The sequence below is a fragment of the Salvelinus fontinalis genome, chromosome 7 (genome assembly GCF_029448725.1).
Source record: "Salvelinus fontinalis isolate EN_2023a chromosome 7, ASM2944872v1, whole genome shotgun sequence".
Lineage (NCBI taxonomy): Eukaryota > Metazoa > Chordata > Actinopteri > Salmoniformes > Salmonidae > Salvelinus > Salvelinus fontinalis.
Window position 1 is genome coordinate 40,763,045 of NC_074671.1, and position 121,896 is coordinate 40,884,940.

Here is a 121,896-nt window from a genome sequence, read left to right on the forward strand (position 1 = left end):
TGACCAATATACCATGGCTAAGGGCTGTATCCAGGCATTCTGCATTGCGTAGTACACAGTAGTGACGCGTGGGTAAAATCACTGCGGAAGCCCCGTATTCCAAGCTATGCGTTGTGATAATTTCGCTGTTCGCTCTGTAACCTGTTCATTCATATGCCTTGCGACTCTGATATATACGTAGGCCTAAAGGCCGAGACAATAAGAAGACAGTGGCAGCATAGATTAAACCACACGTGTGTTTTATCACGAAACCGGATAGCAACCTCTGTCCAGTAAAGTCCACAAAGCATATTGCATGTACCGTAACAGACATGACCTACAGCATGGTCAAGCAAATTAATGTTTCTGACATTTTCGGAGCACTAAACAATTATTGTTTTAGAGCCACAAATAGTTACTGCAAGTGGCAAATAAAACAGGAGCTAGCTCCACCATTTCAACCATCAAATCATCTCTGCTTAGTCTAACACAGTGACAACTAAAAGATACCAAAAACAATTTAGTCCAATCACCGTAAGCTAAATACGATGTGGCTGTCCATGGTTCTGATTTCTTTGTGTGTGTGTGTGTGTGTGTGTGTGTGTGTGTGTGTGTGTGTGTGTGTGTGTGTGTGTGTGTGTGTGTGTGTGTGTGTGTGTGTGTGTGTGTGTGTGTGTGTGTGTGTGTGTGTGTGCGTGTGTGTGTGCCATCCTTCTCTCTTTCATGTTGACAAAACGGTCTATCACTCTGTCATACAGTACACGCTTTTATTTTTTGTTGTCCTAGGCTACCTGGCTAAAATGCTTGCTCGTTAGCCTAACTTCCATTCATGGGCAACATTAGCTAGTTAGTTAACATTAGCCTTCTACATCTTGAACTTCCATCCTCTCAGGCCAAGAACACAACAATGTATGACTTAATGGTTGGATCAGAATTGCCGTTATAATCATTGGCCAGTACGGAGAATTAAGTAAAACCACAAGTCCAAATACCTATCTCCATCCATGGTTAATTTAGGAAAGGGACAGTTTTAGCTAGCTGGCTAGCTAGCCACCAGAGGACAAAAACACAACGAGATGTATGCTCTCAATGGGATTTGATAGGAGTGACGCCAAATCCAAGCTGGCTTCCTTTGACACTGTTTATTAGCTAGACGCTGATTGACACATTTTTTTCATACTTTTTTTATCAACGGAGGCCAAATGCTCGCTGGCTTCCCTCGCATTCAATGCTACGGGCTGCAACAATGTCATACTCGTTTGGACCAAACAGCATCTGATAGATGGCCTACACTTAGAGATACAGAGGGGCGCTGTTTCGCTCACTCGGATACTTTCTCCTGTGAGACACAGTAGATTGAGCCACTTGCTAATTGAAGGAAAATGATGAAACACAGAAAGATGAGAGATACATGATTTGATGTAAAAAAAAATATATATTGGTCCATTTTTGGGGGGAAGCCTGGTTTTTGTTTGCATCAATGAATACATGCCAGCAGTCGTACATAAGAACAGCTCTTAGCCGTGATATATTGGCCAAATACAGTGCATTTGGAAAGTATTCAGACCCCTTTACTTTTTCCACATTTTGTTACGTTACATCCTTATTAAAAAATGTATTCAATTGTTCCCCCCCTCTCATCAATCTACACACAATACCCCATAATGACAAAGCAAACACTTTTTTTCGAAAATTTTGCAAATGTATTAAAAATAAAAAACTGAAATATACTATTTACTTAAGCATTCAGACCCTTTACTCAGTACTTTGTTGAAACACCTTTGGCAGCGATTACAGCCTTGAGTCTTCTTGGGTATGGTGCTACAAGCTTGGCACACCTGTATTCGGGGAGTTTCTCCCATTTGCAAAAAAAATCTAAAAACCTGTTTTCGCTTTGTCATTATGGGGGGTTGTGTGTAGATTGATGAGGAACACTTTTTTCATCGATTTTAAAATAAGGCTGTAATGTAACAAAATGTGGAAAAGGAGAAGGGGTCTGAATGCTTTCCGAATGCACTGTACCATACCCCCTCAGGCCTTATTGCTTAAGTATACACTTGTTTGCAAAAATAGAAGTCTTATAGGCATTAGGGAATTCCCCAAGATGCCTCCATACCACCTGCTTTAACCTTATCGTGTGAGCTCTCAGTCGGTGTGCCACCCTGGTGTGTTGAAAATGCAGTCTGAGTCAATATTTCAGCAATTCTTTTCATGCGTTGGATGAGATTCATTTCAATATGACGGCAATGGGAGTTAAATCTTTATGTAAATGATTAACAATCTCCAAAGTCCTTTTGGAACGTCGTGTGTTCAGCTTGTTTAAATTGTCATGTCAATCAATAACTCACATTTTTTTTATTTTCACAAGACATTATTCAAATCATGACACAGAGTTTGTTTATCCTACTTCTTGGTCAATATGAAGTTCCAAACACACAGGGTTGAGTGCGACCTATGCGCGCTCCCCAGCCCAGGTCTCAACAGTACTAGACACTTCAAGATGCCGGTCAATATTACATTTGAATTTCAACACATTCAACGTGAGAGCTTCAGAAGACTAATATCCTTTAATGTAGAGAATGAGCTAAATGATTGGCAGCTGTAATGTCAGTGCTAATGATGCGGGTGTGTTCAGATGTGTCCTACTCTAATCCACTTTGTGACACAGATCTATGTACAGAGTCTAATCTGTAGACTGCGACGGCATTTTAATCTGCAACTCGATTGCCGATGCAACCCCCTGGTAAAGGCGCGTGTGACTGGCTAGCTGGGTCTCGAGACTCCAGAGACTCCAAACCAGTCCTGTGTTCTCAGCAGCGCTACAGTAGCGGAAAACAGCAGTCAGAAACAAGAGTGGTGCGAGATGCGCAGTACAGATAGAGCAATAAGGAATCGGCCTACATTCAATTCAATGCATACAATCAATCAAGGATCTATACAGGAGATATCTTCTCCAATGCTGTGATTTTTTTGACTGGCTGTCTATTACCGGCGCAGAGCTGTTCATTGTCAGGGCAAATCCCGTGTCCCTCACTTGTGACAGCGGAAAGGTGGCTGTCTATGCACTGAGTTGAGTCTCGGAGATATCGGCAGCGGCTGCGTGCCTTTGAGCGGAGCCAAGGAGTTGCACTACAGGGCTGCCCCGGACCGGTCCCAGCGTAAGGTTGCAAACATACAAGCTATTGATTGACTGGTAAAATACTTGGAAATTGACTACCTCTCTCATCAGCTGTGGAGACCTGTCCTTTCCTGTGGTGATTTTGATGTTTACGGATTTGGGAAAGAAGTCCGCAGCATTTGATAGAGAGAAAGAGAGAGGGGTTACTGTCAGCCTGCCGACAGCTGCTTCGCTTCGATATTGGATACACATGGGGTTGTGAGTGAGTCTACGAGACACAGGTGATTGCCGTTTGCTTGCGTTACGTGGCTGGGTTTAAATCAGGAGAGGCAGGACAATTTTGCTAAATGGAGAGCACTGGGTGAAGAATGTGCTTAGCTTTCATTCACATGGTTTTGAAAATACACTCAATTTAAGTATTATCTCTCTGAACAGCATAGCACGCAAGGAATGCAAGTTGCGTGGTGTCTATACGAATATTGCTTTAAATGTTGAATTACTCTGTAATTCAGATTTCCACACGTAAGGAATGTTAGACGCCTTTGGATTCGTGTCAGAGAAGTTGCATACGATTTTATCCTAGATGTGACTTGGTGAGCATAGCAGCTTGTCGAAAGCATTTCATATTGAATATAATTCCTTCTTTTGTGCAATGCCACAAGAACAGACAGTTTGAAAAGCCAAATTGCTTGATGCTTTGCACTTCTATTGGTTTTCCCTAAGTTTCAATGTGACGTTTTAATGAATGTTCTATCATGATTCATGCTTTAACTTTAGGTTGTCATTGTAAATAAGAATGTGTTCTTAACGGACTTGCCTAGTTAAATAAAGGCCCAAAAAATACAAAATAAAATACAAAATGTTTTTACAAGTAGTATATATAAGTAGCCCATTAATGGGTAAAAATAGATCGATGTTAAAATATGTGAATATTTCAAATGAATATCTCTTCTAGAATGATAATTCGATATTGAATACAAAATCGAATTGAGGCTATTCTCTCCTAGGGAGCTCTATTTATTCCGAATTAGCATAGTAACTCTGAGAGAAGTCGTTTGGCACACAAACATCCAAGTTTCGGAGGCAGACAGTGGTCTATGTTATTGTTATCCAGTAGTGATGTTTGTTAGCATAGTTAATTAGGGAGTTTAGTGGCATCTTACACATTGTGACAGTCCATCTCCTAGGGGAGGGATAGTGAAAGAGAGAGAGCGCCCTCGCGATCTGCGAGGGAGAGCGAGTCTAGTGAGTCTCGGAGTAGGAGCCGAGACCTCCTCCGCTAATAAAGAGAGAGGTTGCTTCCAAAGGTTGGGCTTTGCACATTTGTAATCAAACCAATCAGAGAACCCTCTGAGATTTCGGCTAGAGCAGTCAGGCTGAGGCAGGCAGCACACTATTTCAAAAGAAGAAAAGCGTTCTCAAATTAGGGGGTGTATCCATCGCTTTAAGCCCCTTTTATGGCAATGCCTTTCGCCAGATGTTAGTATTACTAGTTCGTGTCCTGTCAGATTTGAGAATGAGCAGGGCGCGAAGGGGCACAACACGAGCTTGATTTGATGATCTGCTCAATTTTGAAACGAATATCCTCACCACTGCTGCTGCTTACTCTTAATATTTATTTCCATTTAGCACCGACGGTTTACCTCTTGACTTGTCATCGTTTCCAAGGAGTTGAAACGGGAGTTGTTGGTGCTGGTGCCTGGGATTTGTACTTCTTCCTTTGCTAGCTCCGATGACTTGTGTGGAGGAAATGGCAACGCCAGCGTTCGAGAGAGGAACTCAACTGGAAGAGGAGAGAGGAAACCGGAGCTGAATGACAGGATGCAGCAGACAACCTGAGACATATCCAGACACATTTCAACTGCCTCAGTCAAGACACTTCTGCATTATTTGTTTTCCTTCAGCCCCAAGCTTGAAAATAAGGAAGACTAACACGGCCTGAAAAACCTTGGGAGGAGTTTTATTTAGGTTCGTTTTTGGTTTTTTGTTTTTCCTATGAATATTTTTCTTACAAAACAAGGATGCATTGTGGATTAGTGCTGTTCCTCTTAATGGACATCTTCTTCGTTGCTAAAGCGTTCAAAAATGGTAAGTGACAACTATTATATGCTGGGATACTTTTCCTGATGTTGATAAAGGCACAGTGCAGCCACAAACATGATTTAGGTGTGTTTTATATATCCACACAATGAGGTTAGAATAATTCTCTGAAATTGTGAAAATTATGATAATACCATTTTAGTGTAGCCATTTTAGTGTAGCCAAACAGTTGTTTGAAAAGACAGCCTGAAATGTCAGCCTGTTTTGGTGGGATGGAGTTTTGGCATGCCTGGTGACATCACCAGGTGGTAAATTAGTTATTAGACAAATAAAAAGAGAGTTCCAAACTTAATTGTTATTTGATATTGAGACAAAAACTGCTGCATTTGACCTTTAAGGACACATGAGTCTCAAAACCTCCATGCATTCACCTGTCAAGTCTTCCCCGCGGGTCAGTGTTGTCATTGCCACCGGCTTATTATTTGAGTGTGCAGGTTCTTCTATTTTTGTAGAATATTATGAAAAGAGTCTGTCAAAGTTTGGGTACAGTAGTAGGCTGTAGCATATAGGCGACACTTAGACTAATTGTTTCATTTCTATGAGTAAACTTATTTACGAGAAAAACTAAAGAGAGACAAAGAAAGAACTAGCTATATTTCCCATTCTCTTGAACATCGCTATTGTCACCTATCATTTTCAAAACTAATTTCAAGTAGCCTACTTTACATGGCAGATTGTAGTTATAATCCAAACGCATGACTGCGCACACATAAATTAAGATGAACTGATAGGGTAATTTGGGCTACTTGAAGTGGCTTGCCTCTAGACACAAGAAAGGCGCGTTATTCTCTGGCGCTTGGAGAAGTGTTCTGTATGAAAATAAAAATACGTTTTATAAGGCGATAATCATTTGTTAATAAAGTTTAGTCCGCAAACGCAAATAGGTGGCGTAGATAATTGGTGATAGGCCTGTGTTTTCATACCCCCAATTCACAAATAAATGTAGCCTACATATGCTCGCCACATTTAATCTGGGAAATACTCGGGTTTATAATACTTTCGAATTGTTTGGCGTTATTGCCATATGATATATTGTCTACAAGTCACATGGCACCATATCGGCCATTCCTATCGAAGCTCAACCAAACCCCGCACAGCCACAGTGTAGTATCCGTTCCCCGTTCACTCTCAGACCTCTACATTAATCAATTACTTCCTGCCAGGGCATATGGCCCTTAGTCATTACGAGTTGTTCTAGCTAATTACTGTTGGTGACATTTCACAGACTTAAACATTTTTCAAGCGTAAAAGTAAGAACATCTATAATTTTCACTTGGGCTATAAGTGACTAACATATTCATCCTAACCGTTATGCCCCAACATAAAACACCAATAGTGATCGATAATAACACGAAATAAGAATAATAACACTAATTACACTTTTGGTAATGTTTGTGAACAACTGTATAGTTTAACGTCAAGCCTGTAAAAAGTGTATGATCTCATCTGAGCAACTAATACATTTAAAATGTATTTCGAGAGCTTGGCACTATAAGGTTCTATCAGAAACAATGTGATTCTGAGATAATTAGCTTGAATTAAATTAGACCTTTTTATATTGTATTCTTTTTAATTTAACAACCTAAATTGGACTACATAAAGTACTGCACAGGTAGAGAACATTGAACAGAACAAGGTTTGTCAATAACAACATTTTTACAAAAATGCAGATCGAACCACAGTCCCAAACTTTCGATTTCTCAGATTTGAGGGAAATAGGCTCCCTAATTGTTAGCATTTTGATGGTCAGAAAGGATTTACCTTACCCGTGCGTCTTTACGCATGTAGCCTAGTTAAGACATCTTTAAACAATGTAGGACAATATTTGTATGGCGTGGGTGGACCTATAAATGATGCTCCTGAATTTACTTTTATAATGATTGTTTTGACATTCAGATCAACTCAAATCCAGGTTTATTTTGAACAGATCCCCCTCATCTCCATCTCTACAATAATATAGCCTATAGTTTAGAAAACCTAGGCTATAATTGCTTATAACACATACTCTTGACAACATTATTGACTCATTTAATCCCTGTAGGCTATCTGCGTTGCTTTGGGCTGTTGTGCTGACTGTATTTTTTTTCCATGTTCTTTCTTGCAGACAAGTGTGGGGACAACATCAGAATAGCGAATGCGAATTACCTCACTTCACCTGGCTATCCGGCATCATATTTGCCATCTCAGAAATGCGTTTGGGTGATTACAGCGCCTGGACCTCACCAGAGAATTCTAATCAACTTTAACCCGCATTTTGATCTCGAGGACAGAGAGTGCAAGTAAGTTGGCTGCCCTCTACTCCACTCGTGCATATTGTACATGAAAGCCCGCCATCTAGTGGTCGTGGAATTCTTGAGCGCGCAGTACTGGGCAACATGAGTATTACAAAAAAATCCTTGGTTTGGAGTTTCTTTGCTGGTCATTGTTTGAGAGTAATTGTATTACTATGTTGTAATATTTTTCCTGTTATCATGGTTTCACATCATTGAGGAAGTAAGCCCATTAGTGAATGTCTAAACTTTAGTGGATGTTTTAACTCATTACCCTTCTTGCTGGGTTAGTTACAAATCCCTGTTTAACTTTTAAGCTGTAAGGTATTAAACCAGACTAGGGCTAAACGGTTAACCTGGCAGCTGCCTATGAAACCAGAGCTCCACAGTAATGTGATGAACCTGCTGCCTCCCTGTGTCAGTGGTGCCCTGAGGTGAAGCAAGACATGCATTGCCTTAGCCTGGGCTGACTGGCTCTTGCGCTGCGTCTGTCTTTGACTGCGCCCCTACCCTCCACCCTGCTCCCTCTGTCTGTGTGTGTGTGTGTGTGTGTGTGTGTGTGTGTGTGTGTGTGTGTGTGTGTGTGTGTGTGTGTGTGTGTGTGTGTGTGTGTGTGTGTGTGTGTGTGTGTGTGTGTGTGTGTGTGTACGTGTGTGTACGTGTGTGTACGTGTGTGTGTGTGTACGTGTGTACGTGTGTGTGTACGTGCATGTGTGTTCCTTCTGAGCCTTTGTTGATGCTGGAGGCGCAGCTAGAGAACACGCAGAGTGAATACGGCTGGATACTGTTACTGTATCCCATGCACTACGCCCAAGCTCAGCTCTTTCTCTCGCTGCTACGCCCTTTGTGTTTTCGCTGAATACAGTGTAGGTCCAAAGATTGTGCTGTTTTATCATGATCTCTATCCACTGTGCACAGACGTCAGTTCAACAACTATAGTTTTAATTTACATTTGACTGAGTTGTCAACAAATTTGAATTCAAAGTGAAATCAACAAAAAAAGTTGGGTGAAAAAAGAAACTGTATGTATATACCGCTTTATTTGCATCTTTAAAGGGGCAGTCTGCGATTTACTGCCTGGTTGACCGCTCCAGTCTTCCATAGAAGGAACCTGATGGTCCTGACGTCTTCTGGCTCAGGTGTCACTACCCAGCATCTGTTAAAGTTTCCCCAGACCCAAGGTTGCGCAGAGGGACGGCTGTGTCTGCACGTGTGCGTGCGTGCGTTTCATTCATTTCATTCATTTCATTGTTAATGAAATTAACCAGGAATGAGTTTCCGGTGTTGTTTAAAAGCACACTATAAAAGTCAAGGAATGTAACAAATCAAATGGCTTCCCTTTTTCAGTTAAAATAAATGTACTCAGTGAACTTCAAGTTTGATCCATTGTCGTATCGTTTTTCAAATGACTTCTGCCGTTCGTTTCAACCCAAGGTCGATTCAAGTTTTCTGTTTTCCAAGTTGGGACTGAACTGCCATGCCGTCAATTGCTTGTCCGTCTGTACATTTGTTAGTTGTAGATAAAGAGCATGTTATTTTTCTTGTCCCTACCGTTGCCAAATGTGCTTGTTATGTTTGGAGCAGAGCCAGGGTGTAATGTGTGTATTATTGTGTAATGCTGCCCATAGAGTGGTCACGGGATATAAACCTCAGTGCTAGAGCGAAACACACTCACAACTGATCTGCAGAGACGTCTGTAAAACTTAATCAAGTCAATAGTGACTCATGTGGTTCATACAGTTGCATGCATACTAAATGGCACCCTATTCCCTACATAGTGCATTACTTTTGACCACAGCCAATTACTCTCAATTACTCTCACTCAAAAAGTTTCAACTCAAGTAGCCTAATGGTGCTTTGTAAAGTGAATGCCGCTATTGTGTTAATAGCAAGAGGGACATGTCATATCTAAATCAATTAAGGCTTGAGAGGGAGAGGCATGTGCATCATGGCCATGGTGTCTTTGTTGGTAGATAGTGGTTCGGTTGGTTGATGTGATTTGTACAACAGCAGTAGTTATACTACCATGGGCTGTCTAGTCGCAGCTCGACTCACACAAACACCCCTTACATACTGGAAACTGATAATGGCCAGCACCAGAAAGGCGACATTGCCTTCCTTATCTGATGGACAAGCGGGTAGGGGGGAAGCAGGCAGCTACAATGCATGCCTCAGTGCACTCCCCTGCAATCTAATTAGTGGTCCAAATGGAACACACATGCTATGCATGACCGTTATCAACAAACCAAACAAGAAGCAAGCTTAAAGTGCTTGTAAAAACCATCAGTGGCTGAGCCTACCTCTGTTGTAACACGCGTGACTGCTGGCACTCCCTCCCTAACGGGTTTGTTTGGAAGGTTAGGGTTACGTCCAAAATAGCGCCCTATTCCCTATGTACACTACCGGTCAAAGTTTTAGAACACCTACTCATTCAAGGGTTTTTCTATATTTCTACTATTTTCCACAATGTAGTGAAGACATCAAAACTATGAAATAACACATATGGAATCATGTAGTAAACAAAAAAGTGTTAAGCAAATCAAAATATATTTGAGATTTGAGATTCTTCAAATAGCCAACCTTTGCCTTGATCACAGCTTTGCACACTCTTGGCATTCTCTCATCCAGCTTCATGAGGCCGTCATTGTAAATAAGAATTTGTTCTTAACTGACTCGTCTAGTTAAATAAAGGTTAAATAAAGAATTCAAAATAAATAAGGTAGTCACCTGGAATGCATTTCAATTAATAGGTGTGCCTTCTTAAAAGTTCATTTGTGGAATTTATTCATTCTTAATGCGTTTGAGCCAATCAGTTGTGTTGTGACAAGGTAGGGGGTATACAGAAGATAGCCCTTTTTTGGTAAAAGAACAGCTCAAATAAGCAAAGATCCATGAATGTCAGTCAATTCGGAACATTTTAAGAACTTTGAAAGTTTCTTCAAGTACATTCACAAAAACCATCAAGCGCTATGATGAAACTGGCTCTCATGAAGAACGCCACAGGAATGGAAGACCCAGAGTTACCTCTGCTGCAGAGGATAAGTTCGTTAGAGTTACCAGCCTCAGAAATTGCAGCCCAAATAAATGCTTCACAGAGTTCAAGTAACAGACACATTTCAACATCAACTGTTCAGAGGAGAATGTATAAATCAGGCCTTCATGCTCGAATTACTGCAAAGAATCCATTACTGAAGGATAAGAAGAAGAGACTTGCTTGGGCCAAGAAACACGAGCAATGGACATTAGAATGGTGGAAATTCGTCCTTTGGTCTGGAGTCCAAATTGGAGATTTTCGGTTCCAACTGCCATGTCTTTGTGAGACATGGTGTGGGTGAACGGATGATCTCCGCATGTGTATTTCCCACCGTAAAGCATGGAGGAGGGGGTGTTATGGTGTGGGGGTGCTTTGCTGCTTCCACAATCCCCCGACCTCAACAAAATTGAGATGGTTTGGGATGAGTCAGACGGCAGAGTGAAGGAAAACCAGCCAACAAGTGCTCAGCATATGTGGGAACTCCTTCAAGACTGTTGGAAAAGCATTCCAGGTGAAGCTGGTTGAGAGTGAAGCCAAGAGTGTGTAAAGCTGTCATCAAGGCAAATGGTGGCTATTTGAAGAATCTCAAATATAACCGTTTTTAAATTTGTTTAACTCTTTTTTTGGTTACTAGATTATTCCATATGTGTTATTTCTTAGTTTTGATGTCTTCACTATTATTCTACAATGTAGAGTATAGTATAAAGAAATAAAAACCCTTGAATGAGTAGGTGTTCTAAAACCTTTGACCGGTAGTGTATAGTGCATTACTTTTGACCAGATCCTATAGGGAATGAGGTGCGATTTGGGACTCAGACTAGGTATACAGCTCATATCCTGGCTGATCAGAGAGTTGGAGGGGAAACAAATTGTTATTCGGCTGTCCCCAGAGGAGAACCCTTTAAAGAACCCCCTATTGGTTCTAAGTAGAATCATCTTAGTTCCAGATGGAACCCTTTTTGGTTCCAGGTAGAACCCTTTCAGCAGAGGGTTCTACATGGAACCCAAAAGAGTCATACCAGGAACCAAAGAGGGTTCTCCAAAGGGGACAGCCAGAGGACCCTTTTGGTACCCTTTTTGTAAGAGGACTAAGGACTAAGTGGGCATTGAGATGTAAATGTTGGTCATGTTTTTACCTTTCCACACACCGTTATATAGAATCTCATGGCACTAACGTGTATGCTCACAGAAACCTTAAGAAGTTTGAGGTAAAAGCCCGGTCCGTCAAGACAAATATTTGAAGTCAATTCGCTCTGATCTTCAGTGGAATGAACAGCTTTCTTGGCGAGAAGGCAAAATTGAGTAAATGTATATTCTGTGAGCTTGCCTTCTGGGTACTTAAGTTCACTACAATCTGATAACGCTTTTAGACAGACATGTAGTTGTGGCAGTTATGCCGTCTCATGGAGAAATGGATGTTTGGCTGGATATGAAGTCATAAACAAGTGACAGACATTAACTACATGACTAAAAGTATGCGGACAGCTGTTCGTCGAACAACTCATTCCAAAATCGTGATTCATCACTCCAGAGAATGCGTTTCCACTGCTCCAGAGTCCAATGATGGCGAGCTTTACACCCCTCCAGCCTATGCTTGGCATTGCGCATGGTGATCTTAGGCTTGTGAAGCTCCCGATGAACTGTTATTGTGCTGACGTTGCTTCCAGAGGCAGTTTGGAACTGGGTAGTGAGTGTTGCAATCGAGGACAGACAATTGTTACGTTCTACGCACTTCAGCAATAGGCAGTCCCATTCTGTGAGCTAGTGTGGGCTCCCACTTTGCGGCTGAGCCGTTGTTGCTCCTAAAAAAAATTCTACTTCACAATAACAGCACTTAAGGCTGACCGGGGCAGCTCTAGCAGAACAGAAATTCGAGGAACAGACTTGTTGGAAAGATAGCATCCTATGACTGTGCCAAATTGAAAGTCACTGAGATCTTCAGTAAGGCCAGTAAGTCCACATACTTTTGTATATATAGTGTATTTCACATATAGGAAGTGTAATGCTAATTTGGCGTAATTTGAACAGTCTTTTTCTGTTTTAATAAACATTTTAATTAGGAGATTTTCTCAAAGATTGAGGTCGTTTTCTGTAAAATTCAAACATACCCCATTCAATGGGAGACTTAGAAAACCTTTGCTTAAAACCTTTGCTTTTGACTGTGTTGTTGTTGCTTTCTGTGAAAGCTGCATTGGCTGGAATCAACATGCCACCGATATTATATGCTTTTGACAGCACAATGAATCATTGATCTGCTTGGATCCACTGACCAAACAAAAAGACACAGATTCTTTCTAGGCCTACACGTTGTGAAATCCCCTTGTAGCTATGGTGCAGTAGAGTAGAGCTACCTTTTGAGTGGAAGAGGGGTTAAAATTGATTGATGAAGTAGAAGAGGAGAGGATGCTTTCTATATGAGAATTTCTCTCGTTCCTCTTTTCTACGTTTTTGAGAGAAAAGTTGGTTAAAATGGAGAGATGAGAATAGGATACTTTTTATATGAGAGTGAGTCTCCCTATTCCTTTGTCCCTCTTTTCACTTTCTGCCTGGCCTGTGTTTGCTGGAGCTCAGAGAACAGTGAATTCCTATGCGACAGCCTGTGCAGTCCTGAGATAGCGAGGAGATATCCCAGCTAGCACATAACGTTCTGAGAAGCATAGGTTTCTTAAAACTTGGTGAGAGTGTTGTTGTCCTATGGTTATTTTCATACAACCTTCCCACAACCTTATGAGAATGTTGCAGGATAGTTGCTTTTCTTTGGAACAATCTTAACACATTTAAGGAATTTGACAAAATAACATTATCTTGATATTTCATTACTTTACCAGAATGTTTCCTGAAATTTCTAACAATATCATTTACATTTTGGTAATGTTCTAGGAATGTTCTCCAACTGGTTTGACATTGGGAATGTTCTCATAGTTCAGGGAATGTTAAGAAACAATGTTCTTCTGTGTGAATTTCAGTACTTCAGCCTAACGTCAACTACACTCTCTCTTTCCGCTATCTTGTTAGGTGTGTTCAGGTGTGTTGGCCACGCACACTAATTGGCCACATCTGATCTTATTGAGTGCTTTTTTTCCTTTGAATTGGGATCTTTTTGAATAGACTAAAATGATCACATTTCCATGTGTCCTTTCTGTGCTTGGAGTTCAATAAATTTAGTGTTATTATGCCAGCAGTTTTATTAAAATTATTATTGGAACATGTTCTTAGAACATTATTTAATTACCTTCAAATAAGTTATACTTTTAATTATCAGAATGTTAATTAAACCTCCCAGAAAAACTGGTAAAACGTTCTCAGAACCTCCCTGAAACCTAAAAAAAATGTACGTTCCCAGAACAGGCAACATTTTCCCTTCTGTTCTCAGAACGTTAAAAAAAATGTTCCGTTTTATCAGTCAGAAAACATATAGCTTCGTTCACAGAACCAATAAGAAACCAAAAACGTACATTCCCACAACTTCCAAGGAACCAAATATATTAGCTGGGGAGGGTGGGGGGAAATATATGGGGAATGCCTTCTGAAGAAGGTCTGCCCTTTGTGGTGAGAGAGGATTGGAGAGAGGGAGAGTGAGAAAGTCAGTCAATGAGTGAGTGAAAGCTTCAGCTTGCCTCACACACAATGGCTCTGAAGTGAGCTCCCCACTTGCTGAGCTCTCCACTCGCTCTCCTCTCTTCCCCGCTCCTGACTGTGACTGCCCATACTTCTAGGCTTGAAAAAGCAGCCTTTCCCTCTCTCTAATTATGACCCCACTCCCCTCTCATGTCTAGTAGCCCCCTCGGAGAGCGACATACCCTGCTGGGAAGACAAACACTCTCCTCTGTGGCCTGAGACAATGCACATCCTGCCTGCCCCGCTGCCCTCCACTCTATGCCCTCCCTGCCAGGCATTCGTCCAGGTCAGGCCTGCTGGACTACAGACATGCGTCCAAATGGGACCCTATTCCCTATATAGTGCACTACCTTTAGCCAGGCGCAATAGGGCTCTGGTCAAAAGTAGTGCTCTATGTAAGGAATATGGTGCCATTTTGGACGCAACCTACACTGACCTACACTGCAGACATGAGTTACAGCAGGGAAAGCAGAGGAAAGGGGAAAGTAGTACTCAGCCCCCTGTTGGTTCTGGAGAGTTCTCTTTTCATACAGGTTATTTTGTTAAGCAGGAATCCTGACACTCTGACTGACGCCCAGCTTCATAACACAACACTCATGTTTAATAACAATGAAGTCCACCTGTTCCACTGAGATATTCAGAGTGGAGGAGAGGTACTGTGGGGAAGAAGAGGGTGTGTGCATGGGACTCACTGCTGTGACTGCTTTCCCTGGTACGGCCAAACAACGTCTATACAGCCTGGCTGGGTCTGAGGCTACCTGATGGGGTTTGGGATCAGTGGAAGTTCTCTCTCCTCTATTTCTTTGGGGACGTGCTCTATAACTCTCCCAAAAAATTCCCTGAATAAATTGCGCTTCACTTCCCTTATTACACCCTGGATATGTCCCAAATGGCACCCTATTCCCTATTACAGTGCACCACTTTTGAATAGACCCCTATGTGCCCTGGTCAAAAGTAGTGCACTATTAATGGAATAAAGTGCCATTTGGGATTAAAGGCCCCTCTCACGCTCCACCACCGCACAAGCAAATGAGGAAAAATTGTGAGTGGGTTGCGTGATCGTCCATCAGCCGTTGTCATGGACAAAAATAAATAAGGCAGGAATGTAACAAGGCTTTTTTTTATCCTCCATCGGCAAGGTCATGCCTTTTAAAATGGGCTGGCAGGCTGTGACCTCTCAGGGCCAGGGGAAGAAGCTTGGGCTGACATGAATTGTTTGAGACACTTATAGTTGTTTATGGTTGTCTTTTATGTAAGAACGTACCAGTGAGGCATTTATGCTTTTCAAGATCAAAGCAGAGTTGAAATAACAGAGGCAGATCTGCACAATGAGACAAAATGCAGAGAGCAGCAGCACTGTTTCTTATAGGACAATGGCGGCTGAAATGATGTACCTGGTCATTTTGCGTAACATCAGTCTCCAGTGTTATGCAGTAGGAAGTACATTGTATCTCAAACTACATTGTGACAGCCCCACTGTTAGCAATTTCCTTCAAGTGAAGTTGTTAGCAGTTGCTATGAATTATCCCAAATCATAACTTGCCATGATAGAAAACAAGTTGTCAGAAATCCCTTTTCTTCTGCTACATTCACAGAATACAGAAGTACCTCTGACATATCCAGTGATCCATTATAACTAGTGTAATTAGCATTTCCGAGCAGATGAAAGCCCTGTCTAAACTATCTCTCTGGGGTCATGTTTAAAAGAGAGATTCACCTCTGTCATGAGTTAGAGGACAAAAGGCTGGAAAAGAGAGTGGGGTAGGAATCCTTTCTCTCTCTCTCTCTCTCTCTCTCTCTCTCTCTCTCTCTCTCTCTCTCTCCCTCCCTCTCTCTCTCTCTCATCAATCTTCCATGTTACTCAAAGCATTAATGGTTGTAAAGTCCTAGTGTGTATGTGTGTGTGTGTGTATGATGGCGCATCCGTGCGTGTACGTGTGTGTGTGTGTGTGTCTATCCCCGGCTGGGGCTAAAGTAGAGGAGAAGGGTTTACCGCGGTGAAGTTTTCACCTTGGCCAGTGTTGGAAGGACAGCTTGATTGAAAAGCTTTCTCACTGTGACATCTGCCATCTTCCCTGCTGCTCTGTCACCACTTTGATTCATGCGCACCCAGCTCACGCACACCGTGATTGGGAGGCGAGCCACTCCTCTACCCCGAAGGAGAGAACTCCACTTCAGAGGAGGAGAAGAAGGGGGAGATGAAAGTGGGATGAAGTGGAATGGAAGGATAAGAGGAGTAAGGGGCCACAGTCGTTAAAAAAAACTGAATTGGAGACCTATAACTCTGCCACACAACGATATAAAGATATCATGTTTTAGGTTTTTATTTCATTTTTAATGTGGGGAGTAATCCTCCCATGTTCACTGAGGATGGAGTATTGTGTATCTTGAGTTTTTTTTGGCAGCAGCCTTTTTTGTTTTTCCCTCCAGAGCCATACAAGCATCCCTATATGGACATTTTTGGTGGATGAAGTCGCAGCCCGCACAGCTGAGGGATTTCTTGTAGTATGCTTTTGCTTTTACCCGAAACTGACTCCCAGGAAAAGAGCTTTATGGTCAAGTCCAATCTGCGTCCCAAATGGCACCCTATTCCCTAGTGCACTGTGGGCCCTGGTCAAAAGATAGGGCCCTGGTCGAAAGTAGTGCACTTTGTAGGGAATAGGGTGCCATTTGGGATGCAGATCTTGATTAGAGGACAGCATGGTAACATGGACACAGATCTTTGGACTGTAAGAAATTCATAAACTGTTTTCCTTCCAGCGTAACATGAAAAAGCATTAAACTCTCAGGCCGTAATTCAATTAAGTGTTTTGTTTCCAAAGACATGCGAGCACTCAGTCTCAACTCAAGCTCTTTTTGGATATAGATAATATGATTAGCAACAGGTTTTGCCCTCCTCTCTCTCTCTCTTTCTTTCTCTCTGTTTCCAAAACAACGAAAGGGGAAATAAACAAGTGGTAATTATGGGATGTTGGTGGGAGTTGGGGGGATTAGTAGAAAACAGCACCTCACAATGTCTTTCTTCTCCTCCCTCCATCCACCCTCCCAGTCCCTAGAGGAATGAGTGGAGTCCATGGAATCCTGTTTTAATTGATGAGACCAGTTGGAGGTTGTTGAGGCCTGTTGATGAGGCCAGATGGAGCTGTAGAGTCTGTGAAGTCTTTAATACACCATGTCCAGGCATGTCAGCCGTGTTTAGTTTAGTGGCGTAGCCCTGAATGGCCCTCAAGGTTTGATTGATGTGGCCCTGGTCTTCAGCTCCTTCCATGCCTGGTTGCCCTAAAGCCTCAGTGCTTTATGAGCTGCAGGGGGGCGAGGAATGGAGGACTCAAGGTATAATTATAAACAGCCGGGTTTGGCCCATGTCGGACCAATATAAATGCACCTTCAGAAACTGGGGGCTGTTCTTCCAGCTTCCAGCATCAACCAGGAGAGGCTCTGAAGCCAATTCGGTTTGTTTTGCAGTAGGTAGGACAGTTGTCCTATTTCAGGCCGGCACATTCCAACCGTCCGTGGTCCATTGTTCTCTGCCTGTCTGTGTGTGTGTGTTTGTGCACCCCGTGGGGCGGTTTTCCAGCCTGTCCATCTATAGCTTGTGTGGTCTTTCTCCGGCCCTACCTCCACAGTTCTCTGTAGGTTGACGAGAGTGTGTGTGTTTGTGTGCGTGTGTGTGTGTGTGTGTGTGGGTTGGCTGCATGCAGCAGCAGCAGCAGCAAAGAAGACTTTGATGGATGCCTCTGGACCCCACTGCTCTCTGATTGACTTAGAGCCACCCCTCAAATACTCGCTTTGTTGGCTTTCCCACTTGATCTCTTCCCTGTAAACCAGTAAAGCTACCGCCTTTTTTTCACGGCATAAATATCTTACCTAAATAGCCTCAATAGGCACATATATGGTGCATTTAGCCACTCTACACCTCAATATACTACACTTTTAAGATCAAATTGTTTTGCAATGGGGTGATGGTGGTTTCCCATTGCCATACTTTACCCCTGTACCCCAGGTGCCACCCTCTCCCATCGCACCACTCCTCAACAGGGTCCATGAAAGGGCCCTTCTCCTCTCCTTGCCACCCATCCATGGATCCTCCAGAGGCCAGAGGTTGACACAAACTGCTTCCATAATGGCACCCGTTACACTATATAGCAGAGGTGGGACCAAGTCATTGTTTTACAAGTCACAAGTAAGTCTCAAGTCTTAGCACTCAAGTCCCAAGTCAAGTCAAGACAGGCAAGTCAAAGTCAAGTCTCAAGTCAAGTCTTTAACTTTGAGTTTTGAGTCCTAAACAAGTCATAATGTGCTCTTCACCGAATGTAATACTATTTCATATTTTTAACAAGAGTAATAGTAAGTATATTACATTTACGCAAAACGTGAATGTTTTAAAAAATATCTATATATTTATTACTTTCCAAAAAACGTTATATTTCCATGGAAATACATGGGTAACCATGAGAAAGACCCCCCCCCAAATAGTGATCGACTACCGAGGATCGCTATGGGGCGCAATCGGGCGATGTAAGCTTGTACACAATCGCCCAACCTTGTTTTAGGAAAATCAGGCAGGATTTAGCCTACCAACTGCCTAGCCAGTTGTAGCTCAATCTTAGATGCAATGATCACGTTCCCGCACTGACTGATTGTGTGGAGCTTCAAATGCTTCAAATGTGCAGCTTCAAATGTCGAACAAAGTTGCATGTTTTGCAAGGTGCAATCCGTTTTTTGTTGATACAACGTCATCTTTATATCCAAAAATAATACTTTTGGGTATCATCTTTCCAAGGACTCCATCTGAATTCACCCGCCAACGTTCCTCTGCACTGCCACGCACAACTCTTTCTCAGCTGGCACAATTTGATTGGCTGCTGTCCGATTCAAACTGTAATCCGTTAAATGAAGAGTTGATGCGCTGCACACTTTTTTAAAGCCTCATTGTTATATATTTGGGCTTGGGGAGGGTATCAAGTCAGGTCGAGTCATAAGGCTCAAGTCCAAGTCAAGTCACGAGTCATTGATGTTAAAGTCAAAGTCGAGTTGCAAGTCGTCATATTTGTGACTCGAGTTTGACTCGAGTCCAAGTCATGTGCCTCGATCCACACCTCTGCTATATAGTGCACTACTTTTAACCAGGGCCCCTGGTCAAAAGTAGTGCACTATATAGGGAATAGGGTGCAGTTAAGCATGCAACCATGGTCAGAATGCAGAGGCAGCTAATTACTAGGTGGATGGGCTCCATGTTGGCTAACAGACCAGGGTTTGCATGGAAGGGCCAGTAAATGGAGAGGTCAGTTAATTCACCCTCCAAAAACTTGGCAGGATTTGCTAGGCTGGCACATAAGAACGGCACTTTGATCAGCCTGGCCAGTGGGTAAAGAATGGGCAATGCCAACCCCTCCATACCCCCTATACTCAGCTCTGCTCGGCCTACAGCCCACGGCCCACACAGGTTGTTGTTGTTATTGAAGAGATGCACTGCCTGGCATCTCACCCCCACAGCCTTCGCAGCATGGCCTATTTGGCTTCCAAACAAACTTGTCATTAAAAAAATAAAGTATACTAAAGCTAGTGTGGAAATGTGGATGGGAGGAGGGAGCTATGAGAGGTGAATGATCACTAGGGAGGATCAGCGTACCAGATAGAGGATGTGAGTGTTCTTGGCTATTTGACAATCAGTCAAATAACTGGTCACGCCAAAATACATTTGGCACACACATTCTAAATCACCGCTGTTTGTTATCGTCATCCTCTTCCGCTTCCTGTCAAGAGTACTTAAATGTGTGTGTCTGCTTGTGTCTCTGTATATGTGTGTGTTAGAGTAGAAAGGGCGCCCTGCCCAAAATCATTTGTCCTCCTGTCCTCCCTGCTCCTCTCTCCAGCCAGCCACTGTCTTATCCCAGTCTCTGTAGCCTCTCCCAGCTGGCTGTATATCTCTTTGACCTGGTTGAGGGGCAGCAGGGCCTGGCCTCCCCTAAACCCCTGCTGTTTCTCTGTTGCAGTCTTCTGGGAGGAGAGGAGAGGGTGGATGGGGAGGAAGAGAGAGACGGATGGACCTTTTAATTAAATAAGCAGTTATTGCTTTTGCCCACCAGCTCTTTAGTCAGTGCGGAGCCAGATAAAATAATCAGGGGACAGCTGGGAGATAGAGGAGAGAGGCCTAGCTTGGTCTATCCTGTCTGCTCTGCCCGCCAGGAATCCTTCACATGACACTGCTCCTCCAGGCCGCCAGCATGTTTCATGTTGTCACCCATTAGCCTACTACTACTACCTCTCTCTCTTGCTCTCTCTGTCTCTTGTGCTACCTCGCCTATATGTCTCTCTCTCTCCTTAATCTCTCTCCCTTTCTCTCTCCCACTCCCTTTCTCTTTTCCTATCCTCTTCTTTCTCTCTCCTCATTGTGGAAACACTTTGAAAGGCTTTACCTCTGTTTGACCCCGTTCCTTCCCCTTTCCTCCCCCCACCCTTAGAATCCACTGTGCAGAATACACACAGCTCATTACCCACAAGGGAGGGAGGGAGAATGCATCTCACAGTAGTCAATAAATGGGTTTGTGCGTGTTTTTATTTATTTTTTACATATGTTTTGCTTGCAGTGCTGGCTGTCACATAAATCAGAAATCATACAGTATCTTCTCTGGTCACGAGCCCATTGTTTACAGCTAACCACTTTTTTTGTCCTCTTCCTCCTCGCCTTTTTTTCTCCTTGTTTTGTATGAGCTTCGTCATAGTATTCATCAAAACAGCTTCATATCAGCACATTGACTCTGTACCGGTACCCCCTATCTGTAGCCTCGCTATTGTTATTTTACTGCTGCTCTTTTATTATTTGTTACTTCTATTTCTTATATCATTTTTGGGGGGTATTTTTCTTAAAACTGCATTGTTGGTTAAGGGCGGCGCATGTGACTAGTAACATTTACATTTATTTGATTTTATCTTAATCATATAGATGAGTAGGATTATATAGAGACTCCTCTCTTCTACTCTCTTCCCCTCCTCTCCTCCTCTCCTCTCCTTCTCTCCTCTGTAATCACAGGGCTCGCAGATGTCATGGTGCAACAAATGGGAGCTGTTCTCTCAGTAATGGCTCACTGACAGACAATATGAGTACCTGCTACTGTCTGCGTCTACCTTATTGTCTTCCACTCTTCTGTCTCTCTTTTCCAATTAGCGCTTTTCTCTCTCTCTCTCTTTTTTGATAAGGTTGATAGTTACTCTCATGTGTTAAATTGTGAAATTGAACCACGGTGTGTTTTGTACAGTAAAGGCCATGTTGCAAGGCAGGAGGCTAGACTTCAGTATGTGGGGATTGTTGAGTAATTTAGTCAGTTGCTAATAATTTAGGTTATTCAATGTCACCCGACCCTGAGGTAATGTTATCATGCATTTCCTAGAGAACCAGCTGCTGGGTTATTCAGTGACAGCTCCGTGAGGACCTGAATATTCATAACAACGGTGTTCTACAAATATGCACAGAAACACTGCCGTATTGTAGCCTGGCTAAGTGATTTAATTTCAGGCGCTGACTTGAAAAGGAACAAGTGCTAAATGCCTATTTCCATTCTGCCCTGGGCGATTCGCTAATTATTTGTAGTTATTCATTCCTCCTTTATTCATGATAACAACTATGGAAAATGAATGGATTGTAATATGGGCTATATACAAGCACTTCACCGCTTTCTCATCAAGCTGTACTACAAACACTGCTTCCATGAAATGTTTAACCCCATGAATAGAATAAACATTGAACGGTGATGATTTAGGGTGGGACGGAATTAAGGTGTTTGTTTGCACTTTGAGCCTGTCCTTTACAAAGCATGTGCTCTATACATTTAGTGATTAGATCAAGTTTAAGGGTGTTTATCCAGAGTGGATTGATTTATGGCTTATGGAACAACTGGTCATAATGTCTCTTATATATTCTTAGAGTGTTTGTGTCGTCATGACATTAACTATTTATTTGACAGTGAATGTACCACTGTGTATCAGAATGCCATTCAGCACTTGAGGCAACACACTTGAGTCACAGCTATCTCACATGCAATTCTCCAACAGTTTCAACTAGGCCATTCTAGCTTATCATTTAAAATCATTTTCCAGCTAACCATACAACGTTCCAAGTTTCTGTAATCATGTTTTCGTGACATAATGATCTTGCTAAAACAGCAAACAGCACAAACCCTCACATGTGCAACAAGAACATAGGGGTTAGAGGGCCTTGCTAACAGGAGTTTTTGTGGTTGATTTATATCCCCTCCCATCTCTCATGCTCTCTCTCCCTTTCTATCTCTCCCCCTTCCTCTCTTTCTCTCTCTCTCTCCCTCTTTCTCTCTATATCTCTCTCAATTTCTCTCTTTTGCTCTCTCTCCCTTACTCTACCCTTCCACTGCAGCGTGAACCAACTTAAAGTAAAGCAAGACCCCCTTTCAGGCTCACTAACTTCTCTCCAATCTGTCTGCTCTCTCTCTCATATTTCCTAAATAAAGGATTATTGTGTTGTGTGAGATGCAATAATTAGGTCTAAATACTCCAATTGATTTATCTGATTGTTGGGTAGAGCACATATGCAGGATCTTTCAACAGCGTCATTAGGTGGAACCTAATGGATGGAGGCACACTAGATCCAACAATGTTAATGATAATTACTTGTTTATAAAAGCATACACTGCCGAGGCAGCCGCAAAAATTGAAACCAACCAGTTGCATCTAAAAATAGGAGTGGCTGGGTTTTGCAATGAGCTGAGCTGAGCTAGGCTGGGCTGGTTTCCATTTCAGTTCAGTGAACTGCGGGTCTTTACTACTCTACCCGTTCCGTGCCGCTCGGCAGTCACAAATCATAATAACTCTATTAGGGTGTGTTTTTATTTCAGGACGGAGTCGGAGTCGGACGTTTAAATGTAGAGTCTGTTGCTGCTCACACCGTTCCCTCCCTGTCGTCAGACTCAGTGACTGACAGTTCATTACAAACCTGGATGGGCACTGAGGAGGGGGGAGGAGGGAGGAGAGTGAGGAGGGTGAGACTATTAATATAGTTTTGGTTAATGTATATCACATGCTGGAGAAAGGCGGTAAGCGCAGTCCATCTGAATCGGTGAGGTATGCCCCTGCCAGGCTCGAAAAAAAATAAACATTGTCTCAGCCGGCGGCCTCATTGTACAAACGGTAATGATGTTATGCTCCAGTCCTAAGCGACAGTTTGTTAGCCCTGATGTCTAGCTAGCACTTGAGCAGGATTTCACATCTCCGAGACGGATTTCTTGACAGCCGACAACAGGCTTTTCCTGTAAACCCCATTTAGGCCTCTCTGGAGTTGCGTCTAAAGTAGCATCCTATTTACTATGTAGTGCACTACTTTTGATCAGGGCCCACAGGGCTCTGGTCAAAAGTAGTTCACCACATATAGGGAAAAGGGTGCCATTTGGGATGCAGACTAGGCCTCACTGAGCTGAGCTGTCCCAGATCTCTTTTGTTGTTTGGGCTTTACCAGTGTAGTTAGTTTAACCCCGAGAGTTGTTTTTAAATGTTTGGAGGTGACATGTTTTTGTTGTGATTGTTAGCCCTTGGGACAGGTCTAGAAAGAGAAACACTAGAGAACAGACATGGTCTCTGTCCAAAATGGCACCCTTTTCCCTAAAGTGTACTACTATTGACCAGGCCACATGTAGTGCACTATATAGGGAAGGCTGCAATAGGCTGCAATTTGGAATGCTCTCTTTGACAATTTCTTTTGACACAGTTCGACCAAAGGAGGGAATATAAAACGACATTGGTTTCATTGCTTCCCACTAGGTCATGGGCTTATGCTTATAAATTGACCTGATTAAGAAACTGTAACGTCTTGTATCAAGCTTAACGGCACTTCATAACATTATTCCTTTACCTGGATCATATTCCATATATCACAACATATTGTTCTATGTTTTTAGATAGAGCTATAGAGAGACAATCATTTCTATAAGGAAAAGCTCAAGGCATTTAAAAACCTGTTATATTGTTAGATTGTGGTTCATCGCCTCCTCTTGGGCTGTGTGAGGTGGGCTAATGTTCCTATTTGTCACTGTAGGATTGCTTTCTCTCTCTCGCCCCGCGGTACGAAGGCAGGGTAATACATTTGGAGGCGCTGAAGCGAAAAGTCGTGGAGAATTAGATTCATCCCTTTTTGCTTTTAATTTGCCCTCTGGATTGGCAGACCATTTTCACCATGAGCGCTGCGGGAGGGAGTGTGTGTGCTCCATTGGCATGGCACTGGCCTACCCGGGCTGGAGTGGAGCAGACAGATTAATGACTGTTATAGTCGGGGCATGGCTCAGCTGGATCCTATTGTCTATGAGGGGGAACAACAACAACACAAAACATAACAAATTATGATACTTTCTGTGTGGGGGGGATCCAAATGTAACTTGGTAGAGCCTGAGGGAAAAAATTATGAGTGGAGGGCAGCAGGAGGATTGTCCAGGCTGTGTTTTGATGAGAACGGTATCCCCCTCTACACTCTCTAATGGTGTCTGTCTGTCTGTCCTGGGCCTTTAGGTCCTCATCTCATAGGGCTCCCAAACAAAGACACACACAGACACACAAACACACACACACAGGGGTCAACATATAGTACGTAAGCCGCAGGTGCATACAGACACGAATTAGTCCATAGGGCATTTAATACAGCTGGCAAGAGAAAGTTTTTCTGAGGCGTTGTGTTGGACAATCTAGCAAATGGTTCCATAATGGCTTCCAGATGACAACAGCCTGGTCTGGGCAACTGTCCACTGTACTCGGATCAGATCCTAACAGGGCTAGACATTAGAGAAAAAGCCAAGGGCACACACACACATGCATGCACGCGCAGACACACACACAATGAGCCACTCATCCTTTAGTGACTCGGCCAATAGAGAAATGGTCAGATGAAGCAGATGCTAAACTACAGGACTGTTTAGTTAGCACAGACTGGAATATGTTCCGGGACTCTTCCGATGGCATTGAGGACTACACTACATCAGTAACTGGCTTCATCAATAAGTACATCGATGATGTCGTCCCCACAGTGACTGTACGTACATACCCCAACCAGAAACCATGGATTACAGGCAACATCCTCACTGAGCTAAAGGGTAGAGCTGCCGCTTTCAAGGAGCGGGACTCTAACCCGGACGCTGATAAGAAATCCTGCTTTGCCCTCCGATTAACCATCAAACAGGCAAAGAGTCAATACAGGACTAAGATTGAATCGTACTACACTGGTTCCGACCAGGGCTTGCAAACTATTACAGACTACAAAGGGAAGCACAGCCACGAGCTGCCCAGTGACAAGAGCCTACCAGACAAGCTAGACAGATTACCAGGACATGTACTGTGAGCATGCGCTGTCCAACTGGCAAGTATCTTCAACCTGTCCCTAACTGAGTCTGTAATACCAACATGTTTCAAGCAGACACCATAGTACCTGTGCCCAAGACCACTAAGGTAACCTGCCTAAATGACTACCAACCCATAGCACTCACGTCTGTAGCCATGAAGTGCTTTGAAAAGCTGGTCATGGCTCACATCAACACCATTATCCCAGAAACCCTAGACCCACTCCAATTTGCATACCGCCCCAACAGATCCACAGATGATGCAATCTCTATTTCACTCCACACTGCCCTTTCCCACCTGGACAAAAGGAACACCTATGTGAGAATGCTATTCATTGACTACATCTCAGCGTTCAACACCATATTCCCTAAAAACTCATCACTAAGCTAAGGACCCTGGGATTAAACACCTCCCTCTGCAACTGGATCCTGGACTTCCTGACTTCCTGACTTGGTAAGGGTAGGTAACAACACATCTGTCATGCTGATCCTCAACACAGGTGCCCTTCAGGGATGTGTGCTCAGTCCTCTCCTGTACTCCGTCTTCACTCATGACTGCACGGCCAGGCACTACTCCAACACCATCATTAAGTTTGCCAATGACACAACAGTGTCACCGACAATGATGAGACAGCCTATAGGGAGGAGGTCAGAGACCTGGCAGTGTGATGCCAGGACAACAACTTCTCCCTCAACATGATCAAGACAAAAGGAGATGATTGTGGACTACAGGAAAAGGAGGACCGAGTACGCCCCCGTTCTCATCGACGGGGCTATAGTGGAGCAGGTTGAGAGCTTCATGTTGCTTTGTGTCCACATCACCAACAAACTATAATGGTCCAAACACAAAGCCTATTCCGCCTCAAAAGACTGAAAAGATTTGGCATGGGTCCTCAGATCCTCAAAAAGTTCTACAGCTGCACCATTGAGAGAATCATAACTGGCTGCTTCACTGCCTTGTATGGCGACTGCTCGGCCTCCGAACGCAAGCCACTACAGAGGGTAGTGTGTACATCACTGGGGCCAAACTTCCTGCCATCCAGGACCTCTATACCAGGTGGTGTCAGAGGAAGGCCCTAAAAACTGTTGAAGACTCCAGCCACCTTAGTCATTGACTGTTCTCTCTGCTACCTCATGGCAAGCGGTACCGGAGCGCCAAGTCTAGGTCTAAGAGGCTTCTAAACAGTTTCTACGCCCAAGGCATAAGACTCCTGAACATCTAATCAATGGCTACCCAGACTGACTATTTGCATTGCCCCCTATTGTACGCTGCTGCTACTCTTATTATCTATCCATAGTCACTTTAATAACTCTACCTACATGTACATATTACCTCAATTACCTTGACTAACCAGTGCCCCTGCACATTGATTCTGTACCGGTACCCCCTGTATGTAGCCTCGCTACTGTTATTTTCCTGCTGCTCTTTAATTAGTTGTTATTTTTATTTTTTACTTGTCCATTTTTTTTACTTAACACCTATTTTTCTTAAAACTGCATTCTTTGTTAAAGGCCTGTAAGTAAGCATTTCACTGTAAGGTCTACACCTGTTGTATTTGGCGTGTGACAAATATGACAAATAAAATTTGATTTGAAATGATCCATATCTGTACACACACACACACATCCATATAGTGCTGCAGCTTTCCTCCCTCCTTCGACGTTGCTGCATTTCCGCATCAACTTCTTAAACACCTGGCAAGTCTCAGGTTTAGTCAGTCAGGGAGGAGGAGAGAGATGGGCTGCAGAGACCGAGGTAGAGGCACTGAGGTGAAACATATATAAGTTAGGAGAACAGAACAGTGCTGCAAAAGATAGATGCCCTCTCTGTGCCGTGGGCTGTGGAACAGACAAGGCCAATGCAGCCTGCCCAATATTACTCACAGAAGATCTGTTACATTAGGGGATACTGAGAAAAACTGTAGAGCAATACACCACAAAAACATATGACTTACAGTAGATACGATCTCTTTCTGATTTTATCTTCTGTTTTAACACATGATAAGCTGCATGTAATACTTCTTGGAAGCTACATTATGCCAATTTAAGCTGTGTTATGCCACACGATGTTCTCTCTTAGACAATAACCTGCTGTGTCTAAATGATCGTTATATAATGGCCCATAGGGCTCTGGTCAAAAGTAGTGCACTATGTCGGGAATATGGTGCCATTTGGGATGCATACAGTGACATAAGAAAGGCAAGAAACCCAATCTGTCTTAAACTGGATAATGGGAGCCTTCATGGTCATCGTGTTGTAAAGCACAGGAAAAGCACTGTAAACCGATGGATTCCTGCGCAAATGTACCATGATAAACTCCTTATGTTGACGCACAGCACGGGCACACAGTACCTTGTTTTTTACATGTCTCAAGCACACTGATAAAGTAGACTTGTGAAACAGGGTCTTATTTGTCCAAGCCAACCAGTACATGGGCTGTTTCCACAGCTGGTCCTAAAAGCTGAAAGGAAGGGTCAGCTCTTAAAAAAACAAACAGAGAGAAAAGAAGCCAAATTGTCTCATGCAAACACAGAGTACTCATTACGACGGAAATATCGCAGTCAGACCACACCATTATCACAGCCAGGTGAACGTATTGTAGCCATCCCACACCAAGGTCCTAAAGTAAAGACCTATTGGTCAGACTGGTCTCTACAGCTGTAGGATCTTAATTTGAGTCTGTTTGCTACAACGGGAAATAATCCTACAGCAACAGGAAATGTGAGTTATTATAATTAATGGAAATTCCGAAGTAGAAATTAAGAACTTCAGATGCTATTTTAAACTTGAAATACACTGCATTGCAGGAAAGTTCTCAGATAATATGAAAACACTAACAATATTTACCTGGCTTAAAGAGAAGAAATATAATATCTATTGTTTACAGGAAACTCATTCAACAATTTTAGATGAAGTTGTGTGGAAAAAGGAATGGGGGGCTAAAATATACTTCTCCCATGGGCAAAGACGCTCAAAAGGGGTGATGATATTAATTAACAGTAATTTTGATCCGAATGTGCAAATTGTCCAACTGTGTCCGCAAGGTAGATGTATGATTTTAAATATGTTATTGGACCATAAACAGATATGGCTCATTAACCTTTACAGACCAAATAATGATGATCAACTTTCTTCAAAAATATGTATAATAAATGATGTATAATACAAGCAATACAAGACTCTAATATTATAGTGGAAGATTATAATACTGTTTTAAATACCTCAATGAACCGTAAAGGAAATAACACTGCAAACTATCACCCTCATGCTCTTAAGGAAATCACGAAGGTCATGGATATTTGGAACTAGTGGATATATGGAGGCTTAAATTCCCTGACCTAGTGAGATATACATGGTGGAGGCTCAAACAAGCTAGTCGACTTGACTACTTCTTTATGTCATTCTTGTTGGCACTAAAAGTTTAAAAAGTGTTGATAGGGGACAGAATACGGTCAGACCATCAGATAATTGGCATATACATTACTCTTTACTGAATTTCCATGTGGGCGAGGTTATTGGAAATTTAATCAAAGCCTTTTGGATGATAACTTGTTTTTAATGAGGAGAGCGGAATTTATAACAACATTTTTGCTACATAACATAGATACAGCAGATTCCCTTATTATATGGGACACTTTTAACCTTTTCACACACATCAACAAACAGATGTGATCATTCTAATCAAAGCAAATCAAATCAAATGTTATTAGTCACATGAGCCAAATAAAATAGGTGTAGACCTTAGAGTGAAATGCGTACTTACAAGCCCCTAACCGACAGTGCAGTTTCAAAAAATACAGATAAGAATAAGCGATAAATGTAACAAGTAATTAAAGAGCAGCAGAAAAAATAACAATATATACAGGGGGGTCCAGGGTACAGAGTCAATGTGCGGGGGCTTGTGAGGTAGTATGCACATGTAGGTAGAGTTAATTAAAGTGACTATGCATAGATGACAACAGAGAGTGGCAGTGGTGAGGGGAGGGGGGGGTGCAATGCGAATAGTCTGGGTAGCCATTTGACTAGATGTTCAGGAGTCTTATGGCTTGGGGTGAGAAGCTGTTTAGAAGCCTCTTGGACCTAGACTTGGCACTCCGGTACCGCTTGCCGTGTGGTAGCAGGGAGAACAGTCTATGACTAGGGTGGCTGGAGTCTTTGACCATTTTTAGGGCCTTCCTCTGACACGGCCTGGTATAGAGTTCCTGGATGGCAGGAAGCTTGGCCCCAGTGATGTCCTGGGCTGTACGCACTACCCTCTGTAGCGCCTTGCGGTCGGAGGCCGAGCAGTTGCCATACCAGGCAGTGATGCAACCAATCAGGATGCACTCGATGGTGCAGATGTAGAACTTTTTGAGGATCTGAGGACCCATGCCAAATCTTTTCAGTCTCCTGAGGGGGAAAAGGTTTTGTCGTGCCCGCTTCACGACTGTCATGGTGTGCTTAGACCATGTTAGTTTGTTGGTGATGTGGACAACAAGGAACTTGAAACTCTCAACCTGCTCCACTGCAGCCCCGTCGATGAGAATGGGAGCATGCTCAGTCCTCTTTTTCCTGTAGTCCACAATCATCTCCTTTATCAATAGTGGTCCCTGGAGCATACGCTCAAACCGGTTTGATTGGAACGCTTATTTAGAACGTCCAGGTTTAATTGACGCAACAGTCAGCATTTGAGCTAGCCACACTGAATTTTTCACAGAAACATTTTGCACATACACAGTCGTTACAAAGTTATGTCCTGAATGTGACAAGTTTATTTTTTAGATGCAATGTTCAGACATGCATAGAAGTAGCAACAGCATAAATAATCATCCAAACCGGAAAATGTAAGCAACATTAGTCCTTGTGCTAACTGAGGAAATATTGACATAACACAAATCGGTCATATTTAGATAACTCTAGGCTGACAGAAATCACAATATGAATTTGCTAATATCAATTGCTATATATAATTCATTACTTCACAAGTGAGCTCAACGTTTATCAAAATAATTGATTTGTCACGTTCCTGACCTATTTCTGTTAGTTTGTTATATGTGTTAGTTGGTCAGGACGTGAGTTTGGGTGGGCATTCTATGTTTTCTGTTTCTATGTTGGTTTATGGGTTGCCTGGTATGGCTCTTAATTAGAGGCAGGTGTTTGGCGTTCCTCTAATTAAGAGTCATATTTAGGTAGGTGTTTTCACAGTGTTCGTTGTGGGTGATTGTCTCCTGTGTTTGTGTATGTCATTACTCCACACGGGACTGGTTTCGGTTTGTTTGTTCAGTGTCATTTATGTGTAGGCTTTTTTCCCTGTTCGTGCGTTCTCGTGTGTTATTGTGAGTCCATCGTTCAGATCTGTCTACACCGTTTATTTGTTTTGTTAGTGTATAGTCGAGTTCGTGTTTTTTTGTTAATAAATCATGTCAACCAACTCAGCTGCATTTTGGTTCGATCCCTGCTCTTCTGATGAAGAGGAGGAGGAAAGCCGTTACAGAATCACCCACCGATCCAGAACCAAGCGGCGCGAGTTCAAGCAGGATTATACACAGGAATCATGGACTTGGGAGGAAATATTGGACGAGAGAGGTCCATGGGCACAGCCGGGAGAGTATCGCCGTCCCAAAGCTGAGCTGGAGGCAGCGAAAGCAGAGAGGCGGTGGTATGAGGAGGCAGCAAGGAGACGTGGCTGGAAGCCCGAGAGGAGACCCCAAAAATTTCTTGGGGGGGGGCTAAGAGGTAGTGGGCCAAGGGCAGGTAGGAGACCTGCGCCCACTTCCCAGGCTTACCGTGGAGAGCGGGAGTACGGGCAGGCGCCGTGTTACGCAGTAGAGCGCACGGTGTCTCCTGTACGAGTGCATAGCCCAGTGCGGGTTATTCCACCTCCCCGCACTGGTAAGGCTAGATTGGGCATTGAGCCAGGTGTCATGAGGCCGGCTCAACGCGTCTGGTCTCCAGTGCGTCTCCTCGGGCCGGCTTACATGGCACCAGCCTTACGCATGGTGTCCCGGTTCGCCTACATAGCCCGGTGCGGGTTATTCCACCTCCCCGCACTGGTCGGGCGACGGGGAGAATTCAACCAGGTAAGGTTGGGCAGGCTCGGTGCTCAAGGGAGCCAGTACGCCTTCACGGTCCGGTATTTCCGCCACTACCTCCCCGCCCCAGCCCAGTACCACCAGTGCCTACACCACGCACCAGGCTTCCAGTGCGTTTTCAGAGCCCTGTGCCTCCTCCACGCACTCTCCCTATGGTGCGTGTCTCCAGCCCAGTGCCTCCAGTTCCGGCACCGCGCACTAAGCCACATGTGCGTCTCCTAAGTCCTGTGCACACTGTTTCTCCCCGCACTCGTCCTGAGGTGCGTGCCCTCAGTCCGGTACCACGCACCAGGAGTATAGTGCGCTTCGAGAGGTCAGTGTGTCCTGTCCCTGCTCCCCGCACTAGGCTTGAAGTGCGTGTCCTCAGTCAGGTGCCTCCAGTTCCGGCACCACGCACCAAGCCTACAGTGCGTCCCAGCCGGCCAGAGTCTGCCGTCTGCCCAACGGCGCATGAACTGCCTGTCTGCCATGAGCCTGCAAAGCTGCCCGTCTGCCATGAGCCTACAGAGCCTTCCGCCAGACAGGAGCAGCCAGAGCCTTCCGCCAGACAGGTGCAGTCTGAGCCATCCGTCTCCGCAGCGCCATCTGAGCCATCCGTCTCCCCAGCGCCATCTGAGCCATCCGTCTCCCCAGCGCCGTCTGAGCCATCCGTCTCCCCAGCGCCGTCTGAGCCATCCGTCTCCCCAGCGCCGTCTGAGCCATCCGTCTCCCCAGCGCCGTCTGAGCCATCCGTCTGTCCTGAGCCATTAGAGCCCGCCCGTCTGTCACGAGCCGTCAGAGCCGATAGTCAGTCAGGAGCCGCTAGAGCCAGTTATCAGTCAGGATCTGCCAGAGCCGCCAACCAGACAGAATCTGCCAGAGCCGCCAACCAGACAGGATCTGCCAGAGCCGCCAACCAGACAGGATCTGCCAGAGCCGCCAACCAGACAGGATCTGCCAGAGCCGCCAACCAGACAGGATCTGCCAGAGCCGTCAGTGAGCCATGAGCGTCCAGAGCCTTAAGCCAGCCATGAGCGTCCAGAGCCGTCAGCGAGCCATGAGCGTCCAAAGCCGTCAGCGAGCCATGAGCGTCGAGAGCCGTCAGCCAGCCATGAGCGTCGAGAGCCGTCAGCCAGCCATGAGCGTCGAGAGCCGTCAGCCAGCCATGAGCGTCGAGAGCCGTCAGCCAGCCATGAGCGTCCAGAGCCGTTAGCCAGTCATGAGCTGTCCCTTAGCCCGGAGCGGCTATTTACCCAGAACTGCCCCTCAGTCCAGAGCTGTCTCTCTGTCCGGAGCTGCCTTTCAGTCCGGAGTTGCCCCTCTATCCTGATCTACCTCTCTATCCTGAGCTACCTCTCTATCCTGATCTATCCCTCTGTCTTGAGCTATCCCTCTGTCTTGATCTATCCCTCTGTCCCGGTGCTGCCCCTGTTGTTGATGTTACCAAGAGGATTTTGTGGGGGTAAGATGAGGGTGGACATTCATAGGGGGAGATGGAAGCTGGGATTGACTATGGTGGGGTGGGGACCTCGCCCGGAGCCTGAGCCACCACCGTGGTCAGATGCCCACCCAGACCCTCCCCTAGACTTTGTGCTGGTGCGCCCGGAGTTCGCACCTTATGGGGGGGGTTATGTCACGTTCCTGACCTATTTCTGTTAGTTTGTTATATGTGTTAGTTGGTCAGGACGTGAGTTTGGGTGGGCATTCTATGTTTTCTGTTTCTATGTTGGTTTATGGGTTGCCTGGTATGGCTCTTAATTAGAGGCAGGTGTTTGGCGTTCCTCTAATTAAGAGTCATATTTAGGTAGGTGTTTTCACAGTGTTCGTTGTGGGTGATTGTCTCCTGTGTTTGTGTATGTCGTTACGCCACACGGGACTGGTTTCGGTTTGTTTGTTCAGTGTCATTTATGTGTAGGCTTTTTTCCCTGTTCGTGCGTTCTCGTGTGTTATTGTGAGTCCGTTGTTCAGATCTGTCTACACCGTTTATTTGTTTTGTTAGTGTATAGTCGAGTTCGTGTTTTTTCGTTAATAAATCATGTCAACAAACTCAGCTGCATTTTGGTTCGATCCCTGCTCCTCCTCTTCTGATGAAGAGGAGGAGGAAAGCCGTTACATGATTAAAACACTTTCTAGTAATCCGATGATGGGTAGTTTGTGCACACCACCATGTTTGTTTTTTGCGTCAACCAAAGATAATAAGAGGAGACAAGATGAGTTTGGTCTGTTTGCAGTATGCATGTTGAAGGGGGTGAGTTGTCTATGATCATTCACTTCCCTTCATTCACTTCCGGAAGTTTACCCGAAAGATGAGTGACTCATTCCATCACCTCATTATAACATCTTTGGTCTTTACGTGACACCCAGAATGCATTGTATAATGTCAACAAACATGGCACCACACATAGCTGGTAAATAGCTTAGCATTAGTTCATTATAATCAGTAAAACCTTTCAAAAAACTATTCTACACACATCATAGGTGTCCATTTTTTTTCATAGGTGGATCAGCTTTAATATTGCAGCTAGATTATCGCTTCCAACAATGTAAAGGTCTGCATCATTTCACATCATACACATATTTGTAGTTGTGCTATTTCACAAACGTTCTGAACCTATTAACATTTTACAGACCCCGTATGTTTACATTGGTTATCTTGTTGTTATTAGTCCCACCCTTCAGCTCCATTCAACCCCTCCCATCTATCTCTTAACACCATCCATATTGGATTTCTATTTGCCATATATTTTTCATCTGTGCTGTGATGCTTCACAAAAGTTATGAACCTTTCTATTCTCAGTTTCAACAGATTGTAAATTTAAGATGACACGGGGATTCTTTAGCTAAATAGCCCAGTACTGTATTAATGACCGTCACGTTGTACAGCGCCATGGTTTCCATTCCATCCTAACAGAAATTCAGAGGGTTTTTTTACATTTTACATGGAATAGAAACACCATACATTTAATCAAATTAATTAAGCAAGTACCAGTCAAAAGTTTGGACACACCTACTCGTTCCAGGATTTTTCTTAATTTTTTACTATTTACTACATTGTAGAATAATAGTGAAGACATCACAACTATGAAATAACACATATGGAATCAGTTAAGAACAAATTCCTATTTACAAGGACAGCCTACTCCTTCCACCCCATCGGGGAATCGAGTCCCAGTCTCCCGCGTGCCTGCATTTTGTAGTACAGACATGGCCTCCTCTCCCTTAGGTAAGGAATTAGGCACTTTCCCACGTTTACTACAGTATGTATTGTAGGCTATGTTTACTTGTCAGACTGCACAGTAGCCTAACAAACAAAAGCAAAATCTGCAGAGCTGGGAAGATTGTATCCCCCATATATATATATATATATATATATATATATATATATATATATATATATATATATATATATATATATATCATTCTATTGGTTGCAAGAATTTTGTAGAATCATTTAAATAGAAAAATTCTAAGTTTTGAATCCGGTGTCGTTTTGTGTGTCAATTCATAAACCATGTGCCATGGAATCAGGACATTGAAAATCTTTTCCCAACTATTTTGCAATTGATATGGAACAGCTGTCAATTTTTTGGTCCTTAAATGAAACTTGAATATATTTTTATTTATAACCAATTTTGGTCTTTAATGCAGGCCCAACAGACAAGTTCCTTACTTTTTCCCCTTGTAATGCAGGCCCAACAGACAAGTTCCTTACTTTTTCCCCTTTCCAATTGCCTCTTCCATTTTTGCAGTAAAGCTGCAATTAGTTGGTTGTAATTCTGGGCAGAGCAGACATTTCAATGTTGTGTAAATCAATGATACAAACACCCCAAAACCCATGTCAATTCCAGGTTGTAAGGCAACAAAATAGGAAAAATGCCAAGGGGGTGAATACTTTCGCAAGCCACTGTAATTGCATTAAGAAGTTCCTCCTTTGTAATTTGTCCTTCACATTAGTCTTTCTGTACAGATGTTACTTTTACATTATTAATAGGGAAAAAATCTATCTATTTAGCTTTTGTTAGTGGAGTTGGAGGAGACTGAAACGAAAACATATGCTTTACTTCCTCTTTCTAAATATTGATAGTGAATAATGGGTGACTCCATCATTTGTAACAAGTGTCAGTAAATCATTTTTGGTAGCATTTCTATATTGAAGATTGAAAAAGAATTTGGTGCATTTTTCCCAATATTCCATCCAGTTCGCATTATTTTTATAATATATTACACTGTATCTTTATTGAATAAGTTACTCCATTTTTTTTGTTTCTCCTCTAACTTATTCTGAGCCCCTACGGTACAGTTTCTATTGCTATCTGTCTGTCCTGTTAGTCCTTCCATTTCCTTTGTAAAATTGGTGTCACGCCCTGACCGTAGAGAGCTTTTTATGTCTCTATTTTGGGTTTGGTCAGGGTGTGATTTGGGTGTGCATTCTATGTTATTTTTTTCTATGTTTTGTATTTCTTTGTTTTGGGTGGGCATTCTCTTGGGTGGTTCTCAATCAGACCCAGCTGTCTATCGTTGTCTCTGATTGGGATCCATACTTAGGTAGCATTTTCCCACCTGTGTTTGTGGGTAGTTGTTTTCTGTTTTGTGTTTCTGCACCTGACAGGACTGTTTCGGTTTCGTTCATTCTCTTTGTTATTTTTGTTATAGTGTTCAGTTTAAATAAAAAGCATGGCTTCTAAAGGTAAATTTAAAAATGTCCCATACAATAAGGGGATCTACTGTACCTATGTTATGTCAGAAAAAGTCAGTTAAAAATGATTCTGTTATCATCCAGTAGGCTTTGATTCAATTTCCATAATCCTCACCCACGTGGAAATTCTGTAAGAGTAACATTTATGCTAATTATGTGATGGTCCGACCGCATTCTGTCCCCTATCAACACTTTTTTTTATTTGACATAAAAATGACATTAAAAAGTAATCAAGACGACTAGCTTGATTAAGCCTCCGCCATGTACAGTTGAAGTCGGAAGTTTAGATACACCTACGTTGGAGTCATTAGAACTAATTTTTCTACCACTCCACAAATGTATTGTGAACACACTATAGGTCTGGTAAGTCGGTTAGGACATCTACTTTGTGCATGACACAAGTAATTTTTCCAAATATGTTTACAGAGAGATTATTTCACTGATAATTCACTTCATCACAATTCCAGTGCGTCTTAAGTTTACATACACTAAGTTGACTGTGCCTTTAAACAACTTGGGAAATTCCAGAAAATGATGGCATAGCTTTAGAAGCTTCGGATAGGCTAATTGACAGAAATTGAGTCAATTGGAGGTGTACCTGTGGATGTATTTCAAGGCCTACCTTCAAACTCAGTGCCTCTTTGCTTGACATCATGGGAAAATCAAAAGAAATCAGCCAAGACCTCAGAAACTAAATGTAGACCTCCACAAGTCTGGTTCATCCTTGGGAGCAATTTCCAAACACCTGAAATTGTATAAGTATAAACACCATGGGACCACGCAGCCGTCATACCGCTCGGGAAGGAGATGCGTTCTGTCTCCTAGAGATCAATGTACTTAGGTGCGAAAAGTGTAAATCATTCCCAGAACAACAGAAAATGACCTTGTGAAGATGCTGGAGGAAACAGGTAAAAAAGTATCTATATCCACAGTAAAACGAGTCCTATATCGACATAACCTGAAAGGCCGCTCCGCAAGGAAGAAGCCACTGCTCCAAAACCGCCATAAAAAAACCCAGACTATGGTTTGCAAATGCACATGGTACAAAGATCATACTTTTTGGAGAAATATCCTATGCTCTGATGAAACAAAAATAGAACTGTTTGGCCATAATGACCATTTGTTATGTTTGGAGGATAAAGGGGGATGCTTGCAAGCCGAAGAACACCATCCCTACTGTGAAGCATGGGGGTGGCAGCATCATGTTGTGGGGGTGCTTTTCTGCAGGAGGGACTGGTGCACTTCACAAAATAGATGGCATCATGAGGGAGGACAATTATGTGGATATAATGAAGCAACATCTCAAGACATCAGTCAGGAAGTTAAAGCTTGGTCGCAAATGCGTCTTCCAAGTGGACAATGACCCCAAGCATACTTCCAAAGTTGTGGCAAATGGCTTAAGGACAACAAAGTCAAGGTATTGGAGTGGCAAGGTATTACAAAGCCCTGACCTCAATCCTATAGAAAATGTGTGGGCAGAACTGAAAAAGCGTGTGCGAGCAAGGAGGCCTACAAACATGACTCAGTTACACCGGCTCTGTCAGGAGGAATGGGCCAAAATTCACCCAACTTATTGTGGGAAGTTTGTGGAAGGCTACCTGAAATGTTTGACCCAAGTTAAACAATTTAAAGGCAATGCTACTAAATACTAATTGAGTGTATGTAAACTTCTGACCCACTGGGAGTGTGGTTGAAAGAAATTAAAGCTGACATAAATCCTTCTCTCTACTATTATTCTGACATTTCACATTCTGAAAATAAAGTTGTGATCCTAACTGACCTAAAACAGTGCATTTTTACTAGTATTTAATGTCAGGAGTTCTGAAAAACTGAGTTTAAATGTATTTGGCTAAGGTGTATGTAAACTTCCGACTTCAACTGTATATCTCACTAGGTCAGGGTATTTAAGCCTTCATATATCCACAAATTCCAATGTATCCATGACATTCCTGATTTCCGTAAGGGGATAGTTTGTAGTGTGATTTCCTTTATGGTCTATTGAGGTATTTAAAACTGTATTATAGTCTCCCACTGTAATAATAGTGTTGCTTGTCGGGTTGATAAATTCTTATATATATTTTCAAAGAAGCATGGATAATCATTATTTGGACCGTATAAGTTAATTAGCCATATCTGTTTATGGTCCAATAACATATTTAAAATCATCTACCTTGAGGATCTGTTTGGACAATTTGCACATTTGTGTCAAAATTACTGCTAATTAATATCGTCACCGCTTTTGAATTTCTTTGCCCATGGGAGAAATATACTTCCCCCCCCCCCCCCCCCCCCCCCCCAATCCTTTTCCACAAAACTATTTTAGCCAGGTAAATACTGGTAAACACAAGTTTCAATTATATTTATCATAATATATGTTTGTAAACGTACCATTAAAAAGTAGCATGAGTGTCCATATAGCTGTACCATGATATTTGCATTGCTAAGTAAACCGCCAATTGGTCCCCACTATTCCACCCACTAAAACCCCTCCTCATCCCGAGTTGGGTTGTCATCCCATTGACATCCCAGACCACCCCCGACCCCATGGCCCCCGAGAGACCGGGACCCATCCTTCGAAAAGAGCACACAGTGCCCCCCACAGAACAGAAGCAGATCAACCGCCAAAATCATTTCCATCGCCCTCACCTCAATTTGTGTTATATATAGCTATTAAAATGTAAATTATAAAATAAAAAAATTCTACTTGTCTAATTTCCATATTTAGAAATTAATATTTGTAATAAGGTTGGTAGTTTATGCAAAGGATTGTTACCTCCTACCAGTATTGCCATTACAAAAGATACGTTTTGGCAAGCAATTATTATTTTAGCAAACAATTGTCGTTATTAATCCTATATTGTCCCTAACATCTTTACTCCCTCACAACAGTTGTGAGATACCTACACACACATACACACACACACACACACACACACACACACACACACACACACACACACACACACACACACACACACACACACACACACACACACACACACACACACACATACACACACACACACAACCCTTTTCCCCCACAAACAACTATACATTCAAATGCTTAACTGTTGCGCCATCCCAGAGCCCGACTCAAGAAAGGCCTTGATTTATGAATGCATATACAGCTGCAGCTGTATGAGAAGGCATGCGAAATTGAGCAGACATGGGGAGATTTGGTTAACCATTGTCACGTCCTAGGTGATGGAGATCAGATATAACCCTTTCCCCCTGTAAACACCCACAAGCGGTCCCCCGTTGGACCATATTCCTAAGCATCTCTGTGCAGTCAGACCTTTAATGATTTTGTGCCACCAGATGCACAATAATATTGCCCCCTCTCTGAATGTCCGAGTGTGACCCCCTCCCCATGGGTTACTGCAGCTAGTGTTGCCAGCACTGCCACTGCCTGGGTGGGGGCACCCCGCTGAAATCCCCACCGGCTAGGTACAAGGTCGTCAAGGTTCTTATTAGCAGGTTTGAGAATTTCCTTGTGAATGTTCTCCCATCAGGGGGCTTTGGCTGTGTAGGACCAACCCTGCCAGGCAGGCTCAGAATCTTGAGGGGGTTGTTCTGCTTTAGTAGGTCTCTGACCACATTCATCTTTCTGATTTGGCTGCGTACAGGCTACTTACAGTAGGCCTATAAAACAGATAAGGACTTCTCCTTTGTGTATGGGTCTCTCAGGTGGGTGTCTAGTGGTATGTGGTTTGGGGACCATTCCATCATGCTTGGACAGTAAATAAATCAATATTAATAATTTATTTTAAAATGTATATCCAATATCTGCACAACATTGATGTTCATTACAATCTATACAATAATTGGAATGCATTATTTGTCACCAGTACCTGAAAACATGTGAATAAAACTGTAAATACATTATGCTCCATACATACAGTACATACATACATGCATACATACTGTATGCTACAGTAGAAACGACAACACGATATACAGAAAATAATTGGCACTTACTTTGATGGGAACTCACACATGTCCAAAGTTATTATTTGTAAGGAAAACAACAAAGAAAAGATCATGCTTGCGCCAGCCAGAAAATGTGCCACTTCATGCAAAACTGCGCAAATGTCTGCACATTGGTGAAGTGTGTGGGCTCTCCTCAAAGAGAGACGTTTGTCCGGGCTCAGTAAAGCCTCAAACATAAATTGTCCGCAACGCTGAAATGGGCTACTTTATGCAAATTAATGAGGATGTGGAACACACCTCAATTCAAACTGTCGTTAGAATCTTTTTTGAAAATTGACAAGTTGAAACATAGCCTATAGATAATTAACAGGCAGTGTGTGTTAACTGTCCTGTTGCGTAACAACCATGTTTTGGAACAGTGAGTTCATTCTAACATCACGTGTATAAAATCAAGTTTATTTTATATAGCCCTTCGTACATCAGCTAATATCTCGAAGTGCTGTACAGAGACCCAGCCTAAAACCCCAAACAGCTAGAATGCAGGTGAAGAAGCACGGTGGCTAGGAAAAACTCCCTAGAAAGGCCAAACCTAGGAAGAAACCTAGAGAGGAACCAGGCTATGAGGGGTGGCCAGCCCTCTTCTGGCTGTGCCGGGTGGAGATTATAACAGAACTATGACAAGATGTTCAAAAATGTTCATAAGTGACAAGCATGGTCAAACAATAATCATGGATAATTTTCAGTTGGCTTTTCATAGCCGATCATTAAGAGTTGAAAAACAACAGGTCTGGGACAGGTGGCGGTTCCATAACCGCAGGCAGAACAGTTGAAACTGGAATAGCAGCAAGGCCAGGTGGACTGGGGACAGCAGGGAGTCGTCATGCCCGGTAGTCCTGACGTATGGTCCTAGGGCTCAGGTTCTCAGAGAGAGAGAAAGAAAGAGAGAACGAGAGAATTAGAGAAAGCATACTTAAATTCACACAGGACACTGGATAAGACAGGAGAAGTACTCCAGGTATAACCAACTGACCCTAGCCCCCCAACACAAACTACTGCAGCATAAATACTGGAGGCTGAGACAGGAGCGGTCAGGAGACACTGTGGCCCCATCCGAAGATACCCCCGGACAGGGACAAATAGGAAGGATATAACCCCACCCACTTTGCCAAAGCACAGCCCCCGCACCACTGGAGGGATATCTTCAACCACCAACTTATAATCCTGAGACAAGGCCGAGTATAGCCAACAAAGATCTCCACCACAGCACAAACCAAGGGGGGGCGCCAACCCAGACAGGAAGATCACGTCAGTAACTCAACCCACTCAAGTGACGCACCCCTCCCAGGGACGGCATGAAAGAGCACCAGTAAGCCAGTGACTCAGCCCCCGTAATAGGGTTAGAGGCAGAAAATCCCAGTGGAGAGAGGGGAACCGGCCAGGCAGAGACAGCAAGGGCGATTCGTTGCTCCAGAGCCTTTCCGTTCACCTTCACACTCCTGGGCCAGACTACACAATCATATGACCTACTGAAGAGATACGTTTTCAGTAAAGACTTAAAGGTTGAGACCGAGTCTGCGTCTCTCACATGGGTAGGCAGACTGTTCCATAAAAATTGAGATCTATAGGAGAAAGCCCTGCCTCCCGCTGTTTGCTTAGAAATTCTAGGGACAATTAGGAGGCCTGCGTCTTGTGACCGTAGCGTACGTATTGGTATGTACGGCAGGACCAACTCGGAAAGATAGGTAGGAGCAAGCCCATGTAACTCTTTATAGGTTAACAGTAAAACCTTGAAATCAGCCCTTGCCTTAACAGGAAGCCAGTGTAGGGAAGCTAGCACTGGAGTAATATGATCCAATTTCTTGGTTCTAGTCAGGATTCTAGCAGCCGTATTTAGCACTAACTGAAGTTTATTTAGTGCTTTATCCGGGTAGCCGGAAAGTAGAGCATTGCAGTAGTCTAACCTAGAAGTAACAAATGCATGGATTAACTTTTCTGCATCATTTTTGGACAGAAAATTTCTGATTTTTGCAATGTTACGTAGATGGAAAAAAGCTGTCCTTGAAACAGTCTTGATATGTTCGTCAAAAGAGAGATCAGGGTCAAGGGTAACGGCGAGGTCCTTCACAGTTTTATTTGAGACGACTTTTCAACCATCAAGATGAATTGTCAGATTTAACAGAAGATCTCTTTGTTTCTTGGGACCTAGAACAAGCATCTCTGTTTTGTCCGAGTTTAAAAGTAGAAAGTTTTCAGCCATCCACTTCCTTATGTCTGAAACACAGGCTTCTAGCGAGGGCAATTTTGGGGCTTCACCATGTTTCATTGAAATGTACAGCTGTGTGTCATCCGCATAGCAGTGAAAGTTAACATTATGTTTTCGAATAACATCCCCAAGAGGTAAAATATATAGTGAAAACAATAGTGGTCCTAAAACGGAACCTTGAGGAACACCGAAATGCACAGTTGATTTGTCAGAGGACAAACCATTCACAGAGACAAACTGATATCTTTCCGACAGGTAAGATCTAAACCAGGCCAGAACTGGTCCGTGTAGACCAATTTGGGTTTCCAGTCTCTCCAAAAGAATGTGGTGATCGATGGTGTCAAAGGCAGCACTAAGGTCTAGTAGCACGAGGACAGATGCAGAGCCTCGGTCTGACGCCATAAAAAGGTAATTTACCACCTTCACAAGTGCAGTGAAAAAAAACAACTCATGCTAGGGCGATTGTTAGAGATATTCAGAACTCACGTATGAAAGGGTTAAATTTGCTTTTAAAAGCAATGCAATTCAGTACTCAGCTCTAAAACAAAAGCAATTTAGGTCAAAAGAGTCCATATTAACAAAGGAAATAGAAGGTCTAACAGAACAGATAGATAGCAATTAAAACTGTACCGTAGGGGCTCAGAATAAGTTAGAGGAGAAACAAAAAGAAATGTAGGAACTTATTCAAGAAAGATCGAGTGTAATATATTATCAAAATAAAGCAAACTGGATGGAAAATGGGGAAAATTGCACTAAATTATTTTTTTATCTTCAATATAGAAATGCTACCAAAAATAATTTACTGAAACTTGTTACAAATGACGGAGTCACCCATGATTCACCAAACTATATTTTGAAAAAGGGAGCAAATTACTCTAAGCATATGTTTTTGTTTCAGTCTCCTCCATCTCCTCTAACCAGAGCTAATAGTATGGATTTCTTCCCTATTAATAATGCTGCTTAAACCCCTAATAATGATCAGGAACAAATACAATACGGTTTCACCAGTTTCGCTGCTTGAACCCCTAACAAAGCATGCATGATTAATTTCTCCTGCACTGCAGACACACACACGTACATGCAAAGGCATACACCGGATACTTACATACAGATACACAGGCACACGTAAACACGAACACATATGCAAACACACAAACAGGAACACATTGCTTTTCAGTCCAGATCTCCATGAGCTGTGTTCGTTCAGGCCACCCTGGTTGGCCAACGGATCAGATTCAGATTGCCCTCTTCGCTCCATCTTATGTTACACACACGATGTGTGAGTTCATTGGCTCCCGTTGTTACCCGTGCACATTCTGAAGGCAATTTCCTCCCTTGGTCTTAAAGCTTCGCGCTGACTCAATTAGCCAACTCCTCATGCCAATAGCCCTGGATCTGAAATTCCATTTGAGTAGGATGTGGAGCGGGTGTGTGTGTGTGAGTGTGTGCGTGTGCATGAGCTGCAATCCCATAGCTGCCGCCTGATTGCGTTAACACGTGCGTCTGGTGGTCTCCCTGTACCTGCCTCCAAGGAGTATAATACGATCACTGACATTAAATATACTCAAATACATACAGACACACACACAACGACAGACACCACAGAAACACATATAAACCCCACACACACTTCTCTCTTTAGGCATCGTCTCTTTTACAGGGAGAAGACAGCTATTCAGCTGCACTGACAGTTTCGACATAGCTCCAACACACACTCACAGCTCCACTAGACCAGTTTTATGTAAGCCTAGACTCCGTACAGCTGGGAGTGATTGTTATAGAATCTCTGCAGTGTCCGCATTGTCTAGCTAACAACACGGAGCCGTGCCACGTGGAGGAAATATGAGTATGCTAACCAACCTGCCCACCCGGTCTTGGATTTATCCTGTAAGACCTCATTACCACTAGAGCATGTTTTTTCTGCATTATGGAGGATCACCTATCAAAAAGGAACTTGGTTGTTGTTTCCAACTTATTGTGTGTGTGTGTGTGTGTGTGTGTGTGTGTGTGTGTGTGTGTGTGTGTGTGTGTGTGTGTGTGTGTGTGTGTGTGTGTGTGTGTGTGTGTGTGTGTGTGTGTGTGTGTGTGTGTGTGTGTGTGTGTGTGTGCATAAAATACCTAATACAACAACAGATCCCTGACAGGTACTCGCTCCCCCTCTCCATCCAGGTATGACTATGTGGAGGTACGTGACGGCGTGGACGAGAGTGGGCAGCTGGTGGGGAAGTACTGTGGGAAGATCGCCCCGTGTGTGTGTGTGCATAAAATACCTAATACAACAACAGATCCCTGACAGGTACTCGCTCCCCCTCTCCATCCAGGTATGACTATGTGGAGGTACGTGACGGCGTGGACGAGAGTGGGCAGCTGGTGGGGAAGTACTGTGGGAAGATCGCCCCGTCACCCGTGGTGTCTTCTGGGTACCAGCTCTACATCAAGTTTGTGTCCGACTACGAGACCCATGGAGCAGGCTTCTCCATCCGCTATGAGGTCTTCAAAACAGGTGAGAGGAGAAAGAGTGAATGGCAGACACACACACAATCACAAAATATTATCACATACACACACACACACGTACACACACAGCTCGTGAAGTAGCAACAATGTATTTATAGTACTTCTAAGACTTACTGTAGTTTGTAGCGGTATTTATTAGAGAGGGGTAAAGATAAGGATTTTGTTCGGGCGCCAGGCAGGTATTAACCATGCCGAAAGGAAAAGAGTAGAATAGAGAGAGTACCACTACCAGACCGACTCACATCAGCAGAAGAGACTGCCTAGAGTGTAGCCTGTTTACCAGATAGCCAGTGGGGAGAAAAGAGAATGCACACCCTATAAAACCCACATCACAGCACAGGGGTAACCCCACCAAGAATACCTAATACAACAATAATAATAATAATAATAATAATAATAATAATGACAGAGCAATTGAACAGACACTTCAGAGAAACAATTTACAAGAAAGAACCCAGTCATCAAAAGAGGATTTGCAATAATCTGTATTATATTCCAGTGGGGGAGTGTAGATGGTATGAATGTGGGGGGTGTTCATAGACAAAACCAAGGCCTTAAAAATGTCCACAATCTTCTCGGGCCACATGTCATTAGTACAACCCACCTCAATACAGTTCAAAAAACAATACCCAACTTGCAAGCAACCACCTCCCTTTTAAATAAAATGACCACCCAAATACTTCTGGCAGGGCAATAATAGTCCAGCGCTAATGAACATCAACAGGAAGTGCAGTTGAAAAATAGAAAGTCTGTTGCAGGGTAAAGCACTGGAACGATAGAGGGAAGAAAAGGAGAGAGAGAGAGATCTTAGCTGTGCTCTTCAGGCTTGCCGGTGTACTGTCTGACCGTCTGACGGTTTGTTGGTTTGGACGTAAAAGCTTCGCAACAATGTTGCTACTAATCCATGCGATCCATAACCGGTGCGGTCCCAAACGATAACAACCGCGACCTAGAGCGGTCACACCGATGATTGAGTTAAACACTTTATAAACTACGCACGCTGAAAATAAACAAGGACTTCTGCAGCATAGCACACACAATCAAACCGTCGCGCCAACCAAGAGCTCCTTCCCAGAGAGCTGGTAGAGCTGTCTTTATTTCCTCCTTCCTGACTGCTGATGCGTGCAGGATTTCGCCACAAGTTATAGACATACGATGATATCTGTTCATCCAGACATAATAATGTCCCCTTTCTCTGTTTATGTGATGCTACATCATCATGGTTAAGTGGAGAAAGTGAGTCACCAACGGTTTAAGGAACATGAATGAAGGAAGTGCTTTCTCCTCTTCCGGCTCCTGATAAGCTCAATTCATACTCATATATTCCGTCGCATGGTGCTGCCTATGCAGACGATCAGATGAACCGATAATGTTGTCCAACCCTGAGAAGCATCCTCAATAATAAAATCTCACAAAAAAGACAACAGACGTGTCCCTGCTGAACCCTGCTGAACCAAGCAGCCTTATTTTCACAAATACACTCAGGGGATATTCTTATTTCTTATCTGAAGACAATACAATAAGAGGGAAAGCTTCCTGTTGTTGGCTTGACTTCCTGACTGTGTTTTGTGTTTATGGCCGCCGTGGGACGGGGGTAGATTTACATTGAGTGATTGGGAGAGGGGAAGGGAGTAGGACACAGACAGGTGCAACAGACAGCAGACCCCATCTGATTAATTAACCCTCAGCTAGTCTATGGGACGACCCAGAGTGACCCACAGAGAAGACGGATGCCCTGACAGGGCCCTCTTTTTAATATCAGAAGTGTGTGTGTGTGTGTGTGTGTGTGTGTGTGTGTGTGTGTGTGTGTGTGTGTGTGTGTGTGTGTGTGTGTGTGTGTGTGTGTGTGTGTGTGTGTGTGTGTGTGTGTGTGTGTGTGTGTGTGTGTGTGTGTGTGTGTGTGTGTGTATGCCCTTTGATCTGATGTATTTGCGTGACACACATCTCCCCACACTTCAGTGAAGTACAGCATTCCCTCTTGATGATGCGCTTAAATTGTGCACCCCGCATTCCTCTCCTGATGAGGTATTTCCCAGTCTCATCCATTTAAAGGGCTGATTATAAATTAGTTGTGTTAGGGCCCCTGGGCTATGAGGGATGAGGGATGGGGGAAAGAAGTGCTGAATGCAGGGTGTTGAGAAATGAAGAAATATGGATCCCCAGATGTGTTGTTAGTAAGATGGGATGCACCAAGGGGGAGCCAGCTGGAGACACAGCCCAGTATGGTGCACCCTCTGTGGGATGTTTTGCTCCAGGACCATCCCCTGTGGAGCTGGCACCATGGGTGTGTCGTGGGGCCGGGCCGGTTCTTCTGAAGCAGGCAGCAGAAGCTTGTTTAGCTTTGAAATCATTGCTGTGTTTTGACTACAGCAGAGCCGGCCATCGCCAAGGCGGTGGCTCTGAGATCTATTAAGGCTATGTCCCAAATGGCACCCTATTGCCTGTTTAGTGCAGTACTTTTGAACAGGACCCAGGGCATAGGGTACCATTTGGGACACATCATAAGCCTCCCTCCTTTGGTTTAGAGAGCAGCTAGCTTGTTGATTAGGTAAGCTTGTCAACACCAGGGTGGGTATTAGGCGGACAGAATCAGCAGACTTGTGTTGGCTAATACATGTAAACCTAATGATGGTACACAGATGTTGAGATAGCGCTGGAGAAGTAATGCAAGGAATGCAGTGCATCTTAATGAGTCTGGGTGGAAGAATGCTGTGTGTACAGTACTACAGACTTGGGTTCGAGGGCAGCTTCAGGGGATGGAGCTGGGTTCTTTCAGAGGTAAATGAGGGTTCAAGGTCAGATGGGAAACAGGGTACACGCGCTATCTCTCTCTGTAATGAAACTGGAGAGCAGCCCTGGTTCTCACCAGCGGTGCCGTCAGTAGCGCAAAGGAATGTCTAATTGGGAGAAAACAGGGTGTTTGTGGTCGTCCATCGCCTTTCACAACACACACACACACACACACACACACACACACACACACACACACACACACACACACACACACACACACACACACACACACACACACACACACACACACACACACACACACACACACACACACACACTGCTTTTTCAATCCAGGGATCTTAATTAGACCGGGCTATTTATTTTATGGGCAGCAAAATTGACGGTCTTGCTCCACTGACCGAACAGTGGGAGGGAGCGAGGGAGGGAGGGAGGGAGGGAGGGAATGTTGAAAACAGAGACAGGGGGGGGGGGGGTGAGGAGAGGAATTAAAGAGAGCTGAGAAAGGGGATAAGGCCAGCTTATTTTTATGGATGCACTGAACTCAGCGGTAGATAGTCAGCTACAGGAAGAGAACACACTGTACCTGTGGTACTGCTGGTGTTGTCTAGTGCTGGAGTCCACTAAGGTCACTAATACAAATTGACCACTATCACCCCTTTAGCCCAAATGGTCCCTAATGTCCGCCTCTCCGGATTTCAGAATACAAACAGGCCATCCTCTCTGACCAGAGATCTCTATATTTATCCTCTAATCTTGCCTCACTTAAAGTCTTTCTCAACTGGGTCTCTTTCTCTCTGAAAAAAGTAATACGCTTCTGGTTAATAGCTCTGCAATTTGTTACTCTTAGAGCCACATCAAGCATGGCGCTGGGGCCAGAGAGAGAGAGAGAGGGAGGAGAGAGATTCAGGGATTGTGCCACTGCCCCATTCTTCCTCTCCTATCTTCCGCCCTCTCCCTGATGCTGCTCAGTGGGATGGATCTTGAAGAGTGGAGAGAAGAGAACTGGGAAGGAAGGGACAGAGGAGGTGAGGAGGCCCTCTGCCCTGCCTTACCTATAAGTGAAAAGCTCCATCATCGGCATTTCACCCACCAGAGCCGTTCATCATGTCGCGGTTATGCGGCACTTGTTACGAGGACACCTGTGTCAACACCCAGGAGGGGGGAACGAGGTGAAGAAGGGGGAAGGGGTTTGAGGAGAGGATGGAGGGGAGGGGAGGGGAGACAGATGCAGGGCCATTGGGCTTTCATCTGATGAGCGCTCTGATGGTCAAAGGTCACATCTGGCACAGCACTCACTGTCTGGCGCCCAAGCACGCGCACGCAAGCGCACACACAAAAACAGAAACATAGCCAGCCCCCATGGAAACTTAAGACCCAAACTCTCTAAAGGCCACAGGGGGGCACGGGCCCCTCATTCATGCTCTCTCTTATACCTCACGGACAATACAGGGGGGAAATGATGTCATCAGCATGTTGGCATGCTAAATGCCTTGTCAGTGTGTCAGATTGTGTGTGTGTGTGTGTGTGTGTGTGTGTGTGTGTGTGTGTGTGTGTGTGTGTGTGTGTGTGTGTGTGTGTGTGTGTGTGTGTGTGTGTGTGTGTGTGTGTGTGTGTGTGTGTGTGTGTGTGTGTGTGTGTGTGTGTGTGTGTGTGCTTTTGTATAAATTAATGACACACACCCCCAGCTGTGGCTTCAGGTTAATATTTGATTATGTGTCCAGAGAGTTACCGGTAATTCTCCACTGCCCATTAACCCTTCCATCAGCCTAGCTACAGGGAACCCTTCCATCAGCCTAGCTAGTTACTCAACAAACTGGGCTAACTATCAAATAGACTGATACATGGAATATAAACTATAGGTATTTGCTCAGCAGTCTTAGAACAACACATAAGGACATTAAGTCCCCAGTCCCTAATAACACTGTCCACGGAGGGGGAAAGGATGGAGAGGGATGGTGTGAGAGAGAGAGAGAGAGAGAGAGAGAGGGGGGGGGGGGAGAGTCACTCAATGATTAACAACACAGTCTTAAAGCAGCAGTCTGCTTTCACCATCTAAAGAAACGTTTTGAAAAGTTAAATAGAAAAACCTAGCTTAAGGAAAAAGTAATCAGGGGAAAAGTATGTTGAAAAGGGCCCCAAATTGGCTGTTAAAAGATTTCGAGATTAGATTATGTAAAATACATATTTAACAAGCTGTGACTTTGTCCTGTTAAATAAACTCTCATAACTCTACACGAGAGAGGGAGTTACGTTTGTTTACCCCCTCACCCATGGGAGATATGGCGCAACATACACAAGTGTGAAAGATGCCAGCTAGAAGCCATTATGGAGGCTTGTAAATGTCAAAGAGAGCACTTAGAGCCTGTTTTTAAAGAATGGTTGTGTCCCAAATGGCACCCTATTCACTACGCAGTGCACTAATTTTGACCAGAGCCCTATGGGTCCTGGTCAAAAGTAGTGCACTATATAGGGAGTAGGGTGCCAATTGGGGGCATACACCTGTGTTTTTAAGGCTGCAGCTTGTCTCAATCCCGTCATAAATTCTATAGTTTGAAGCTGCAATATGTAACTTTTTGGGCGACCCGATCAAAAGTCTAACAAGCGGTAGATCTATTCTATGTGCGCTATTTCTATGCTGCCCGTTTTTAAATTCGTTTTTTGTATCTTTTACTTTCAGTTTTGTAAACCGGCTTCAAACAACTGAAAATGCAATATTTTGTCTATGGAAAATATATTTCACAGCAGTTTAAATGGTACAATGATTCTCTACACAATGACTGCTTGTCTTGTCACATAAACTGAAATGTAAACTGAAATAAACGTGCGTGTGCGTGCGTGTGTGTGGTGGCAGTTGGCCATGGCCTGAGAGGAGTGGGTGGTGATTGGATGCGTTCTACTGAGCATCGCTCTGAGAAATGTATTTGTTTCTCGGGGAGAAGCTCTGGCGTGTTTACAGGTCCTTTGCAACTTTGCCATTTCAATTCTCTCCCTCTTGTCTGGTGAAAATACCTCTACGGCTCGGCTTTCGGCAGCGATGCGATTCACAAACGTAAGAAAAACAACAGCAGTAGTAAAACTAGAGAGACAGATGGGGTTGTGAGTTAGCGTGTGGTTGGCAATGCCACATTATTTGCCTCTTGAAGCTGGTCACACCACAGTAAATAGTCAGATTGCATAAACACCATGCACGCAACACAAAGCATCGTGGGTAGAGAGGTAGCTAGCGACGAGGGCCTGAGGGGCTTCTGTGGACCAAAGCCCTTTGGAGACGGAGATAATAGAAGATAGAAAAAAATTATCTATTGGCCGAATATCTCTTCAGGGGAGAGACTGGACCTTTTCCTTATTCTGTTCTGTTCTCTTTTCTCTGTGCCCATTATCTTTTTAAAGACACCCACACAAAGGCACACAATGGCCGCCAGTTTGCCCTTGCCTGTCCCTTTTTTCTCTGTGGCTGAATGAAACTAGAAAAGGGAGGGAGCCGGGATGGAGGTTGGTGGTGATAACATGTAATTATGGTACACAGAGAGAACATAGGCGAGACAGACATGCTCTCTTGTTACCCACGAGGCTAGCACTTTATCTTTCCTACTCACTTTGACTAGATTTTGATCCTGCTCTGAGATAGCCCTGCAGTTCTAGCGAGCGGCTAGCGCTGTCCTCTCCTTACCTAGGCATTGGGAACAAAGTTATACAGTGTGAAAGGATTTTAAAATTGTCTGAATTGATTTTCTTTTGGCCCAATTCTGCACTTGTCAAACACCATATGCGATAACAGTGTCAGACAGCAGCAACCAAATGGAAAGCTCCTCTCAGACAGAGCTACAGTCTTTCTTTGACTTGTACACCCACCATGAACACTGCAGCAGACTGTAGTCCTGTGCACTGAAGGGCTGTGGGAGTCTCCTTTCCATGGAATGGCCACTTGTTTAGGCCTCTCTACTTTACCACACACACACACACACACACACACACACACACACACACACACACACACACACAAACACACACGGGTGTCTTATCAGACATCTTCAACTTGTCCCTGTCCCAGGCTGTAGTCCCCACCTGCGTCAAGGAGACCACCATCATCACAGTGCCCAAGAAAAACAAGGTGACATGCCCAAATGACTATTGCCCCGTCCCACTCTCACCGGTTATCATGATGTGCTTTGAAAGGCTGGTCATGGCCCACATCAAGGCCAGGTGCACTAGACCCACTCCAATTTGCCTACCACTCCAACAGATCCACGGAAGATGCCATTCCCATCGGTATTCAAAAGACGAAAGGTGTGTCATCAGCCCTCTCCTCTACTCCCTATCCACGCATGACTGCTTGGCTTTGCACGAAACCTAATCCATCATTAAGTTTACTGACGACACTGCGGTTGTCGGGCCTGATAACTGACAGGACAGTTATAACTGACAGGACAGTGCCAGGACAACAACCTCTCCCTCAACGTCAGAAAAACAAAGGAGTTGATTTTTGACCTCAAGCAGGTGGTGAAGACGGCCCACTACATCACTGGGACTGTGCTCCCATCCAGAAAATCTAGTCAAAATGGTGCCCGGGGAAGGCCCGCAGTAACATCAAGGACCCCACATACCCCAGCAATGAGCTGTTCAAGTCTGTATGTAGTGAGCAGCCTCTCTGTGTTAGTGATGGCTGTTTAACAGTCTGATGGCCTTGAGATAGAAGCTGTTTTTCAGTCTCTCGGTCCAAGCTTTGCTGCACCTGTACTGACCTCGCCTTTTGGATGTTAATCGGGTGAACAGGTAGTGGCTCGGGTGGTTGTTGTCCTTGATGATCTTTTTGGCCTTCCTGTGACATCGGGTGCTGTAGGTGTCCTGGAGGGCAGTTAGTTTGCCCCCGGTGATGCGTTATGCATCCTCTGGAGAGCCTTGCGGTTGTGGACGGTGCAGTTGCCATACTAGGCAGTGATACAGCTCGACAGGAGGCTCTCAATTGTGCATCTGTAAAGTTTGTGAGGGTTTTCAGTGACAAGTCAAATTTCTTAAGCCTCCTTAAGCCGTCTGTGTGGGTGGACCATTTCAGTTTGTCCGTGATTTGTACGCCGAGTAACTTAAAACTTTCCACCTTCTCCACTGCTGTCCTGTCGATGTGGATAGGGAGGTGCTCCCTCTGCTGTTTCCTGAAGTCTACGATCATCTCCTTTGCTTTGTTGAAGTTGAGTGAGAGGTTGTTTTCCTGACACCACACTCCGAGTTCCCTCACCTTCTCGCTGTAGGCCTTCTCGTCATTGTTGGTAATCAAGCCTACTACTGTTGTGTCGTCTGCAAACTTGATGATTGAGATGGAGGCGTGCATGGCCACGCAGTCATGGGTGAATAGGGAGTACAGGAGGGGGCTGAGCATGCACACTTGTTGGGCCCCAGTGTTGAGGATCAGCAAAGTGGAGATGTTATTTCTTACCTTCACCACCTGGGGGCGGCCCGTCAGGAAGTCCAGGACCAATTTCACAGGGTGGGTTTGAGACCCAGGGCCTCAAGCTTATTGATGAGCTTGGAGGGTACAATGGAGTCCAATGCTGAGCTATAGTCAATGAACAGCAGTCTTACATAGGCATTCCTCTTGTCCAAATGGGATCGTGCAGTGTGATGGCGATTGCATCGTCTGAACTGGACTGACCACCTGCGCTGACTCTCTGCACCTTAGAACACATGCATTCACTCAACCACACACCCATACAGACATACTCTCATACACACACACACACACACACACACACACACACACACACACACACACACACACACACACACACACACACACACACACACACACACACACACACACAAATATATATATATATATATTGATGATACACCACATCACAACTGCTGCTACCAGACTCTTGTTGTTATTGCTAAATACTGCACAATTTAAACACTTGCCCCCGAATCCCCCCTTCCCCAAAACGTGCAAATATTGGACTATAAATTTGCCTTGCTATATAATATTATGCAAAAATATTTATTTTATTTTTCTCAGCCATTTACTTTATGTTCGCATTCTTATCTTTTATTATTATTCATTTTATTATTTCTTATCGGAACTTGAACTTGAAACATACACACAAGCAGATACACACACAGACACACACACCTGTCTGCCCCTGAACCTCCCTCTTTTCCCAAACTCAGTCATCCCTGGGATTAGTCTGTGGAGGCCCACAGAGTTCTGGACGACCACATCCCTGGCCCTGATATTTTAGAAAAGTCTTTCTGGTCTACGGTTTTTCAAACAGGAAAAAGGAGGAAAACTGCAGAATGAATGGACAGACCCGCTGTTTTTGGAATCGGTAGCTTTCAGAGCAGCACTAAATATCAACTTGCCTCACAGTCCAACTGAACTGGTGTTCCTGCCTTTCCTTTCTCACTCCCCCCCCCCCCTTTTCCCTTCAAAAAAGAAAGAAAAGAAATAAGCCACTTTCCTTTCCAAAGTGTGTCAGACAGGCTGAAGTGGTCCTGAATTAGAGGCCCAGCGAGATGCCTGCAGATGACTAAATGACAGGGGAAAAACAGTTAGCCACATTCACTTAAGCTGCATGGGCTTTTACACTGGTACACTAAGCTCTATGCCTCCATCAAGCTTGCCATAGATGTCTGGTTGATGGCTCTCCCACAATTTCTGCCTCAATTGGCCTCTGCCCATGGAAAGGATGGTTTTCTGAATAACGTGGACATAACATTATCCGCTGCTCATTTCCACCCACTAATGGTCATTGTTCATCAAAAAAGAACTAAGATACATTAAATAGGACAATTGACTCTGAATTGAATGTCTGAGACTCACTGTTTTATGTTCTCTGTCTCTTGAGCTGAAGTATAGTACATCTTTGCTATGCATTTTTGGGTATTTTTCTTGCCACGGTTCACATATTGTTAAATCATACTCATCTGGCCATGATGCAGTGTAAAGTGATGAATGTGTGAAATCTGCTCAGTTCCCTAATCAGCTGAAAGCCTCTTCTCCAGGGAGCCATGAGTAAATGTTTTGACTTGCTGGTTTAAAACATAAAACGGGTGTGAGTGTGTGCATGCTTGTGTGTATGTGTGTGTATGCAGCCCCCCTTGCCTCAACTTTGAGGATGTAATTTTCTCTAAGCACTTCTCATATGTCACACAGATGCGTAATGACATGGCTGGGGAGGGGGGGGGGGGGGGGCATGTTTATTCAGTCCCGTGCTGGTGATTGAGGCCTTTCACTGATGTTTACAATCACTCTGGCCAGATGTTACAGCAGCAGCAACAGATTCAACACACACACACACAGAGAAGAATAAAGAAGTGCGAAGTCAAGGACTGACAAAGAATAAGACAGTCAGAGAGAGAGAGAGAAAGACGGCGTGTATTGTGTATCGGCAGCCCATTGAATGAATGACAACAGATTCAAGGTGGTCTCCCTCTCAGGGCCATAAAGCACTGTCTTAAAGCACCAGCTGGCTCACAGAGCTTCTCCATCACAAACCATCACAAAGCACAAAGGAACAGGCAAACAAACAAACCATAAAACAAGACACTCAAAAGTATCAGCTTCTTTCGTCTCTTTCTCTCTCTCCGCTTTCCTCATTTCTCTTCCTCTCTCTTTATTTCTCTCTACTCTTTCTTCCTCTCCCAACTGGGCATGCATTCAAATCAAATCAAATTTTATTAGTCACATGCGCCGAATACAACATGTGTAGACCTTACAGTGAAATGCTTACTTACAAGCCCCTAACCGACAGTGCAGTTTTAAAAAATATGGATAAGAATAAGAGATAAAAGTAACAAGTAATTAAAGAGCAGCAGTAAAAAATAACAATATATACAGGGGGGTGCCGGTACAGAGTCAATGTGCGGGGGCACCGGTTAGTTGAGGTAGTATGTACATGTAGGTAGAGTTAATTAAAGTGACTGACTATGCATAGATGACAACAGAGAGTGGCAGTGGTGAGGGGGGGGGGGGGGGGGCAATGCGAATAGTCTGGGTTGCCATTTGACTAGATGTTCAGGAGTCTTATGGCTTGTGGATAGAAGCTGTTTAGAAGCCTCTTGGACCTAGACTTGGTGCTCCGGTACGACTTGCCGTGTGGTAGCAGGGAGAACAGGCTATTGCTAGGGTGGCTGGAGTCTTTGACAATTTTTAGGGCCTTCCTCTGACACCGCCTGGTATAGAGGTCCTGGATGTCAGGAAGCTTGGCACAAGTGATGGACTAGGGAGTTCGCACTACAATCTGTAGTGCCTTGCGGTCGAAGGTCGAGCAGTTGCCATACCAAGCAGTGATGCAACCAGTCAGGATGCTCTCAATCGTGCAGCTGTAGAACCTTTTGAGGAACTGAGGACCCATGCCAAATCTTTTCAGTCTCCTGAGGGGGAATAGGTTTTGTCGTGCCCGCTTCACGACTGTCATGTTGTGCTTGGAACATGTTCGTTTTTTGGTGATGTGGACACCAAGGAACCTGAAGCTCTCAACCTGCTCCACTGCAGCCCCGTCGATGAGAATCGGGGTGTGCTCAGTCCTCTTTTTCCTGTAGTCCACAATTATCTCCTTTGTCTTGATCACGTTGAGGGAGTTTTTTTTCCTGGCATCACATGGCCAGGTCTCTGACCTCCTCCCTGTAGGCTGTCTCGTTGTTTTTGGTGATCAGGCCTACCACTGTTTTGTCATCGGCAAACTTAATGATGTTGTTGGAGTCGTACCTGACTGTACAGTCATGAGTGAACAGGGAGTACAGGAGAGGGCTGAGCACACACCCCTGAGGGGTCCCTGTGTTGAGGATCAGTGTGGCGGATGTGTTTTTACCTACCCTTACCACCTGGTGAGCGACCCGTCAGGAAGTCCAGGATCCAGTTGCAGAGGGAGGTGTTTAGTCCCAGGGTCCTTAGCTTATTGATGAGTTTTTTGGGAATATGGTGTTGAACGCTGAGCTGTAGTCAATGAATAGAATTATCACATAGGTGTTCCTTTTGTCCAGGTGGGAAAGGGCAGTGTGGAGTGTAATAGAGACTACATCATCTGTGGATCTGTTAGGGCGGTATGCAAACTCGAGTGGGATCTAGGGCTTCTGGGATGATGGTGTTGATGTGAGCCATAACCAGCCTTTTAAAGCACTTCATGGCTACAGACGTGAGTGCTACAGATCAGTAGACATTTAGGCAGGTTACCTTAGTCTTCTTGGGCACAGGCACTATGGTGGTCTGCTTAAAACATGTTGGTATTACAGACTCAGACAGGGAGAGGTTTAAAATGTCAGTGAATACACTTGCTAGTTGGTCAGCGTATGCTCGCAGTACACGTTCTGGTAATCCGTCTGGCCCTGTGGCCTTGTTGACCTGTCTAAAGGTCTTACTCACATAGGCTGCGAATAGCGTGATCACACAGTCTTCCGGTACAGCTGGTGCATGCCTGTTTCAGTGTTATTTGCCTCGAAGTGATCATAGAAGTAGTTTAGCTTGTTCGGTAGGTTCGTGTCACTGGGCAGCTCTCGGCTGGGCTTCCCTTTGTAGTCTGTAATGGTTTGCAGGCCCTGCCACATCCGATGAGCATCAGAGCCGGTGTAGTATGACTCGATCTTAGTCCTGTATTGATGCTTTGTCTGTTTGATGGTTCGTCGGAGGGCATAGCGGGATTTCTTATAAGCTTCCTGGTTAGAGTCCCGCTCCTTGAAAACGGTAGCTCTAGCCTTTAGCTCAGTGAGGATGCTGCCTGTAATCCATGGCTTCTGGTTGGGGTATGTACGTACGGTCACTGTGGGGTGGACGTCATCGATGCACTTATTGATGAAGCCAATGACAGATGTGGTATACTCCTCAATGCCATTGGAAGAATTCCGGACCATATTCCAGTCTGTGCTAGCAAAACAGTCCTGTAGCTTAGCATCTGCTTCATCTGACCACTTTTTTATTGATCTAGTCACTGGTGCTTCCTGCTTTAAAAGCATGAATCAGTAGGATGGAATTATGGTCAGATTTGCCAAGCGGAGGGCGAGGAAGAGCTTTGTATGCATCTCTGTGTGTGGAGTGTAGGTGGTCCAGAGTCGTTGTACATTTTACATGCTGATAGAAATGTGGTAAATGTAATTTCATTGAAATGACGTGGAAACAACATTGATTCAATCAGTGTGTTCCCTGTGGGTCTCCTCCTGTCTCACTTGCAGAAGAGATGTCAATCTCAATGCGACTTCCCTGGTTTAATAAATAAATACATTAGAAATCTCTCTTTTCCTCTCCTCCTCTCAGGTCCGGAATGTTCCAGGAACTTCACATCTAACAATGGGTTAATAAAGTCACCTGGTTTTCCAGAGAAGTATCCTAACAACCTGGACTGCACCTTCATGATCTTTGCCCCCAAGATGTACGAGATCATCCTGGAGTTCGAGAGCTTCGAGCTTGAGCCTGACACCACCCCTCCCACCGGGGTCTTCTGTCGATACGATAGGCTGGAGATCTGGGACGGCTTCCCTGGAGGTGAGTCACAGTCATACATCTAGTCAGATATTGCTAGTATCTTTGTTAGCATTCTCAGTATTATACAGTAGGGTAATATTAACACATTTAATATATATTAATAGGGCGGTGAATGTGGACAGGACACGTAGCCTAGTTGTCCTAACTCAATGCCAAACATGTCCTAATTCTGATAATATATAATTCCTAATACTACCTTCCTGAGTTGTGTTTGTGGAGTTGTTTATGTTTGTCAGTTTGGAGGAGGCCATGGTACGTATGTAGACAGGGGTGTTACTCCACCTTACTGTAGATTGATCGGTCAGGAGTGGACTTTTGTGTCCAGAAACAAAATAACCCTTTTGTATGGGTTTGGGTTTTAGCTGTTGTTTCTTCTAGAGCAGGTATTCCAAACTGGGCTATGCAATGCCGTCGGGGGTACGGCAAATAAAATTGTGATTCAGAGGTTTTTTTCTAGCTTGAGTAGCCTCGTTTCACTGCCAAAAATACAATTAAACCATCTAGTGTTCAGCGAAATAACAACACAATGTCAAATATAGGTAGCCTAGTCAAATAATTAACATCCAATTACATTAACCGTTATTCTCTCGTGGGAAATCTTCACTCTTGCGCAGACATTTAGAAAGACAATTTGAAAAATAAGCCATGGGAGGTTTTTGAGCGAGAATAAAGACAACTTTCGAGTAGTATGACATGTATAAAAGCAACAGATACCATTAACCTGTCTAGGATCAGCGTGGCGCTAGCGGCACACCCCCCCCCCCCCCCCACTGAAAAACCAGTGCCGCGAAATTCAAAAAAAATATTTTTTAAAAATATTTAACTTTCACACATTAAAGTCCAATACAGCTAATGAAAGACACAGATCTTGTGAATCCAGTCAACTTGTCCGATTTTTAAAATGTTTTACAGGGAAGACACAATATGTAAAGATGTACATCTATTACCTAAAAACACATTAGCATAATCCACCATCTTTTATTTGTCCACCAACACCAGTAGCCATCACCAATTCGACTAAACTAAGATATTTATAGCCCCTAACCAACAAAAAAACTCATCAGATGACAGTCTGATAACATATTTATGGTATGGGATAGGTTTTGTTAGAAAAAAGTGCATATTTCAGGTAGATGGCATTGGTTACAATTGCACCCACCGTCACAAATGGAATAGAAAAACTACTTAGAGCAATGTGTTTACCTACTTACTAATCATCAAACATTTCGTAAAAATACACAGCATACACGAATCGAAAGACACAGATCCTGTGAATACAGACAATATTTCAGATTTTCTAAGTGTCTTACAGCGAAAACACAATAAATCGTTATATTAGCTTAGCACATAGCAATTAGCAGCCCAGCATTGATTCTAGCCAAAGTGAGCGATAAAAGTCAACATCGCCAAAAGATATTAATTTTTTCACTAACCTTCTCAGAATTCTTCCGATGACACTCCTGTAACATCACATTACAACATGCATATACAGTTTGATCGAAAAATGTTTATATTTAGCCACCAAAATCATGGTTAGACAATGTGAAATGTAGACAAGCTGGTAAAGAAAAAGTCCTTGCGCCACTTAGACAGTGATCTACTCTTATACATAAATACTCATAAACGTGACTAAAAAATATAGGGTGGACAGGGATTGATAGACAATTTAATTCTTAATACAATTGCGTTATTACATTTTTTAATTTATCCTTACTTTTCAATACAGTTTGCGCCAAGCGAAGCTACGTCAAAAAACATGACTAAAATGTTTCGACAGAAACACGATTTATCATAATAAAAATGTCCTACCTTGAGCTGTTCTTCCATCAGTATCTTGGGCAAAGGATCCTTTCTTGGGAGGAATCGTCTTTTGGTGGAAAGCTGTCCTCTTGCCATGTGAAAATGCCAACTGCGTTCGGGATGAACTGAAAGCGTGCCCACCTATTCACAGCGTTAAAGAAATAAATGTCCCAAAATCGCACTAAACGGATATAAATTGCTATAAAACGCTTTAAATTAACTACCTTATGATGTTTTTAACTCCTATAACGAGTGAAAAGATGACCGGAGAAATATAACAGGCTAAACTAACGCTTGGAACAGGAGAGGGTCGGTGTCCTCCACGCACGTTACGCAGCAAGAAAAGACTTGCTAGCTACAGGGTTTTTTGATTTATAGGGCCTGTGAACGCGCAATCGACCCCATTGGAATCGTCATCACGTAAAGGCATCCAGGGGAAGACGTAAGAAGTGTCCGTACAGTCATAGCACTATCAGTGCCGTTTTAACTGACTTCAGAACAGTGGCCAACATTTCTGAAATCTGAATCCATGTCAGGGAAATTGCTGTAGAATGGGCTCTGTTCCACTTAGAGACAAAATTTCAACTCCTATAGAAACTATAGACTGTTTTCTATCCAATAATAATAATAATATGCATATTGTACGATCAAGGATTTTGTGGGAAGCCGTTTCAAAAATTAGCCAAATTAGCATAAATAGTCTAAACAGCGCCCCCATCCCCAACAGGTTAATATGAAGGGGCAAGAAGCATCTTATATGGTGAGCTACCGAGTGGCTAGGACAGGCAAGCGCCATACTATTGTGGAGGACTTAATTCTTCCTGCTGCCGTGTATATGGCTGGGACAATGCTGGGGGAAAAGGCCCAAAAAACTATACAGACAATTCCTTCATCAAACACTGTTTCACGATGCATCCGTGACATGGCAGGAGATGTTATGAAACAATTACTGCAATTACAAGCCAGTGAATTATATGCTTTACAGCAGACGTGGCGGCCCTGGCATAGCTCCTGGTATATGTCAGTTATGTTTATGGGGGGTCAATTAAGGAAGACATCCTCTTCTGCAGACCACTGGAAACCAGAACAACATGAGAGGATATTTTTTAAGTACTGGACAGCTTTGCGATATCAAATGGTCTTCGGTGGTCAAGATGTGTTGGTATTGTACTGATGGCGCAAAAGCCATGACAGGGAGACAGTGGAGTGGTGAGCAGTTGCTCCCGATGCTACTTGGGTACACTGCAGCGTCCACGAGAGGCTCTTGCTGCCAAGGGAATGCCTGACAGCTTGAAAGACGTTTTGGACACTACAGTGAAAATGGTTAACTTTGTTAAAGCAAGGCCCCTGAACTCTCGTGTATTTTCTTCATTATGCAATGATATGGGCAGCGACCATGTAACACTTTAACAACATACAGAAGTGCACTGGTTATCAAGGGGCAAAGTATTGACACGTTTCTTTGAATTGAGAGACAAGTGAAAATTATGGTCAGTAAAGAAAACTTTGGGGCCTGCTGGAGGTCATTTTGCAGGGCTCTGGCAGTGCTCCTCCTTGCACAAAGGCGGAGGTAGCAGTCCGGCTGCTGGGTTGTTGCCCTCCTACGGCCTCCTCCACGTCTCCTGATGTACTGTCCTGTCTCCTGGTAGCGCCTCCATGCTCTGGACACTACGCTGACAGACACAGCAAAACTTCTTGCCACAGCTCGCATTGATGTGCCATCCTGGATGAGCTGCACTACCTGAGCCACTTGTGTGGGTTGTAGACTCCGTCTCATGCTACCACTAGAGTGAGAGCACCGCCAGCATTCAAAAGTGACCAAAACATCAGCCAGGAAGCATAGGAACTGTGAAGTAGTCTGTGGTCACCACCTGCAGAATCACTCCTTTATTGGGGGTGTCTTGCTAATTGCCTATAATTTCCACCTTTTGTCTATTCCATTTGTACAACAGCATGTGCAAGTGGACAGTTTGATTTCACAGAAGTGTGATTGACTTGGAGTTACATTGTGTTGTTTAAGTGTTCCCTTTATTTTTTTGAGCAGTGTATATTCAATGTGCGGGACAAAACTGAGGATATGATTAAGAAGTTGGAGCTCTTTTCTGTCTGCATTAACAAGGACAACACACAGGTCTTTCCATCATTGTATGATTTTTTGGTGTGCAAATGAACTCAAGCTTACAGACAATGTTAAATGTGATATAGCGAAACACCTGAGTGAGCTGTGTGCGCAATTACGCAGGTACTTTCCCGAAACGGATGACACAAACAACTGGATTCGTTATCCCTTTCATGCCCTGCTTCTGCAGCAAGCGGTTCTGTGAAATTTGATCAGAAGCCACTGCCAGATTTCTAGATTGGGCTGCGCTCAGAGTATCCTGCCTTGGCAAATCGCGCTGTTAAGACACTGATGCCCTTTGCAACCACGTACCTACGTGAGAGTGGATTCTCAGCCCTCACTAGCATGAAAACGAAATACAGGCACAGACTGTGTGTGGAAAATGATTTAAGATTGAGACTCCCTCCAATACAACCCAACATTGCAGAGTTATGTGCATCCTTTCAAGCACATCCTTCTCATTAACCTGTGGTGAGTTATTCACAATTTTTGATGAACAAATAAGGTTTTATATGTAAGATGGCTAAATAAAGAGCAAAATGATTGATTATTATTATATTATTATTTGTGCCCTGGTCCTATAAGAGCTCTTTGTCACTTCCCATGAGTCAGGTTGTGACAAAAACTCACACTCATTCTTATGTTTAATAAATGTTTCGTATAGTGTGTGTGTGGCAGGCTTACAATGATGGCAACAAAAAACAACATTTGAGAGTACGCTGATCCTGGTGCTAGAGGGGGGGTACCCAGCTGGAGGTTGAATGTTTGAAGGGTTTTGGGACTATAAAAAGTTTGGGAAACACTGTTCTAGAGGTTAAACTGGCTTGTAACAGTGCCAGGCTTGGCTCAGGTATTTCATATAAAAGTGTTGCAAGGTTTTCCATGTAGGTGGGAGGTTTATCATTTCTCTAAAACGAACAGTGTTGATTAAACAAGCTGTGAAGACCTTGAGGGCTCAGTCTTTCACATTATTATCACCTTTATTTTCATCACTCGTGAAAGGCATTCGGAAAACTGATATCTGTGATCAACAATGTAGACTTTTACCATGAGACTAACTCTCTTAGGAACACAAGTTTATGCTGTGTATGAAATTCTGAAACTTTTACTTTATTACACTCTCAGACTAAGGGTTCATGGTACTGTCTACGAGCATATAATGTTTCATTGAAAACAAAGAGAAGAAATAGCCACCAACAGCAGTGTCTCCTCTATTGTCTTTGGGGGGTCTAGAAAATAACAAAATAACACTTTTCTCTCATCCAGAGTAATTGAGTGTGAGAGAGCGGACCTGGAACATGGGAAGGCCATGGGGGAGACAGGGAAGACATAAAGGGGAGGCTGGGGTGTGTCGAGCCCTGTCTGATGAGGGCTGGGCACAGTACCTGTGGTGCCTTTTGGATCAATAGTGCATTAGCACGGAAGGCTGGAGGTACGCTCACCACAGGGGGGCGATGAGGGGGTGAGACAGGGTGAGGTGAGGATGAGGACTCCCATGTAGCGCCTGGGGAGTCGCGCCTTCTCCCCCCCCCTCTCTCCTTCTCCCTCCTTCGCTCCCTCCTCCCTTTCTCCCCCGTCTCAGGCAGACTGAGATGGGTAGAGAGTGTGGCTGTGGCAACCTCCCCCGCTTCTCTCCTCCCCTTCCTCTCTCATCCCCCTCCCTCCATCTACCCTCCTCTCGCATCCCCCAGGACCATAGAGACCTCCTGCAGAGACACGGAGTTCACAGCAGAGCCGTTGAGACGTGCAGAAACTCTAGGAGATGGCTAACCCTAACCCTCCTGTGTTATGATGCTGAAACTGAGCCATCAGCCCCACACCCTAGCTAACCCCTCTCTCCCTTTCATCTGTGTTTCTGGTTGTAAGGCCAGGCTGTAAGAGGCATGTCAAAGCGAGGGGATGTGTTTAGAGGGCAGCAGGCTGTCACTTGCCACTGATCATAGGCGTACTAATCATAGATAAGCACCAGGCCTCCAGACCTGCTTAACATCTAGACAGAGGAACACACACACAGGCAGGTAGGCAGACACACAGACAGACAGCCATGTAAGCACGCAGGCACACACACACTCATAGACACAATATGGCGTCAGCTCCTGGGTTACTTTTATTGCCCTCTTTTCTTTTGACATTCCCTTGTATTTCCCCTTATCTCTGTTTGTTTGGTCTTAGTGGCCAGCTCATACCCAGCTCCACACTAAACCATCACATAAAAAAAGGCCAAGGAATTTATGACTGGTGTAAAACAGACAGAAGCCTCGACTTTGCCTTGTCTTAAGCAGGAGTCCCTTCTTCTTCTTCTTCTTCTTCTTCTTCACCTCTCTCTCTACGTGTTTTGTGGGCATGTGGGGGAGTTTTACCTTCACGAGGGTTGCCCATGAGGGGGTTGTGTTTACTCTGTATGAACAACAGAAATGAAAACGCTGCCCACTTTAATATTATTATTTAATTAGGCAAATCAGTTAAGAACAAAATCTTATTTACAATGACGGCCTACCCCCCCCCAGCAAAACCCTCCCCTAACCCAATTGTGCGCCGCCCAATGGGAGTCCCGATCACGGACAGTTGTGACACAGCCTGGGAACGAACCAAGGTCTGCAGTGACGCCTCTAGCAATGCAATGCAGTGCCTTAGACCGTTACGCCACTTGGGAGGCCAAAAACACTACAGCTCATGCTCCCAGTATGCAGCGTTTTCCTTTCTGTTTTCCATGAGTTTGCCTACAACTCCAGCACCTGCGGAAAGTACCTGGATGTGCTTCTGTTCTTCAGCTTTTGTACCATGTATGAACACCCATGTGACAGATCTACAGCAAGCAAATCCTGACTTAACTCTTAACTCTACACACACTCCCATCTTCAGTTATTACCTTGGTAACTGATGATCTTTCTCTCTTGCCCCCCCCCCCCCTCTCTCTCCAACCCCTCAATCTCTCTCTCTCTTTCGATCGCTCACTCTCCTTCCTTCTCTTACTTCCCACTGCCCTCTCTCTTCCTCTCCATCTGTTTCTCTCCCTCCCCCCTCTGTAGTTGGTCCGTACATTGGGCGGTACTGTGGTCAGAACACCCCGGGTCGTATCATCTCCTACACGGGCATCTTGGCACTGACAATCAACACCGATAGTGCCATCGCGAAGGAGGGCTTCTCTGCCAACTTCACTGTGTTGGAGCGGACTGTGCCAGAGGGTGAGTGTTGTTTATCATTGATTGGCAAACTGGACCAGAGAAACAATCTAGAGGGAATTCATGCTACTGAGCCGAACCTGCAGTGTTGAATCTTAATTTGACGTGAATTGTCACAGCTAAATAATCCTGCAGCAAAAGGATTTAAACGTTTTGTCCATAGTGTTGCTTGATCAGTGTTTGGGCTATTAGCTGGCCAAAATTAGGCGACGTGAAAAATGCAATACTGTTAATATAACCATTTGTTAGTGCATGTTTTCAGTGAATTTATGTAAATCGTGAACCTCATGTGCGGGAAAATTCTCAGCAACACAAGAGTGATCAAATTAATTAAGATCCTACATCTGTAGCCAAACCCAAGCTGGATTTAGCTGGCCTGGTTATGCATCCACCACATTTGCTGGAATCATACTGAAAGAGACAATGTGAAAATAAAATATTCGAACAAGCTGGATAAGAGCGTCTGCTAAATGACTTAAATGTAATGTAAATGTAAATCCAAGGGTGAGTAAAAAGTATTCCCAAGATGTTGTAGAGTTTGGTTCGGGTCAATACAATAGGGTGAAATGGTACCATTACATGCCTTCATACACACAAGGGGTGGTCCCTGTCCCACTGCTATACACATTTACTTTAATGTGGCACTAAAGGGAGTTATTACATCAACAGCTCCCGGTATTTTCATTAAGTGTACGTGTTACAAGGCACGCGCAATCTCCCCCAGTTTATGAGGCCTGACTTTAACACAGCAGTGGTAGAGACACTGTAGGGCAGACAGACAGCCTCTCCAGACAGACAGTGTCCCAGCCACTAACACAGCATCATCATCGTCCTAGGGCCTGGCCCCCATGACCACCATTTTAGAAATGCTCTGACTAAACATTTAATTTGCGAAACACAACCACCTTGAAGCCAGTAAATCTTTCCACAGGCTCACCCAGTCAACCCCTCACCTCCTTCCTCCCGATGCACCCCCCCACGCACCCCGTCGGGTTATTATGGCGATAGCTGGTATTAAATAAAACACTAATCATTCCAGATGGTTCTAGGTCCCCCGTGGGGAGTAGTGATATGCATGTATGCACAGGCCCCTAGATAGACTCACACAGAGCCTGAGCACAGTCACATACCGCAATGACTGCCTGTGTCACTAGTCCCTCTAGTCCTTACAGCTCAGTACCACGGCAACAGAAACATAACATAATCTCTCACTGAAAACTAAGCCCCATTATTACATGTAGTTGATAGGGACAAATACTATCGAAAGACTAAACTCATTAAGTTACTGCATCATTTGACGTCTGTCCTACTTACCTATTTATGCATTTGGCTGCTAACGACCTGAGAGTTTAGATAGATCCAGTCAATCACAGTTTTCATCCACTGTGGTTCAGACTTGTACTCTTAGTTATTTATTAATACGCCCTTTGATGTATAATCCGGGGCTTTTCCTTTTTACCCCTACATATTATAATACTTGTAAACTCCTCTCACTGTCAAGTGCGTTTATTTTCAGCAAACTTAACATTTGTAAATATTTGTATGAATATAATCAAGATTCAACAACTGAGACATAAACTGAACAAGTTCCACAGACATGTGACTAACAGAAATGGATAATGTGTCCCTGAACAAAGGGGGGGGGGGGGCAAAATCAAAAGTAACAGTCAGTATCTGGTGTGGCCGCCAGCATTAAGTACTGCAGTGCATCTCCTCCTCATGGACTGCACCAGATTTGCCAGTTCTTGCTGTGAGATGTTACCCCACTCTTCCACCAAGGCACCTGCAAGTTCCCAGACATTTCTGGGGGGAATGGCCCTTGCCCTCACCCTCCAATCCAACAGGTCCCAGACGTGCTCAATGTGATTGAGATCCGAGCTCTTCGCTGGCCATGGCAGAACACTGAAATTCCTGTCTTGCAGGAAATCACGCACAGAACGAGCAGTATGGCTGGTGGCATTGTCATGCTGGAGGGTCATGTCAGGATGAGACTGCGGGAAGGGTACCACATGAGGGAGGAGGATGTCTTCCCTGTAACGCACAGCGTATAGATTGCCTGCAATGACAACAAGCTCAGTCCGATGATGCTGTGACACAACGCCCCTGACCACCTCAAAATCAATCCCGCTCCAGAGTACAGGCTTCGGTGTAACTCTCATTCCTTCGACGATAAACACGAATCTGACCATCACCCCGGTGAGACAAAACAGCAACTCGTCAGTGAAGAGCACTTTTTGCCAGTCCTTTCTGATCCAGTGATGGTGTGTTTGTGCCCATAGGCGACGTTGTTGCCGGTGATGTCTGGTGAGGACCTGCCTTACAACAGGCCTACAAGCCCTCAGTCCAGCCTCTCAGCCTATTGTGGACAGTCTGAGCACTGATGGAGGGATTATGCGTTCCTGGTGTAATTCTGTACCTGTCCCGCAGGTGTGATGTTTGGATATACTGATCGTGTGCAGGTGTTGTTACACGTGGTCTGCCACTGCGAGGACGATCAGCTGTCCGTCCTGTCTCCCTGTAGCACTGTCTTAGGCGTCTCACAGTACGGACATTGCAATGTATTGCCCTGGCCACATCTGCAGTCCTCATGCCTCCTTGCAGCATGCCTAATGAACATTCACGCAGATGAGCAGGGACCCTGGGCATCTTTATTTTGGTGTTTTTCAGAGTCAGTAGGAAGGCCTCTTTAGTGTCCTAAGTTTTTCATAACTGTGACCTTAATTGCCTACCGTCTGTAAGCTGTTAGTGTCTTAACGACCGTTCCACGGGTGCATGTTGATTAATTGTTTATGGATCATTGAACAAGCATGGGAAACAGTATTTAAACCCTTCACAATGAATATCTGTGAAGTTCACTACTCTCCTGTAGTGTGTACAGTAAAGGGTGTGCAGCAGTCAGGGACTGTCTATGAGCTAACACAGATGGTCCCTCCATCTGCTTGAAGCCTTTCAGACCTGAGTCTCTGGGACGCTGCACAGCGCTGGTATACGCAATGTGCCTGCCTGAATGTGTGTGTGACAGGGTCGGTGACTAGAGACAGCAGGGTCAACCGGTGCCAGGGTCTGATCCCTGGGGTCATATGGTCAGCGTCCACATAGGGCTCTGGGGAATGACGTAGTATGGAGAGAAGAGGAGTTCACCTCTTGACCTTGCCGGTAGTCGTATACTTACACACATTCACTCAGACACCCACACACACACACTCACTCACTCAGGCTGACCCTGGCCGAATGCACCATGTCAACATAAACAAGGAAATACCCTCTATCCTGGGTGGTACAGGGCATTCTGGGACAATTTACGACCCAGAACACTGACACTAAATCTGCCTTAAAATCCCGCAGGCCAAAAATATTAGGATATTTGCAACATGTGCGAAACACAAACTGCCTACAGGGAGCTTTGAAGGAGGAATGAACCAGCACCAGCTCCAATGAAAAACTACTGGCTCATCTTTAATGCACAATAGTGAACTTAGCCCTACACTGAATGTTTTATGAATAAAGCTTTATGTCTTGATGTAGCACCACAGTTCCACTGTGCTTGCCGTCCATTAAAGCCTATGTGTGTGGTGGGCGAGAGAGAGGGAGAGGAAGCGGGTATCTTCTGAGGCGGCGCTGATGTGGCTCTTTACTCCGGCCACCAGAGTGTCAGCCCGGACCCTGCCACTGAGTGTCCCTATCCTCAGGGACCAGCTCTGTTTGGGGAGTTGGTGTGTACTCTGGCCTGGATGGTGCTTTCAGCTAAAAATGTAGACTAAAGTGTCTCAACAATCTCTCTCTCTCTCTTTCTCAGATTTTAACTGTACAGACCCATTAGGTATGGAATCGGGGGAGATAGCATCAGAGCAGATCGTAGCTTCTTCTCAGTACAACCCCGGCTGGTCCCCGGAGCGAGCCAGACTCAACTACTACGAGAACGCATGGACACCAGGAGAGGACAACAACAAGGAGTGGATACAGGTATGGTCTGAGCCGTAACCTCAAAGCAATATATAATATATGCCATTTCGCAGATGCTTTTATCCCAAGAGACATTTAAATTTAAGTCATTTAGCAGACGCTCTTATCCAGAGCGACTTACAAATTGGAAAGTTCATACACATTCATCCTGGTCCCCCCGTGGGAATTGAAACCACAACCCTGGCGTTGCAAGCGCCATGCTCTACCAACTGAGCCACACGGGACCACGAGACATACTGTACATCAATGAGTGCATACATATAGGTATGGATGGCCCCAGCAGGATTCAAACCCACAATCTTAAAGTTGCTAGTGCCATGCTCTACCAATTGAGCCACATGGGACTACCATGGATCCCCAACATGTCACAGACTGTCACAGAGATGGCTAATGAGAAGAATGTGTGTGTGTTTATGGCAGAAAAAAGGTCATATACCTTATGAGCAATACTGTGAGCAATACTTCTCCAAAGTCAATTTACCCAAAGCTGTTTGGAGACAAAACAACAGCAGGCTTTTTGACTGTGTTATTGAAGCTGAATCACCAAATTGGCACCTTATTCCCTACTTTTGAACATTTCCTACATAAAGCTCTGGTCAAAAGGCATGCATTACATAGGGAATAGGTTAATAAGTAGTGGCATGGGCCCTGGTCAAAGTTAGTGTACTACATAGACAATAGGGTCTAAAGTAGTGCACTACATAGGGAATAGGTGCCAATTCAGACTCAGACACAGTCCGATTCAGAGTGGTGACTACAGTAGAGGTGACTCCTTCCTACTTTCTAGTTCCTGGTCCAATTCCAGGAGTCTGTCTGCTGACTGTGTCCTCTGTGGACACCCCTGTGGCATGCTGGGTAAATCCTTTAAGGTGATCCAGAAATCTGACTACTTTCCGCTTTATGTCTGATGGAACTCCAGGCTAGCTGTGGATTCCAGACACTCCACAAAGCTCTCGCTCTCTGTCTCTGTCTCGCTCTCTCTCTCTGTGGTTCTCCTCCTCTCCTACCTGATAATCGCTGGCATCCTGTCATCCGCTGTGGTGACTGCACCAGGGGACATATCTACCACATCCACTCACACACACATAACTTTGTTATCATTTGCTATTGCTATACTGTAGACTAGAGTATGCATTTTAGAATATCTGGCATTATCATTCACAGAAAGGGAACTTTATATGAAAAGACTGGAGCTCTGAGTTTCTGAGTCTCTGATCCCAAGGGCATGACTATGTCACATACACTGGAACCTGTTATTGTGTTGACATGACAACCCCACTTGACCCAACCATACACCAATACCTATGCACAGTTCTGAGCATGTTTGATTTAGGACCCTAAAAGCCTCCAGGCCTTGTAAATGCTTAGGCTTATTTTTCCATATTTTAGTTATTTTATTAGGTCCTACTATCCATCCCCACGTCGCTTAAAAGTTAAAAGTTTGGCCAGACCATACGTATATAATCCTCGGGGGCCTTATAATAGATTCGACCTGCAGCCAAATATTTACATAAGGAGGTTCATAAGCAAGGTTTTCCTTATTGCTATGAAAATATTGTCCTAAGGGCCCCTGTTGGTCCTTGCAGACTAATTGAATCAGTGGCAGGGGAGTGTGTATTTGTGTGTGTGTGTGTTTTGCGTACGTGTGTGTGTGTGGGTGTGTGTGTGGAGAGGGACCTTGGCTCTGTGCTGTGTGGGTGAGTGGGAGGAGGGTCTTTGGACTGGCGGGGGTCCATTGTACTGAAGAGGAACCCATGTTGTGTGTCCCAAATAACAGCCTATTCCCTATAAAGTAGTCTGAAGTAGTGCATTATATAGGGAATAGGTTGCAATTTGGGACGCAAACCAAAATGCCCTCCCGTCCCAGACTACTTCCTGAAGCAGTTCCTGTATAGGAGATGGGACAGACAGTTGTGTAACACTGATAGTCTCTCAGAGGGGAAATTCCACACTTAAGCCCTAAGATGCAGTAGTAGGTCAATGGGACAGAGAGGTTACTGATCGACAGAACACACGTTCATACTGTAAACAGTCATGTATACATTGTCATAGGTCTTATCATGTCTGGAATAACCTGTGAGTTTGACCAGAGAGTTAAGGCGTATGCATGCTTCCCATCCGAAACAGTTCGGAACAGCGTTCACGTGTTATGACAACATTTTGTGATGTTTTTGTTTGTTTTGCTCTTCGGCAAGGGTTTTTTCGAGCTGTTCGTGCACACACCAAAAAATATTAAGGCAAGCCGAAGTTCGAGAGCCAAAGTCTATGCACCTTCATCGGTCATTGGTCAACAGTAGGGATTCTTCAATTAAGTGTTTGTTGTCATTCAACGAGAGACGACTCGTTTTCATGCAAATTTTTCCACTTGCAAGATACTGCACCAAACGTTAGATTTCCTTAGCAAAAACGTCAAAATGAATGACAGATATCTTGAGTTATCTGACCATTTTGAGGAAGTGTATACTGTCTACGACATCTCAAGATGGACAAACAGTGCTATTGCTGCTATTTCAAATTTTTCAAGCAACCTTCTTTTAAGGGAGTATGCGACCACACTCATTCGGTTCGCCTAGCCAAGTTCTGAAGCATGCAAAGGCCTTTATGAACATAGAGATCCTATGGCTTAGTTTCATCAACAATCAAGACGCAATAATTGTCACGATCGTTGGTTGAATTAATGGACCAAAGCGCAGCGTACTTAGAGTTCCACATGTTTAATAAATATGAAACTCACCAAAAACAATACAGAAGAAACCGAAATGTGATGTTATGGGCTGCTCACATGCAGCTACACATAAAACAAGATCCCACAAACAAAAGGTGGGAAAAGGCTGCCTAAATATGATCCCCAATCAGAGACAACGATAGACAGCTGCCTCTGATTGGGAACCATACCAGGCCAACAAAGAAATAGAAAACATAGATTGCCCACTCTAGTCACACCCTGACCTAACCAAAAAGAGAATTAAAAGGATCTCTAAGGTCAGGGCGTGACAATAATAACTTGTAAATGGAAGGATAAGTAGTTTATAAGACATACTGTAGATACTATAGTCTTTTCCTTTTCCAGTGACTCTAGATGCAGTATAATGTGTCCCGAGAGACTTTAATTCTGTGAAAATCTGTTTAGAATGCCTCTTTTTGCTAATGAGGACATATTTAAAAACCTCTTAAGGATCCGCCCCTTTTTTCAATTTTCGCTATAAATGACATACCCAAATCTAAAACCAGCCATTAAAACCAAGTGGGCCGTTCTGTTCTGCTCTGTTCTGTTCTGCACTGCTTAACAGTTGCCATTTCATATACTACTCCCAATAATCAAGTAGACTTCATAGACTTTCTCTCCTAACTCTGCTAGTCATTTCAGATTGCAATTAAACTCTAAATGGTCACTCTTGCGCTGTGCTGATGCCAGAGCAGTAGAACAACGATTTTGGAATAGTTCAGAATGCTCAATATAGTATTGATTAGTCTGAGGTTTTCTTATTTATTTATATCATTTTATTTAGCAGTAAAATACAAACTGGATAAAAAGGGGATATGCTCTGTTGGGCTCTCCAATTCCCTCCTCAGCCAATCAAATGGCAGATAAGTCGAAGCGTGGCACATCTGTTTCTAAGGTAACAAAGAGTGAATTCCGAGTTTGGTATAGTGTGTAATTTATAATTTCATGAAATCGTTGCTGCTTCACTTATGTCCTCCCTGCGCTCATGAAGAGAGAGAAGTGTAATTATAACAAGTGTTATTAAAAGACTGGAATTCTTCATTTCATTAAGCCTGTCGGAGGGAGGGAGCAGCAGGAGCAACAACAATCTCTCCCCATCGTTAATGGCAGGCACCCTCACAGCAGCACGGCACAAATCATCATCTCACACGCCTGTTAGATGTATATAATCAATTCATTATTTATTTCATTCATTATCTGAATGCAATTTGCAATAGACGTTATATTAGCTATTCATGATGGGGGGTGGGGTTTGACGGGCTGATATCTCGGGCATATTTCTGCCTATTATTTATTTAGATTAAATATATCTACGATATCTAACGTTGGTTTGTCATCCATTTTAATGTTGCCTCTCTCAATCTATTGAGATAAGGAGCAGGGCAGTATCCTGGAGATTCTCATTCTAGTAATAGAGCTTGTAGTCCTAAAAAACAGAAATTAGTTACCTTTGGTTTGTTCAGCCATTCCTATGGGGGAAATTAATAGGGAAAGAATGGGGTTCAGGGATAAATGCCAAAAATAAGGTCAACACAGACTTATGATCTCTTATATGTTTTGTTCTATAAGATCTATCAGTTAACATGACCTTCATGAATTATGAAGCCTTTATGCGCTTTATGTGCTTGTTTTGATTCCAGAAATGCTTCAAAATTCACAAAAAGGGACGTTAGCTGATGAAGATTATCTCATAGAACAAAATGTATAAGATCTCCTAAGCCTGTATTTACCAGTGTTTGGTAACTTTGTCATTTTAATTTTGATTGACATGCTTCAGCTATATTTCAGGATTACATTTTTTTAATATTTTCGGCATTTATCCAAAAACAATCCCCCCCAAAAAATGTGTTTCCCCATAGGCTTTGGCAAACAACCATGGCGGAGTTAGTGCCGACAAAAAGACGCCATTACTACTGCTCTCTGTAAGGCTAGTGTGTGTGTATGTTTGTGTGTGTGCATGCAGATAGAAGGACAGACATGCATCCTTTGAGCGTTCTTACGTTGACAGGGAAATAAGAGAATAATCCTCATATTCCCTATTCCCCATTCCCTTGCCATGTCAGACACATCAATAGGAGATATAGTGGCTATCTACCTCTGTGAATTCTCCATCTCTTTGAAGTCTCAGTCCCAGAAGGGGAATAGCAGCAGCAAGTTGCTGTGATGATGATTGAACACTGTGTGGACCAACTCCTGATCGCCCTTTAGCCAAATAGTATATTTATAGATTAGGCCTGGTTCCAATAGGAAGACCTGAATGGTGCGTGACATAGTAGGAGGAAATACCTGCATCTGTACAACACATTTGGCCCTCTGACTGAGGGAGGATAACTATATTTTTGGAGGAGGACAGTCTCCGGCCTGAAAACAAAGTGTCCTCTGGGACCCTAAGGGAGGAGTGAAGATTCCCCTGGGACACTGTCGACACACACACACACACGTACAGTGGTCGACAGATGTCTAAATTGGCTTTCAGTTATCCGTGGTCAGTGGGATAAAGGGCTAAAATGTCTAGCACTCTCTCTGTTTGCATCCCAAATGGGACGCAGTTCCCTACAGAGTGCACCAGAGCCCATAGGGGTCTGGCCGACAGTTGTGCACTTTATAGGGAATAAAGTGCCATTTGGTACGCAATCTTTCTCTCCATTGTCTTTGTCAATGAGAGCCCTTCAAGCTGCCACTGTCTATCGTCAGTACCAGGGGTACTGTTGTCATGCAAGAGATGAAAAATGTGAATATTGTTTGTAAGTAACATCAGCTTCTCTCTGTTGATTAAGTCTGGCTAGAGAGGGTGGGGGGAGGGGGCCTGGGATTTGGCTGCCCTGTGAGATATACTGTACAGTACAGTGTCTAGGCCTAGACTACAGGGCTGATACAGGATTGATCAATTTTGTCTGTTACATATGGAAAGTAGGGTGAATAAGGAGGGTACAGGGTAACAAAATATGAACAGCAGTGGGGCTAATGACTCTAGAGATGAGGAACAGGCCGATGAAATGGGGGAACGTTTATGGGACTCCACCCAGAGGGGCAGGTCCCGGGTGGAGAGCCATTCCCTCTGCCCGAGCAGATAGCGTGGACAGGGGTCCGGTGGTGTTCCGCTTGTCGCCTATACCTGGAATTGGTTTTCAACAAAGCGGACCGGGCTCTCTTCCAGGTACGGCGGAGGAACATTTGGGCAGAGGGATTGCTGACTTCCTCCTCTTCCTCGGGGAAGAGCAGCTGAAATCCCAAGGAACACTCGAAGGGCGAGAGACCCGTAGCAGAGCAAGGAGGGTTGTTGCGGGCATACTCAACCATACCAGTTGCTGACTCCAGGTTGTAGGGTTGGCGGAGACTAGAAAGTGAAGAGTAGTCTCTAAGTCCTGGTTGGCTCGCTCCGACTGACCGTTTGACTGGGGATGGAATCTGGAGGACAGGCTGGCCGACGACCCAATGAGCACGCAGAACACCTTCCAGAACTGGGATGAGAACTGCGTACCCCGGTCGGAGACCATATCCACCGGGAGTCCGTGGAGCCGGAAGACGCGTGGCACCATAAGCTGGGCCGTCTCCTTGGCTGAGGGTAGTTTGGGGAGAGGAATGAAGTGGGCGGCTTTGGAAAACCGGTCGACCACTGTCAGGTTGGCAATGTTGCCCCAGACGGCGGGAGACCCGTGACGAAATCCAGGGATATATGGGACCAGCGACGGTGAGGGACAGGCAGTGGTTGGAGAAGACCAGCCGGAGCTTGCCAAGGAGTTTTGTTCTGTGCGCAAACCGTGCAGGCGGCGACAACCGTGGCAACATCCGGAACCCTAGTAGGCCACCAAAAGTGTTGTCGCACAAAGGCCAGGGTCCTACGAGAACCCGGGTGACAGGCAAGCCTGGAGGAATGGGCTCACTCCAGGACCACGGAGCGGACAGAGTCAGGCACAAATACCACTTCGGAGCCCAAGACAGAGGGTTCGGCTGGAACCACTGCGCCTCCCGGACCTGTTTCTCTATATCCCTGCTGAGGGCCGTCACCAGGCACGAGGTGGGAAGGATAGTCTCGGGCTCCGATGTGGTAACCATGGGGTTATAGCGGCGAGACAGGGCATCCGGCTTGACGTTCTTGGACCCCGGCCGGTAGGAGAGGGAAAAGTTGAACCGGGTAAACAGCAGGGCCCATCTCGCTTGCCTGGAGTTGAGGCGCTTGGCGGTGTGGATATACGCCAGGTTTTTGTGGTTGGTCCACACAATGAACCGATGTCCCGCCTTGAGGCATTGAGGTGGTGGGAGAAGGCGGCGCAGGGATGCAGTTTAAGGTCCAGGGCAGAATGTTGGGACAGGACAGCTGCTTTGTTTTCTCAACGCCAGTGTACCCAACCATCCCAAATTCTCTATTTAGTGCACAACTTTTAACCATGGTTGCATCCTATTCAATATTTAGTGCACTACTAGACCATGGCCCACAAGGCCCAAAGTTGTGCACTATATAGGGAATAAGGTGCCATTTATGATGCGTTCCAAAAGTTTACTACCTATTGAATCACCCGAAACCAGAGTTTCCCAAACTCAGTCTTGGGACCCACCCTGGGTGCACATTTTGGTTTTTGCCCTAGCTCTACACAGCTGATGCAAATAACCAACTCATCATCAAGCTTTGATTCAACAGGTAATAAACTACCTGCCCTGAAGCAAGGCTACTGTCTCAGACTGAAATCTGTAATCATGCCACGTCTGACACACACACGCACACACATACTCATACCTGCGACACCCGTTAGACCCACCCACCTCACACGTCTTCCCTCTTTTTCAGGATAAAAGAGATGATCAACTGCTTACTAAAGACGTGCATAATTTAACGGCAGAAAGAGCTAAAAATAAGCTTGTAATTCTGTCAGGTAAACCCTGTTATGAATGGAAGGTCTTTGAAGGAGCTCATTGGTTCCACAGCATTACAGCGTTGTCGTGGTTATAACATTTTTATGAAAGAGGAATTGTTATACTTTAGGCTAATGGCATTCTTTAAAAGCCCAAACCAATATAACACCATCTAGCCAGAGTCTCTACATGGAATTAGAGGAAGAGGCAATAGTGATGAATCACACTGTGATGAATCACACTGTTCAGAAGTTCTGTAGTCTGGTCCCAGATCTATGACCATAAGAGTTGGAAAGACAGCATAAACAGGTCTGGGACCAGGCTAGTTTAGAAATACTGTACCTGAACACGCAATGTATCCGTTTGTTTGTTTTGGATTGCCAAAGAGGATCACACAACCTCCCCATGCAGCCAGAGATCTACTGTAGCTGGGAGTCTGTGTTTCTGTCTGTCCGGTCTACGACTACCAGCTGGTGTTTGACTTTGAAATACAGTAAGATAATTCCCCCTCTCTGTGTGGTGATCAGCTTTTTCTGTGGTTGTTGTTGTTGTTTTTAGAGAGAGCGAGAAAGAAAGAGAGAGAGAAAAGAAGAAAAGAAAATGTATTATTGTGATCCCTGGAGTTTCTTGATTATTCATACAGCCCACACACCAACAGATGGGGAATCTATTTTTCCCATGCACAGTCAGGGAGGCAAGGCAAAATAGAGTCCAAACTCGGTAAAAAACTAAACCATCTATAAACTATCCCTGAGAACTGATTGTACTAACTTCCATCAGTTCAATTATGAGGTAGTCAAACAGTAAGATAACGGCTTTGGAAGTCATTGTTCACTGAAATGAACTCTGTATTCCCTTCTGCTTCTACCAACCACACCCCACCCCTCAGCTCTGCTATTCAGTTGGCAGCCTCATAACAATGAGTTAACTGTAACCTCAGACAGTGATCCTGTTCCAGGGTCTGAGTCCCAAATGGCACCCTAGTCACTATATATATAGAGCAATGGATGAAGATTATGACCTTGTCCGACACTGTCTGTGGTGATAATAATAGATGATTCATGGAAGTAATCTCATCGAACTTGAGGAACACATAGGGCCAATGTTCCCTCAATTCTTTGGAGTATTGAGCATATTTCAGGTCTGCTGAGCACAAACTTGAACATTGAAAATTCTGTGCAACTTCCGGCACGCATTTACTGTGAGCACTGAGGCTGTACCCACTTTAAGCTACAGTTTTAACAGTGGCCAATCAGGCTGCTGTGGCTATTTGGTCATAATGTAGGACTACAAGAGTGGCCTACCATCAAAAACAATGTAGAAGAATGCATCCCATAACATTTGAACGTGGAAATAGCTGCTCTGTTAGTAGCAGCAAATGTGTGATGTTCAATGTAGGCTTTATATTCCATGAGACTCTTTCAGACAAGGAGGTGACTGAAAATGTTGTGTTCTTTGATGCAAGAAACCCCTTTACAAAATACAATGAATTATTATTCGCATGCCATTATTAGAGAGAAATAGACAAATTATGCTACCCTCTGCCTATTGGCTTCTTAGCTTATTCAAGACCATCTCAAAATGCAACACTGCCCCTTTATGTCACGACTCCCACCAAAGGTGGCTCCCCTGCCTGTTCAGGCGGTGCTCGGAGGTCGTTGTCGCCCCTTTTTCCTTTTCTGTTAGTTTAGTCTTATTAGTTGCAGCTGTTCCTTTTTGTGTTTCTTGATTTTGGTCTATTTAAGCCTGTTAGGCCTGCTTAGGTTTGTGCGGGATTACTTTGGTTTCTCTGTCGATTGTGGATGTGTTTTTTCCTCTGGATCGTTTGCCCTGTGTTCTGGGTTGGTCAGTGTGTATGTGCCCTGTGTTTGGCGTGACCGTTTTTTCCGGAGAATTAAATTATACAAATCATTGAACCCTTTGCTCTCTGCGCCTGACTCCTACCTTCCACTCCTAGTAACCCGTGACACTTTAAGACATAAAAAAGCTCTTTACCTGATTCACTTTTGAAAGATGGTTAGAAATGCACACATTTTGTGCTCTTGTAGGGAGCAACCACTCCCCTATAACTTACTAACTAGCAAAGAATATGAACAAATGTGCACAGGTGGCTACATGCAGCTCTCACTTTGATATCAAAACAAGCACATATACTCGCAACCGCTCATGCTATTAACACAGTCCAGTTCAAAGTGAATGGCACAGATCCACATATGGCAATGGCTATTTGCATATAGGCCTACTGCAGCTCTGATTGGTTATGGCACACCAGTCTGTGTAGGATACAGGCCTGAGTCGTGCCTGTCAATGCAATAGAATCCTACTCCAAAGCGCTCTGCCTACAAGAAAATCTATCGCACAGTTAGTTTTGCATACCAAGTCTTGCATAGTTTGCTTTGTTTCGGTATGTTACATTGAAAGTGGCCAATATGGCACTGATTCGAGCACAATTCCCACAGTAGAGCGAAACTTTGATTGTGTTAACTAAAGGGGAAAACTCTAGAAAGTTGAGTGACGTTCAATCTTGTGCTTCTCTGCTCACGAGATAGTAAGATGACACTGACAGATATGGCAGCTCTGCTTCTAGCTCCTAAGGAGCTTAGAGGGAACATTGGTCATGACCACAGTCAAATTCCACGTGACCGTTGAGTCATGGTAATCTCCTCTTATGCACTCTGGATATGTGTTGATAGTACCCAACTCGCTAATGACCGTTAGGTCGCTAGTAGCCTGGTACTCAGCGCTCTATTGTCCCTCTAGCCACTCTGACATCATTGCAAATGCAATCAAAAATCACATCAAACACAGTATTGTTCGCTTACAACTCACCTCAATGTGATTGAACAATTTGAAGAAAGAAGCTCAACAACAGGTTGAAAGTGAGTAGAAAACATGGTAATTGTGAATGTTGTTTCAAAGCCAAACACAATGGAATGGACATTGCTTCCTAAGGCAGGGGTTCCCAAACTTCTTCTCTCGGTCCCCCCCTTTCATCATTGGGGAACATCCCCCCCCCCCACACACACACACACGCCACGTCTATTTCTATTGGAACAAGCACTATTAATGACACAGACTGATCACACACTCTTGTTGGTGGAGAGAATTTTGTAGGTTTTATTTTCATTTTCTTGCAAATCGATACAATTTGCCATGTCAAATCTGTATGCATTTGATATTTGAGTGAGTCAAACATTATAACAATATCTATGGTCTAAAAAAAACGAAATAAAAAAAGTTAGCTGACATGGGCTAGTTGATCTGGACATTTCTGAGAAGTTATAAATAGTGTGCAATGGCTAACATGACAAGAGGAACTGATGATGCCCTACCCAAGTTCGAAATTGCACCTTCGAAATTGCATTCTACTATTACAACTTTCAAGAGTAAGTTAAAAGCCGGACTGAAAATGTTACCCTCGCCCCAAGGTTTGGGAACCAAAGGTGATGATTAATTCAAAACACCCATACGCCTATTAGAGCTTATGCATATGCATAGGCCTATAAATGAGCACAAACCCGGAAAAAAAAACCTGTACATAGCCTTATAGCCTACCGAATATTATGCACTGCAGAAAAACATAAAAAATACAATGATTTAAGATGTCTTAGGTACATAATTGGTCTAGCTTATACTCCAAAATTAAACAAATTCAAGTAGTTGCCTATGAGTGTGGCCTGTATTATTATACATACTGGATGGACTGGTTACAGTCACGCCCTGACCTTAGAGAGCCGTTTTATTTCTCTATTTAGTTAGGTCAGGGTGTGATGTGGGGTGGGCATTCTATGTTTTGTATTTCTTTGTGTATGGCAGAGTGTGGTTCCCTGTCTATCGTTGTCTCTGATTGGGAATCATACTTAGGTAGCCTTTTTTCCCACCTATGTTGTGGGATCTTGTTCTTGTATTGTTGATGTTGAGCCCTACAAGGCTGTACGTTTCGTTGGTTTTCTCTTTCTTGGTTTTGCTGGTTATCATTAAAGAATATGATTAACCTACCCCACGCTGCATCTTGGTCCACTTCTTCAGACGAACGTTACAGTTACCTTATCCTATGCTCCAAACTTTATATCCATGAGTCTAGGAGAGAACATATTGGCCTAGGCAATGCGGTAGGTTGATTGATTATGCAGGCCAGCTTACAGAGTTAGCCTACAATTATAGTGAATTTATATCTGATGTTCAACAGCCTAGTAATAGGGCATTTGTTATAATTTCTTAATAGGCTGACACATTACCTTAAGCTACAGAATATCTCACCACCATGCATTTCCATCTCCTCCTCTCTCTTCTTTGTTATATTCTAGACATTGCGCAGAGGGGCTTCAACAGTTTAATGAAATACATTTAGTTGTGAAAGCATGTTACTATCGATGTTCCCGAACAGATTTCACTTGATTTCCCAAATTAAGCACTGGGTAGCTGCAGGAACAGGGTTGGAGAGCCCATGGCATACAGTTTGGATTGAATATCATCTGTCGCACAGCGAGAGGCTGCATGTTCCTCAAACAGTGGTTGATAGATGGAGTGAAATGTGTTCTTATAAGCCCAGACATTTCTATTTGCAATATGTGAAAGCAAAGTTTTGATGGTTGCCACTAAAAACAGGAGGATCCCAGCTTTTACTGCTACTATATTTATTTCTCAGTTGCAAAAATGAAGCATTACACCACTATAAAACTGGGAAAATGGCCTCCATTCGCATACAGGCGACATGTATTTTTGCCCCTGTTCCTGCCCATTTGATAATGAGCCATTGTAAATCGAAACAAATTTGACATGCTAGTAAAGGCAATATTACATTGAGAATCGTTTGATTGGTGAAAGTATGATCACTTGGTGAGAGAACAGCTTGTGCAGCCTGAGGCAAGGAAAAGAGCGCAAGCTTTTTCTACAACTTTTTAAAATCATCAATAGCCTATAGTCGCATCATGCCGCCCATATACAGTGCATATGGAAAGTATTCAGACCCCTTGATTTTTTTCCACATTTTGTTATGTTACAGCCTTATTCTAAAATGGATGATATTACCTTTTTCCCTCATCAATTTACACACAATACCCCATAATTACAAAGCAAAAACAGAGTTTTTGAAAATCTTGCACATTTATTCAAAATAAAAAACAGAAATTCCTTATTTACTTAAATATTCAGACCTTTTGCTATGAGACTGGAAATTGAGCTCAGGTGCATTCTGTTTCCATTGATCATCTTTGAGATTATTCTTCAACTTAATTGGAGTCCACCTTTGGTAAATTCAATTGATTGGACATGATTTGGAAAGGCACACATCTGTCTATGTACGGTCCCATAGTTGACAGTGCATGTCTGAGAAAAAAAACAAGCCATGAGATCGAAGGAATTGTACGTAGAGCTCCTAGACAGGATTGTGTCGAGGCACAGATCTGGGGAAGGGTTCAAAACAAATTCTGCAGCAGTGTCCAAGAACACAGTGGCCCCCATCATTCAACCCGATGGTCACTGACAGAGCTCCAGAGTTCCTCTGTGGAGATGGAAGAACCTTCTAGAAAGGGAAGGAGAAAGGGATACTTAGAAGGACAACCATCTCTGTAACACTCCAGAAGGAAGTCACTCCTCAGTAAGAGGCACATGACAGCCCGCTTGTAGTTTGCCAAAGGGCACCTACAGGACTCTCAGACAATGAGAAACAAGATTCTCTGGTCTGATGAAACTCTTTGGCCTGAAGCATGGTGGTGGCAGCATCATGCTGTGGGGATGTTTTTCAACGACAGGGACTGGGAGACTAGTCAGGATAGAGGGAAAGATGAACGGAGCAAAGTACAGAGAGATCCTTGATGAAAACTTGCTCCAGAGCGCTCAGGACCTCAGACTGGGGCGAAAGTTCACCTTCCAACAGGACAGCGACCCTAAGCACATCAGCCAAGACATTGCAGGAGTGGCTTCGGGACAAGTCCCTTAATGTCCTTAAGTGGCCCAGCCAGAGCCTGAACTTGAACCTGATTGAACATCTTTGGAGAGACCTGAAAATAGCTGTGCAACGACGCTCCCCATCCATCCTGGCAGAGCTTGAGAGGATCTGCAGAGAAGAATGGGAGATATTCCCCAAATACAGGTTTTTGCTTTGTTCTTATGGGGTATTTTGTGTAGATTGATGAGAGGGAAAAAACTATTTAATGAATTTTAGAATAAGGCTAAAATGTGGAAAAAGTCAAGGCCTCTGAATACTTTCCGTATGTTTTGATTTCTAAGACATTCTAAGGTTTGTAACATTCACAACAAAAGTTGTCAAATAACTCTAAATCTAGCATAAATAACCTGTTTCAAATTATCGTTTTTACGCCCAACATAGCCACTTCATATGTGCTCGATCCAGAATGGGAAAAAGGCCCTTTCTTTTGTATTCAGCTAAGTTCAACTATATTATTCTTACTATAAAATCATATAAGATAATGGCACGGGACTTATAAGCATATCTTGTCTGCTAAATTAACTAGCCTACAGCCTATAGCATGGCGCGTAGCTAGATAACATACAGTAGGCTGACTTATATTCTATTCTTCTGAAATAAATGTTCTTCATATCATAATGTTTCTTTAGACCTGCCTAAAATAAATAATGGATTTATTGTGATGATGTATATTAAATGGATTTGTTAGACTTTTAAAATGTAGATGTTCCAAAGGTGCACATGCGTGGAGGTGGCCTGGAGATGCTAAAAGTATTTATGTTAATTAACGGTCAATTACCGTGAGACTGTCAGGCATTTGCATGACAATTACCGGCTGACAAAACGTGATAACCACCACAGCCTAGGAACACACACACACAAAATGTCTGATGTGGTGAAAACCTCTATGTTAATCTAATTGGACCAACGGGTTTAACTGTGGGCTTAAAAGCCTGTGCAACGACAATAATTCTGTTTCTGCTTTTCAGCGTAATGACTGGAGCCTGCTCTCTCTCTTTACATGTTGTTAAACACATGACTTAGAGGCAGCTTTCTCACACACACACACAAACTAGTGGACCAAGTGAAAGAACCATTATTTTAGTAGGAACAGGGAAAAACCCTGAGAGAAAGAGCAGGAAGAAGATAGAGAAAACAGAGGAAAAAGAGAAAGAGACATTATTTGGTCCCTGCCATTTTTTGACGCGGTATTTCATGGGAACGGGTGTGTGTCCCTGTAGATGTGTGACCGGCAGATATGTGACCCTGTAGATGTGTGACCTGGATTTGGTCCTATGTAGCAAAATTTGAAATGTTTTTTTACATTGGATAAAAGTAGAGACTCAGAGCTAGAAAATGGTATATCATACACTGCAGTTGAGGAACAATGGTTAAGTAATCATGCTTTGAAAGTTGATAAATGACCCTTGAATGTTTTGGTACACCTAGCTTTTCTTTGTCGACACCTATTCAGCATCGTTCACACATTCTTAGCCCCACCCATCTCTTTATGGATTCACATGAGGCCATGTGCTAAACAGAGTGAGTAGTGTAGTAAACAACCAAAGATTTCAAGACTAAAGGCGGCAAAAGTAGTAGCCTACAATAAGGAAAACTCTAGGTAAATATACACTTTATCTAGTCCTTGGCTTATATCCTAATCTGACTTTGGTGCAGTCCATGTTGTTCTTCACATTACCATCTCTGGTAAACACACACTGAATTTGTCACATGCACAGGATACAGAAGGCGTAAACGTTACAGTGAAATGGTTACTTGCATATTTGCATAGTAGCAATATAAAAAAAAACAGAAAGTGTCCAGATAAAAATATTTTATAAATATTTTCTAATTATTAGATGACACTTACCCAGACACACTTGTCTAAATTGAGGTGTGACGTCAAATAAATGCTAAAACCACCCCCCATCCGCATGTAGCTAAGTGGCAGTGGTATAAAGTACTTAAGTAAAAAATACTTTAAAGTACTAATTTACTTTACTATTTATTTTTTTGCCAACCTGTACTTTTACTTCACCACATTCTTAAAGAAAATAATGTACCTTTTAGTCCATACATTTTCCCTGACACCCAAAGGTACGCGTTACATTTTGGCAGGAAAATGGTCCAATTCACACACTTATCAAGAGAACATCTCTGGTCATCCCTACTGCCTCTGGTCTGGTGGACTCACTAAACACAAATGCTTCATTTGTAAATGGTGTCTGAGTATTGGAGTGTGCCCCTGGCTATCCGTAAATCTAAAAAACCACAAAACTGTTCCGTCTGGTTTGCTTAATATAAGGAATTTGAAATGGTTTATACTTGTACAATAGATGGCCGATATCTTCCCCAGACACACCTGGCTAACTTGATGGGTCATGTAATCATCTGGCGAACTGGAGTCTTTTGAATTAGACATGTAGCTTGTTAGATAACTAGCTAAATAATGAACCAGCATAACCCCAACTCATACTACTACTGTACCACCAATACAAACTAATTGTCATAGCTGTAGTATAAATCTGGAAGTAGCTAAATCTAACTAAGTAGGTTCAATGTTAGCTAGCTAGCTAACATTAGGCTATAACTAGCAATGCAAATAGATTTTTGATTTGAATAATATTACTAAACAGATCATACACGTAACGTTAGCTAGCGAGCCAGCAAGCTAATGTTCGCTAGCTAACTAACAGTACGCTTTAACTTGCAATGAAAATGACTTTCTGACTAAATTAGGTGGATGAACACTTCACGGCAGACTGGAACCATTGAACAAAATGTTGTTTGTAGCTACATCTTGTTTGGCCAGCGTTGTCTCAAGTCACTCCGGTTCACACTGACTGTGGTGTGTGCAGAAAGTAGCCCATCACAACGTTTTCCAACTGATCTGTAGATAGTGCCTGCTAAATTCAAGGCATCAATGTTGTTAAGAAAAGGAGCAAAACTTTTTTAGTTCTCGATGGCTCAAAAACGCAGCGGTAGAAAGGACTATCAACACGTCTTCTTCTTCTTTGGGATTTGGTTGGCAGATCGCGTCCAACTTAAAAGGTGCATACACCTCCACCTACTGTACTAGTGTGAGGCCAGTCACGGCCTACCTAAATGAAATTATCGTCATTATTCCTGTTTCTAAAAGGAAAAAAATAGCACCACCAACTAACATCCACTGACATCCACTGTGCTCTTGATAAGAAGTTACATTGTGTGTCTGTCTTTTATGATATGTCGAAGGCTTTTGACACCGTGGACCATGCTGTGTTAGTGCAAAGGTTAAACTGTTGTGGAATTACTGGTCATGCTCTAGATTGGTTTAAAAATTACCTATCAAATCGTACACAATGTGTAATGGCGGATGGTTGTAAATCTGTGTCCATAGAGGTGTGCTCAGGTGTTCCACAAGGTTCTATTTTGGGCCCACTGTTGTTCATTTTGTATATCAACAACATTAGGGATCTTATTGAAACAGCAGATGTTCATTTTTATGCAGATGATACTGTTCTTTATTCAACTGGTAGTAGTTTATCTTTGGCTTTTGAAAATGCCCAAAGAGCATTTAACTTCATGCAACAGAATCTGTATGATTTAAAGCTGGTTCTAAATTCAGGTAAAACAAAATGTATGGTATTTTCAAATGCCAGGCATGTTCCCAATCATGTCATTGCTACATTGGCTGGACATACTATAGAGCAAGTTAAAGTGTACAAATATTTGGGTGTGTGGGTTGATGATAAGCTGAGCTTCACTGTGCATGTAGACAACTTGATAAGGAAGCTCAAGTTGAAAATAGGTTTTTATTACCGGCATGAGGCTTGTTTTTCTTTTGAGGCCAGGAACGAGCTGGTACGATGTATATTACTGGCGGTTTTAGATTTTAGTGATGTTATATATACACTGCTCAAAAAAATAAAGGGAACACTTAAACAACACAATGTAACTCCAAGTCAATCACACTTCTGTGAAATCAAACTGTCCACTTAGGAAGCAACACTGATTGACAATAAATTTCACATGCTGTTGTGCAAATGGAATAGACAAAAGGTGGAAATTATAGGCAATTAGTAAGACACCCCCAAAAAAGGAATGGTTCTGCAGGTGGTGACCACACACCACTTCTCAGTTCCTATGCTTCCTGGCTGATGTTTTGGTCACTTTTGAATGCTGGCGGTGCTTTCACTCTAGTGGTAGCATGAGACGGAGTCTACAACCCACACAAGTGGCTCAGGTAGTGCAGTTCATCCAGCATGACACATCAATGCGAGCTGTGGCAAAAAGGTTTGTTGTGTCTGTCAGCGTAGTGTCCAGAGCATGGAGGCGCTACCAGGAGACAGGCCAGTACATCAGGAGACGTGGAGGAGGCCGTAGGAGGGCAACAACCCAGCAGCAGGACCGCTACCTCCGCCTTTGTGCAAGGAGGTGCACTGCCAGAGCCCTGCAAAATTACCTCCAGCAGGCCACAAATGTGCATGTGTCTGCTCAAACGGTCAGAAACAGACTCCATGAGGGTGGTATGAGGGCCCGACGTCCACAGGGGGGACGTTTGGCATTTGCCAGAGAACACCAAGACTGGCAAATTCGCAACTGGCGCCCTGTGCTCTTCACAGATGAAAGCAGGTTCACACTAAGCACATGAGCACATGTGACAGACGTGACAGAGTCTGGAGACGCCGTGGAGAACGTTCTGCTGCCTGCAACATCCTCCAGCATGACTGGTTTGGCAGTGGGTCAGTCATGGTGTGGGGTGGCATTTCTTTGTGGGGCCGCACAGCCCTCCATGTGCTCGCCAGAGGTAGCCTGACTGCCATTAGGTACCGAGATGAGATCCTCAGACCCCTTGTGAGACCATATGCTGACACATGCACATTTGTGGCCTGCTGGAGGTCATTTTGCAGGGCTCTGGCAGTGCACCTCCTTGCACAAAGGCGGAGGTAGCGGTCCTGCTGCTGGGTTGTTGCCCTCCTACGGCCTCCTCCACGTCTCCTGATGTACTGGCCTGTCTCCTGGTAGCGCCTCCATGCTCTGGACACTACGCTGACAGACACAACAAACCTTTTTGCCACAGCTCGCATTGATGTGTCATGCTGGATGAACTGCACTACCTGAGCCACTTGTGTGGGTTGTAGACTCCGTCTCATGCTACCACTAGAGTGAAAGCACCGCCAGCATTCAAAAGTGACCAAAACATCAGCCAGGAAGCATAGGAACTGAGAAGTGGTGTGTGGTCACCACCTGCAGAACCATTCCTTTTTTGGGGGTGTCTTACTAATTGCCTATAATTTCCACCTTTTGTCTATTCCATTTGCACAACAGCATGTGAAATTTATTGTCAATCAGTGTTGCTTCCTAAGTAAACAGTTTGATTTCACAGAAGTGTGATTGACTTGGAGTTACATTGTGTTGTTTAAGTGTTCCCTTTATTTTTTTGAGCAGTGTATATATGCAGGCCTCAACCACTACCCTGAGAGCACTTGATTCAGTGTATCATGCAGCCTTCAGGTTCATTACAAATCAAAAACGTCTAACACATCATCGTGATCTCTACAGCACTGTTGGCTGGTTGTCATTGACCTTGCGTAAGCTTAAACACTGGTATACACTGATTTATAAGGCCATATTGTGTAAAATGCCTTTTTAGCTCTGTTCTTTTTTAGTCAGGTCGGTAAATAAAACAGTATCTAAAATTAGAACAGGTCATGGTAGAAATAGTTTTAGTTACTTAGCACCGTGGTCCTGGAATTCTCTCCTGAACATTTTAAAATTTGATGATCTAGTTTCGTTGGTGGAGTTTAAACACTTGATCGATGTATATATCATAGAAAAGTGTCATTGTTTTTAGGCCAGCTGTTTTTAGTCAAGACTTTCGTGTTTTTAACGTAAAATGTTTTTGTTGTACTGTATGTGTGTTTATAGTTTTGTTTAATGTTGTGTTAGTGTATGTAAGTTGTTTTGTCTCAAACATTGTTCCCCCTGTTGCTATTGGACCAGGTTTCTCTTGAAAAAAAATGTGTTATCTCAATGAGAAAAACCTGTATAAGTAAAGGTAAAATAAAAATACAAATAAAAACCCTACACCTACATACCACTCTTTCATAAAAATAAACAAAAAGTACACCCAGCTACTTCTCTGCCTCAGCATACGACACCTTCTGCACTACTCTGACTCTGGCCACTTCAACCTGCCTCTCTCGCACTGGACACTTCCGATCCCCAGCAATATGAGCACCCCTACAGTAGACACACACAACTTTATCCACTGAAAATACACAATCCTCTGTCCCACGCCCTCCTGCACACTTCCCACATCTTGGAATCTCCTTCCTACACACTGCTGCAACATGACCACTGCACCTGAAACAGTGCAGTGGAGTCAGCACAAAAGCTCCAACAGGATAACTGATACTTCCGAACATGACTTTGTCTGGTAGAGACTCTAACTCAAAACTCAAAAGGGCTGACAATGACTCCTATGTTTCACCACGCTCCCCACCGGGTCTGCGTCGCACCAAACACCAGGAATTTTCCATTTTCAACTCCACACTTAACGCTACCCCAGAAATCACTCCTTTCAATGATGCCCTGTTCCTAAGAGCAAAGCAAGAAACAGATCTTGACCCAAGTTGCATGACTCGGAGCGCCTGCGCTCTTTGGTCAGAAAAAAAACAACAAATATCACAAGTCCACTACAGGTTACCGTCACTGATTCAACTGCACCCAACTCTTTTCTCTCCCATCCTGAGGGGCGTTAAGGGGTTTGGGTGAGCTATGCCTTCCATGTCTCAGACACACACACACACACACACACACACCGTGCACACACTCACAGATACAAACACACTCTGTGTTAAAGAAGTGCCAACAGAATCTGATTACCCTCTTTGTCCTATGCGTTTTGGACTGTGTACAGTATGTTCAGCCATTATTATTTTAGTTTGTCTGTCCAGTATCACTGACCCTTGTAACACTCGTCTGTTAGCATTGCCGTGGTTCCCCTTTTCTGCTCTGTTTTGACTGAAACAAGGAGTCATAAATAAATCATGTCTCTCATTAGCACAGCCCTGTTATCAGGCTCATGTCTGTGAAATTGATCCAGTATGTCTGTTCTCTCCTTACAACAGAATAGCCTTACAAGGCTCTGTCCTTTAGATCCTCAGGTCCTCAGCAAAGCAGCCCGCCTTCTCCTCTCTTCAGTTTTATTTTCGTTATTTTTGTTCTTCTGTTCTCTCCTCTCTTCTCCTCTCTCTCTCTCCTTGTCTTGTCTTGTCTTCTCTTTTGCTCTCCCTCTCTCCTTCTCCTCACCTCACCTCTCCTCATGGCCCTCACTGTACCCACCCTCAGAGTACTGCTCTTTCTAGCCATGCATTTTTGAACATGCTCAGACTGGGCCTGATGCAGGAATCAGAACTCTGTGTGTCTGAGTCCATGGTCTGGAGGTACAGAGCAGAACATTGTGATCAGGTGACTGCTCACTGACTCATAACTAAGAAGAGTGAAGGAGACACAGACAGAGGGAACCATTTAGCCAGCCAATGACACAGCCTATCTGACTGACTATGAGTGTTCATGAGTGTTCTCATTTAGTGGTGGTCACTGACTGAGAGAGCTCGTAACTCTCGTAACGTTCTAATTCCATTATTCCATTATGGCTAATGAGGGGCCAAGCAGAAGGATGATCCAAGGCCAAGTCATCCCATTCGACCTTGTCTTCTCAGTAAGCCACTCTGTCATTGGTTCAGGTCAGCCGAGAAGCAGCACAGGAGGCAACTCTCATGACATGCCGTCCCCTATAAAAGGAGCTGATGAGGAGGAGGAGGATGAGGAGGAAGAGGACTTGCCTTGCCTCGCCTTACTCTTCTCCTCTCCTCTCTCATTTTCCCCCCATCCAGACCGCTCTCCATCTGTACTGGCACATTCTTCCTTTCTTCCCCTCTCCCTTCCAGCCATGTGATGGGGATTGTGACTCGTCTGTTATTAAAAAGGAATGCTCTGAAACAGGGGATTTGATTCTGTCTCTGTTTATGGGGCAAAACAAATCTGGGCCTTATTCTGTAAACCCAGTTAAGCTCCAAGGCAGGAACAAAAGTATTCTGTCTTTCTCTGTCTTTTTTTCCCTTCATCCATTCATCGGCTCCCCCCAAAAAGTAAGTAATATATAGACTTTATTCATGGTCTCCCCATCTGGTTTTATCCTTTGTTTTTGGATCTGAATGCATGTAAAGTAGACAAATTACAATGTATTCAGGAATGACAATGTATACCCAATGTATTCACTGTGATATGCAGATGTGAGTCTGAGTCTTAACTATGATATGTTAAGCATGTGCAGTGGAGCAAGAGAGAGAGGAGCACTTTTCACTGTTTAAGGCTGTATGGATGTCTTTAACCTGCACTGCCTGGGCTGCCTGTGCTGACTGGCTAGCTGGCTAGTGCTCTAGTCAACTGGTTTAAGCTAGTATTGAAAGGCTGATCTCCTCGGCTCTCTGTGGTTGCATACCAAATGGCTCCCGATTTAGTGCACTAGCCATATGGACCCTGGTCAGATTAGTGCACTATAGGGAATAGGGAGCCATTTGAGATGCATCCTTTACTCATTAGCATCAGTGTGTCCTGTCAAATGAGAGAGTGAGGGAGAGAGCCAAACTAGGGCCCGTTAAATGCTACCAATGCAGCATAACCTCACTCTCCGCTACTGGAGGCTTCTCCCACGGGCCCTCCTCTCCTTCATCAGTCGTCCACCAGTCTTTCCTCCCCTTCTCTTCTGTTCTGGATAGAGAGATGAGATGCAGGATTTAAGTGGCATCCACACGGGCAGACCAGAGGATTGACGACAAGCCAAAAGGACAAGTGTTCTTTTTCTTTCTTTGCGTGAGGGACCAGCGAGCCGAAATAATGTCTTCTCTCTCTCAGAGTGGGGGCTACTGTAACTAACAGTCCACGTCTGAACTGTTTAATCAATCCAGACTCAAGCCCCTACTGTAACTTTAGCCCTGATAGACAAGCTTGATGGGACATGGATCTGTCCATTTAAGGGGATCCATGGGGAGATGGGGTGCTTGAGGTCGAGACGTCCTGTTGTTCAGAGGAGTAGGAGTCAACACATGGAGAGGCAGTGCCAGGAGTATGGGTTTGCTTCTTCCTGACAGAGACAGACAGAGACAGAGACTGTCCATAGTTCTGATAGAAAACAGTGTAAACGTTCTCAAACCCTGATGCATGGAAACCTCCTTCACTTTAGTCTGTTCAGCATCACAGTCCTTTCAACCTTACTGACTCTGTTCTAACTCCCTTCTCTCCAATAACCTCTTGGCCCTGTTCCCCCAGTCTGGCAGTCGGCTCGTAAAAATATAATAACAAATCAGTAATGTTACAGCAGATCACGATTATTTATGAAGCTCCATTTTTTTTAACGCAGCCTTATACTATTTGAAATTCAATCTAATATCGGCTTTTTTTCTGTTTTGAATATGAGGAGACTCCATTCCATTCAATATTCACTTTTATCAAATAAGCTCTTCACATCACAGGAAATTAAGATTTCATCCAGTGTCCTTTTTTATCAATAGAATATCATTCCGTACTTCTGCTGTTTATTACATTTCAGTCATAGTTTGATGAGGTGTGGGCTAAAGGTGCTTTCCAATAACTATTTTATATCGTCAGTATTTGGAACATGCAGTACAGTTTCTCTTTATACTGGAAGTACAGTATTTCTGTATGCTCTGTACTATTCCACACAAGAAGTTCCCTAATGAGAAAGACAAAGTTTGAATTGAACTTTACTGACCGTTCCCTCTCTCCTCAGGTGGACTTGGGTTTCCTTCGGTTTGTGTCTGCCATCGGAACACAGGGGGCCGTTTCCCAGGAGACCAGGAAAACCTACTGGATCAAGTCCTACAAGGTTGATGTCAGCTCTAACGGAGAAGACTGGATCACACTAAAGGAGGGGTCAAAACAGAAGGTAAGAGAGATTACTCCTCACCCACTCTGTACCCCACTGCCCACCTCTAAGATTGCATGGTGTCATGAGGTCATAGACTTTTCTTATACTTCAGCACTGTGTGTGTTACTGCAGAAGTAGCAGTACTAATAGGATAGTATATCAAAAGCAGAAGACATGGCCAACCAGACCCAGTACTTCAAATAGCCAGTCATATGTAAACGAACAGTCAGCCAGAGTTGAATTGTGGTCTCCTCCTTAATATTAGCTTGGATCTCTGTCTCAGCCACACCATACCTCAAAAAAAGGGAATGCCCCTGGCCTGGTCTGGTTTGTGTTCTGTTCTGTCTTTGTGTAACAAAGATGTTCCCACTATAATATTATGTGCTTAGCGTGGTATGCTAATACACACAACATTGTGTGAGAGAGACTGTATTTAAAGTGCCGTACTACTCTCTGTCTTTTAAAGAGACTACAGTCGTCAAATCAAATTAGATTTGTCACAAGAGCCAAATGCAACAGGTGTAGACCTTATCGTGAAATGCTTACTTACAAGCCGTTAACAAACAATGTAGTTCAAGAAATAGAGTTAAGAAAATATTTTCAAAATAAAATGAAAAATAAAAAGTAACACAAAATAACAATAATGGGGATACAGGTTAGTCAAGGGATTTTTTTTACATGTAGGTAGGGGTAAAGTGACTATGCATAGATAATAAACAGCAAGCGGGGGGGGGGGGGGGGGGGGGCAATGTAAATAGTCCGGGTGGCCATTTGATTAATTGTTCAGCAGTCTTCTAGCTTGAGGATAGAAGCTGTTAAGGAGCATTTTGGACCTAGACTTGGCGCTCTGATAGCGGTTGCCGTGCGGTAGCATAGAGAACAGTCTATGACTTGGGTGACTGGAGCCTTTGACAATTTTTTGGGCCTTCCTCTGACACCGCCTGGTATATAGGTCGTAGTCATTTAGTGAGGGCTGGATGAAGTCATTGTTTACTGTGTGTCAGGCTCTGGTATTTTTCTGAAGAAGGAAAGGGGTTATTAAAGGCTTTAATAAACCAGGAGTGAGATGGATGAATGGAATGGCGAGTAGGGAGAGAGAAAGAAAAAGATTACTGGATGGAGAGAGGAGAGGTTCCATGTTTGAGCAGCTGGTAGAGGTGGCTAATAGTGAAAGAGAGAGAGAGAATCAACCCGAGCGTTACTAACCGATCAGCGATCAGCGATCAGCCTGTGAAACAGACCAGCAGGCTCTCCATCTGTAAACATCGCTCTGGGTGTTCACACTCCACAGGGCCATCAAGATGTTAGTTTGACCAGTCTAAGGATCTGTGGAACCTGTAAACAGTCACCATTGTGTGTGTGTGTGTTTGTCAAGGACAGCAACATTTTCCTCAAATAGCAACCAAAGTAGCACTTTTTGTGCTTGTGTGTGTGTGTGTACCCTACCCACCACCCCTCTCAGGCCCAATTTTTTCAAGACCTCTCCAAAGTATACAGTTCTTTTTTTAAAGCACCGGGTGCTTAAATGTGATGTGGAAAACCATGTTTCTCTGTTCCGGCCTCTAAAGTGCTTTTGTGAGGAGTGGGTCCCATTTACTAGGTGCTGAGCCCGCAGTTTGGCGCTTTAGCGGGATGGTGATGGCGCTAGCTAGCTGGAAAAAGCCAGGTAATGCGACAGAGAGAGAGAATATCTGACCAGCCTGACATTTAAGAGAGTGGATAACTCTTTGTTCTGCCATTCCTTACTTCCGTTACTCAGTTGATGACTATTATCTATAGGGAACCAGGAGTGGGAAGTAGGGACAGGGAAGTGAGGATAAGGACAGGGAAGTGAGGATAGGGACAGGGAAGTGAGGATAGGGACGGGGAGAGGACGGCTCTTAGATGGACTTAAGGTTCCATTGGCCCTGCCTGCTGACATTTTATCTCATTTGTCTCATACACTTCAGCCAAGATTAGGTTTACTGCCAAGCAACCCACTGCTAATGATTGGCTAGCACTATTCTCCCACGGGGTTAACACCACAGTACCACTGGACGTCTACAGAGTACAGAGTCACTCAGTCAGAGAGGTCCCACCAAATGTGTGTGTGTGTGTGTGTGTGTGTGTGTGTGTGTGTGTGTGTGTGTGTGTGTGTGTGTGTGTGTGTGTGTGTGTGTGTGTGTGTGTGTGTGTGTGTGTGTGTGTGTGTGTGTGTGTGTGTGTGTACACGTTTTACTATGCTTGTGAGTACCAGAAGTCCACACAAGAATAGTAAACCAACTACAATTCAGAGAATACTATTTTTGGGTTAGGGCTAGAATTAGGGTTAGGGGTTAGGTTTATGGGTTAGGAGTTAAGGTTAGGTTTGGGGCTTAAGGTTAGGGGTATGAAAAATAGTATTTTCAATGGGAATCAATTGTTGGTCTCCAAAAAGTCCTCACAAGTGTAGCAAGACATAGCTGTATGTATGTATATATGTGTGTGTGTGTGTGTGCGTGTGTCCGTGCCTGTGTGTGTGTCCGTGCCTGTGTGTGTGTCCGTGCCTGTGTGTGTGTGCGCGTGCTTGTAATAAAAGTTGTTCAGATAACTGATGGAGTAGCGGAAAGATGTTCAGATCACTGATGGAGTAGCAGAAAGGGCACTGTGCTGTACTATACACTCATCTGTGTCTGTCCTCTCTGGAAAACATGTATTACCTGTATGTATTAGTTTAGTTGACATTTCATTAACACTCCGTTTGGTGGTACCTCATTTTGGTGGTAAAACTGTAGGATAGAAGATTGAATTCCTGTGTTGCTTTCTGCAGCAGTGTTACAAGTCAAATATTTAATGTGGCCATTCAAATAAATTACAATATACTGTCCCTATGCTGTGTGGGAAACTGTGTGATACGAGGCCCGGGCCTCAGTTGGCCAAGTAGGCCTCTTTCCTGGTGAATCTACATCATAAACAAACTGTGAATAATTAACAACTTCTTGTCTCCATCCCAGGTTTTCCAAGGGAACACCAACCCTACTGATGTTGCCAGGACGATGCTTCCCAAACCCACTCTCACCCGCTTCGTCCGGGTCCGGCCCGTTGCCTGGGAAATGGGCATCGCTCTGCGCTTCGAGGTGTACGGCTGTAAGATATCAGGTCAGTACCATAGAAATCTCAGTGTTTCACACTGTCTGGCACTGGCAGACCAGACTCTACTTAGCGATGTTAGTTTGCCACCCAAATGGCAAAACAATATTCAAATGCATGCAAGTCACTGACTGTTGATGATATTTTATTTACTCGATTTTATTTTTTGGCAAAATGAGTAAGTGATATATTTTTTGCACAGGGCTCCTTTGGGATTTGTTTAGGCCTTTCGTCTCTCATGTAACCTACCAGGTTGATGTTTTCCTGCTTGTCTTAGCTGAAATGGTTTACTCTCTCACAGCAGTGAGAGCCCAGTGAGAGAAGGTTTACTCTGAGGCAAGTGCTGCCTTCTGCATTATGAAGGAGAGGCACATGAAGGGGATTACGTATTTATGTTACCTGATGTTTGAATGTACCTCATTCAATATGGATGACTTCAACAGCCAGCAGGCAGGCAGAGCTCTTGGAGCGGAGGCCAGTAGAGCGCCTTCCCCTAGCTGAGTGCTGCTGCTTCTACTGCGTTGAGACACACACACACACACACACACACACACACACACACACACACACACACACACACACACACACACACACACACACACACACACACACACACACACACACACACCACCTCCATGGCTTTGGTCCACCTTCCTGTTCCCCCCTCCCCAACCCCCCTAGCCTCAGTCTCCCGCTGCAGTGATCCTCATCAGTGTGATGTTGGAACCTTTCCACCCACTGCAAGGCTTTGATTGTGGCTGGGTTCATATCGTCACTTCTCTTTTTGTCATGCATTTCTTTTATGGGCATGTGGAAGGATTTATGTGTGTGTGGGGTTCTTTTTCATGTGTGTGAATTTGTTTGTTTGCAAGTCTGTCTATGTTCTCTTGCTTTTGAATGTTTATTAGTATTTGCGCTTGTTAGTGTGTGTGAGAGGCTGTGCCTTTTATGTGCATGCGTCTCTATGTGTTTGAGTGTTTGTGCATGTGTTTGTGTGTGTGTATCTACATATATGTGTATCTGTGGCAGAGCCGAGGACGGTGCGGTGCTGGCACATAGCTGGAGAGGGTTTGGGCTTGCGACCAGACCGCACTACAGACACACAGACACAAAGACCACACTGCAGACACATCACAGGAGCAGGGAGTGCTACAGGGCCCCTATGTGCCGTCATAAGCCTGCGGCAGGCAGTACACCACTCTGATCATGCTGCCAGCTGGGATGTTCTGCAGGCTCTCAGAGAGCGGAGGGGGGTGGGGTGGGGTGGGGGGGGGGGGAATCTTGTAATGCTCAAGTCAGGTTTGAGAAGGTTCCAAGTATATATTCTTATGCCCGTGATTTCTGAATTTGTTCGGTAGCTAGATTTCCTTCCAACTGGCAACAGATTTTCATGCAAATACTCTAGAATCCGCATTAAGAAAATATGCCAATTTTCCCACCAGTGGTGTGTTTTCACCAATTGCACTTTTTGTGGGTAAAAATCAGTGCGTGATGATGTAGTGCACACAAAATATTTTTTTTCGCTTAAGTTTTCATGTACTGAATAAAAATGTAAAGTTCAATATATTTCCATCCTCCTTTCAACTCTACCGATATTTTTGTCCAAAAAAAACGGTTGCTTTAAATAGCAAATGTGCCTGCTCTGGTCTTGGCATGTGCGCCAGCCAACAGATTGCAGATACAGTGTGGGTAGGCTCTGCAGGTAGGCTAGTCTACATGATGAGATTATTATTACATACACACACACCTTGGAAAGGCTAATCAAGATCACAGTGCACTTTCACCACCCTGTGAAATTCATCATAACTTATTTCATCTGTAGCCTAATAAACTGCTCCGTTTCCTGAGTCATAGTGGGAGAACCACACACCATATCATTGCTTGACTCCAAGTTTACTTCGATATGATGGTTATTATATCAATATTTGCGCATAAAGGCGTTTCCATCGCCATTTCTCGCATAATTAATTTTACAGACACAAAAAGATCCCACAATGTAGAACAAACAAATGATCTGTCGGCATTTATAAAATTGTACCGAAACTTCCTGTTTCCACAGAGCTGTCGTGACTTTTTTTCAATACGGTATGACTTTGCTCTACGCATGCTGTATATAGATTTTTTCTACTGTGTTATTGATTGTATGTTTGTTTTCCATGTGTAACTCTGTGTTGTTGTATGTGTCAAACTGCTTTGCTTTATCTTGGCCAGGTCACAGTTGCAAATGAGAACTTCTTCTCAACTAGCCTACCTGGTTAAATAAAGGTGAAATAAAATAAAACTCACATAAAAACATGGTTATTGTTCCAAAATTTGGATTCTTAGGTAACAGGACAGTTAACCCCCACTGCCAGTAAAAACCAAGGCACGCTGCCTGCTAATTATCTATAGGCTATCTTTCAACTTATATATTTTACAACAGTTTGAAATGATGTGCGTTCCTCCTCCTCATTAATTCACATAGAAATAGCCCATTTCACTGTGGCGGACAACTTACGTTTGAGGCGTGCTATGCCGATGTAAGGCAAGGATTAACTAGATGAGGCGGACAAACTTCTCTTTTCATTGAGAGCCCAATGGCCCAAGCATTTTACCAGTGTTTCCCTAGGTCAAGTATGCAGACATTTCCACATTTCCAGTCAGAACAGAACCTGCCCAAACTTTTTCACCCTGGTGCATTTTCCAGATGGCGCTCATATTGCCTTTATTGTTGTTTTCCTTACTAATAATTACTATGTGTGTTCGTATCAAAGTAAGTGCCTTATTACTTTATCATAATGCAGTTTCTGTATATTGTGTTTTGTAATTTCTACTGTAGCACACCGTATTTATGTGTGGCGCATAATGTATTCTGTGTGTATTCCTTTACAGCCACGGACAAGCAAGGTACTGATTTCATAACCTTTATGGTGTTATACTCAATTGTGCTTATGTAGTTACATTTTTCTATTAGTTCTGTAAAACAATGCTGATGCTAATGGCAAAGATGTTTATAACCAGCCCAAGATAGACCAGCGCCTGTCATTTCCAATGGGAGCAAATTAATCATAGTGGGCAGAAAAAGTAAGGAGGTGGGCAGAGCCAAGCATGAGCTAGTAAGAATCTATTGGCGCGTTCTAGCATTTATTTGCATATTTCCGTTAGGGAATGCCTACCCTGTGAAGGGTGCGTATGCAAAACTTCTGTTGTATCCTGAAGTTACCCAGGCTGGCCTTATCATAACCATTGAATTGGCCTGTATTTGACCTGCATAGCTATGCCCTTCCCCCTTGTGGAGCTCTAAAGTTATTATGTACCTTGTAATAGTGTTTTATTGCTATATCCTGATATTGTATTGTAATTACTAATAATTCCTCTTTATTCTGTATTTCAGAAACGACACACACAGTATTGAACATAACTTGCCAACATAACTGGAACTGAACATCTTTTGTGCTGAAGATTGAGGACAGCTTTGTATGCTAGCAACATACTGTTTGAAGAGGGAGTAGGGAGGATGAGGGAGTGGAGACGATGATGAGGTAGTGGGGAGGTGGGTGAGATATTGTCAATACAATTGCATAATGGAACTGTATTTGAACTGTATGTCCAATTGCAAAAGAAAGGGGCTTTGCACTCAAGACTGGGTCTCATCAAAACCAAGAGCAGGGCCAGGAGGGGTGAAATGGCTGGAGGCCTTCCAGCTACTGTAGACCTACTGTACTTCACCCAATGTTGGTCTGCCTACATCACCCAAAAAATAATCATTGTTAAAATTGACAAAAATCAAAAAAATGTCTGCATTTGTGAGCTGTCTCTTTTTGAAAGACATGTCTAATGCTACAGCTTAGCCCACTAGCTACATAGGCTACATAAACAACAACAATGATCAGAGTGTCAGTTGACGTGATTGGCTGCCGGTGTGGTGATACAATCTCCACAGGTTGTTTGTTTACATAGCAGGTTAGGATCATTAACGTGGCAAGTTAGGAACTAATGCAGAAGGTTAGGTGAATTGACATAGGAGGTTAAGAGAATGAGGTTTAGCTTAGGATAAGAGTTAGGGGCAAGGCTTAGCTACAATGCTAGTTGTCAACAACTGTTGTCACTGACACGACCACTAGATAGAGCTGTTGTAGGCCTAGCTACTCCATCTAGCCACAACAGTAAAAATGTAAACAAACCATCTGTGGCGACAAATCATCGGCATCATAACAATGGCATGGGCCACTTGTATCAATAAATCACTATTAGAAAATGGTTTGTGTGGTAATCATTTCTTTATTTACTGTTTTATTCACGTTTTCAAGTACTGGTGACAAATCATGCATTCCAATTCTTGCATAGATTGTAATGGACACGTTTAATGTAAACGTCTGTCAGAGCAAAGATGTTATAGCAAAACGAGGTAAAGGGATTGTTCACTCATCTTTCCGGAAATGAATGATGGGAAGTGAATAATGGTAGATGACACACCCCCTTCTCCTTCAACATGCATACTGCAAACAAACCCAACTCAACTTGTCACCTCTTCTTATCTTTTGTTGACAAAGAAAAACGTTCTTGTCACTTGCTAGTTAGCTAGCTAACTGCAGCTAATTCAGTCACGTCAAACATTGAACCTGGAATAACAGTACACTAGCTGCATTTCAATTGGCATTTACTTGGATATGTCCATGATAATGACGTTTGTTGCCTGATTTCGACTGACTCAGAAAAAGTTGTCTCTTCTCGTCTGGGCACTGTTCACTCTGATAATACATCATTTGAAATTCAAAAGGTCGGACAGGCAGACAGCGAGGATTATAACCCCCAATGTACCAAACTAAATGCTAGGCTGGAAGCAAGGGGAAAATAATGTTCAAGTTGAGATAAATAAAAAAGATGATTCGGACAGCAACGTGAACAATTTATTCTTATTGAGGCGCAGTGATAATTTTCAGATTAGCAGGCATTACAGCACGGCATGGAACGTTGCTCGTCCAATCGTCATCCAGTATCCAAACAACCAATCTTATAATTAAGTGATAATGCCCAAGAAGCTGGTGTTTGGAAGATAAATTGGCACGGTGTTGGTAGGCCCGAGACGAAGTTGAGACAAACCATGCCAATATATCCTCCAAACACCGGCTTCGAGGGCATTATCACTTCTATACAACGGATTACCAACATATTCAAATAATAATTGACATATTTTCATTAAACATTTTATTTGTATTAATTTATTCATACTATTTCATCCTTCCACAAGATATAGTCTAGACACAAATCTAGGGTTGCTAATCAACCCGGCTGGTCGTTCGTTCTATCGATTCGGTTGCTAGAGCCGTGACCCAGTCGTTCAGTCGTTTTGTTCTGTATCTATGGACGCGACCCAGTCCTTCTGAGTGTTCCATTGCCATACTGGCTGGCAACGCTCTTATCACTTGCTTGCTGGCTAGCCAACTACGGTCACGTCTAAAAGTGCAGCCAGAATAATAGCAAAGTAGCCACATTTGCATTTGTTTAAGCTGTTTTCTAGAGACATTCATTTGGATGCATCCATAACAATAAGCTAATGAGGCACGATTTCGCCTGGCATAGAAAATGTGCTCACTCATCAGGACACTGTTGTTCAGAGGAGATAGCCAATAACACAGCTAACACAATCACTTCAAACTGAAGCTGGAAAGACGGCAAACTAGCTGCACTTTCGTTTCGTTTGATCTTTTTCAATAGACATTTCTTTGCATATATCCATAAAAATGATGCCTGCTGATTCATGACTTCGACTGGTTGAGAAGCACTGCCTGCCTGTCTGTCTGATCCCGACACGTTCATTAATATGGGACAACTGGAGATCGAATTTGAATATTGAAACAATGCTGCAAATGTCGGAAAGACAGCATGATTTATACAAATCTCCGCTGTTGAAAATGAAATGTTTGTCTAAAAGAAATGTGAGATAATGTCTAGATGCCTTTTATAGTGGAGATCAAGTTCATAATTTTACATTTTAGCCAGCAGCATACCACCCTGCATACCACTGCTGGCTTGCTTCTGAAGCTAAGCAGGGTTGGTCCTGGTCAGTCCCTGGATGGGAGACCAGATGCTGCTGGAAGTGGTGTTGGAGGGCCAGTAGGAGGCACTCTTTCCTCTGGTCTAAACAAAGATCCTAATGCCCCAGGGCAGTGATTGGGGACACAGCTCTGTGTAGGGTGCCGTCTTTCGGATGGGACGTCAAACGGGTGTCCTGACTCTCTGAGGTCATTAAAGATCCCATGGCACTTATCGTAAGAGTAGGGGTGTTAACCCCGGTGTCCTGGCTAAATTCCCAATCTGGCCCTCAACCATCATGGTCACCTAATAATCCCCAGTTTACAATTGGCTCACTCATCCCCCTCCTCTCCCCTGTAACTATTCCCCTGGTCGTTGCTGCAAATGAGAATGTGTTCTCAATCAACTTACCTGGTAAAATAACGGACAAATAAAATAAATAAAATAAATTGCTTGGCTGGGCTGATGAGACAGTGGATTGTGCAGTCAGAACAGAGTAAATAGGCATTTTAATGTCATAGACTTAGCCGGTGGAAACTTGTGGAATAGACACCGGCTGGAATGCGGTTTATAACCAATCAGCATTCAGGATTAAACCCACCCGTTGTATGATTACTATTAGCTGAGAGTTGGCTAAATATGACCGCTTGTGTTAGCTCACCCTTTTACTCAGTTAGTGCTAAGACTAATGTAGCCTACATTTTCTGATTTGGATGACAAAAGTGTTATGCAGTTGCTACTTCTGTGTCCGTCTGAACTGCATACAGAATTGCACACAGAAATCAATCAAATGTATTTATAAAGCACTTCTTACATCAGCTGATGTCACAAAGTGCTGTACAGAAACACAGCCTAAAACCCCAAACAGCAAGCAATGCAGGTGTAGAAGCACGGTGGCTAGGAAAAACTCCCTAGAAAGGCCAGAACCTAGGAAGAAATAAACTGTTCACATTGAGGATATAACCTTGTAAAGACTGTGTTCGTGCAAAATGTTTCTGTGAAAAAACGGTGGTTTGCTCAAACGCTGACTGTTGCGTCAATCGTAACTAGACGTTCCAATGAAGTGTTCTAATCACACCGGTTAGAGCATATGCTGCAGGGACCACTGTAGAATGATCACACCCACGTGTTCATACGGGTCAAAGGGGTTTTAACTGTTTTCAGCTTTCAGTCCAGTCTACTTTGCAATCCTATAATCACATACATTCAGAGAGAATCATCATTTAATGAGATTACTGACAGTATACAAATACTTTTCATGAGATACAAAAATGTGTCCCAATTTAAGCCCACAGAAAAGCAGGGCCTTCAGGCTGTGTCTAATCACATCTGGTATTTGCACATGTGAGATGTGCCCTGCGGTCAGAGATACACAGCTACTTATTAACCTCATCCCTGCTGACTGCTTAGTTTCTGCTGTTCTGTTGGCAAATAAGCCCATGTGTGTGTTTAGCCAGATAATTCTCCACTCAAACCCTGGGTTACCCTGCCCCTTACAGTGGCGTTCCACCACACACACACACACACACACACACACACACACACACACACACACACACACACACACACACACACACACACACACACACACACACACACACACACACACACACACACACACACATATACACGGTCGGTGTGTCCGCCCTGCGTGCCTTCCCAAACAATCTCCAACCAGACCGCTGAGGTGCATTAACAGCTCATTACAACAGTTTGGATGGCTCTGATCACCCAAACTTCCCAACCCCCCCCCCCAACTCTGTTTTATCCATCTACTTCAAAGAGAGAGAGTGCGAGCCATTGCAGTGGAGTGCCTTAGCCTCCCTCTGGCACGGCACTATCAGAGATCACACTCACAGGGCTCTTGGCAGCTGACGAAAGGGAACCCTCAAATGGATGACAAATCTCCCAGTGAGCGTTTGGACCTGTCCTGAGGAAGCATGGAGTTCTCTCTAATTTAGTTTGGACTAGTTCATTCTCTGATTCGAACAGGAACTTACATCAGATAACTATAAAGACAGAGAAAGGACTGAAATTAAGCCTTTTTCTGTTGAGTTGGCAGAGTTATTCTGAGTTCAATACAGATGCAGACGTTCCAAAATGTTTCTGCTTTTATCCCGTTCCCTGGGAGCAGATTGTAAGGTTACTGCAGGTCACTGCAGACTCAGACGCTTTTGATGAAGTGGAAGGAAATGGAAGAGATGGCCAGCCAGGAGACAGACAAGACAGCCAGCCTGTATGTGTGTGGGTTCATTGACGGAACATTTCTGCCAGCAAACGAAACGGCGCGGCTCAAAGTGAAATCGGTACTGGAAGCATGCAGTTAGGGCATATGAAACGTAGAATGAAAGGCAGAATGCACAAGGTTCTCAAGGGGGTGAAAATGAACTAACGCAGATTCAGGATGAAAGCTCTGAGAACAAATGCTAAATGAGAGCAGAGGTATAGGAAGACAAAAGGAAAGGGAGGGGGGAATGGGCATAGAGGGAGGGGGTTAGAGATGAAAGAAAATCCCAGAATGCATAGAGGTAGAAACGAACGCCAAAGGAGAGGATAGTTTTAATTGGCTGCCGGGAGAGAATCGCTGTGGGCAGAGACATTAGTATACAAGACGTCAGGAGAGAGGTAGAGTGTGTGTGAGAGAGAGAGAGAGGGAGAGAGAGAAATGTCTAGAGAGGTGGATGCATCAGAGAAACTGTTTCTCACACCATCCCTATTCATCGCTATAACTCACTGTCTCAATCATTCATTTCATACCCGTCTTTCCCCCTTAAACACGTAAACCATGAAGAACAACCTTCTCTGGGTGCTGATACAAATCATTTATTGCTATATTTATATCCCATCAGGTACTCTCTCAAATCACCTCTTGCTCAATGAAATACTTCTGTTAACCCCTCTCTTTCTCCCTCTCACTCTCTCAGAGTACCCATGTTCGGGCATGCTGGGCATGGTATCAGGTCTGATCACAGATGCCCAGATCACAGCTTCGTCCCACACTGACCGGAGCTGGGTTCCTGAGAACGCCCGCCTGCTGACCAGCCGCTCCGGGTGGACCCTGCTTCCCCAGCCCCAGCCCTTCACCTCAGAGTGGCTACAGGTTAGATCACCTACAATAGACTTTTCTTATGTTTTTAAATCGCTTTGTAATTGGAGAAAGGTTTGATGGTTATGAAATATTGGTTCATATACAGTAACATATCACAATACATTTTGGTTTTCAGTATATATTCTGCATTCACGTACAAAGAATTTGGAAAAATGTATGATGACATTGCAAATAAACAGTTCGGTAACGCTTTACTTAAGGCATGCAGGTATAATGCATTATGATTCTGTCATAATGCGTTATAAGACTTGTCATGCATATCTATGAACTGCTTATAAGGCGTTTCATCTCCATTCATCTGCAGGTGGATCTGGGGGAGGAGAAGCTGGTGAGAGGACTCATCATCCAGGGAGGGAAACACAGAGAGAACAAGGTGTTCATGAAGAAGTTCAGACTGGAATACAGTAACAATGAATCTGATTGGAAGATGGTCCAGGACGGTAACGGCAACAAGCCAAAGGTCAGAGAAAGGACGGTTTTGATTGGTTGTTTGTTTGTTTGTTGTGTTCACCGTGTTGAGGAGTTGACAATAGGGTTTGGTTGACTAACTAATGGAAAATGATCTTAATATTTTCAACTGAAAACCATCCACAGACATACAGTGACATTGATACAGGTAATAATCCCTGTCCTGTGGCCGAATCATTTACGGAGTCCATTTGGGTAGTACTCTATAGCACATTTGTATAACCACCTGTAATGCTTATCCTAGTCCCATGCTGCCTAGAGTCTTTCCTCTTAATATTCTACTGGTGTTGCTCAAGCATTTCAGTGGAATTATGCTCTCCTCAAGAGAGAGGAGAGGTGAGAAGAGGCAGGAGAGCTGAGAGAGAGCATGTGACACGCAGAAACCACCCCAGATGTATCTGCCGGCCTCGATATGCTTTGTGCGTGTCACACACACATACCTCTCCAGGAAGCACCGCTACAGCCCATCCCCAATTACAACCTCCTTCGACAGGATACAAATGTGTTCCAGATGGCCTGATGGTTGATTTATGAAGGAGTGAGAGGCTCTATATCCTCCTGTCCTAAATATCACTCCTTTCTCTTCCTCTGTCTTTCCGTCTCTCCCTTTTTCCCTAAGAACCTCCGAGCATCAAAGACAGACAATACTTGTTCCTGTGTTAAAGGCTATTAATCCACTGCACTCCATCACTCTCCTCTCCTATACTGTCCTCTCCACTCCTGTCCTCTACGTCTACCTCTGTTATTCCCAAAGTGAATCCCCCTTTCTTAGAGAAGAGAACTTCAGAGGCTGAGCAGAGAGAGACAGCATCAAACCTCTCCTTCCCTCTATCGTACCTCTTCTCTACGTTATTACCAACGAGAGGGCCCCTAGCCTCTCTCTTTCTCAGAGCCTGAGCAGAGACAGAGAGAGCCGAGTCTGTCTTTGAACGCTGTGTCCTGCTGGGCGGCTGGTGCTAGTTGTAGCCACCGGGCTCTTGTTTGCAGTCCCACTGACAGCACTTCAGATGTCAGCCAGAGAAATCTGGTGAATGTTCCATTGTTTCCCCCCCCCTCTCAGCCTTGCTAAAGCCCTGCTCCTTTTCAGAAAGAAGGAATAAGCCTGCTTCCGTGCCTCTGATAGGAGAGATATCAGACAGTAATATTGACATTATATTGACAATGACATTATCAGACAGTAATATTGAGCTCTCTCTCTATCTCTTTGTATCTCTCTCTGAATGTCTCTGTCTCGCTGTATATCTCTCTTGCTTTGTATGCACAGTAGCTAAATGGTGCCAATAAAGGATTTCTAAAAATAACAATAGATCTCTCTACCTCGCTCTACGTCTGTCTCTCTCTCTCTCCACAGATTTTCGAGGGGAATCAGAACTACGATACACCAGAGCTGAGGACCGTGGAGCCCTTGCTGACACGCTACGTCAGGGTCTACCCAGAGAGGTCCACCCCTGCTGGAATGGGCCTCCGACTCGAGCTCCTGGGCTGTGAGATTGAAGGTAGGCCTCAAATGGAATCGCACACACACGCATTTTAATTGTAGACACACACACACAACACACAGACACATAGGCACACAGACAGACCCACACAGTCCATCTTCTATCATCTGTGTGATGACAGTTTTAGAGCTGAATGCATGGTGTTTGTCAAGGTGGTGTTTGAATGCATGGTGTTTGTCCTAGGCCCAAAAGGCAACACTATCTCCCTGAGAGGGACAGTTGTCTTGTCTCCATGCGTGCTGCATCAAAGCTATTCCTGAAGAAAGACTACTCATGCACATTGCACATGGGATCAAATGAAACCCCACCTGGCCTGAGGATTACTGCAAGCCCCTTCTAGTCCCTGTTCCATCCTTTCTCTGGGGCATCTCTCCCACCCTTCCCTCCCCCCTCTGCCCCTCTTTCTCTCTCGCTTTCTACCTCTTTCTTTCTCTCCCCCTCTCTCTCCCTCCCCCCTCCTTCTCTCTTTCTCTTTCTCTCACCTCCTTCTCTTTATCCCTCTCCCCTTTCTCTATCCCTCTCCTCTCTACACCCCCCCCCCCCCCACCCACCACCGAAAGCTAATTTAGACTAGAACCAGCTCAGCTAGATGTATAAGAACATGTTCTGCCAGGCCTAAGTGGATTTACATATTGGATTTCAGGGAGGCTGTAGCGAGAGCAGCCCTGTGTAAAACATGGAGTCCCACTGGGGGCTTTAGAAGGATGATAATGCTTGTTTTCACTATTAATGCTACCACACACTCAAACACACACACATACACTAGTGATGCGCGGGTTGACTCATAACCTTCAGTCCCCGCGGATACGGGTTTATCAAATATTGTGTGGCTGAAGGGCGGGTGGGTGGCGGAAGGGTTGAATAAAGAGAAAACAATACCTTAAAAAATCCATGTGCAATTTATATAGGCTACATTGAGGTTATTCTTTCATTATTTTAGGCTATCTTGTCACGCCCTGATTTGTTTCACCTGTCTTTATGATTGTCTCCACCCCCTTCCAGGTGTTGCCCATCTTCCCCATGATCCCATGTGTATACCTGTGTTCTCTGTTTGTCTGTTGCCAGTTCGTCTTGTTTGTCAAGATTACCAGTGTTTGTCCTGTCAGCTCCTGTCTTTTCCCAGCCTCTCTTTTTCTCGCCCTCCTGGTTTTTGACCCTTGCCTGTCCTGACCCAGAACCCGCCCGCCTGTCCACTCTGCCTGACCTGACTCTGAGCCTGCCTGCCGTCCTGTGACTCTGAGCCTGCCTGCCGTCCTGTACCTTTGCTTCTGTTGCTGTAATATATCATTGTTACCTCGACGCGGTCTGCATCTGGGTCTTACCTTATCCTGATAGTACGAACTGGCCATGACTGACCCAGCAGACCTGTGCCAGCTGCGCGACTCCATCTCCTCCCAAGGAGCCACCATCGGGAGGCACGAGGAACTGCTTTGTGGCCTTATGGAGGGGGTCCAAACATTGGCTGAACGCAATGACCGAACATTGTTACGGTGTGCTGAAGCAATTCCGTGGGTTGTCTGGGAGGCAGCCTACCATGGTGGTAACCCCACAGCCCCTCAGTAACTCATTTGCTAGCAGCGCCGTCTCATCGGCCACTCCACCTTCTCGGGAGCCCCGTTTACCCCCCCGGAACGCTTCCATGGAGAGTCGAACGTCTTCCATGGCAGAGGTGTTTTACGCCTCGTTCTCTGGGAGAGAAGCTGCCCGGAGGCTAATCCAGCTTCGGCAGGGCTCCTGCAGTGTGGCTGACTACGCGGTGGATTTCCCCTGCTCGCACCCCTTTTCATGCCATTCTGCTGTGGGGAGACCAGTCCAATTCTCTCCGGGTTCTCATTGACTCTGGGGTCGACAAGAGTTTTTTGGACGCTACCCTGGCGTCCGAGCTGAACTCATACACTCAGCCCCTCTCCATTCCCATGGATGTTAGAGCGCTGGACGGGTGCTTACAGGCTGAGTCACCCACAACACCACTCCCATCCACCTACGGGTGTCGGGGAACCACAGCGAGGCTATCCAGTTCCTGCTCATCAAGTCCCATCTGATTCCTGTGGTATTGGGATTCTCCAGGCTCCAAGGACACAATCCCCTCATTAACTGGTTTACTGGTGCCATCATGGGCTGGAGCCAGTTCTACCACGCCCATTGCCTAAAGTCAGCACAACCTGCCCCAGGACGTGTTCCTGGGGGCTCAGAAGTTGCCCCGGACCTCTCCACCATTCCTGAGGAGTACCAGGACCTCCGGCTTGGTGTTCAGCAAGGCCCGGGCCACTTCGCTTCCGCCGCACCGACCCTATGGCTGCTGGATTGACCTTCTCCCTAGCACCAACGCCGCCCCGGGGACGTCTGTACTCTCTGTCGGGACCGGAGACCAAGGCTATGGATACCTACATTGGGGACTCCCTAGCTGCTGGATTTATCTGTCCCTCTTTCTCTCCCGCTGGCGTAGGCTTCTTCTTCGTGGAGAAAAAGGACAAGACCCTGCGCTTGTGTATTGACTACCGTGGACTCAACAACATTATGCTTAAGAACCGTTACCCGCTCCCACTCATCTCCTCGGCCTCCAAGCCACTCCAGAGTGCCACTGTATTTTCCAAGCTGGATCTACCACCTGGTGCGGATCCAAGAGGAGGATGAGTGGAAGACCGCCTTCAACACGGCCAGTGACCACTACGAGTATCAAGTCATGCCATTTGGCCTCACCAGCGCCCCTGCTGTGTTCCAGGCTCTGGTGAATGATGTTCTCTGTGACATGTTGAACCGGTTCGTCTTCGTCTACATTGATGACATCCTCGTCTTCTCCCGCTCTCCTCAAGAACACGTGCTCCACATCCGGCAGGCCTTCAACGCCTTCTGGAGAATCCGCTGTTAGTGAAGGCGGAGAAGTGCGAGTTCCATCGCTCCACCATCCCCTTTCTGGGTTACATCATCTCTGCTTGGGGTGTCCAGATCGATCCCAGGAAGGTGAGAGTAGTGATGGTTAGCCTACGTCCAGGGTGAAGCTGCAACATTTCCTGGGGTTTGCCAAATTTCTATCACCGCTTTATCCGGGGTTACAGCACCCTGGCTTCCCCAGCACTCACCCCGCTCAAGGTTCCGTTCACGTGGTCCCCAGCTGCTGACCGGGCATCCCGGGACCTCATACATCGCTTCACCACAGCTCGCATCCTGGTTTATCCGGACCCATCTTGTCAATTCGTGGTGGAAGCCGAAGCTTCGGACGTCAGAGTGGGGGCTGTCCTGTCCCAGCTTTCTGCCCTCCACCTCAAGCTACATCCCTGGGCCTTCTTCTCCCATTGCCTCAACACCAAAGAAAGGAACTATGATGGAATCGGGAGCTTCTTGCGGTGAAGATGGCGTTGGAGGATTGGAGGCACTGGCTGGAGGGGCGGAACATCCGTTCATCATGAGGACTGACCACAAGAACCTGCAGTATTTCCGCACCGCCAAATGCCTCGACTCCAGGCAAGCCAAATGGGCCCTGCTGTTCACACGGTTCAACTTCTCTCTCTCTTACCGGCTGGGATCCAAGAATGTCAAGCCGGATGCACTGTCCCACCGCTTTAGCCCCACGACTACTACCACAGAACCCGAGATCATCCTTCCCACCTCATGCCTGGCGACGGCACTCAGCTGGGGAATATGGAAGCAGGTCTGTGAGGCACAGCGTTCCCTGCCAAACCCCGGGGGAGGCACTGATAGCCGGATGTTCATTTCCAACACCGTCTGCTCTACGTGCATGGAGTGGGCCCACTCCTTCAGGCTGGCCTGCCACCCGGGCGCTCGTCGTACCCTGGCCTTTGTGCGACAACGCTTTTGGTGGCCTTCCATGGTCCTGGACGTGTCCTCATTCATCGCCGTTTGTACACAGAACATGACTCCTTGGCAAGCTCTGGCTGGTCTCCTCTAATCTCTGCCTGATCCTCACTGTTCCTGGTCTCACATCTCCCGGGACTTTATCACGGATCTTCCCCCATCTGATGGCAACACCGTCATCCTGACCATGGTGGATCGGTTCTCCAAAGCCGCCCATTTCATTCCTCTTCCTAAACTACCCTCTGCCAAAGAGACAGCCCAGCTCATGGTGCAGCACGTCTTCCGGATCCATGGACTGCCCGTGGACATGGTCTCCGACCGGGGTCCTCAGTTCTCGTCCCAGTTCTGGAAAGTGTTATGCACCCTCATTGGGTCGTTGGCCAGCCTGTCCTCCGGGTTCCACCCCCAGTCCAACAGCCAATCGAAGCGAGCCAACCAGGACCCCGAGACCACCCTGCACTGCCTGGTCTTATGAGTCAACTATGCCCTCAACACCCTTCCCTGCTCTGCCACGGGCCTATCTCCCTTCGAGTGTTCTCTGGGGTATCAGCACCCACTCTTCCCTGAGCAGAAAGAGGAGGTCGGCATACCTTCTGCCGCTGTTGTCTTACCTGGAGGAGAGCCCGGTCGGCCCTCCTCAAAACCACCTCCAGGTGTCGATTGACAAGCAGATCGCCATCAGACCCCGGCTCCCCGGTTTCATCTTGGGCAGAAGATATGGCTCTCCATCCGGTATCTTCCCCTCCGGGTGGAGTCTCGCAAACTGTCCCCCCTGTTTACCGGCCCTTTACCCATCTCCAAGGTATTGCTCTCCACCCGGGATCTGCCCCTCTGCTGTTCGTCTACTGTTGCCCCGTACCCTTCACATACACCCCACCTTTCATGTGTCCCGTATCAAGATCGTGTCTCAGTCCCTTGTCTTCCATTTCCAGGCCCACCCCTCCTCCCGTGTCGCCGATGGCCATTCGGCGTACACGGTGAGACGCCTCCCGAGGGTTCGACCACAGGGCAGGGGTTTCCAGTACCTGGTTGACTGGGAGGGTTATGGCCCGGAGGAGAGGTGCTGGGTCCCCGCTAGAGACATCCTGGACCCAGCCCTCATCGCCGACTTCCACCGCCGGCACCCCGGTCAACCAGGTATGCGCCCAGGTAGGACGCCAGATGGAGCCCCTAAAGGGGGAGGGGGGGTACTGTCACTCCTGTCTTTTCCCAGCCTTTCTTTTTCTCACCCTCCTGGTTTTTGACCCTTGCCTGTCCTGACCCAGAACCCGCCCGCCTGTCCGCTCTGCCTGACCCTGACTGCTGTCCTGTACCTTTGCCACATCTGGATTTCCGAACTATGCCTGACTTGACCCTGAGCCTGCCTGCCGTCCTGTACCTTTGCCTCTGTTTCTGTAATCAACATTGTTACTTCGACACGGTCTGCATCTGGGTCTTACCTTATCCTGATATATCTGGTATTAGAAAAAGTTACCGTCAATCCAAGGAGGCAAAAAGGATATTGTCGAAGTTTAATTCAATACGAAAGAAGCTGCGAAAGGAGAGTTAAAAATAAATAGATGGGAAGGCCAGAAAAGTAATGTTTGGAAAAGATTTGGTGAAGTGGTAAAGAGGATAATAGCAGTGCCAGCTATGTTATGTTGGATGATTGAGAGGCACTTTACAAATTTGACAGTTGCAAGACGGGACTTCATTTAGGCATATGGCATGTCAAGGGAACTGTAGCCTAAATGTTTAGATGGGTTAAATGGAAACTGAAATCTGGACACTGACTGTGGTTCTATAACCTCTCACATAGCCTTAAATAATATTAACTCCTGCAAAATTAATCATTTCTTCAGTTAAATGATAAGCAAAATTTGGACATTAGAACAGAAATATTATTGATTTATTTTTGCATCTTGAGAGAATGCAATGCTCAGTTAGATACCATCTGTAGAGGTCCTGTCTTCATCATAAAAGCATCATAAAAGCTGAGAGTGTTTCAACCACATAAAATATGCATCGAGGCCAAACTGAAATCTTGTTTTTTACCGTTACAACTGGTCAAACTGATGTCATTTGGACATTTTGCACAGAAAATCTTTCCCGTTTTTTTTTTTTTTGTTATTGAATTTTCTCCCCAGTCCCTAAACGTCTTGGCTCTGTGACAGATGACAGAGAACTTTAACGACGTCAACTAGATTGAAGTATTAATTCTATCGGTCTATTACATTATTCTATTTACAAGGGTTTATTTAGTCTTCTAGGGCAACATATGATGACAGAAGAGAAGCTGTATGTATGTAATTATAGACAAGTTGACCAACAAGTAGCCTACCAAAATGTCGTAAATTATAAGCAGAAACATATCTAAAACCCCATAAAAAAAAAATCTGCCGTCTTTGAATAGCCTATAGCGCATTTTGTATATTTGCAGGTTAGGGTTGGGTGCAGGCCTCAGATTTCCACTGTATCTCACATAGTTGGGCAGTTGCGAATGGGTTATTAGCTGACCTGTGCACCACTAGCACACACACACACAGGTGCTAATACCAGCTAGGAGACAATGAGTGGTGGTATGTAAGCTAAAACCGAGTTAGTAAAGCCTAATCCATATTTTTCTCTGGAAGTCTCCAACTAGAACACTGAACCTGTCAATGACCTCTTCACCCTGACTCTAACAGAGGTTGATCTCACTCATATTTCATCTAGCAGAGGGCGAGGGAAATTCTAGATTACACATGTACCATTTCCTCTCCCTCTCTCTCCTTCGGCCTCTCTGCCTCTCGCTCTCTCTCACTTTCGCTCTCTCCCTCCAGGGGAAGCCCTCTCATTACTCCGTCAGGGTAAACACATCCAGGCTGTGTGTTAGCAGAGCGTGGAACAGAGCTGGGGCCGTGCCCACATCCAACAAGGCCAGCAGGCCCTAATGATAGGCCAGGGTGGGGCCCAGTCTTCACTTCAATCCCAGGCCCTATGCATCTCATATCCAGCCTAAACCCAAACCTAAACTGCGTCCCAAATGGCACCCTATTCCCTACAAAGTTCACTACTTTTGATGAGAGGCCTATTGGCCCTGGTCAAAAGTATTGCAAGACATAGGGAATAGGGTACCATTTGGGACACACACCTAAGCCTAAAGCCTAAGCATCCACCATGCACCATCCAAAATATATATTTATACCTCCCTCTGCATCCTTATAAAAAGGAGGGCTGCTAATAGCTCAGTGATTGAATCCCAGTTTCGTGACACTGGCACGGCCTGCTTTGTATATGTTTGTATATGTGTGTGTATGTGCGTGTGGTACCGCAAACCATACAAAGGATTAGCTGAATGCAAGTTTAACATGTGTCCTCTCTCCCTCTCTTGCCCTCTCTCTCCGTCTGCTCCGCAGCTCCCACTCCCCTCCCCACCACACGGGCATCCACCACCCCGTCAGATGAGTGTGATGATGACCAGGCCAGCTGCCACAGTGGAACAGGTGATGACTACGATGTGACAGGTGCTAACATCACTCTCATGAGACTGCTATCTCCCCTACCCCTACACTCACTATATAATAACCCGGCATACACACACATACACACACACACACACACAGGCAGACAGACAGACAGACAGACAGACAGACAGACAGACAGCCTTGTTCTCTTTCTAGACTGACCTCTTTCCCCACTAACCTAAATATAACCTGCCTTATTCCCCCTGCCTTCAACCTTGCTGTTCCTTATGGATACCTCCCAAATGGCACCCTGTTCCCTTCATAGTGCATTTCATTTGGCCAGGGCCCCTAGGGCTGTGGTCAGAAGTATGTCAACATATAGGGACTAGGGTGCCATTTGGGACTTAGGCATAGACTCAGGCATCTTTATGGCTATTCCTCCCTCCGATTTTAAAGCAGCAGTCTCCAGCCATCAGTGACGTGCATGGCACTCTCAGTCACTCTGGTTCTCTCCCTCCTGGCCCTATATGTAGTGAAAGAGGGTGTGGAAGTGTTTGGTAGGAGGTAGAGAGATAGGAGAGAGGGCATCTGTTTGAACCAGAATAAAGAAGGAGGACGCTAATGTGTTTGACCCTTATCCTTCTGTCAGCAAGGCTCCTTTTTAACCATAGCCTTAACACAGACGAGTGTCAGCAAACGAGAGAAGCTAGCTAGGCTAGCTGAGCTGCATTGTGTTCTTAGCTAGAGGAAGCTAGGCTAACTGTGCTACACTATTATGCGTTAACACTAGGCTAACTGTACTTTGTAACTCAGTTTGTTGATTATGGCGCTTGTAACATCAGGGTAGTGGGTTTGATTCCCGGGACCATCCATATGTAGAATGTTTGAACGCATGACTGTAAGTCGCTTTGGATAAAAGCATCTGCTAAATGGCATATATATATATATATATATATATATATATATATATATATGTTATGTGTTATGTCTAGACTAACTGTCCTGCCACTATGTTGTTGTTCTGACAGGTGGAACCACAGTGCCAGAGGGCAAGACAGAGGTGGACACCATCCCGGGTTAGGACCAATTGTATTATCAATGTACTGTATACAAGACTATTGTGACTGTATGTGTTTGAGTGGCTTTGAATGCATGTGTGAGGCATGTGAGGTTAATTTGTGTGTGGGTAGATATCGTTTTTTCCAGTAGACTATTTAAGAAAAACGTGTTCTCAAAAAGCCCTCTTAATTGGGAACGGAAACATTTGTCTCTGTGCCTGAAATGTGGTTCCACATGAGAATTCCATACTTTGTGTTTAATGGGTAAATATATTCTGGTGCCTGCAGAAACTAGTTAAAACCCAGAGATTATTAAAGGGAATATTGGCTCACATTTTTTTATCCTTTGGTGAGCTGGGGCCTTCGTGCCCAACGTACACAGACACACAGGGTTTCTGAGGCATTGCTGACATCCTAAACATATCTCTGTTGTGCTGCTTCTTTGGAAGTCTCTTTCTTTATCCAATTTGATAACCAAACGAGGCTCCCCATCTCCCCATCGCGTGCGTGTGTGTGTGTGTGCGTGTGTGTGTGTGTGTGTGTGTGTGTATGTGTGTGTGTGTGTGTGTGTGTGTGTGTGTGTGTGTGTGTGTGTGTGTGTGTGTGTGTGTGTGTGTGTGTGTGTGTGTGTGTGTGTGTGTGTCCGTGTCCGTGTCCGTGTCCGTGTCCGTGTCCGTGTCCGTGTCCGTGTCCGTAGAGGGATTGCGTGCCAGGAATGCAAGTCCTTTTTATTAGCCATATCTGCCTTTAGAGTCCAACATGGCTCTGCTCTGCTCATTATAAAAGACCTCACACTGGGCTAACTACTTGAATGGAATTACGTTGAACCAACCTAGAATAGACATTGAATTGACGTCTGTGCCCAATGGGCTCTCTCTCAGCAGGCTGCTGTTAAAAAACACACACAAACTCTCTCTCTCCTCTCGCCTGCTATGTATCTCTTTACTGTCATTGTACACCTTTTTTAATGAACCCATATCACGTTCACAGGCCCCTTTATTAAAATAGATGCTTAACTGGATTTATTCAATCTCCCTCCTTGCGAAGTCTGCATGGAGTCTCTTCACTCCTACCACCACCACCCTATTCTGTCAAGAATGTACCATCCTCTAATTCTCTCTCCCTTTCTCATAGTTTTTTGTATCTACCCTTTCCTCTGAAATGTGAGTTTCACAGTTCTCTGCTGCCCTCTAGTGGTTTACCTAAATAATCCACCTCCACAAGACTCACTGTATCTAGTCTAATGGACCCTCAGGTCAACACAAATACTCTTGGAGTATATCTCTCAGTACCCTATTAAAACAATGGTCTATTTCAACCAGTCTGTGTTCTTACCCTGACCCCTGTCACACCACAGAATATTTGTTTGTTTTTTTGTCCAGGACAAGGCTTTATCTGTGTCCAGGAAACTACCTCTATTTATATGTATCTCTATGAGACACAACTGACCTGTGATCTGTCCCCCTGTCTGCAGCGTTCCTGTGGTTTGCGTGTGACTTTGGCTGGGCCAACGACCCCTCGTTCTGCGGCTGGACCTCAGAGGACAGCGACTTCAGATGGCAGATACAGTCCAGCGGCACGCCCACGCTCAACACCGGACCCAACATGGACCACACAGGTGCAGACACAACAACAACAGAAGCTAATGATAACAGTATACGTCATTTATGTCCAGTGTAAAAACTGTCAAAACCAAGGGTCGTCACTAGATGATTTGTTTTTCCCCACCACTACTTTAGATGTCATCACCTACCCCTTTTCTCATTGGCTATTCCAACTTTATAATTTCCCTCTTCAGGCGGATCCGGTAACTTCATCTACACCCTAGCGACGGGCTCCCAGGAAACGGAGGTTGCTAGGCTGGTCAGTCCGGTGGTGACAGTCGGTCAGTCTGACCTGTGCGTGTCGTTCTGGTACCACATGTTCGGCTCGCACATTGGCACGTTGCACATCAAACAGAGGAAGGAGACGGTCGATGGCATGGCTGACATACTACTGTGGACCGTCAGCGGTCACCAGGGCAACCGCTGGAGAGAGGGACGCGTGCTGGTACCGCACTCCAGTAAACCCTATCAGGTATGGTATGGAGAGAGAGTCTCCATACACTGAACTATAAAGCTTGGACAGATCAATGTAGCATAATATACATTAAAACTATGTGTGATGTGTATAAATACAATATGTTTGAATTGCAGAGCCAGTTTTGTCTGTTTGATTAGTGCTACTTGATGATTGGCGTAGTGATAAAGTTAGAATTGTGAAATTAGTTGCTGAGAGGTTGCTCAAGGGTTGTTAAATACAGGTAAAAAAATAAAATAATTGTTCTCTCTCTCCCAGATGGTGATTGAAGGGTTTGTGGAGAGGAAGAGTTGGGGTGACATTGCTGTGGATGATATCAAGATCCTGGACAATCTGAACATGGCTGACTGCAAGGGTGACTGTTACTTCGCTACATTGATCTTTTGAGCTAGATTTGAACCAATGACCTAAGGACACCAGTGTGTACAGACCTGACCTTTAGCGCCAATTTCCCAGACACAGATTAAACTACATTCTGGACAAAAAAATCTAACTCAATGGAGATTCGCTATTGAACATGCTTTTTTTGTCTGGGAAACACATGCTTTTTTAAATCTGTTTCTGGGAAACACCCTCTATGTCATGTTCAATGTAAAGAGTGATGATGATTTTTCTACTATTGTGCTGGAGGGAAGTGCCTTTGTAACTGACTCGTCCTATTATTTTCAACAGATCCTGATGTTCCTACAGAGCCCATGCTGCCTGAAGACCGATTTAATGAAATGAGTATGTCACCATATTACATATTAATACAAAACGTCTATGGGGTTGAGTGTTGTAAATCAGAATAACATACCTATGATGACATGTATTAGCAATACAGTAGATTTCACTAATACGTCTGCTCACCCTCTACCTCTCTCTCTTTACTCTGTAACACAAAGCTTAGGGATTCAGTGTTGGGAAAAATAATAACAAGCATTGTCCAAACATATGTAACAGCTATCTACAAAGCTGTAGATTTCCCTGAATACTGGGATGGTTGAAAATGAGATGAGGGTCTACTCACCCTCTTCTTCTTCTCTCCTGTAGTTGTGGACATCACAGACTTCCCTGACATGATGGAGAACAATGAGATCCTCAACGGTGTCAGTGGCGGGGCAGGCAACATGCTGCAGACACTGGACCCCATCCTCATCACCATCATCGCTATGAGTGCCCTGGGGGTCTTCCTGGGGGCCATCTGTGGGGTGGTCCTCTACTGTGCCTGCTCACATGGCCACATGTCAGATAGGAACTTATCCGCTCTGGAGAACTATAACTTTGAGCTTGTGGATGGAGTCAAGCTAAAGAAAGACAAACTCAACTCACAGAACTCATACACAGAGGCGTGAGCGGGAAGGGGGAAGTGAGATGTGTGTGTGTGGGGAGTGTAGCATACCGTGAGTGTACACAAGACTGTAGGCATAGCCAAGACTCAATGTGTGGCTGGGGCTAAAGGAACTGCTGGAGGCCTCTCATTGGAGGAGGCCCAAGTTCAGGAACCAATGGGAGGTTGTGATTGAGCCATTGCTTTTCTCAGGAGCTGCAGTAATGGGAACCTACCAGTAGGAGACACTGTGTACAAAATTAAATACAGGAGGAGAAAATATGTACAGATGATTAGATTATTATTTAAATTGTTCTATTTGATTTTCATTCATTTTTACAATCGGATGCTGGTGTTGAGACCAATTTAATGATCACAATGTTTAAAGTATTTATCATATTCTGTGAGGAAGAAACATTTTTGTTATTATAAATATTTTAAATCAAAGTAATTTTTGTGTTGAAGAAGTATCAAAACCCAAAATTAACCATAACTGACAATGTTGTTGGTCATACTGCACCATGGTGGAGTAGCAGCAGGGTGTTCCCCCTGACCTCTGCCCCTGTCTACAGGTGTGGGTCAGAGGTTAAAGGTAAAGGTTGCACCCCTTGGCAGTAGATGGTTCTGACAGTGCCTTTAATACATATTTGTTGGCTTCCTTGTTGATTTTGGAGTTTTTACATCTCTTACGTTCTGACAACGTTGTGACATCTGAAGCAGGGGCTTTAAATTAGCTAATAATCAAGTCTGCAAAACAGGATCCAATCCCTCCATGGCGCTTTTCTCTCTCTGTCCTAGAACCACATATAATTGTATATACGTTTTAATATATTTTAATTATTTTAAAGAAAAAATTTGAAAAAAAGCTGCAGTATCCCTTTTTCCAATGGGTTGTGTGTTGTAAATACAATCATCTGCCTGTTGTTGTGAAGAGTGAAGTGTTTTGGTTTTATTGTTTCATTTCGAGCAAGCTCTGTGTGCTGTGTAAAGATAGGCCAGTGCACATTCAAAAAAAGACATGTTCTTGTTTTCTAGATGCAATCCACTTCATGGCACCACGGGGAGGACGGAGAAGTTACTATAAACAGTTACTATAAACAGTAAAATAAAAAATAAAAACAGTTGTATTCATGTTACTAACTTTATACAATAATTAACATATGGCAGCCACACACCCCATATCCTTCTGTGGTCACAGGGTCTATCATCTCTCAAATCAACTGCAGCAGTGGAAGAAGATATGTATAATGTCTGCCAGCATACCAAAAAAACAACTATTGCTTTAGCTACATGGGGTTGACCAGTGGCTAGTTATTTCCAGCTACATACATCTTTGGATTGTCATACAAAAAATTGCTAACTTTTACGACCACGCACTTCGTTATCCAACATCTTAATCCTCACTAGTGAGATATACTGAGGGGTGGAGGATTGCATATAGTTGATATACCCCATGGTGCTATCGCATTCACACTGCAAGCTAGATGCTCATAATCATAACTATAACAGTTTGCATTGTATTGTCACATACTGTACCCTACTACGGCCTAGTTGTGCCGTAAGGTTTATTTGTAACGTGTAGCAGCCATACGCTGTGATATCAGGGCTGATTTCATTAGGAAGGGACGCTTGTACAGAGCTAAGGGGTTGAGTGATGTCATCAAGCATGGCGAATCAGGCCACTTGCCCTGTTGTCATTACCAAAGGATGATTGGATATCTCTTCTACCGGGGGAGGGGTTTGTTATCAACTCACTACTACCCCTTTTCAACAAATGTTCACAGTAAATGGACTGGACTCCTGGCAAAGTCAAGAGGGGAAGGTGGGTGGACTGTAGAAACGATAATGTTCGATGGTTCATATTTTTTCAGCTGAAGTTGCATCAATGTGAACTCTGAAATCTCGAGTCTTGGATTTCAGACTCACTTTACCAATCAATCTTGCTATCAATCCTCCTAGAGTGTTTGGTATGGAGAAGTAAGGGGATCTGTATTAAGGACTTAGTAAGAGGCTCACAGTATCAGGTCTGAGGAGGACTTGACCATTGGAAATGTCCAGTGGATGTTCTACACCACAACCATCAGAGAGACATAATGATGTTGAACAGGAGGACATCTGCTACATCTGTGTGATATGTCGTGTGCTGTGGTGAACACATTCTCAGCTTGGGTTTTGTTCATTTCAGGTTTGATTTCCCACTTTGCAATGCTTACCGTTTTGTGCATTCAGCTTCGAGGACAGTAGCCTCAGTCTGGTAACTAGAGAAAATGGATACTGTAGCGTGGAAACTAAAAATAAACAATGTTGCACTGATAAATATATTCAATAAGGTTGTCATTTGTAAACAAAAACAAAAACAGAAAAAACACTGTGTTCATTTTCTTTCTTATTTTTATAGTTTCAGATTATGTGATATAATTCTGAAATGTACAAATTATTGAGATGTTTTCATTATTGAAAAAGGTTCACACATTTCCTATAGTAATGTATCCATTTACCTGAATTATTATTGCTTCGTTTTGTACTGTCATTAACATTTTGTGCAACTTCTTTTTACAAAAAAACATGTATTTTCAATACTGCTTCTACTATATAATTAATTCTGTAATTTGCTGTTGTAGGAAAAGATGAATAAACAGCAAGGCCTTAAAAAAACTGAACAGAACATTTGTGTTGGTATTGTAGGGTTGTGGTTTAAACGACTGTTATTTAAGTTGAACCTGCTGGTGGTTTGGGTGTGGGCTACTGTGATGGTGTGTCGATAAGAACACAGGAGGAGGAGGTACTATCACCCGGTTTATTTGGAAGGAATGGAAAGGGTGATTTATTTTACAAGGTTCTGGATGGTTGCTCTACAAACAAGCGAAAGAACATACACTGTAGTCACTAACTAATAGAATACAGGTAAACCCAAATGTATACTACGTTATTTACAGTGCCTTGCAAAAGTATTCATCCCCCTTGGTTTTTTCCTATTTTGTTGCATTACAACCTGTAATTGAACAGATTTATATTTGGAGGTCATGTAATGGACATTACACAAAATAGTCTAAATTGGTGAAGTGAAATTTAAAAAATAACTTGTTTCAAAAAATGAAAAGAGAAAATTGGTGTGTGCACTATGAAGCCCCTAAATAAGATCTGGTGCAACCAACTACCTTCAGAAGTCACATAATTAGTTAAATAAAGTCCATCTTTGTGCATTCTAAGTGTCACATGATCTGTCATACGATCTCAGTATATATACACACCTGTTCTGAAAGGCCCCAGAGTCTGCAACACCACTAAGCAAGGGGCACCACCAAGCAAGCAGCACCATGAAGACTAAGGAGCTCTCCAAACAGGTCAGGGATCAGGGTTGG

The 121,896-nt window shown here is 44.2% G+C and overlaps 1 protein-coding gene and 1 long non-coding RNA gene across 2 annotated transcripts in view; one reads left to right on the forward strand and one right to left on the reverse strand.

Annotated features, from left to right (window-relative positions):
• LOC129859474 (uncharacterized) overlaps nt 1–3,458 on the reverse strand; it is a 5,389-nt gene extending 1,931 nt beyond the window's left edge. Inside the window, exon 1 of the long non-coding RNA XR_008760170.1 lies at nt 3,197–3,458. This is a non-coding gene — a long non-coding RNA (uncharacterized LOC129859474). The remainder of the gene's footprint in view (nt 1–3,196) is intronic.
• A 41,222-nt stretch (nt 3,459–44,680) lies between these two features.
• On the forward strand, nt 44,681–119,670 carry LOC129859473 (neuropilin-1a-like; the record flags this gene model as incomplete). Its single annotated transcript, XM_055929310.1, has 16 exons — nt 44,681–44,909; nt 57,918–58,145; nt 65,094–65,249; nt 69,043–69,209; nt 92,514–92,669; nt 95,624–95,768; nt 104,699–104,874; nt 105,188–105,343; nt 106,703–106,847; nt 114,041–114,148; nt 115,117–115,164; nt 116,621–116,764; nt 116,945–117,222; nt 117,484–117,580; nt 117,898–117,951; nt 118,258–119,670. Coding segments are annotated over 16 exons (2,589 nt in total), but the record flags the coding sequence as incomplete, so codon positions are not given.
• Nucleotides 119,671–121,896: the final 2,226 nt, after the last annotated feature.